Source organism: Rhopalosiphum maidis, chromosome 2 (genome assembly GCF_003676215.2).
Source record: "Rhopalosiphum maidis isolate BTI-1 chromosome 2, ASM367621v3, whole genome shotgun sequence".
In the NCBI taxonomy this organism is placed as follows: Eukaryota; Metazoa; Arthropoda; class Insecta; order Hemiptera; family Aphididae; genus Rhopalosiphum; species Rhopalosiphum maidis.
Window position 1 is genome coordinate 53,289,418 of NC_040878.1, and position 144,179 is coordinate 53,433,596.

General features: G+C 26.9%; 7 protein-coding genes across 7 annotated transcripts; 3 read left to right on the top strand and 4 right to left on the bottom strand.

Annotated features, from left to right (window-relative positions):
• Positions 1 to 2,086: 2,086 nt before the first annotated feature.
• LOC113551691 (protocadherin-like wing polarity protein stan) lies at positions 2,087 to 15,249 on the top strand. Its single transcript, XM_026954087.1, has 21 exons — positions 2,087 to 2,098; positions 3,551 to 3,860; positions 3,947 to 4,203; positions 4,326 to 4,757; positions 4,814 to 4,949; positions 5,036 to 5,286; positions 5,354 to 5,609; positions 7,017 to 7,210; positions 7,312 to 8,078; positions 8,465 to 8,876; positions 9,193 to 9,306; positions 10,404 to 10,682; positions 10,759 to 10,942; positions 11,011 to 11,237; positions 11,320 to 11,622; positions 11,699 to 11,819; positions 11,888 to 12,139; positions 12,203 to 12,486; positions 12,567 to 12,881; positions 12,949 to 13,073; positions 13,175 to 15,249. The coding sequence occupies exons 1-21, from the start codon at positions 2,087 to 2,089 to the stop codon at positions 13,191 to 13,193; spliced, it is 5,250 nt and encodes a 1,749-aa protein (XP_026809888.1). The 3' UTR covers positions 13,194 to 15,249.
• A 1,105-nt stretch (positions 15,250 to 16,354) lies between these two features.
• LOC113552319 (tachykinin-like peptides receptor 99D) lies at positions 16,355 to 66,406 on the bottom strand. The gene is made up of 7 exons (XM_026955141.1): positions 66,222 to 66,406; positions 60,641 to 61,443; positions 28,974 to 29,122; positions 21,898 to 22,213; positions 19,286 to 19,386; positions 19,076 to 19,166; positions 16,355 to 17,013 (listed from the first exon to the last, which is right to left on the bottom strand). The coding sequence occupies exons 2-7, from the start codon at positions 60,956 to 60,958 to the stop codon at positions 16,819 to 16,821; spliced, it is 1,170 nt and encodes a 389-aa protein (XP_026810942.1). The 5' UTR covers positions 60,959 to 61,443; positions 66,222 to 66,406; the 3' UTR covers positions 16,355 to 16,818.
• A 1,063-nt stretch (positions 66,407 to 67,469) lies between these two features.
• LOC113554030 lies at positions 67,470 to 74,569 on the top strand. Its single transcript, XM_026957678.1, has 3 exons — positions 67,470 to 67,601; positions 69,522 to 69,852; positions 74,313 to 74,569. Exons 1-3 carry the CDS (start codon positions 67,578 to 67,580, stop codon positions 74,381 to 74,383), a joined length of 426 nt encoding a protein of 141 aa, XP_026813479.1. The 5' UTR covers positions 67,470 to 67,577; the 3' UTR covers positions 74,384 to 74,569.
• Positions 74,570 to 82,444: 7,875 nt separating this feature from the next.
• LOC113554336 lies at positions 82,445 to 84,662 on the bottom strand. Its single transcript, XM_026958136.1, has 2 exons — positions 83,961 to 84,662; positions 82,445 to 83,180 (listed from the first exon to the last, which is right to left on the bottom strand). Exons 1-2 carry the CDS (start codon positions 84,082 to 84,084, stop codon positions 82,744 to 82,746), a joined length of 561 nt encoding a protein of 186 aa, XP_026813937.1. The 5' UTR covers positions 84,085 to 84,662; the 3' UTR covers positions 82,445 to 82,743.
• A 5,536-nt stretch (positions 84,663 to 90,198) lies between these two features.
• Positions 90,199 to 92,512, top strand: LOC113554048 (activating signal cointegrator 1 complex subunit 2 homolog; the record flags this gene model as incomplete). The annotated part of the gene is given in 3 exon segments (XM_026957719.1): positions 90,199 to 90,216; positions 90,984 to 91,658; positions 91,660 to 92,512. Coding segments are annotated over 3 exon segments (1,110 nt in total), but the record flags the coding sequence as incomplete, so codon positions are not given.
• A 121-nt stretch (positions 92,513 to 92,633) lies between these two features.
• LOC113554047 (eukaryotic peptide chain release factor GTP-binding subunit-like) lies at positions 92,634 to 97,041 on the bottom strand. The gene is made up of 3 exons (XM_026957718.1): positions 96,887 to 97,041; positions 96,704 to 96,794; positions 92,634 to 93,578 (listed from the first exon to the last, which is right to left on the bottom strand). The coding sequence occupies exons 1-3, from the start codon at positions 96,902 to 96,904 to the stop codon at positions 92,977 to 92,979; spliced, it is 711 nt and encodes a 236-aa protein (XP_026813519.1). The 5' UTR covers positions 96,905 to 97,041; the 3' UTR covers positions 92,634 to 92,976.
• Positions 97,042 to 126,581: 29,540 nt separating this feature from the next.
• LOC113551477 (proline-rich extensin-like protein EPR1) lies at positions 126,582 to 138,425 on the bottom strand. The gene is made up of 2 exons (XM_026953739.1): positions 138,199 to 138,425; positions 126,582 to 127,805 (listed from the first exon to the last, which is right to left on the bottom strand). Exon 2 carries the CDS (start codon positions 127,793 to 127,795, stop codon positions 126,668 to 126,670), a length of 1,128 nt encoding a protein of 375 aa, XP_026809540.1. The 5' UTR covers positions 127,796 to 127,805; positions 138,199 to 138,425; the 3' UTR covers positions 126,582 to 126,667.
• Between the last annotated feature and the right edge of the window lie 5,754 nt (positions 138,426 to 144,179).

Consider the following 144,179-nt stretch of genomic DNA (forward strand, 5'->3'; position numbering starts at 1 on the left):
AAAGTATTTCAATAGGATTTCAATTTAAAATAACGTAAGAATATGACAACTAGATAATATATTTAAAAGATATTAAACATTTTATTAAATCTTTTTTAAATTGTATTTTTAGTTTTTTATTTTCTCTGTTAAACCAATTGGAGAAAATTGATAAAACCTAACAAAAAAGATTTAAATAAATTTTAATTAAGATTTAAACAAAGTTCACAAGAATGGCGTAAATTCCTTAAAGATAAGTATAATGAACATGCAATTTGAAATTCATAAAATGCATATTATTAAAGTATATAGGATAACTTTTGACAAACAGTTATTCATCTCTTATGGTATCAATTATTTCGGAAAGTCATTCATATTTCACTAGTGATAGAAACATTCAGAAAATATAGCACCTATTTTTTCAATTACCACCTTTAATTGCTTAAAAACTAATAACTATTATAACTGCTTATTGATTTATAATAAATTTGGTTTTTTCGTTAATATGCAATTACTAATTAGCTATTCGCCATAATTGTAATAGTTTGAAGGTTCAAACTTGTAACGATAGTCGATAACTACATTCTACTTACAGATACGACCGATCACCTGATAAAATTTCAGTGTTGAAAATCGATAATCGAGTCGTGTGTACAATATTATGATATGTTTTGATTAAAAGTTATTTACTATAAATCTATGTATTAAATATCAAAGACACTGTACTGCTGCGCTGTGTGCGTAAAATTAAATTGGATCTCTATTCCGTAAACAGAGATTATTATTATTATTAACATTCCACGTATTTGGACTGTAAACAAGTACTATATTTATTCAAATAATAGATCGGATCACTGAATAAATTATTATTTCATTTCTCAAAGCAAAAAACTCTAATAACAGAAATTAATGACTACCGAGAAGAGATTCGCGTTGGACACGGAGTGCAGATCTCGTGCGTTGGCTCTCGCAATCTTGCCATACCATTTTATAGTTCTCTTAAGACGCGATTACACCCTAGGGAAATCTCTTGCCAACAACGATGTATAAAAATTCGAAATCAAATCGATAACGCGGTAGCCTCGAGCCCTAACGATTCCCGTCAGACATGGTCGACCGCGGTTGACTGCCCCCCCCGTTTGATCGTCATTGACACACGCACAACGAGTGCAACGGCAACGATGATAATGGTGACGATAGTATAAAGCCACTATTATATGCCCATATCGCGTGACCTCCTTGAACGCCCACGATCGGCGGAAAATAATATAGACCTACGGAGTTTCTAAACGCCGTCGTCGTTCGGTAAGAAAACTGAAAAAAGTTCTCTTCTCAAACCGGTTTCACGGCCATTATCTCGTGGTGAATATTAGAATATTGCGGCAAACCGTCGGCGGCACACCCACGTCGGACAATACGACAATAACAACGATAATAACAATATGACAATAACGGGCAACAGACGGTCGGCCGGTTCGTCTTCGCGTTCGCGCGTGGTCCAGCGAACGGACGGTGGACACCGTACGAAAACGTAAACGCGCGTATACAGTGTGCGCCAAACATTGGCGTCCGCGAGAGATGAGCAAAAACAAAAACGTTATTGTTAAATAACTGATGTTAGTGATAAAGCGATAATATCGGGTGCGGACAGTCGACGGAGACGGCGGTTAGCGGCAGAGTCGTCGGCGGTGTTAGTGGTGGGGGAGGGGTATCGGTGGGCTCACGCGAGTAACGTGGTACCGATCCGAGCCGCTTAGTGGCGCATGACCGGTTTCGCCCCACTCTGCAGTTGCCCGGTATCGTGACGGCGCACCGGTTGCCCGCAAGATAGTCGGTACATACTATTATTATTTACCTGTCTCTCGTCTTCCACCGGCTGCGTGACCCCTCAGTGGTTCGGTTTGCCTGGATTCCCGAGGTCGTCGGCTGTTCGTTCGCCATGTGAGTTGCGCGCGCGCGCGTTCATGTTTCCAAACACCGTTCGTCGATAGCGAGTGCGTCCGTCCGTCCGTACGTGTGTGTGTGTGTGTGTGTCATGTGCACATTGTCGCTCTGTGTTTGGATAACTGATTTTGCGGCAGAATCGTCGGCGAAAGGTCCTTGAAAAATGCGTCCGCCGGTAAGTATATATGAAACGGCTGGCCGGTACTAGAACAGTAGCTCGGGCATGTACCTACACCCACCGGACGATTATTCGTGATTATTATCATCGAAACGTGGGTACCTACGTCCTACACGCCTTTCGCTTCCAAAATATGGGTCGTCGCGATAACATTAGACGTTTGCAGCCGGCGAATTAAGTTTTCTAAGCTCGTCTTGTGTAGGCACCGTTTGCGAACGCGATGATCACACAGCCCATCCGGCCGTACGTCAACGAGACGACGATAGATGCAATGATATCGCGAAACGCAATACATTGTTCGTCGGTTTGCGTATAAACGGACGGGTAGTGGTCATGTCCGAAGGGTGTGGTTGCATCACGACAGTTGCGACGTTAACGCTATACCGCATGCGAACCGTGGTTGTGTCGTATCATTATGTAAACCGTGTAGCACGTACCCACCGCGTCGCAAGCTAAACGAACCTAGGTTTTGGCCGAGCCTCGCGAAACCGGATTTTAATAACCGTCCTCCGATTACGTATACACGCGAGCTCACGCGCGTGAGAACGGCCGAGTGCAGTTATTTTTTTGCCGTGACCCGTCGGCAGCGACACGTTGGGAGGTTAACGAAACCGAGAGTCTCGAAACACAATAGGAACGACATAAAAACACCTTCGACCACGATGTCTGTAGCCTGATTTGTAGGGGGCGTGGTAGCTGAGGCATTAAACGTCCCGGGAATTCACCTTTTTTTTTTCGAGTATTGCCATGCAAACTGTAGTAACACGTATTTAAAATACATCACTAAACAACAATATCACACATATTGTGGGCACCGAGTTTGAAGAAAACACTGCTCGTTATTTACTCTATTATAAAAAGAGTCAAAGTTAGTTTATATTACAAAGTTGTACTATAAATCGTGGTCAATTTGTTTGTATACGCAATGACTTGACGTGTGCAACTATAAAGTCTTAAGCTAGATGTATGAAATACAAAGATACATGTCAAAATGTGATCAGCGTATTTGAATACATGTGTAAAAATCCAATGTCAGCAGTTTATTTCAAAATGCAGCTCGGAAATCGCAAATATTAGTAGTTCTTCGAATTTGTGACCGTAACAATATATACACGATAACGTTAACAGACGAATTCATAATAAGAGATCAACTAATAAACGATAGCACTTTTGAATTAAATAAATTTGAATACATATACTCATTACAGCTTGTTATTATAGTTGTATGTTGATTTACTCAATGCGATTTTACGTAATACATTTCTTTAAAATTGAAATTGCAATTATTTCAATATTATTATAAATTAGGTATATGACTAGTACAGTTATATACATACGTCTATTTTATTAAATACAAAGGGGGAAAATATAAAGCCAGCTATCACCAGATATTTTTAAAATACGTGGGTAGATTTACACCTGTTTCACGCATTCCAATTTTGTTTTCAGATGGCATATAACCGGCTTGTTATTTCATTTGTGTTTCTGGTTGTTTTCGGCTGGTCAGAATGCGCGTTGAACAACAGGCCGCCGCAATTCCTGCCAGGCGGCGACATGGCACGATTTTCCTTGTCCGAAGACACCCCAGTTGGAAAATCAGTCTACAAACTGTCGGCAATCGACCCCGAGGGCTCGAGGATGTCGTACACTGTGAGCGGCCAACATCTGAACATCGATCGATCAACCGGTGTCGTCACACTAGCCAAGCGTTTGGACCGAGAAACTTTGGATTCACTGGAAGTCGTCATCAGCGTAACTGGTATATGTCACATCACTATTGACGCTAGATAACAAAACCAGTAACAAAAAATTATAAAAAATAGTTTAAAACTTCAATGTTTTCAGACGAGCCGATCAAGGACTCCGACGCAAATACGGTGTCTCTGAGAAGAGAAATAGCAATTATCGATGTGAACGATAATGCACCAGAGTTCCTAGGGAGACCGTATTCGTTTAGTGTTTCCGAAGACACGCGAGTTGGCACCATAATATACAACAACATAACTGTTGTCGATAAAGATATCGGACCGAATAGTGAGATTTCCATGACGTGTAGTCAAAACAACGAACCTTGCGTGACATTCAACTTGCTCACCGAAAAAGTAAGTTATGTGCAAACTTTATATAGATTTAAGTGTATGGTTGTACGCGAAGTGTTTATAAAATGTAAAATTGGATTAGGTTATTCAATTATTATACTATTATCGTATCATTTCGCTTACAGGTGTCCACAGGTACGTACGTAGGTTCTATTAGATTAGCGCGACCACTGGATTTCGACACGGTGTCGTCGTACAAAATTACTGTGAAAGCGACTGATGGAGGGCTTAAAAACTCCCTATCATCCACCGCTAATATTTCGGTAGTCGTTAAAGACGTGCAAGACGAACGTCCGGTTTTCACTAACTCGCCATATTCGATCGTGATCGACGAGAATACACCAGCAGGCGTACAAGTACTTAAGGTCACTGCTGAAGACGGTGACGCGGGTTTCAAGAGACCAGTCGTGTTGAGTTTAGAAGACGATTCTCTCGGATATTTCACCATCGATAATGAGTCTAACGGGACTGCTTACATATTCACTAGTGACAATCCTATTGACCGGGAAAACAAAATAGTTTCCGATGCCGGTGGTATTTATACGTTCAGATTAAAGGTGACTAATATCACTTAATGAAACGTGACAACGTATAACGGTATTTCGTTTTACAGGCTACCGAGCTGATCAACAACGAATTACCCGGTGACGTCAGCTACGAGATCGTCACCGTAGTAGTTCAAGATGTGGACGACGAAAAACCCGAATTCAACGAAAGGAGTTTCTCGACGTCGGTATCCGAGGACATTAGTAAGATGGAACCTATTTTTATTATGACTAAATAATATTTATTTTTTAAAACCGAAAATTATTAAATTATTCAATATTATTTTCAGGTATCGGAACACCTTTACCGGGATTAAATATTATAGTCAACGACAAAGATTTGGGAGATAACGGAAGATACGTGTTGGTAATGAGGACCCAAGACTCCAGAGTGTCTAATTGGTTTAAAATTATCCCCGAGACGGCCTTGGGAAGGTCAACCGTTCTCATTCGTTTAGTTGACAACGATGGGTTTGATTACGATGCAGGAGTCACTGACGTCGAATTCGATATTGTTGCTATGTACCAAGATAATTTAACTGTATGTAATATTTATTTTAATAATTTTTTGAACTCATATGTGTTTTTATACTTTTAATACATTTCAGGGTGGGTTTAAAGAAGCTTCTGCGGCTCACGTGCAAGTTAACGTACTCGATGCTAATGATAATTTGCCAAAATTTGCTCAAACAACATATGCATACTCCATACCGGAAAATCTTGTACCTGGAACGAGCATAGCAAATCTTACTGCTACCGACATTGATAGTGGTATAAATGGTGAAATTACTTACAGTTTACAAGGTTTTGGTATGGATAAGTTTGGTAGTGATCCTGAATTCGGCGGTATATATTTGACTGGCAGTAAGTTATTTTGTGTTAATAAAAATTACGATAATTTTAATTAAAAAAAAAAAAAATCTTTTGTTATCAATTTTACACGTATTTTAATAGTAGGGTTTGGACCTTTTTACATTTGCATGTTTTTCCTAAGAATCGTAAGTAAGGTGGAAATTATTTTCGTGAAGTAAATAATTTAAATACAGCATTTTAATTTGCGTATTTTTGTATATTTTGTCATATTTTAAAGAAAGAGCATACTTGAACATTTTATAGCACATTAGTGCATTTTTCGCATTTTTAACTTTTCGTGATCATAATATTTTGTTGACTAATATTGTGGTTATTTAATGTTCAAAAGAAATGTCTAAAATAACTGATCTTGATGTAAAATTTTACGATTATCTATATTCATCAGTAGTTGAAGGTCTTGTTATCGATATGTATGACTGTTGTTATTTATTTTATTGGACAAAATTACGATTGGGAACTTAATAACATCTTGAAAAAATTAATATGTTTAATGATGTTCGTGTATCCTGACTAACGTTTCCACCACGTTACTGTTTATCGACTTACCTCATAATTCAGTGTATGTTTATGAATACGTTATTTGATTTCACGAGTATAAAAATTCCTAAAATATCAATTAATAGTCATATAAATCAATACTCAATTGAGTGTAGAGAAAATATATTTTATACTGAACGAGTTATTTTATTCTGTAAACTATGCAAAACAGGAGTAAGTGTTGATAGGTAATTGGTTGAAACACAACATTTAAAAATGGAAAAACATAAATTAGCAGAGCAGTGTCAATAAAATCGAATTACAATTTCACAACAATAATTAGTATTCATATCTACGCAGTTAGAAAAATGTATGTATACAACTTTTTCATTTTTTCTAATTTTTGGTGCAACAAGTCTCGAACCCTAGTAAAATGTAAAAACCAATATTATCATACCACTGAAAAAGATTTTAAGAATGATATTACTGATAAAGTTTGAATTTTGATGCATTATAATTTATAAATGTATTTTTTTTTAAACGTATATAAATTTAAATCAAATCAAATGTAAATATATATTATGTCTCCATCAATTAATTACTAATTTTTTGGTCAACGACTTCGGACTGAAGTACTATTAAAAACACATTTTAATAGTAGGTAATATTGGTATAATAAACTTGTACTATTATAAATTATCACGTACAATTACATGGCCATCAGTTATACATATGTGGGCACTTTCTAGTACATTGAAGTATACTAACAATTTTCACTCGTCAGAAGGTTTTATATTTAAATACTTTAAACAAATTTAGATTATTTAGAATTCAAACGTTTTAATTATAGCAAATTAATTAAAACAAATTTACAATAATTGAATAAATTAAATAACTGTTGTTGTTGTTTTTTTTTTTTAGAGGTCGACTACGAACAGCAGAGTTCATATTCACTCACTCTCGAGGCGAAAGACGGAGGTAATCGTTCCACCCACGTAGTTATTTTAGTCGAAATTGTAGACGTTAACGATAATACTCCAGTATTCAATTCGTTGGAATATAAAAGAACTATACGAGAAGGTGGTACTGAATTTCAGCCGAAATTCTTTGTTCAGGTAAAATCAGTTTTTTTCATCTAATAATATAATATTGTTATATTGTTTATATATATTGTTAATATTGTTGATTGGTATTAATATTTCATAATATTTATTAGGCATCCGACGCCGACAGTGGTCTCAATTCCATGATTCGTTATTCGGTCGTCAGCTCAAACTACGACGGCGTCGTTCTGGTGAATCCTATCAGCGGGGAATTGACATTGAATTCTCCGGTGAACTCTAGTCACACGTCTCGGGGACAATACGAGTTAGTTATAAGAGCGACGGACCTGGGTATGCCACCTCTACATGCGGACACAAATGTCTACGTCAGGGTTGGTGTGCCGGGAAACCAGAGGCCCATGTTTAAAAATCTCACGTATTCCGTCACGATACCGGAAAACACTCCGAGAACAATGGACATACTGAGGGTTCGAGCGACCGATCCAGACGGACCAGATCATCTAATAGAGTACAGCATGGTCAATAGTAACGACAATTTTCACATCAATAAGAAAACCGGAGCCATATCTGTGTCGGAACGCGCCATACTCGATCTGGACTCAACGGGATTGTCATATTATCACTTGGTCGTCATGGCTATGGACAGTGGGTTGCCCATCAGAGAGGTTGCACACGCCGACGTGTACGTCAACGTCACAGACGTAAATAATAAGCCTCCCAAGTTCGACCATAATGTAAGTTACATAGTATACGTACCTGAAATCACGGAAATAGGCGAAATCGTGTACAAAGTAAATGCCGTCGACCCGGATAAAAATGCGTCGATTAAGTACGCGATCGTTGAACCAATCAAAGCTAATGACAAAACTGGATTGCCGTTAAAAAACACGAGCTCATACAATTTCAAAGATGTATTCAGGTAATATAATATAGTAATTAAAATACAACATAATTAAATATATAGGTACGATGTACATACTTTGCTCGCATATTAATTTACACGATACAAATACGTTGACAGGACGAGTTAGAAAGTCATACCGTCATTGGTATAATAAAAACATAAAATACGTATTACGAGTATAACGGAAAAACATGGTGGGCTTCCACCATGTATATATTTTAAAATAATATGCAAATGTGCGTTAGTACGTGGCATTACTTTTTATGAATATTTTTTCGTAGAAAATGGTTTTTTTCTTTGTGTTGGTTAAAAAAAAAATACATACATAATATATCATACTGTATAGTGTACTGATGTCTGTTATAACTTTATAGCGCTATAGTTTTGTACAACTTTTTCAGTATTAATAAACTTACCGGTGAGATCAAAGTGAATTCAGCGTTAAGTTATCAGATGGCATCGGTGATCGTGTTGACCATAAGAGCCGTAGACACGAATGCCGTCGAAAACGTCCACGAACAGTACGACGAGGTCGAAATCACATTTTTCGTGAAACCGTACATGAATAAAAACCCGGTGTTTACCAACGCTGGATGGTCGGCCGACGGTGACTCGTCCACGTTAATCGTAAAAGTAGACGAAGAAACGCCAATTGGTACGGAACTGGTGCAGCTCAAAGCAATTGACGTGCTTACGAACGAGTCGCTATACGATTTCAAGGCTGTCACGGCCGTACCGCGACAAATTGCTATGGACTATGCTGGTAAAGTTATACTTACAGAACGACTGGACTACGAAACGCTAGAAGACAAGGTAAGTGACAATGATATCTTTTACAAGTAAATAAACATTACGCTCTTGTGAACCTTTTTACCAAACGAGATCGTGTGGCGCTGCTGCATCGCCATGTACTTTTAATACTAACATTTGAATGTTAATATTTTATAATGGCTATATGTGACAGAAACCACCACAGTTATATTTTTAATTAACCTTCTGGTTGTGAAATTTATTAATGATTTATTTTATATGCCTCTCCAAGACATGCTTTTGATTATGAACTTGTTATTGTTTACACATCATGTGTGTACATATTAATGTATTAATATTATGTTGTTATTCGTTTCAGACATTGACGTTTCAAGTGAAAGTCACCACTGAAGACGGTGAACGGTCAACTAGCAAAACCATTGTGATCGAAGTGCAAGATATCAACGACAATAGTCCAGAATTTGAATATCCCGTGAGTTAAGAACATTTCGTTTAGAAGTTTGCGATTGAATATTTAATCTATTTTTTAGTGAGTTATAAATTTCGGCAATTTAGTAAAAGTTTTTATACATTATTAATGACGAGACTAACATCTTGTTCCACTAAGTGCAACTTCCCACGCATAAAATGTTTTATATTTTACATTTTTACAAATTTCTTTATACGATTCATAATGTACATATTTACATTATTTATGTAAGTTTTATTCGGAGAAGAAAAGTAGATATCATACTAAGTTATTAAGTAAATGTGATCACTCAATTTTCAATGAGTATTAATATTTTCAAAATGTTTTATTTCTATAATTTAGATCTATTATAAAAACAACATTTTTGGAAACAAGTTAGTTCAAAGATTAGATGAGCATAGTAGCACTACTTTTTTTTTACTATTAATAAACTACAATTTGATTCAACTTAAAATATAAAATTAAAATGTATTTATACTGTATAAACCAAGAAAAAATCATTAAAATAATTTGTTCAAATTATGTAAAACAATATTTTCAAAAAGATAAATGATTTTCGAGGTATCGAATAAGTAGATAACTGTTACAATAATCACCCAGTATAGTATTTAGATTTAAATTTAAAACAGGTAATTTGTATTTGGCAAAAATGTATTTGTTAAAGCTAAAATATAAGATAATTATTCAGAGATACGGGTCGTAATTTTTAGAGTTATATTTAAATTTTAGTTTTTACAGTCATAGATATAAATACCTAATTAGAACTAATGTGTATAATATCTCATAATTTTTTTTTTAAATACTAAATAATATTCAATATTTCTCCTCTATTTTGGTTCATTTTTATATTATATTTTATTAATAATTATATTATATTCTACTAACAATTATAATATAATGTTTTTAGTAATTTTGTATGTTTTCAGACCATAACTACAATGAATTTACTTTAATTTAATTCGAACGTACTGTATTTATATGTAGGATAATTTATTTATTTGTATAAAAAATATATACACCTGATTATTTTATTATTTATCATACACGTTTATTTTTAAATTAAATATGTATTATTTATTCTAATTAAGATCTAATTTCAGATTTATCGAACTTCTCTCGTAGAATCCAGTCCGAAAGGTACTGTTGTTCTGTCAGTCAGAGCAAATGACAAAGATTTACCAACGTCTCAAAATGGTATAGTCAGGTATCACCTAGGAGGTGAAAATTCAAATTTGTTTACTGTTGATCCTATTAGCGGAGAGATAAAAGTTTCCGGGAATGGTGTAATTGATCGTGAAAAATCTTCAATTTTAAGACTAATGGTATTTGCATCAGATACGCCACAGGGTGGCCCACACCAAAAAATGACTTCAGTGCCAGTAATTGACTATATAAATAAAATATATTATAACTTTGAGCATAAACTTGAATTTTTTAGTTTTAATTTATTATTAGGTACATATTGATGTCAAGGATATAAACGACAATGCACCTGAATTTGATTCTTCAGTATACATTGCAGTAGTATTAGAGAACGTTGTACCCGAAACAAGTGTGTTAAACGTATCGGCACATGATCCGGATGAAGGATCTGCAGGCTTGGTACATTACAAACTCATAGACGAGCAGCAACTCCAGGGTATTTATTTTACATTTTTAGAATTTAATTTTATTTAAAAAGTTATCCTTTACACTTTTCAAAAAAAGGTCTGTTCTACATAAATCCAACGAACGGACAAATTAAAACTTCTAAAAGATTAACCGGTAAAGGTCGGTCTGATCCGTATGAAATGAAAATCAGAGCCGAAGATAATGGAGAACCAGGAATGTTTTCTGATGTTAAACTTAGTCTATACATTAGCGATATAATTGAAAATGATGGAGTTCCGACTTTTGTACATCCAACTGCTGATGAGATCGCGTATGTGTCTGAGGTAAACTAATGAATAATGACTATTATATATTACTACTAAATCAATTATTTACGGTATAACAACAATATTTTTATTATTTTAGAATGCATCTATTGGGTCGTTAGTATTCAGAGCGTTGGCTACAGATCCAGACGATCCCAATACACTGGAAGGAACGATACATTATAGCTTTTTAGAAGAAACAAAAGATTCTTTAATTTTTTCTATTGATTCAGAAACGGGATTAATAACGACTGCGTCAATTTTGGACCGAGAAACGCAAGATAAATATACTCTTGTATTAGTTGCAAGAGATTTAGGCAGCGTTCCACAACAGTCTACAAAAGTGTTCAACGTTATTATAACCGATGTCGATGATAATAAACCTGTATTTAATAGATCCATAGTAAGTGTCAATCAGATTTTCTCTATAGGTATTAGCAGATTATTTGTATACATGTTAACACTATTTGACATTTTAGGAAGAAAAACCCTTAATGATGGAAGTCGAAGAAGAGTCGCCTCACGGTACTTTAGTTGGTTCCTTGGCAGCCTATGATCCAGATATCGGAGATAATGCACTGATTGATTATATAATAACTGGTATATTAATTTAATTAATGATATAAAATGACAATGATCTTATATAAATTGAACAATATTAATTTTAGATGGAAACGAGGGTAATGTATTTTATTTAAACTCTTCAAATAATGTAGCCGAAATAAGAATCAGTGGAGAAATTGATAGAGAATCTGTATCTGAATATGTTTTGACAATAAAATGTTTTAAACATAAAACGAAAGCATACAGCTTGCATAAATCGTACAACAAACAAGATCCAAGTGAGAGACAGGTGGTAATCAAAATACTTGATATCGATGATAATTTACCAAAATTCGTTGATGAAAACTTAACTTTAGGTGAGTAGTCGGTTAGTGGATGTCTAAATATTGATTTTTTTTAAAAATTATATTGATTTTTAGGCGTTAGGGTAAGCGTTCCTCTTGACACACTTGTGGCTACAATACAAGCCACCGATGTCGATAGTTTGGCAGAACAAATCACGTATCACATCACAAATCTTACTTATGCTCATAGGCTAGAAATCCCAAAAGAGATTAAGAGCTGGCCATTCTTTTTGGATCAGATAAGTGGTCAGATTAGAACCACATCTTCGATGACATCCTATTCAGAAGGTTATTTTAACATAGTTGTAGCCGCGATCAACAGCGATGTGCCTGGACGACATTCCAATACTACAATTAAAGTTAGTCACGTTTTACGTCAAAAGTTGATTTGAACGGCAGCTAAAACTATATTAACATCAACATATGTTTATTTTTTTAGGTGTTTATTGTTAAAGACCGTGGATTGTTGAAGTTTGTGTTCACAAGACCCCCAAATATAGTAGGTCATTACATTAAAAAATTCAAAGAAGATGTCGAAAAATCATTAGGGATACCTCAAGCTAGCTTAAATTTGTACGATACCCAGTTTTATTCAAAAAATGACGGAAGTCTGGATTTTAGTAGCACAGGTTCGTGTTTTCAACTAGTGGGCCCAAATAATTACAATCCAAAAGATACTATATCGTTACTCGAAGACCCCAGCAATCACGAGTTGAAGAATGTGTACAAACAATACGAAGTTAAAAACATTGAAGTAAGGGATACTATTTTTTTCCCGAGAAAATAAAATAAATATTTTACTGGATTTTTATTCTGCTTAGCGATGTTCCCCAAAACAAGTCAAGTCAGCTGTTACGTGGGTACAGATATCGGTGTTGGGTATTGCATTGTTCATTGGAATCGTATCGATTTTCTCCATATGCCTTTTATGTTGTTCTTATAAAAAGTAAATTTTGAAATTTTTATTTATTTATAACAGATATTTGTGATATGAAATAGGTGTTTATTTGTTTTTAATATTTTCTCTTTTATTTTTTTTTTTTATAGATGGAAAAGGCTACGGTAATAATGTGATAAGCAATAAGTATCAATTAGACGTGAACTCAATAATGTGAGTTGCCATGTAAAAGTGCTGTGATTCAATAACTATACAATCAAAATATATATGTATATATTTTTATTTTACTTAAATTACCTAAAAATGTAAATATTATTACTGTGATTATATTATTTACTTGCTCCGAAATTTGTGATTCTTTCAAGTAACCTTTTTGGTTTATAAACCTTTAAGTATGATAGACTTAAAAAAGGAAAACAATAAAAAATTATAATAATAAAACAACTTAATATCTCCTATGCACTATGTTATATGGTGTTTTCAGGTATTGAGTTCATACACAATTCAAAAAGTAATAGGATTTTCTTCTTTTATATTTAAATATTATGTCCGTAATAAGAGGATTAAAACTAAAAGCTTATGATAAAGCACTCTCGTCTCTTGATTTACTTGGATTCGTTTCTAGGAAAGAGGTTTATAACTTAGATATATGGCAAAAGTAAAACTATAATGATAATAAAACAAAAAAATATATATAATAGTTTTTAGTACAAAAATAAGTTTATATATTGAAATTTTCCTTTAAGTTCTTGAACAAATTTATTAATATTTGCTTTACTTACCTATATAAAAAAGTGGTAAAATATTCTTTGATGAGATATGTATAAGTCGAATGTGCCACTAAGCAAACGTGTTACATGTATATCGTAAAATTGAGTTATAATAAATCCTCGCATTCGGAAAACAGTAATAAATTAAAGCATAGATAAATAGGATTTTATTATTTCATTTTATTTAAAAGAACTGGCTATTAATTATTCATTCAAAAATATTTCTAGTTGTTTTATGCTGCGACAATACCATTAACCGTACTGGAAAATAAAATTAAACCATTTCAATGTTTAAAAATTACTTTACAGAGAAAACCAATCACATCGCGTGGAATAGTCGTCTTTTTTATTTGAAAGAAGAAATCTTTATTTAGATCGTATATTTATCTCTCATTTTTAATTAATATTAAATAACTCCAGATAAATACATTTAAAAATACTCAGAAATTGTAATCACAAGATTTGTAAAGTTTTTTTTGATCAAAATAAAACTTTACCATCATAAAGTTGTCTCTTTCTAATAAATAAATAAATATTAAAATCTAACTTTTCACGATACGTTAACGTTTTACAGTAAATCGAGTTATTGTACTAAAAACACGCTTACTATTTATTCATACATTTTAAAAAACGGTTAGAATTTCAAAATAGTTTTTACTCAAAATACTTATTACGTTAAGAATTAAGAATTTACTTAATCAATAAAATATCAAATTTATTGTCAATTTTAAATAATAATTCAAAATTGTTTCAGTGATATAAAATATATGTTAACTATTTTCACTCAAAATTTAAAATAACAACATTATTTTATTAACACTTATACTAGTACCAATGATGCGCAACTCATGGGTCACCCACAAGTAGGCCAATACAAATTTATAAAATACAATATAGAAATTGTACAGTATAATATCACCTCACTGATGGGAAATATTAAAAGCATACTGATCAAATTAAGTAACTATATAACTTAATTTTTTATCAAAGTATATCTAAATTGTATTCTTAAAATCTTATTCTTAATAGTCTATAAAAGATAAAAAAAACCAATCCAATATAATTTTCCCATAAAGGTAATGGTGATTATTAGTATTTTATACTTAATGGCCCGCTCAAAAGAAAATTGGTAAATAAAGTGGCCCGCTTAACAAAAAGATAGTCATCACTTATACTAAATTAAATTAACCTTAAATATGATAAGTATACTTATTTACATAAAATTATTTTTAAACTGTTTCATAAGTTGTATGTGATTTGGTTATTTAATGTAAAACCCCAGCGTCACTGTACAAGAAATCAAAATGGTTATTTTTTAATTTTGTTTATATTAATTTAAATTTAATGTATCGATTTTTTTTATTTTATTCATACAATATTATGATTAATTGTTTAGCGTTTAAAGTTGAGGTATTTTAGTATTTTAACTATTGTTAAGGGGGAATTAGTTAATATACATATTATTAATTTTTGTAAGGCAAAACGTTATTTTTTGTCATACATCTATGATTACTGATTACCTATCATTTTTTTTATCATATTAATATTAAAATTATTATTTTTTTCGTATATTTATATTTAGCGCAACATTGGATTTTATGTTACCCACTGCAATTATTATTGTTAATATAATTTTAAAAATACAATTCATAAATTTATCATAGAAAATAAATTTGTTGTTATTATTTTATAATTTATAATAGGTAATTAAATTAATCGGTAAAGTTGTCTAATATAATGACTATAATTAATACAAAAAATACCATATATACCTGTTACAAAAATAAAACTTAAGTACAAACTGAAAAAGTTGTGTACTTCATAAAATAATTATAAAAGATTTTATTAATCTTTTTTAAAATGTTTAATCGAATAAAAAAATAAAATTATTATTATTATTTTATTTATTATAATATTACTGAAATTTTTAATCTATCAAAGATAATACTTACTTTATCCATGACGTTGGGTATTTTATTGTCCATTGTTTACTTTTTTAATGAATAGAAAAAACTGAAAAACTCTCCACTTAAAGTTTCATTAATGAAATTTTGAATTTCATAAATAAATTCTTTGTTGTTATCAATGTTTTCATATTTTGAATAAGATTTGTATGATGTAAACGCTATTATACAAAAACAATTCTTTATTTAGTTTTTGATAATCAAATTGTGTATAGGTATACTGATTATATTGTTATCTAACAAATAATCATAAAAAAATACATAATACAAATGTATAACACGTGATTACCAATAATAATATTATATTCATATATATTATGTATTTAATTGTTACAGTTTTGATACAAAATTGTACATGCGTAACAAGACCAATGAACTAAGGAACATTTTTTTTCTTCTAAAATCCTAGTTGAGAACTAAGAAACAACGTATTAAAGTAGATGTAGCAAACCGATTTCGTATGGGTTCGCATAATTTTTTATCAATTAGTTATTATAGAAAAACATTTTGGTCGTGGAAAATATGTGACGAAACATTATGTTGTGAAAATTAGAATATTTTATGAAATATTAAACACAAATAATAATGATTGGAATTGATATAGTAGACATACTTATATATTATAATAAATAATAACATATACAAATACATTCAATGAACAATATTCAGTTGAAAAACCAATCGGGATCGATTTAGTATCGATGTCATAAATCATTAATAATATTATGTTATAATTTATGAGTCTTATATTACATATTTTAATATTATATGTGTTTATATAAACATTCATTTAAACAATTTTATAGCATGTAGAAAGAAATATATTGTAGTAGGAGTAAGAAAACAAAGTGATGATGCGATAAATTGGTTTTCTAGAACGATAACGGGTGCTCTTCCAGCCAAGATATATTATGTTTCAATATAATATTATTTTGCGTGTGAAGACAATCAAAAATCATATTTTATATCGACACCGCAGCGATAAAAATTGCACCAAAATAAATATTAAATTGATAACGTCTCACGAGGCCGCAGCCCTTCAATCGGTCAATCGTTCGATCACGCGTCGGGCGTGAGTATCAGTGGCGTGTCGTTGGTGACGATCGAGCTATGCTTCAGGTTTCGTTCGTGCGTGTTCACGTGATTGGTGCGCCACTCGAAACGGCCGCTGGAAAACGCGCTCAGATCTCTGGTCAGCCGCCTCTTACCCGCCATGAAGTCTAACCGCATTTTGAACTCTTGTTTGAACTTTTCCTGCGAATAATAATTATCGTCGGCGTAAAGCTCAGCATTGTGTTCGGTATAGATAAATTGTTCATTTTTTTTTTTTTTTTTTTGTTCACAGTTTACCGTGCCCGACCGACCGCACTGTGTCGTGCGGTAACGTATTATTACTAGCGATCGTTTTACGGGGTAAAATATTTTATATTATGTTATCGTCTACGCGACCGATTGATATGATGTCACCAATAATAATTCCGATTTTCTAAAACCTAGAATACTATAATTTATAATCGAATTCTTCATCGTAATTGCGCGAAAACAGGAGAATCCGAAATTTTTCGATTACTTTTTATTTTTCTTACTACTTGTATAGGCGTTATATAATTTTATTGTTGATGCAAATTTTGATACTTTCATCAGTTTAAACTAATTGATTTTCTGTTTAAACTAAACATTTTTGTTAAAAAATTCAAATTTGTCGAAATATTTCTCGTTCAAAACTACGTTCTGAAACCTGATCGATTGATTCATTGAAATAAAAGTAAACCACGATTTAAACATCACGTGCACTCAAACTAACATTCATTAAATTTTTAATACATAGTTTTTTCTACTGAAAGTATTACTATTTGTATAAGTGGAAACCTAAACAGGTAAATGTATAAGTGAATATTAATTTTACCATCATAATGATAATTAAGAAACATTCACTAAAAATATTTTAAAAAAGTTTTAAAATTTCAAATAAAAATTAGTTTTAAAATACAATAATGTATGACAAAATATTTGCTAGGAAAAAATAATTTTTTCATCCACTTCTATAAAAAAACATAGTAATAAGAGTTGTTATATGATATATTATCCATGATAATGTATTTTAGTAACCAGTAAAGATCTCTTCTATTATGGTGTGAAAATGTGATTTTCTTATGGTTAAATTAACGGTTTTACTTATTGTGAAATTATTTATTGTAATTTTTTATATAATTTATGGGACAGGTACATCTGTGTGTATTATCTGATTATTGATGTTTTAGAGAAAGATAAACTCGAAAAATGTATAATCGTTATTTCGTTAAATAGTTCGTATTTGGCAAACATTTAATTGCAGAGTAGAATACCAGTGATTTTATTATTTGTATAAATTCTGATACATTATAAAAAGACATTTATATTAAATTTTAAATTTTGAATATATTTTAAATAATGGTAATTTTAATCTGTAATACTGATGTATTACTATAATAACTAAAAGTTAGGTAAATAAAAAAAATAAGGAAAAATGACTGACAAAAAATGTACAGAATTCTTAACAAATTTAAAGTTTTATTACCTTTTAATGATTTTTACAAGCTCTTGATGTAAGGGTTATATTTATATAAAAAAATAATGGCGTTGGTAAAACAGCTATAATGCATAAGAAATTATTTCATATAAACTATAAAGTATAAACTTGCCTGTTAAGCGAAGAATTAATTATAAAATAATTGTCTTTTAATAGCTATTATATTATTATTATAACGTTTATTTTTTATTAAAATAAACACAAAATACTTTGGTTAAGAATATCAACTTTAAGATAAACACAAATTGCTGGTTTTTACAACAATATGTTTTGGAAAAATTTCCATTGTTAAAAAAATAACGAACAGTGGTCTTGTCTTTGGGCATATCCGTAGATTTCATTAAAATATAAAAAATAAAAGTAGTTTATAAAATATAAACTTATATTTTAATTTTCTTAAATTTGTTTTTAAGTTCTCTTTAAAAAAGTCATTATTATAAAACGTTATTTACTGACTGTTAAGTGGCTACGTATAAACTACATTATAGATAATACGTATTCTATGTATTATATCTATATATAATCCGATAATTTGTATTAATAATTCGCGCGAGAATCCACACAGAAAAGGGTCTGATATGTGTCAATATTATATCGTCAAAGTATTATATGACAGAAAATTTTTAATTTATAATCACAGTTTAGATTTACACTTTTGGTTACGATTTACAAATAAAATATGATTATAATTATACTACTAGATGGAAAAAAGTTTTTATCTATTAAACTTAAGTGTTCTGTACTCACGTTGTATATTGAATAAATAAATGGATTGTAACAGCTATTGCTCATGGCGAACCAATCGAAACAGAACCAAATTATGTTGATATAAGGATACCTAAAATAAAATTGACAATAAAATATTCTATTATTATTTATCAAATGCACAGTCTTGATAAAAAAAAAAATTAAATTACTAAAAAAACTTTAACATTATAATAATAATACAATACTCACTCGTTTATTTGAGGAAATATGTGTTGTAATATATTGTACGTTTGCAGGGGTAACCAGCATAACGTGAATAGTGCGACGACGATGATAAGCATTTTTATGACCTTGAAAAAATAATCGTGTCAAATTTAATATCATTGAATTTTAACTTGATGTGGTTATAAAATATAATAATTATATTATGTATTACCTATATATTATTATATAATAAAGTTATTATAATTTATAATTGATTGTGTGCGTGTAAGTGTGCATAATCTATTATGTGGTTTTCGTGTTGGAAGACATAGGAAAGGGATGTTTACGAGAATTAAGTTAGTCATGTGGATGGTATTTCTAGTCACCGTTTAAAAGTCGATGTAAGCGTGGAGATAAAAGCGGAAACTTAATTTTATCTACGATTTAGAATGAATTATGAACGTATACCATAAGTTTAAGGAGAAAAAAATCAGGACAAGAAGTATAATATATTATAATAGTTATTTAAAAAATGTGAACCCATGAGTTATGACTATAAAAAAATAAAATCCATTTAAAACCAGATTATAAATTGTAAATTGGTATATTTACAAATTTACAACGCATACGTGAACAATAATAGAAAGTGTAGATATAGGATAATCCTTAGAAAACAAAATTGCAAACGTTTTAACATGTTAGGAATATATGTAAAAGATTCGAACCAGGCATCTATAGGACGTCGATGAAAAAAAATCATTTTTACCCTATGAGTTGGATAGTTTAAATTGATAACGTCTCCCGTTTCGATATACAAAACCACCTAGGGTAGGTATGGGTCACAAGGTAAAAATCATTTTTTTTCAGCGCCAATTGAAATTGTAAGATTACACATTCGAAAAATCGACCCAATAAAAATAAATAACAGCGTGAAACGGAAAATATTCAAATATTGTAACAAAATAGAGTTTTATAGGAAATTCAAAAATAACGCAAACCGCAATATTCAATAATATTATATTAAACGGATAATTGGATTAGTCACCCATACAATAAGTCAATTTTTCTGAACTTAACATTTTTGATAATTTGTATTTAATTATGAAGAACGTAACGTACATTTATGAATTTATGTTATAGTATACTATATATAATAAACGGTGCTTATATTATTTAAAGTGCCAACCCAGCTGTTATTACGCATAAATGCTCTCAGCTTTCACAGCTTATACTACGCTGTTTAAAAATAAAATATGTCCTACGCTTTTAAAAGTTTATAATAATATCAAATACGTAAAAATTTGATATAATATAGTTCTGCTCAGTTTTTAATCTCGTCATTCGAATGAAATTTTACTTATAACAATAGTGACAATAGTGAAATAATAATTTATTCAAATAATTTTTAACAATGACTATTTGAATAATTTTCAATTATGATAATTCGAATAAAAAATTATTGGACTTATTTTTATCATAGTTCAAAAACTTTAATACTTTTAGAAATAATGAATGGTTTTAATAAAATAATCACCAGATATACTAATATTAAAATGAATATAAATCATTTCATAATACATTTGTATTTTGTACTAGCGTTATATTTGAAACTATTCTGATTATTTTTTTTTTCGAATAATAATATTTTCAAATTGTTTGAATCATTTTTTATGTAAATATTAATCTATTTGAATAATAAAACATTTTAATAATATTTTTGTAAGACTTTGGTTAAACTTAAAACGTTAATTCAAATAGTATCCATGTAATTGTAAAAATCAAATAACATTATAAAAATTATATTAGGACATTTTACAGACTTATTTTTGTACTTTAAATAATTTCAAAAATACCCATCGAGTATTTACAGAATTAAAAAAAATTATTAAAAATCTTCAGATTTGTTTTTTTTGTGGATTTATGTTATTATTATAATAAAAAAAAGTTAAATGTCTATCTCAAATATATTTAACAGTGAAATTAAAATAATTTTAAACATTTTTGTTATATCAATAATGTATTTTAAATTAACAAAAATACAACAATTATTATAACTATCTGTACGGTTCTATGTTACACAATAGAGTTTTGCTTAAAAAATATAAAATAATAATATTATGTTTTACTAATAAAATAAAACTATATAAAGAGTATTGGAAAATTTATTTTATTTTTAATTGTAGTCATACAGTATTTGGTTTTAGAAAATGTAGTTAGTTTAAAGAATAGTGAAAAGGGAAAACGTTAAGCGATCCTTATTAATTCGGGCTTAAATGTTTGAAAGCCGAATTCACCAATATCTACAGTAATTACTAATCAGTCGTAGGTAAACGTTTTACAATTTAGAAATAAATCAATTAATATTGTAAATGACAATTTGATGATAAAATTATATCATACTTTGATCACGGTGACAGCTATATATGAATTGATAAAAAAAAATTCATTTTTGGAAACTCATCATTCGGTTCTATGGAATTATGAAGTTTTATTTGAAGTATATAATATAATATTTCTATGCACAAATATAATATATATACATATCATGTTCATCATTATTTATACGTAATAACTGGTTTACACCGCAGTGACTGTTATTATATATCAACTATAATAAAAACCACAATAATATTGCTAATAATACAATGGTGACTTACCCGCTTTTTATTTCTCATCAGATTCAAGTCTCTTTGTGACTGTGCGTTTCCGGGAGCCGACGAACCCCACAGCGCGAATCCTATCCCCGAATAGGCCCAAGTCATGATCGAAAGCGGTATGACGTATTGTACGACCACTAGTAGTGCCCTATACACGAGCATCACGTTGTTTGACAGATTGACGTTCAGGCAAAACGGCCAGTCTTCGGACACAAAAACTACCCGCTGAGCATACGCCATCGGTGAACTTAGCGCCAAGCCAGCGATCCAGATTAATGCAATCACGCACAGGCATTGGGTCTTCGATGTCCTTGCTCTGCGAACACAAACGCATCGCAACTGTTGTCATTGATATTATCGCATTGGAACAATCATATATTTAGGAGACTATATAATATTATAAATACAAATAAAAAAGAGCTTTTCCCGTGAGTGTAAAATAAATTATATATTTATATATATATAGAACCTAAAAAGCAAAATGTAGTTATTGTATAATAAAGTTTTTTTTCTATGTGTCATAGATAGCCATAATGCTGCTACAACCGTTATTTGACAGTTTTAAAGAAATTATGCATTCATTATTACAGTTTTTTATTTTTGTTCTCGGGGCTAGTGGTTGTCTCGGATATAATATTATGAGTCGCATCCTATTCACCGTATCATCAATTAAACCGAAGAGAAGCAAACTTAATAATGTGGTCGTTAGAAAGCTGCAGTCCAGGTTTTTTCACCTCAAATTATGTACAGCTTCGGATATTGCTATAAAAAACGTATTGATTTACTTTAACACGATCACGGACCTTCCGTGTGCTCAATCGATCATAAGAAATGCACAGACAGTTAAACGATACAAATTGCGCATGGTATGTGAAGGACTCAAATCCATGACAATGCGCGTCAAAAGCTTTCACATAATGTTCGCTGATCCACTGTAGTCTTATCTTTTCGACGTGCATTCCTATCTAGGTGAGTGCGCACGTCGTACGGTTGAGAAGATAAAAGCTAAAGCGTTTGTGTAAATGACTATTGCTATTCGTATAAAAAGCGCGTAAAAAGAATTGTTATAAATAGAAAAAGGAAATCTATTTGATCCAATATTTTGTAATGTACTTACTTTCATAAATATTATCATATATAGCACAATACGATAGTATTATAAAAAAATAATATTTTACTACTTAACATCCACCAACTAAATCCAGACTAGATAGATTTGTATCGAAGTAGTTAAGAAATGTTTAATACATCGAATAGAAGTTGTGGAAGTACAGAAGTATAAGTTTACTGTAATTAGATAATACTGATTTAAAAGCGCTTTGCTTAAAAACAACTTCAGTTTGAAAACCAAAGTTTAAACTATGATTTATATAAGGTGAAAAAAAAAGTAAAATATGCATTTAATTTTATTTAAATATGTTTAAAATTAAAAAAAAAATAAATAACTATAATGATTTTCTAACTACCATTAAGTGAAGGTAAGCATTTTATAATTAAATATATTTAAGTAAAAAACCAAAGGTACGTTATGTTAGTAATTTGATTTTTTTTTTGTTTTTTAAAAACTATTGTTTTTTAAAATTTAAATTATAATTGTATTACAACGTGAGGGTAAGTTAAGAAACGATTTTCAAAATTTCAAAAGTTAACAAGTAATCTATTAATTGTGATAAAAGATTGAACAAGACATTAATTTTTCATGTTTATTCTTGAACTATGCAGTAATATAATGTATTAGACTTAGAAGATTCAAAATTTGTAAATAAAAAATATCAATTTTATCATAAAAGGCAAAGCAAGACAAAAAAATATTCCAATCAACAATAATCCTATTCCTCAGCCCTAATTAATATATTTTAGTGAATAATAAGATGAAAAAGAAAAAATAATACCTATTATATCATGATGATGAATTTGTTGATTGATTAAAATGTATAAAAAAAATACAGTAACTAAAATCTGGAGTTAATGTTATGGATATAATATTGAAAAATGATGGTTAAATTAATTTTATAAAATTATTATATTTCTCTCTCTATACATATATCATATAACTTGTAAACAAAAAAGCTTTTTACATGATTAAAAAAATATCATATTGTCATAAATAGTTTTTAGATAAAGTCTGAAAATAATTCACCGTGTTACTTTTATTAGACTGTGTCTTCAGTTTTAAAATCTCAAGATAATATTTTTATTGTTTGATAATTAATTTCATAATGTAAATTACAATTATTTTTTAACGGCCCGATAAATATCATGACATTTTTTTTTTTTTAATTGAATGTAGTACATTCATGATAACAACTATTGCCATAAGTGATTTTAGGAAAGTACAGAAGTGTGCTAAAAATTAAAATAGTACTCGTAAATACATTATTGTTTTATATTTTTTAATTAATGTTGGAAATATCGATGAATTTGATTGTTATAATCACCGTTACGATGGGATACAGTGCTCGGATTATTTTTAGTACTTCATTCAGAAGGTCGCTGTATTTATGCGTTAAATTTGAATTTAATGATTCAATATCATTTCACACGAAAACTAATCGCAATGGAAACAGAGTGTACCAGTCTGTAATTCTAAGAATATCTTATAATTTATTTTTATAACTATAAATATTTTACTTTCTATTAATAATATAATTTTACCTTCGATTGAACAACTTACACGATACCTTGTATTACATTTTAAGTATAATAATTTCGACTTCGATTCGCAGGAGTATCAGATAATTACAATTTTTTTGACCAGACTATCCTCAAAATTGAAAAATCAAGTATTTTTATTACTATAGGTTATAAAAACTATTATAAAAACGACAAAAAAAAACACATAATAATTGTAAAACCGCTCGGCTCGGCTCAGAAATTTAAAGTGCTTGCATTTTTTTTTATATTAACTGGTCCTGCAAACGGAATTCTTTAGCTTTTCCACCAGGGATAACCCCTTTATTTTTGATAATATAACTATTATTTGGTGTATGTTTCCTGTACAAAATTCTAAGTTTTGTATAAATATTAAATACAACAAATGTATTAGTTTCACAATTTCAGGTTTTTTTTTATTAATTTTTAAATAATTTTAGTACTTTAAATTTTAGGTGAAGCAATATATTGTTTTTATAATAATGTATTTTAATTTTTAATTTTTAGTGTTAGTTTCATGTTGTGGAATTATAAAAATAATTTAGTCTTTAAGGATTGTTGCTGGTAGAGTGGTAGAAAATATAATCTAATTTGTACTTTAAAGAGTCAAATGTTGAACTGCTCTTTGTATTTTTCAATACAATAGTGAAAAAAAAGATAAAAAAAAAACCGGTGAAATCGCTTAGCTATTATGAATATGACTTATCCATGAAAAGATTCATTATTATAGATATGTCAAATTTGAATTGATTGATATATTCTAATACAAAGCATCTGCACTTTTCCACACAGAATCGTTGTTTGTGCCATTAAATCATTGCATTCAAATTTAGTACATTCAGCACAGTGAATTAGGTATTCAACAATAACCTAAAGTATACATTAGAAACCTATTGTACAGTAGATCGAATTCGCTGGTTTCTTACTATAGTTTATTATAGTTGTATAATACTTATTACTAAATTATTATTATGATTATTTTGTTCACCTGAATGAATCTTTAAAAAATCCATACCCATACTGTTTAAAATATTTACATAAAATATAAATTATCAAATATTATCGTGATTAGAATTTTAAACCACGTAAATAATATTTACTATTTAATCACCATTATTATTATTATTATTGAAATATTGAACTGTTATTATAATAGTCAGTTGTAAGTTTTCACCCTACTATTATGTAGAATACCTAGGTTATGCCTCTTTTGTATAATATTTGTGTCAGTCCGTCACGATTTTCGGTATAACGATTGTTGGTTTATTTATACATTTTAATTTTCCATGACATCGTTCATCTTTTATATTTTATTACATAGTCACCATTATTGAATATTCTATTATTTAATTTTTATTAGAACTATTAGTCTTGGTAATTTTAGTTTTTAATAGATCACAATATTAATGAATAATGTTGATTAGGCAATAGAATATTTTAATGATCATTTTCACTAAATACATAATTTTATATTTTATACTCTAAGATTTATAATTACAATAGAACTATAGATACTTATACATCGTGTAGAATGCGCTATACTCTTTTCTCAACACTTATAACAATAAAACATTATTGACAGGACATTTTAGTCTTACAACACTTGAGTGATTCGGTTTGATGAAATAACTTTTTCTGCGGTAAGGAAAATAAAACAATTATCTCGTAAGAATAATTTTCTCGCAAGCGACATTCTATGGTATGGTATGGTATTTATACCTATCTATATAATAATAATATTATGATATCATATTATTATCACAATGACGACGTAACTATATAATAATATATCCGCTCTTGTTCCACGTAGTTATGTGGTTTACTCGAAGAATCAGTAGAACGTGCAATCGATGTGTACCGCCACTCACAGTGTAAACGAGTAGGTATCGGCTAACCCGAAATTTAAATGGAAATAAATATTTACTAACTCTTTCATTTTAGGTATCTTTGCAGGGTGGACGCGCGTGAACGTATATTAATAATATAACGTCGTGCTGTGTGTGTATTCGCGTAAATATAATTTCAATAGCGTCACGCGCCGTAGACAATTTTACTTTTGGAACGTGAAAACTCTTAATACCTATAATATTATTGCATCCATACTGTCCACAATATACGCCCGGACCCATAAGATAACGTATAGTATTAATTAGATGTTATATTATACTGCAGACATGTCATAATGCATATTATTATAGTTACGATTCTGACCCTGCTGATCATATCAAATTGGTTGTATTATATTTTGTTTATCATCATTCATTAGACTCTGCAATGAAATACCATCGCCCATTATTCACATGCACATTATGCATTATTATTATTTATGTAAAATAATAATGAACGTACGTGCTTAGGATTTCTTATTCGAAATGTATACCCAAGGGATTTCGTTGGATTAGTATTTGCGATTTTGTGGACTATGGTGTATACACACAGCAAGCATATTATTTATAATGTATATACGTTATTACACTGAAATATATTATTATTATATTGTAAATAAGGATGTGGATACCGGATGGACAATTCACTCTATTAATATTGTAACTAGTTGTAAGTTATATAGTAAGATTGTGTTTCTAGTTAAAAGATACGAGTTACTTAAGAAATTGATCCAGTTGAAAGCTATAGTCAACAGGCTTGATTAAATTTAAAGTAATATTAGTTATCTAATACTTAATTACTTATATTTATTTCATCAAAAATTATGATACTATTAAAATGTGTCTGTAATTTTATGATAAAACAAATACATAATAATAATAATAATAATAATATATTATGAAGAATTAACAAGAAAATGGTATTATTTAAATTATCATTAGAGTTGTATTTAAAAAGATCAATATTGATATTTATTAAATTATTGGTGACAGAATAATATTAAAAAATTAAAAAAAAAATTAGAGCATAATAAACTAATATTACATAAATATACTATTATCTAAACATCAAATGGCGAAAAATAATAGGCGCATTATTTTGACATTTAATATGAATAACATACCTACAATTATAGGAACAGCTGCTGGTAGACTCACAACTATTTCTAATTTTTACAATTAAAGACGAAGGCCTGAAGACCGAAGAAAAGTAAATACTTAGTACAGTTACGAAATTGGAAGTATGATTAATGATTTTATTCAAATTTTAAATCAATAGACAATAGTTAAAAGGCAATAATAAAATTGATATTAAAAAAAAAAAAAAAAATTTTCGTATCGATGTTCATTATTCATTGTATAAAATGTTTCCGTACATAAAAATCACGTATAAATGTATATTATTCAATTGTTATTTAACCGACGTCTTAAGTCAGAATTTTAAGCAGTTATAACTAAACAAATAATGTTATATTGTTATTGTAAAGTGTCGATAAAGTCACATTCCACATGACATTCATCATTCAAAAACACCGAAATTTGATACTAAACAATATTAAAATATAGATATTTCACAATGGATGCGTATAGATGAGGAATGTATTGGTTTTACAGTTTTAAAGTGTTGTTTTTTTTTTACTATGTTATTTCCTTTGAACACTTTTTCGAGAATTGTTTATAAAGTTTTGTATGGCATTATCAGATATTTGCAGATCAAAGGTTGCCTCTATACGGAACTTTAAACATGAGTTTTTTGGTTTTTCAATACTCTTTTATCTAAATGTAAAAAAAAAAAAACGACGGATAGTCTTTGAATAAATGTCAAAAATAAATACGGTTTTAACTGATATCTATTCAGAATCTTTTCCGACCATACGATAATGATATATTATATATTTCTTTTAAATTAACATCAAACGCATTACTGCACGTCTCTATATCCTATGCTTAAACTTTATAAGCGAATCGAGACGAGTTTGGATTATAAATTTATAAATCCCTTGAAAATTCGAATATTAAATTCAATTTATTGTTATTTATTCAATTAATGTATACGTAATCAAGCATAGGATTTATTTGTACAATGGAATTCGTGTTTTTTATGCGCTTGTACTTGTTTAGCTAATAATAAAAATAATAGTGAATTGTTTATTGTAAATTTGGATGAAACGTGATTAATTTGCATCGTAATTCGATGGTAATTTTTTTTTACGGTTGATTAATTATTATTTACTATGAAAAAAAAAAAAATAGAAAATCACTTCAACAACTGGAATGTTACAAAAATACGTAACCATACGCTGAAATAAATCCACATTTACTATTCAAATATTATATCTGCAGCAATTGATTATATTACCTAAGTGAGGATTAATTGCACGCATGCCTTTTTTTTTCATAAATACGAGACTCGGGAATCGATGACATCACAGACGTAAATTAGAACCATCTGCAATTTGCTCCACCCTTAAATCTCGTAAAGACAAGTATGCGACCCAATTCTCAAAAGTTCGCAAGCTGCAATTAATATATACTCACGCGAACGGATTGAGTATGGCTTGGCGCCGGTCCACAGCTATGGCGGTCAGTGTGAACACGCTAACCGTGATAGAAAGGACGTGTATGAATGGACAAAAGGCGCACATGAACGATGGTAGGTTCCATCGTTGCAGCAGAGCAGCTTGAAACTAAAAAAAAAATAAAACAAACATTATAAGTATCATAAATGGGGTGTTCTCAATTTTAAATAAAATTGATTTATGTATTGATTAATGATTATTATCAAAAATAGCGAGTATCGATTGAAACTATTAATTTTAGCCAAAACGTACTAGGTCCAAACTTGAGCTTAAATTATTACTTTTTTTTAAAAAAAGTGTTATTTCCAGTAGAATTTTTTTTCTCAAAACGTTTTATATCTACTTTCTTTCAAAACATACTATTTTCTGTAGTAAATTATAGATCACACTTCTTACATTTTTCCAAAACTATTACATTTATCTATGATTTTATTTGTAATTTATTATTAACCATGTAATTTTATTGTTTTAGTAACTAAATTAAATTTTATTCAAAAGATGTTAATGACAATGTTGTTATAAATCATTTAAAATTAAAGTTATTTGGTTATTCATATTCAAATATGGACCCAAATATAATAAAAAAAAAATATATATAACCCTGCGTAGGTCGCGGGGATTACTATTGTAATCCATTCTAAAATACAATTTTTTTTCGTATTTTGAAAATCTATATAATTATTTCATCTTTTCAGTACCTTCGAATGACATATTGCTTAATATTATTAGTTCGTTTTCGAATAAGGGTCGCAGAAGTTGTCGTTGTTATCGGAGTTCAAAGTTTGTTGAATTACCAATGTATGCCACGCGATCTTTCACGCGCGTTTATTTTTTAATCATAATTATTTAAAAACAAAAGTACCAGGAAATTATGAGAATGTTGTTTTATATAGGTGTGTCCAGATCATTTGAAATACATTTGCATTGAGTGTTGTGATCAAGAACAGAGTGAAAAATCGACTTACAATAATTCAACTCAATAAAAATGTATTTTTTTTTATGATTAAAAGATTTAAAATGTAAAAAATTATATTGTACTCTTGTTTTTTTGTAATTTTTTTTATAGTGAGCTAAGGTATATACTTAAATATTAATATGTTTATACAGAAATATTAAAAGAATTGAATTACATTGAATAGCATTTCAATTTAAGAAAACGAATTCTAATAAATTATTATTTATTCTCATTGAGTTAAAATTCATATTCTAAAGTAAAAAATAAAAATAAAAATTTTTTCTTCATCTCACTATATTTGTCAGTCTGTACTTAGTATATAACTATAATTTAAATTATCAATAAAAACTTAGAACCTATCAAAAAAAACGGATTACAATTGTAATCCACGCGACTACCGACGTCCTATTAAGATACGCGACCTACGCAGGGATAAAAGTTAACATAAAAATAATTATATATAAGCGTATTCATATTCAATCGATTGTAGTTTCCCACTTAAGTTCATGATTAATATGAGTACTAAAAGTTTTGTTACAATCTTAACATTTATAAACCCATATTCTCATGACAAAATATATTTTAAAATTTAAATATTTTTTATCATGAATAATACTAATTTCTAAGTTATTTTTAGTTATTAAATAGTTTTATTATTTATAATAAATTAGAAGAGACGTGATCTAATAAAAGCCAAGTTTATGACTAATAAAAAACATATAATTTAATGCGCACTATTAATATACCTATCTACATTTTATTTATTTTTATTTTTTTATTATTTACTTAATTTTAATTTTGTGTCACTCAATAATCTAACAAAAAAAATAGCAGGAATATCATCTTCATATTATGAAGTTATCCCAACCCAAGTACCAGTTATAAAGCGAATTGTAAATTTATAAAATTAAAGTTACGTCTAGAAAAACTTTCACTGCTGAATTATGTAAAAGAGCCAAAACAGAATGATATATATAATTAAATAATATATATAAAATTATAGTTCTTAAAGATGTCAAAGAATTTTGCTGTGATATATTTTTAACCAAGTACTGAAGAACTAAATAATGATTTAAAAGATGAAAACGGAGTTTTTATTTCAAATGAAGATACTCTTTAATATGTTTATGTTGTCATTGTTTTTATGTTAACGATTATTACTTGATTGGTATATACATATTATATTTGTATAATATATTTTATATTATTATATTTACATTATATATTATTTTACATTGTTATATATTTAATAATATTTCATAGAAGTGAATGTTCCTATACTCAATTATAATATTTAACAAGGCTGTTTTATTTTTTAATGGGTAAGATATAAATAAATATTTTCCACGTACCTATTATACTATATTTTTAAAATTTTATTTTATATTACTTGATGCAAAGTATAAAAAAAAAAATAGAAATACCAAAACAAAATCGTATTGTAATATTTTTAGAAACAATATTATAATACTGAGGAAATAATCTTTAGAAAAAAAATTCACAAAACGAACTATTAACCGCATATATTTTTTCATAACGTATTATTTCCGGAAATGTCACGTCTTGTAGCAAATCAAAAAAAAACTCTTCAAAACGTGATCAAATGATTTTATTTTCTCAAACATTTTGCTTTTTCAATAATAAATATTTCTTTTTTAAAAGTTACTCATATTTCTTAATCTTTCACGATCGTTTGTAACAGAAAATCACTATTCCTGAAAAAAAAAAATGGTTTTTGGAAATAACACGTTTTTCACTAAAACACCTCAAATTCGATATTTTGTCCTAAAATATAATCTATTTTTTCCTGATAGAAGTTAACACAATGGTTTTTTTTATTTTTTTTTGGTTTTCTCTAACCTAACGTAAAATATATTGACAAACTATTTGGTGTGGCCAGCAATTTAATACAATTGTTATTCAATCATAATATACAGTACATTTTCAAAAATTGGTGAAAAATACTATTGAATATTAATACTTATTTTTGTTATTATCTACGCTGTATATAATATATTATTACATTAAAACATCAGTGTCAATTGTAAATTAATATAAATATAAATATTTTTTATCGTGGTAATTAAAAATCGGAACCGTTGTAGAAGAAAGCGATAGAACTTGCAGATGTCAAATCATTATCCTAATATTTATTCAAATAACTAATAAGTTCATAAGAAGACTAATTCGTCACACATAAGCTGGGAACTTAATAATAATTGATCGGCAATCATAGTATAACAAACATCCCTATATAATCTGACAAACGCATTTATAGTATACATTTCATGTATAATATCCCGTGTATTATTCGACGTGTATAGGTATAACATAATGTCGGTAAAACGTTACCTGTATAAGTCAAGTATATTATTCGACTCTGCACAACGCGGTATATGGCGAAATCCCGATGTAAAACCGTTGATGCCGTATTAGTAAATAAATAAAAGATACCGGAATTAAAATATTATGTTTTAAATTTTAATTCCACTAGCACAATACGTGATATTTACTACATCGTTTTCATCGGGTCAGCTCGTGTAAGTAATAATAATAGCGTGAATATCTGTTCCATCCTCCGGGTACAACGTATATCGTTGTTGTGATGGCCATAGGTCACGTGTGTCGGATGTCCGAGACAGTCCCGTTGCCGTGCTGGACATATAATAATTTAGCGACGATAAACATCGGCTCCGGTCTGTTTATCGAAGTTTAACGTGTCCCCGGTACAATCTTATATATAATATATATGTACATAAAGGTAATAACGACATCGCATAGTCTGGCAAAGTCGGTACTCGATATACGGGTATGGGTAAATACAATTATAGCATGTGGGTGACGGGCGTGAGAATAAATTATTGTTCTGTCGATGGAGACGACGATAAATCGTGCGAAAACGACTCCATATACCTGAAATATAATGCCATACATTTTTTCATCTGCGCAAGACGTTGAGTTCGTCATTGACAATGATACGTAGCTATTATATATTAATATTATTATTAAAATGGGTAATTTTTTTATTGAACAACACTCATCACTCGTTATTTTAAAATCTATTAACGTTTTTAAAAATATCTTTTTCTACATATTTTCCAGTCGAAATAAAACAATATTTTTTTATAGGTATTTTATTCACTAGTGTTTTTTTTTTTTTTTGAATGAATGAATGAATGAATGAATGAATGACAACGTACCTACATTTTAAAATTCATAATATTCTGGAACAGAATATTTTATACCGTATTTTGGTACCTATAAAATATATTATGATACATATAATATAAATTTGGAAGAGTAGTTCATGAGTTATAACTTATAAGTAGGGTCCGGAACTTAATGACCTAAAAATGTTTAAAAAAATTAAACAAAAAAAAATATTAAAATGATTTGACCACAAAAATACCAAAAATGACTTTTTTAATGCCTTACATTTTTAAAAATTTACATTCTATACAATTAATTTATCATAAATCGTAATTGTTATTAAAATAGTATCTGCATACAGTGTATTAAAAAATTATTATAATTGAATACAAATATTTTTTTTTTAGTTAAGTGAAACAATTTAGCTTAGAATTCAAGTATATTTGAGCTTATTTTTGTATTCAGTATTTTTAAATAATTAACTTTAAAATAATAAAATAAATATATATTTCATATAATTCTTAAACGTATTTAAAATGCATCTGAATCACAAAAAAAGTATTTGCATTTTTGATAATAGCCGAGAATGGGCAGAATAGCTTTTTATACTAAACCCATTACGGTACAAATCGATACAATACAATATAATAATATAGCCTCAAGTCTATTCGTAAACGACAAAATCGCGCTGGCATATGTGTGAATAGGTGCTATACACTCATCCGAAAAAATATAATATTTATTCGTGTTCGGATATCAATAATTTTTCTAGGCTTAGTGGTTAGTATACAATATTAAAATGATTTATGTTCCATGTAATGGCGTTACAAGTAATTGTAGTTAGAAACTTAAATGTTTCATAACGACTTTATCCACAGTTACCTACCAATTAGTACACATAGTATTTGATTGCATTGTTTGCAATATTATAATAATTATAATTATTCGTTGAAAATTAAACATTACATCAATTTATATCGCAATACAAATAACACAGACATAATACCTATTATTATTATAGTTAACGATCGATTTATTTTTGTTTTTAATTGCTCGTAATATTCAAACACTAAATCATTATGTGCGGTTCAAAACAAATAGATCTTTTTACGTTGGTATTTTTATTATTGATAGTTTGGTCTAGCCATTTAGTTAGTAAGAAACCACATAATTATAATATCAAATAACTCCTAAGTTCATTGCATTTTTAATCCACTTGAAAATCGCAATATTTTTTTTCAAACTTAATTATTGAGTTGACTGCAACATAAACAGCTTTTTAACTCAAATAAATAAATCACTCTTTCTAAACTATCTAAATGTCCAAGAAAATGTTATTTAAAAAAAAACCACTATGGTTACCTAGGACCCATCTTAATTAAAAGTCTTGTACAATAATCGTTTAAATTCTGTTGTCGTTTTGAAACAATGGGTAGTATAGGTGCCATGGGTATAATATGCGTAGTTGGTCGCATAATATATCCCTTAAAAACTATATAAAACATTACCGTTGGTCTGGTACACGTCGGTTATGTCTAATAAAATGTATAACGTGTGGGTTGAACTTTCTCTTTATTTTTTTTGGGTGTATATTTAAGAATAATCCATTTATTAGTTTAGGGTTTTGTCCGAGTCATTGCCGTTAATTACAATTAATAGAACAAACACATATTTCAGTGTGCATGCACGCGCACATAAACGTATTACATCATATTATTATATATGCGCGTATGAGAATTTAAGTTTATAAGCCGGCAGTAGTTAGATTTTGGCACGAGGCCAAGAAATGTCATCTAAAACGGCTACCTACCGCGGTAATCGCACAATAGGGGGCCGAATGCGGACCGTACGGGACCGGATATTGTTTTCCGTGTACAACAATAACATAGAAGAAATGATTAACCATTATTGAAAGATGATTTTGGTGTTTAGGACGACCCGTGCAATGGTCGGGTGAAATATTGTAATGCTTTAACTATATTACTTCACTGTGAAATAACTCAAAACACCACCCTAGCTTGACAGCTGAGGCTTTACAGTATGTATACAGTTACGTGAAATGCGTAATGGCCGAAAAAATGTTCAAGAAAAAGAATCGAATGTTCAATAAATTGTATCGTTTTATTTTTTTATGTTTTTCAATTTTATTTGTTTGGCCTATGTACAATATAAATAACCAACAATACGCAAATATCAATTAATAGGTATGTTAATTTGTTTAGTAATTTGAAAACTTTAATATGATATTATGAAGAAAAATAACCAAAGGTCATATCTATTATTTTATTCTTTAACCATACCAATATTCTTTGTTTTTAAGCTCTTGAAAATATAAGTTTAGTTATCTATTAAATTACTAATAGAGAAATAAATACAATTTATAAAATTATATTATAAAATATCCTTAGAAATAGAGGCTGACACTCCGCTCAACATTTACTAAAGCAAGAGCGAGTTCATTGATTTTTTTCATATAATTCAGGTCGTCATTGAATTATCAGCATTTTATATACTACACTGTTATTAAAAAAACATATATTAAAATACCTATTAATTAACAAGCGACGATTTAACATAAAATTACAATTTTTTTTTTTGCAATGTTTTTAATAATATGATATAATAGGAATTAATATTTATATTATGAGTATTGAATTATTATTATTATATAAACTATACAGCAACGATTTTAAAAGCGTTAAAATGAAGAATATTTCGGTAGAAAATCGAACACAGCCACTGGTCGTTACAATAAACTACATAGCTCTTACTTGAAATTCCTAGACAACAGCAACAGCAACAACAATGACGGAGTCCATTATTGTGTTTACACAGAAGATGTCAGAAGTAAACGGTGAGAATCATGCCAGTTGCACCAAAAGTTGAAATTAGATTTAAACAAACACATTTTAGTTGTATAATGGTGTACGTATAGTATGAGTACGTCAAAGTGTTCAAAAAATTGTAAATTTGACATGGACGAGATTATTTTTGTCAACCGAGTAATTATTGTTTTTAAAAATAATGTTTTTGTTTTGAAATCATGCGAGATGAAATAACTTTATATTTGCAAAACATATTATTCACAAGTATAATATTATATAAAGTTGGAATATTCCCGGGAATTCCCTGGTCACAAGACAAGATCGTACACTGGAATACAAATTAAAAAATATATTTTAATACAAATTTTTCTTCTTAACAATAAGTACTTTGTAATTGTATGTTAAATGATATTATTACATTAGAGTAACGCCGATTAATATTAAATAAATATTGGTCAATAAACCAAGTGAAATATTATGTCAATTGTTCTAAAAGTTTATAATTGAACTACTATTGTTAAACTGTGTTGGTCTCTATATGTCTCGTACGTAACTAATTTTAATTATAAGCTGTATGACCCCATAATTTAATATAATAATATATTAATATCTATAACGATATATATCACACAGAAGTTATAATTTAATATTTACCAATTATAAATCAAAAATTTTAAATTTTCGTTTTAATTTTGTATTTTATACCAATAAGATTAATAATCTTATTACATACAGCACTATGATAAACCCATTTTTTTGTTTATTTCAGAGTATAATTTAAGTATTTACTATTTTGATTATAATTTAAAACGATTCAAATCAAGATGTGATTTTATTTTATACCTATTATTAATATTTTATATGTATGTAATATGTATGTATATATAACATATATACAAAATAATTTAATTAAAATCGGTTTAGATGTTTATAATTTTAAGTAAGGCCAATGAGTGCTTCCATTTATTAAAAAATTGTCAATATATTGTATTTATTATATAGTTTATATTATACAGATGGTAAATTCTATTTTTTATCCTTTTAATAATAATATAATAATAATAAATGAATTTTTTTTTATCTATTTAAAGAATTAACTATTAACCGTATAATTTACAACTTATGTTGTTTTTCACTTATTGATAAATAATATAACTGCGCCTTAAATTTTGATCAAAAATTTGAATATATATATATATATATGGAATACGTTGTATAAATAACAGCACAATTGATTAATAATAATTGGTTATCGTGCAATTTTTGATATTCTCATTCATTCTTTAGTATTTCTGAGATTTTGGGAATTTGCTAACCTTTATTATAACTTAAAATTATTACTGATAAGTATAAAATTTAAGTTATTTAATCTAAATTAATTCACTTTTTCACTAATGCGATGGCCCATCATACATTTCTAATGCCATATTATATAAAAACTTTAATATTTCTCTAATAACGGTTATAGCAAAACAACTAAAATATATTTCATAACTGCTTTTGCGAATATTATATTTTCCTTATATTGAATCTAAGCTCATTCTCTCATACCGGAAACCCCCTCTTCTCTCCGGAATATTAAAACGACAATGGCCTAGGGATTTCCTTCACTAAACTAAGTAACGTAGTATCAATTATTCAAATAAGAATAAATTACATTACGACACTTATATAACTTTCTGATAAGTTTCAAATTACTATGATTATTACTGTTTTTTATTTTTTAAACTTCTTTATAGTTTATTTCAAAACAAAATAAACTATGCTATAATTATATCACCCTCGTACCAATACCCAAATTCACTCGTCGCAAACTTCTTATTATATTATTATAATGCTATAATTGTTCTGTGTTCACTGTGAAAGGTGACGATGAGGGCTGTCTTTCAATCACTTTATAACTAGGAAGATTTTGAAAAATATCTTAGTTTAAAATAATTAAATTTTCTGTTTTTTTTCCAACTATTTCTGATTACATTAATAAATGCGTACTAAATTATACAATATTAACGATTAAATATTATTAATTTTATTAGTATGTATAAATAGTTAATACATATTAATTAATAATTATACTAATAATAAATTAAATGGTTACATTTATTGTTTGAAAATGTAGTTAGAATTGTCTATTCATTATCTCAGGAGAATGCCATTGTTTCCCCAAAATATGTTGTCTAATTCCTTTTAACATAGACAAATTTACATTTAAAATAATTAATTTAATTTAATTTAATTTTTAATATTAGAGTAATTGGATCTGCAATTATCAAATTTAAAAATAATCAAAGCATGTTTTAAAATTAAAATATCAAAAAAAAAGATTAATGGATGCTCTAAATAATATTCTTACTATAATAATTCTTTTCTTTGTTTTGCATCTTTCTAATTTTGTTAAAATATAAAAAACTCAATACAAATTTCACCAGAATGAGGCAAAGACATGGCATTAGTTAATTCAGGCGAATATTGTTTTATAACGCTAACAAAAATACAGGACATTTAAATTATTGTGAATAAATATAATTTGTTATGTTAATTAATCAACTTAGTGATTATTTAAATGTTTAATGTACTTACAGATTAGAGCTAAAATAATCGCTATAACCACATATTAGATATAACGAAATAAAATGAAACACCAAATTTTACATGGAAATCGTTTATGTAAAGCAAATTACTCAATTTAAATTAGACCATAAGAAATAATTAGAACTAATAATCTAATTTCAACAGATTTCGAAGTACGACATTTAGTTATTCAATCAATATGAATATACACGTAATTTTTTTAGAATGTATTAAATATTATATAGTACTATATTTCAGATAAGACAAATGGAAGAAGATGATTGTCATAAATTTAAAAATAAAAAGTTCGTTCATAATATGATAGACAATTTGCAATTTATTTATATGAAAACGACTGTAAAAATATATTTTTGGATGAAAAATATTTGAGTATATACTTAAACAATTCTTACAACATAATACTATTTTGTACTAAATGCTCCTATTTAATAAGGTAACTATGTATTTTTATTTTATTTTATTTTTTGTTTGATAAATGCAAAAAAATTTAATAGCTCAAATAACTTATTTTATTAAAATGTTATCAAAATATTTGTTTAAAATATTAAATAAAAAATTCATGTTGCAACACTAATTTGGTTACATTGCTTAAGGAACAATTGAAATCATTAATTTTCCAGCTAAAAAAACGTCTTTGATCATTCGACAATCGTTCGAAATATTATTACAAAAAAGTAAAATGTTTTAAATCGTGTTTCACTTTTCTTTCGTAATAGTTATTACTAAAATATATTAAATACAAAAATTAGATTTTAATTAATGTAATACAATTATTATATAATTTTAATTTGATAATATTTTGAATATTATGAAAAATTGATTTATTTAGAGATTCAAATTTATTTATTTTCGTTAATTCAGCAAATAATTATTTAGTATACAATAGGGTAAATGTCCAGTTCCCTTATTATCTAGGCGTATATTTTATACTGTAATTAAAATACTTTTTAATTAAAAGTCCTTTTTTTAAATTACCAAAGAGAAATAAACCGAGTAAAAACCTTGGGAACGGTTTAGCTGTTAACAGCTTAGAATAAGGTCGAGTTTAATTTTCTTTTTATCTGATTCATAAAATAAATAAACATTTAAATGATAACTCTATATTTCAATATTTCTCTTTCACTTTAATTATTGTAATTATATTATAATATAATATATTTTTATTTATTTTTAAATGGATTAATTTTTATACATACATTTTCGATAAACTAGTATACTAATTAAGGTAAGCCCATTTTGGAGCAAATTACATACGTGTCCGTGAAAATGTTAAAATTGATTTTAAAATTAGGTAAAATGCCTAAGGTAAAAAATATTCATTATTCCTCTGGTAACACTTTCAAATGTTACGTGATAAGTTCTTATTATTCTTTATAAAATATTTAAGTGTTGTAGACCATCGTATACAATTATTATTTTATAATAAAGCCATTACGTCTTGATACTAAATTTATTTATTCAATAAATTTGATTTTTTTATTTCATAATATCATTCATGGCCAGGTACATTTATCATAGGTCTAAATTATACAAAAATAACTAGGAATTGCAACCAGTCCCAATTTATACATTTAAAATATCGTTTATATGTCGTCGGTTGCAGGGTTGTATTTAGAGAGTGGCTCGAGTAGGATATAAGAGGGCGCTTACTTTTTAGAGGCGCAGAAAAAATAGTGAAAAATATAAAATAATAACGCATAATTATTATTTATTTTTTGTCTGATAATTTCCAAATTATTTTTCATAGCTACGTGTTGTATTACATCATGACATAATTATTATTCTATATTTACAGTTATGAGTAAAATATAATAAAAGTTGTTCATAGGGATATCCGTTCATCCTAGGAATATATTGACAGCGACTATGTTTTTATAACTTATAAATAATATATCACCTATTTTTTTTGTGAAATAAAATAATATTTAATATTCAAACATGAAAATATGTAAAATAATCTCGTACAATTGAATAATAAAATGCTTATTAGTTATTTAAAAACCTTTTGGTAATTTTTTTTAAATGAGCAAATCTCTTCTTACTATGACTCCCGAGTAAGTTTTTCTAGGAAAAAGAACTTACTTCTATTTTACCTTGCATAATTAAATATTATGATATGCGTGTTTCTTTGTACATGGGCTTTAAATTGTTCTACAGAAAAGTAATTTTCAACTTTTAAAAGGTATAATAATAGAAACAATAGTCAAGCTGTACTAAATATTGATCACAAGTTGACTATGTAGACTTTATTTATGTATTTGTCACTCAATATGTTAATCCAGACATTATAACACTTTTTAGTTAGAAAAAAAAATATAAGTTTTTTACTAGTAAAAATTATTTTTTGAAATAATTCTTATCATAAATAGTGATGAATAATAATAATGTTTAAGTATGTTTCTAGCGTAGTGAGAAAAAAAATATTTTTAAATGTAGAAAACGGATAAAAATTTACATTATAGGTCTGAAATAGTTGTAACCCTAGAGTACCAATTCACTACATACGGCCCAGGCTAATATTATTCGTGCGAACGAACGTTCATTTTAATTTTTAAAAAGACTTTCTTATGTACAGTATAGGAGGAGATGTCATTACGTTGATTGTCATTGATATTTTGAAATCTTAATTAGGAAATTTGATTATGAAAGTTTTATTTGTTTAATAGTTAATATTACTTTATGTGTTCAGTCGTACTAATGAACTGTACACATTAAAACAATTATATAATTTTTAATTAAATATTAATATTACTCATTTAAGTAAAATAAAATAAATCATTAATTTTCAAAGCTCTTTAGAAAATTTTGATATTTAATTTTTACGTAATTTTATGATTAAATGGTTATAAAAAGTATTTGAAAGGTTTCAACTCTATATATATTTATATTAGAAATTACTATAGTATTATAAAATATAATTTAATTTAAATTGAGTTAGGTACATATTCAATTTTCCAATCTATTATAAACGTATTATTCAATAATTAAAATAATTATATTATAAATTGAATTAACTATTAGTATTTACGTACATTAAAATTGATCATTATGTACCTATCTATATTGTATACTTTATATATTTTGTACATATAATTTGTTTATTTTTTAACGGTGTAATAGATTAATAAGTTATTAATTATCAAATGTGTTTAAGATATATTAATACTTTGTTTGACTGTTTATTTAATATTGAATGAATGTATAAGTTCATAACTTTTTAGTTTTCTAGAAATGTATTATTTGTTTTGGCATGTTTCATCTATTAGATAAGGAGTATCTTACGAAAGTTATGGTTATCAATATTTCAGTGTTATGAGAATTCATTCAATTCGTTAAGTTTGTATTTTCAGGGATTATATTTGGTAAAGATTATAATATATTACATAATAGGTCAAGAGATTATACAGAGGGATCAAGAAGTTTTATATTTTTAAAATCTTAAAGCAATTTATCAAAATATTCTAAAAACAATCTGGAACAGATTTTTGCATGTTCTAGACTGACTGTAAATTTAGTTGTACACTGCATTTCATTTAAAATCCTATCAAAAAATAATACGCATTTATGGGTGATACATTGATATTTATAAGTCATAGGTAATATAAAGTATTTAAAAAATATTTTTTTCAATCCTGCAAACTAATTGAAATCATTTAATTCCTTAAAACTATATTTTACCAAAAAGTCGAAGTGTTGGAAAATTAATAAAATTTCTTCGACAATATATAATTTAATTAAAGAAAGTAAAAATCTAGTGTAGGTATTATTGATATTATTTGCCAACATACTCCATAGTAGTACAGTAATGTTGTTAAGTTTTTATAACCTAATTAAAAATTGAGTAATTGAATCGATTCCTATAAAATAATAAGAATTAATTTATAAAACATATTTCAAAGATCAGTTAAATACGTTTAAAAGGTTTTTATTCTTAATTCATTGATAAATATTATAATACTATATTAACTATAGATTATTTATAATACAATTCTATTAATATAATTGTATCTACAAACTAAATACAACTTAATACGATATTAGATTATTATAATATATGATAAACGAATCGTAAATTAAAATTTTAATTAAAATTGTAATATACATACAGTTGTATATTTATTTTAGGTAAATAACGGCCAATGCACAGTATTTATACATGCATTTTATTAAATTCATAAGTGAAAATTAAGGGATTTGGGATGAACCCACAAAATTGCTCAAGCCTCATTAAAACGAATGAAAAAATAATTATAATATTTTCTTATAAGGAGAAAACTACTTGCAATTATTGTAGAATATTCTTATTCTTATAGTTATGTGGTAAACGTTTAACTGAAAATAAAAATTCTTTATTTTTATTAACTACTTTTGTTAATAGAAATCTTCATCTATCAGTATTTTAAAAACAAATTTTAAAGATTCAAATTCCGAATTTTAAAGTATAGTAGGTTTAAAGTGTACCTCAATAGTTATCCACTGTAAAAACCACATATGAGAAACTTTTTATTAAATTATGAATCTAATCAAAATCCAAAATGCGTGAGAAATCTACGGTTGATCATCATGACACAGGTTATTACAATACAGAAACTCAATTATTTTTGAGATAAAAGGACCTATTTTGAAATTGTACCAATGATTTCGTAATATAGCAAAATTTTTTTGTATTTAGACTTTTAAAATGTTACTTGTTAGCCTTAAAAATAATACTGGGTACTTGATTTCTGTCAATGCTTAAATTAATAACTAATATCATTCTTTTAAAATGCTAATAGTGTACTCTCATACGAGTAGATGAGACTTTTTAGACATCAGATTATATTTATAATAATATAGATACTGTATTATCCAATTAATGTGACTAAGTTACTATGACAGAACTAAAATATTATACAAACAGGTTATCCTGTATAAGTTAAAAATGATTTATGTATAGTTTACCTTGTCCACTCCACTCTTCATTCATGATTTACTATGATATTAACTTAATATAATTTATTATGCCACTTAAAAAACTTTAAATCAAACACATTTAAAAATAAATTATTATTATTGATTATAATATTATAGGTACTTAATTTGTTTATTTTCTAAATTAGTTAACAGCTTCATGTACATGAAAAAAAATACTATATATGTGGATTTCTCCTGATTGGATGTGTAATTGTACTCTTACCTACGTACAATTTTTCAACACTGAAATTTAGTAGAACAGCTTTTATGTTTAAGTGCTACTACAATTGCTTTTCTTGTCTACTCGGTTAAATGTGAGTGGGATAACAGGTTACTTACTAACGCCTCCGTTCCTTTTTAACAGCATCCATTTATCTAATGAACGACAGTGTTTGATTAGCAAGTTCTTGATCTCACATTAGACAAGCTAACACCGATAATACAAGTGTTTCATGATCGAAAACAAACATAAAGGGGATCATAATAATCTTATATTATAAAACAAGTTTATTTTGTGTCTGAATGAGACATCGTTACACTATTTGATACAACAGAACGATGTATAAAAATATACTGAAAATACAAAATATATTATATCATATGCACTTGCAAGGATCACTGTTTTGAGTGTTTGGTATGGGTAAAGAATATAGATGTTACGTGTAATCAAATATTGAGTTAATTATATATATATGATGCATACTTTAAAAATACATTATATAGTACAGAAGTTGAGGATTTACACGTGTAATTTACTAATAGGTATTAGTTATTCAAAAATATTCGTGATTAAGTTTTGCACTTAATTAAGAAAACAATTAACAACATACATTTTTTTTCAACGAATAAAATTCACTTTTTATATATTTGTTTATTTTTAAAAGATTCTCAGAGTTAATTACTAAGAGTATCAAGGTTTAAGAAAATACTATTTGAATGCCATAAAATTCAATGAACCATGAGCAACTGTTAATATAAAAACATCAACCAATACCTAGCTCATAAATAATGTTTTTCTCGGCTCTAAATAGGCTATAACCTATTTTTCACTAATTAATTTAAAAAATTTTTAAAGTTAACTGTTATTTTAATCAAAATTTCCAGTATTTTCTAATATTTCAATTTCATCAGTATTTATTTTTAATACATTTTAATTTATAGAAGATTGTATTAATTTATACTCAATACATATTATTTTTGCCCCAATAACCATTTAATATTTATCTAAATTTCTGATTTAAACGTACAAATATGTATCTACTAATATAATACAGTATTAATTATTTAAAAGCAGTATCATTGCTTAAAAACAATATATTGTTAGCCTAAATTAATACATAAATACTAATTTTTAAACTCAGGCCCACCTAACTGAGTAAATAGTTGAATAAATCTTACAATATAATTAAAATATTACAATTAATGAAAGAATGATAGTATTTTCAAAGATATTCAAGATGGATCAACAAAGGAAAATTAAATTATTGAATAAAAATAAAAATTTTTCATTAATTTACATTTTGATACGAATACCTACAATACAAAAATATATCTGAAGTATAATATGACACAATATTTTCAAAGTTTTAAAATGTATACCCATAATATTATGTTATTTAATATCTAATTATAAAGAAGTATAATTTAATTTTTACTATCAAATCTGAAAGGAATCAATAAAATAATTTACTAGAAATTTAATAATAAAATGTTTTATCTGAATATTTATAATAAGTATTAAACTATGTCGTATATAATTAATTTATAATCTGAAAAATTTGGCTTTTGAGAAAAAATATGAAAACATTTAAGCCCTCAAAATCGACATATCATTCAGTAAATTAAATATATTATAGACATTTCAACCGCTTTTTATGAGGTCAGTATCTTACATAAGAATCCCACGTGAGCCGTGAAGACGTTAGAATAAAATGTAATGATTTAAGTTTCAAACATATTACATATTATTTGTAAATATTAGGTATTTGAAAAATATTTAAAAACCAACAATAAGTGAAATTTATTTTTATACATTTTTATTTCAAACGCGTATTTAGTCAAAATAGAAACTGATACATTCATACTTGTGTCTTACGTGATTGCATATGAAATTGTTTCATAATTATTTATATAATATCCATAAAGCGCTTAAACATAAAAAATATTGAGTACTTATTATTTAATGTGATTTTTATTATTCGATTAATAATCTTTAATATGAATTTCAACAATATAAATTTTTAAATTGAGTTATAATTAGTCAGTATACTATAAATTGTTTTAATTTTAAAAAAAATAAAACATTTAAAATCCTTTTAGGTTCCGAGTGGAGTGATGAAAGTAATGAAAGTATTGGTTTTAAAATGTCAGTTTTTTTTTCTATCATCGCCTTTTGGATCAGTGAAAATGATTCGATTTTCAACTTTGAAGGTAGTTTCTGATCGAAAATAAGATTTAGTTAGCACATTGGGGATCTCAACAGATTTAAAAAAACCAATTTTGTTTTATTTAAATGAATAACCCAAGAGACTTGAACATTTCACCAAATATTTATAATAGCATTTTCAAAACAAAATATTATTTTAAAAATACTTTATATTTTTTTTCGGTTTATGTATGATTACATTTTTATTTATGAATAAAAAAGTTTAAAAATTAATTTAAAGACCCTGGTAAGTAATTTATCTAGAAATTAAAAATTAATTAAAGATAAATCTTGTACATTTTATAATTTTGTATTAATGATTAAAGTAAATAGAATAATTAGATTAATAGTTATTAAATAAAAACAAAAAATTGATGTTCTAATGTGTATGTACTATGTATAGTACAATGTATCCTTTATTCTCTAATCATTTTCGTTATTTTATTATTAATAAAAAAATATTAGTCGTATAAACTTGCAATATTACACGTTAACTTAAGTTATCATTTTTTGTATATACACAATACAACTTTTAAAATTTTTAGGATAATAAACTTATAATATTTATAACTGTTTGAAATATTTTTAATAATATGCTATTTTGTTAAAAAATAATTGATCAGTGTTTAGAGTAGCCCAAAAAAGCTTGAAAATTAAAAACAAGGTTTCTGATAAATTAATACTAAAATTAATAAAATATAGGTTTAAATTTATTTTATAAGCGTTTAAAGTTCAAATTCTCATAAATTTTACCAAAACACGAAAAGATTGAACTTATTTTGTAGTTAAAAATTAATATTATTGTTAGTAATAATAACTATCAAGACTTGTTAATTGTATACGAAGTTCATCATAAGTTGTTTATAAATAAACTAAAAAATGTAAAAAAAAAAACATTTTACTAATGTTTCTTATAGATATTTCTATTTCATTTTGATAAAATTCTTCAGTAACGGCTTACAAGTTATAATAACACCTATTTACGTAGCTCGTATATACATAGGAAATAATACAATAATTAATTTTTAACATATGCATTTTGTTTTTGGAAAAAATTAGGTCAACCTATTGCAGATGGTCTATACGCTTAGATTAATTTTTCATCGTATAGAATGATTTATCACTTATCATTGAATTCAAATTTAACATATCCATAAGTGACTTACTCAATTACGAGGTAGTCAATACCTATTATAATGTATAGTTACTTTCCCATTTTTTTTTTTTAACATTAATTTTCTCCATATATAATCTGTGTACGTTTTATTTGCGTGGACAACGCACGGAACGTTTATAGTTTACCCATTTACTACGGAGATAAAATAATAATAATGTTATACAGCTAAATTGACTAATGAAAATCATCATTCGCGCAACGAAAAAAACATCAAAAACCAAAAACGATAACGTCATGAAAAATATATTTTATCCATAGTATTTCAGCTAGTGGATGATGTGTGTGACATGTGATAATATTGTATTACCTATACTGATTAAATATGTTTAATGCCATGTTAATGCAAATCATTGCCGAAAGAGACCGGTCAGGCTATACGGACGCTGTGAAAATTCTGAGTTGGTAGCGAACAAAGTTTGCGTTACGGTGGACGCGGTCGAAAAGAGATCCTTTTATTTGATCGGACTAGTGAAACTATCAAGTTTCGTAATTAAGTCATGAAGCATACCGGAAACCCACACTTTGTGTTGTGGCATGGCGGTTAGAGTCCCGAGTCTCTTCAGAACCCTATATGTGTCTACTACTTTGATATTCACTATTACAGCTGCGCAGTGTCGTAGTTGGTGATATTGTAATATTTTTATTTCCCACGACCATATTTTACCAAAATACTCAAATTGTATGTCTCGTTGGATCATAAAATAATAAAATGGTATTTAGAAAAACCAATACAATTTTATCATCATTGGATCATTTAAGCTCGTATCAAGTTTTTAAAATTTACTTTGAACTACTTACCTATGCAATTTAAAAATTGAAAATTGAATTTAAAAATCAAATCATAAAACGATGGGTATATGTGTATGACTATTGGATATATTTAATACAGAATTTATTAACATTTTATGAAATGTGTCTAATTGAATTATGTCATACACTGTATGACACTTATATAAAACCTATATAATAATATTGTATTACTATTTATTTGAAAAAAATAGAAAAATACATATATATTATTCAGATATATATCTTTAAGATTATGATACTAGGTATGTATTAATTGCTATTTTCCTGTTAGAAAAAATTTAGGTATTGTATTGACGACGCCATAGAATAAATAATAATACTATTAATCTTTATTTTTTAATAATTATGCGATCCCATATAATACAGCTTGCATATAAATTATTTTTTAAAGTGTTAAAATTTCAATGCAACTCAATGATTGAGTATAATAGTGGTTATAGGTATCATTACTTCCAGTTATTTATAACTAGTATACCTCTTAAATATCATTGAATTACGTAGATTGTTTTTTTTTTCAGTTTTAAGGTACATTTTTTGATATTTATATATCAGACCGATAAATTAACTGTTTGAGAAATAAATGGTTCATCCTATCTTCTTCGGAACTTATAAATCTAGACATAAGCTGATATTCAATTTATTTTACTTTATTCTGATTTAAATAATACGAAAAATTACAAAAATATTTCTTAAATCATTCCAAAGAATTAAATAAACAAATGAAATTAATAAAAAGCGAGGTTCTTATAATATTCTCTGATAATAAAACAAAAAATTCAAATCTATTTTCATAATCATGTTTGCACCAACAAGCCAATTGGTGGTATTCATCCGGAATATTTAGCTTAACACTTGGTCTGACGAAACGGTTCATTTGCTAATCAGGTAAACAGTGTCCAAGACGACAAATATTAAATTATCTTAGTCAACTAAACGTCGAGAACTATACAGATTGCATGTCTCTAATAAGTTTAAATCAACAAATCATAAGAAAAGTTAAAATACAAGTTCAAAGTACAATTAGATTTCGGAATAGTTGGTAAAAACCAGCTGGACAAATGTACAAATCACGTTTACTATCGGCCGATTGAGTGGCGCATCAATTACACAAGCATTTACAGAAGTGGAAACTACGTTAAAACTACGTCAAATAAGATATACTACGAATTTACTTGAAACGAAAATCGATAATACTTCTCGAAAAGTATGTTCATCGGTGATTTAATGAGATACGCCTATCGGCATCATAAGCGGTAAGTACACATACTATGTATGTGTACTTACTATGTATGTACTCATATATAATAATAAGCAAAAATTTGTTAAACATCAAAACACAATGTGTAACACAGTTAATACATAAGTATTTTATTGTATTTTATTATTTATATTTTTTGATTACTATTAAATTAATTACTCTGTCATCTTAACATTTTAATTCAGTATTAAGTGAGTATATTACTAAGCATCGATTCAAATCGATTTAAATTGTTTTCATATTGTTTTAATTTTTACTATATTTACCTGTAATTCACGATTCATTGAAATAATAATACACCATTTACAATATATATTATTATTTATTGGTATTAGTATTTAGTATTAATATAATTTTTCATTTATAATACTTTAATATTTAATAATTCTATATAAAAGCCAAGTATTTTTAATTTTGTATTAATAAACTGAGAAAAATTCTCGATTTTATGAAATAAACCACCAAAAATGTAATGTACAACGTTACATGATTTGGGATTTTTAAGGGATTTTATGGGTTTAAGAGTTTGGGTTATACGTCTGAAAGAGCCTATAGTGTATTAGTAAGAGTAGAGGAGACGTTAAAATGCCATAAAAATTCTACTTAATAACTTTGTGCATGGAAAACTGTCCATTTTATAATTTTCACTTCTCTCACGTAAACTTCCTTACCGACCATAACACGTTGTAATCAATAAACTAAATGAGAACCAAAGGTCTTCCACAAACTTGAGCATATAAATGATTTACATAATATTCATCTATGTAAGAACTGCATGAATGAAATATGATGACGTTATTAATTCGTTTAGTTTCACTCATATTGGTGCAATTGGAGAGAGGGGCTTTTACAATATATTATTATACATTTTATGTTTGAAAAAATAAATTATGGTAGTCAGAAAATTAGTTTGGAGCATTTGAACAGAGCTTTTTACAGTTGATATAATTAATTATTATGTTATTATATTAAGGTTTATTTAATAATCCAGCCTGAATAATGGTAGACTTGATGCAAAATAGGTATTATAGGTAATTCCGAAAACAGATATAATTAGATTATTATAATATTTCTGTGAATTAAAAATATTAAAATATTCAGATGGAAGAAATTTTTAAGTAAATTTAGCAATTATAAAATTCAGAATATACTCTAAGATATTAGTTTATGAATTAGGTACATTATAAAACTCAGAAAATTTTAATACGTTTTGTATTAAATATATCCAATAGTCATGCATGATTAGAAATATCAATTACATATATTTGGTTTTACCATCAGAAATAAGGAATCTTTTTTTACACAGGCATATTATATTTTTCTTATAATTGGTTTTAATATTCACAGAAATGGCCTAACGTTGTTTCCATCCATTTACATACTACAGTAAATTTATGTTATAACGCGATTATGTTTTTTGTATTTTGATGTCTTTGTTTTGTAATCACGATGTAATACGAATGCAAATAGTGTTAGTTTTTAATATAACTAAGTACTAACTGTGTAATATTAAATTATATCAGAAATACATTATTATAGAATGTCAATTAATATCCTAATAGTGTTGATAAACGAATAGTACAGATACCAATTAACGTTATAATATTACAGTAATTAAATTATTGATAGTAATAACTAATAATTAAACTCTAACTTAAATTTGTTTATAATTTTCTTACCATATATACTGTTTGTTAATTGTCTAACATCGATGTTTCAAAACACTTTTTAACCACGTGCTATTTATTATTATAAAACTCATAAGTCTATTAAGCTAAGTAAACATTGAATAACTTATCATGCGATAGGTAAATTGATAGGTACAATAATGCACGAATGTTAATGTCATATGTGGTTTGGTGACAGATAAGATAATAAAATTGAACATTTTTAAGTGAATGACAATATCAAAAGTTGTTCTTCATTTTAAACTTTTTTCAATCATGCATGGAATTTTTATAAATTTAATAATTTGTAACTCTGAAAGATTTTTTTTTTTAAATTTGCGATCTTAAGTTATACGTTTAAAAAATAATATTATACGTACTATTTTGTTGACCATAAATATAACAATAATAAAAACAATAAAACTATCTACACAGTAAAAAAATGTATTAATTTTTCTCATACTTAATTGATTAATTATTTTTTTAATTACAAAGTCGAATTTTAATGTATAATAATCTTCATGTATATGATATATTGATATATATATATATCACGCGATTTTAGTTTATATACAGATTTTATCGTACATTGGAGCTAAGTTATTGAACAAAAAGTTAAATAAAATTATCAATTAATACAAACTAAATATTAAAAAATGTGCGATTTTGATTGATATATATATATATATTTTAGATTTTGAGAACTATATAATTTTCATAAGTATTTGTCATGTTTTACAATAATATTTTTATCAGTTTTCTAACAGAAGTACTTTAGGTTTCAACTTCAAGTAGTGCCATCAAACCTAGATTGTACAGTATGGTACTTTGATACTTTGAAAAAAATATTATTTTTTTATTATTTCATTCGTTAAAGAGGAAAGAAAAATAACTTATCACCATCAAATAATTTGTATGGACGATTAGCAACCTTGGTGTTAACTGATCTTTGAATTGTTTTTCAAATGTGATGTGGATCATCGTAGTTGTAAAAATGTATTACATCAACTTTCCTCGAAGTTTTAATGATGGTGAGCTTAGCGAGAATTATATCTAAGAGGCCCATTTCTAATATTTATTAACTTTTTGGTTGTAGTTATTATATTTAAGTATAAAACAATTATATATGATATATAGCTGTTGCATGATTATGTTATTTTCGAATAACTAAAATTTGAACTACAAATTTAATAATTCCATCAAAGTTGTTCGTAAAATATTGTACGCTTTTCCATTTGTTTTCTTGATCAATTTATTTTTCTAATCTACAATTTTAACAATTAATCTTTGTTATAAAATATTTAATCTATAAAACAAGAAAGCCCACAAATATAATTTTCATTTTTTTCCAAAATAAATACTGATCGTAATAACGTATTTATTATTATAGTAGTTAAGGTTTAAACAAATATGTATTATTACATACCTAACCTATAATATTTTATTAATCATATTTTTATTTTTATTATTTAATATTTTAAAAAAAGGAAGGTAAATATGTTATTTAATGTAATAATAATATATTTATTATTATTTAATAGAAATTATCATTTCGATAATAGGTACGCGATTGGTCATCAAAAGTATTTACTGAAGGCGTTGAAGGGAGAAGATTCTATCTGGTTTGCTTTAAAGGGATATTTTTATACCCAACCCATAATATTACATTTACAATTACGCCACTGTACTCGTGAATTCCCTTGACATGATTGGTAAATTAACTGGTTAACATAATTATGGTGACATGATAATTGGTTTGGTAATATTATCACTTACTGACTGGGTCTTTTTCATCACGTTTTATTTAATTAATTGCAAAGAAATGTTCAATATAGGCATATGTTGGAACATCGAATGCCAGGTGTCATTACATACCTATACTATTTTAGTTTACTCAATAGTTATTAATTAACATATTAATTTAGTGGTGTCAAGATTGGAGATGAGTCTACTGAAATGCTAAAAAAAAAAAAGTAAATGCTAATATGTACTTAAACCTATATTAATATTTGTTAATTCTAATAATACGTTATCTGTTCGTTATTTAAATATTTTTAGTAGCATTGGGCGGTGATATAGGTAAAAATGTCTAAGATTCCTTTTAACTAAGATAAGGTACTGATTGGTATCATGTTTTCCGATACAGTCAAACTTTAGCAAAGCAAGACACGTATAATAATAATAATAATAATAAAAATAAGTATAAGCGTCTCAACTAAATCAGTGGAAGTTTAGAACAACCTATACCTACACTGTAAAACACTACTCGTATAATTTAACACTTGGATCGCTTTTATAAACTTTCTACAAAGGCGAGTAGTGGGTATACTATCGCTAAATGGCGAGAGTCGAGTGACTGCCTTATACTTTTGAATATTATTTGTGTTCTACTGAACTTAAGTTAAAATATTCAAGTGAAAATGTTGTTTATACCTAAATAAACTAAATATAACAACAATTATCATCAAACAGAGCAAAAGTTTGGTCAGCTATATCAATATTATGTTTGTAACATAATGATATTATTACAAAACAATATTTTATGTAATTTTCGTTACGATTAGCCATACAAGTAAATATTATAATGATAAATTTTAAGTACCTCACATATTAGTATACCTATGTTGCCCATAATACATTGATAAACAATAGATAATCGGTTACGGACACTAATACTGTTAGTTAAATAATTATAATAAAAATAAAGAAGATACAATATTATTAAAGTGGTCTGTAACAGTTAAAATTAAAGATAATAAAATTAAATTGAAACATGTTTTATTTTATTATTATTATCGAAGTATAAGGTATACATAAAATACTATACGAATACATTATATTATAAACATACTAATAGTGTTCTGGTACACATAACACACCAGGATACCATATGAATTGTTTACATTATAATATATTTGCTATTGCATAGAGAGAGTATATTTATAAAACCTACTTAAACGACTCGCCCATTATAGATACTGATATTTTAGTACGAGTTACAACTTACGGTAGTAACTACAGTTCTAGCGAGTAATCTACGCTGTACAAATTATACGCAAAACTTGAATAACAATAATTATTATTTTTTTATTATATATGAAGTAAGGTATAAAGACTTAAGTACATATAATAAGGTTCATTATAGGTAATGAATAAATAACATAAATACATTAAATACAACTGGTGTTTAGTGTTTTAACACTAAACTAGTGGGCACTGAACCAGGTATTAATAAAGTTAATTTAAATATGCCTAAACTGCCATTAAAAAAAAAAAAATAAGCATAATGACCATGGACTCATATGATGTCCAAATTATATAGTACGATTGTAGATGTTATGTTTAATTAAATTTACGTTTCTCATCACTGATAAACGTTTTTTTAAAATAAAATGTAATATGTTTGAAATTATACGTTTCTATAATTCATGCAGTACCTATAATTGAACAACTGAATGTAATATTTTATTGCTTAAAGCAGCGTTTCTCAACATTTTTTCATGTACGTACCCCTTGACCTCTCACCACTGCTTCACGTACCCCCAAATGCCAATTTATCGTATATCCACATACAACACAAATAAGATATTATGAAATAAGTTTTTTTCACGTACCCGGTACCCTGTAAATCGGTTAAGACAAAAACAGATTGAAGTATTTTAAGCTAAGACGAGTAAATGTTAAGTAATATATCGTGTTGTATAATTTTAATTGAGATAAATATCATCGAATTAGAAAAAAACTTAGTGGAAAACTATACTTTCTGTATTTTAAATATTCATGTATAATATATATGTACACTTAATGAACAATGGTTCTATTTATTAGGAGCAGATGGTTTTCAGTTGAATTTGGGTTGATAAAAAATGAACATCGATAAAGTCAGTTAGTGTTCAAGGTACCAATACCACTCAATAAATTCCTATTGTGATACAACTGTTTTAAATGTGAATGATGCCATACGCACGCAATCTGTTTAAATCTTTTGTTAAAAACAAAATCAATTTGTCATAGAATTATTACGTTCGTTTGAAAATTAAATAACTACTATGGAAATAAAACAAAAATTAAACAAATATTACTAAATTTCTAGAATTTAAAAATAAATCTGTTTTTAAATAGGTGTTAACCTTTTGATGATGATATGTTGACTATTTCCTACTACACGTTTTTAAATCTAACTTTTTTCCAAATTACCTCCATATTATTTATTATTTATTGTTCAATGTTTTTTTTTTTTTTTTTGTTGATAACCTACGATTTCTCTCAAAATAATTAACGTGTATCACGTTAAAATACACCAAAGAACGGTATTTCAAATAAATAGTTACATGCATATATTGCAGTGTGCATACAATTATCAGTCACTGTTGAATGCATACCTAGAGAAATATAGATAGTATTCCAGTAGTGATTTTATAAACTGTATCTGTTAATAATTATAATAATAACTAAATATGATGATATACTTGATTTCATGTTATGCATATTAAAACACAACCATATTATCGAAAATAAATAATTTTGGATAATAAAATAACATAACAAATTAAAACAATAAAACATAAGTTAAAAATTCTTTGGGATTATTATAAATAATATTTTAAAATTATTAAATGAGTTATGATAAATTAATCTTATTTTAATTACAAAAATACTTTCACATAGCCTTTATCAAAATCGAATCATTTGAATATCGAATTAAAATTCCATTTTATTATTATTTATTTATTTTTTTTAATATTAAATATATGTATTACGCAATAAATATTAGCATTTGTTACAATAAAATAATACGCACAGTCGAATCTCAGTAATAGAAATAAATAATCTGTATATATTAAGACTTTTACTATTTTAATCTTTATACAAATACAAATTTATCATACACATAACCTAATTTTCGACTAAAAAAAACTGATCATAAATATAATTATAAATTTTAATTTTAAACTACGTTATTATGTATTTATTTTTTTGTAAATAAAATTAAGTTACTTTCAAGGAATAATTCGTATCAATCGTATTTACCTAAAAAGTTTTTAATAAGTTATAATTCTTATATTAAAAATGTAAGACTATTGTAAATGTATTTTATCATAATATTATAATTTATATTGCTATTTTTCATTTATGTTCCTACATGAATCCCTTTTATTTTGCATTGAGTTTACGAGCGATTTAAAGCTTTGTTACAAAATACTATGCAATATATTACATATTATACACGCATAATAGAATAGTACTTTGTAGTATAGATGTATGTATGCATTATTATTTTTTTTTTAATAAAATAGTCTCCATGTTGGCTTTTTTGAAAAACTACAAAACATCAGCTATATAGACCTATGTAGTAAAAGGACTGTAAAAGTAGTTCCGTATTGGAATCTTCGTGTATATTATATAATATTATGTGTGTAATATGTGTCTGAGCTAGAGCGTATATCAATTTATTACACCAATCTGCAGGATAATTTATCAGAATTTGTTAAAAAGTTATAAAAATATTTTACTACTTTTATGGTTTAATATTTTTGATGCCACTCCGTAAATGAAACGTAATTCTTTTTGTTAATATAACTTTATTCTGTTATCCACGTATTATAATTTCTAAGTTAACAGCGTCTGTAATATCGTTTCTGTTAAACGTATAAATAGAGAGTATATTATTACAAACGGTTATCGAACTTATACTTGTTGTATGCTTCCGATTAACTAACAATTGATATAATTGAGACTTTGCCAATGTTTTTTCTTTTTTTATTCTGATCTTAATTTGGGACTGTAATTTTTAGATTTTAAGCAGAGTAATAAATCAATTGCTTTCAATGAAAAAACTATTTAGATTGTTGAATCGTATTAAAATAATGTGTTTATGCAAATTATCATGATAAGATATTACATGATCCTTCCATGTTTACATAAAAAAGTTCTCTTGTATTTTTTTTTATTGCAGGTATTTCCCATATACAAGAGAAACACCAACTTGATATACTAAATAATATACTCGTACATTATGGTACATCTTTGTGTACTATGTAGGTATATCTACATGATATTATGGTCTCCACGGTGTTGCAATGGCTATTTAACATAGGACTTGATAGTACGTTTTGAACATTATTCGTTATATTTTATTTACATATACACTACTACTTTCTATTAATATTTTGCACTACAAATAACTTTTTAAATATTTCCCAGTTTAAGTAAAATTATTTTCATAATTTTATAACATTAAAAAAATATTTGAAAATACAAGAAAAATAATAGTTATAGTAAGCATAGACTCAGTAACTCAGTATTATGTACCTATTATGTATTAATGTTAACTACAAGCTATCTATGTCAATATTGTATGTTCATTATAAAATATTAAATGAAAACTCAGATAGATTATAACTGTTTAAAAAAATAAAAACGATTTTCTTTAAGTAACTTACTTTTTTAAATGGTAATGCCATTCCATTTTATTAAATGCATGTTGTTTTTTGTTTATATAGGTAATGAAAATACCTATACAATAGCTTATTTTTAAACAAAATAACTTCAAAAGTATGAAAAAATTGTAAGATATAAGATACAATAATAGCAATATTTTACATTTTTTTAAATAATTGTTTTGTACGAGATGGTTCATTATATCTTAAAAGTTAAATTGATTTATTTTTTGCTTTATGAATATATTTAAAATTAATAAATAAAATACATTTAAAATAAAATAAAAGTTACAATAATTTTTTATACTAGGTATGATGAGCATTTATTTATTTATCTTTATAATAATTACTTTAATTGTAGTATTTGTATAGCTTATGCGCTATATTTAAATATATATGTATAAATAATTATAATTTTAGAGAAAATTAGTAAATTCATCATATAAACAATATATAATATATATTTGTACTGAAAAGGGAAAATTATCATCAATATACAACATTAATATACCGAGTACCATCACGTTTTGTGAATAGTAATACGAATTTCTGATCACCATCATTCATAAATTAAAATTATAGCATATTATAATCGTTAACGTTTTGTTTAATACAGTCAGTTGTAATCATATAGCTGATATGTTCAACACCGCAGTTCATATAAGTATTGTCTGAATTTAATATCTTAAGACGAGTTTTACTCGTCAGTCCTTTATACTTTTTCTTAAATCTAATTTAAATTCTATGAGAAAAAGTATAGTGTTTTGTATTCTCTATAATATACGGTATTTCCTGAAAAAAAGTTTACTTAACACGGATTTCCGTTTTAATATTAAGTTTGCTTCGACAAAATTATACGGTAATCTTACTTTTTTTTTATAATGTATTTAAGTTAAAAGAATTAAAAGTTTTGAGGCTAACCTCTGCGATTAAAACACAGAGAAACGATCCTCATATACATGCAAAAATTATTGCATTCGTTCGTGAAAATATGTATGAAAATATGTCTACTAACATTTAATGTTGGTTGTTTTGCTTTGTTTTTTATACAATGAAATAGATAGATATAACTACGATAATTAATTTAAAACTATAACATGAAATTTTAAACAGTGCAGAGGATCTGTTGTTGAGAAAAAATATCTAAAAAATATATTGGTTATAATTAGGGATGAACAATGAACGATAACTTATATTTTATAACACCCACAAAAAAATGTATAAAATAATTTTTATCAAAATATTAACAAATGGGTCAAAAACCCAAAACCTATATTGTGAAAATATCTAATATCGTCTGAATACAAATTTCAACTATTGTTTAAATGATATACCTATATACCAACTATTTGTAACAGTCTAGTTTTACCGGTCTCGAATAAGTCTAAACTTTGTGAGTTAGAAGATATCCTTAATAATTTATACCAATTTTTCACTAATTACAGTACATCAAAAGTAAAATGTTATTTACAATTATTAATGGAGCACTACGTTATTTATTGATAACCTTTTAATTATTGTTGATTTTTGAGGAAAATTTACTTGGTAAATTAATTAATTTTTTTATATATTTAAGAAATAAAATAATATTATAAATAAATAATACATAATTGTTTGCGTTTTAGACATTATCTTTGTTCTTAGACATTTCCTCTCTCATTTTCCGTTTGAATGGAATTGATCAAAATCCAATATTACGAAGTTCGAAATCGTAATAAAATGTTATTATTGTAATCTAAATCAATTATTTTTAATATATTTTAATTTTATTGTATTGAAAATTGGAAGTGATTATTACATTATATTGAATTTATGTGTGTTGTACTACGCAAGTTTATTTTATAATAATAATAATAATTATAATAATACTACTTCGTGAAATCGGATACGATTTTTAGAATATAAACGGTTATTGAATTTTTCGATTCCTTTAAGTTTTTATGAATAAAATCATGTTAAGAGGCATGGCGAAAACTTTTTTATGATGCAAATAAGTATTATAAAATATTTTGAATTATTTATTTATAAGTATATTTTAATACAATTGAAATTGAATTAAAAATTTTATTTGAAAATGTAATATGAATACAATTACAATTTTTTTTTTTATTGAAATAAATGTATTTATTTTGGCTTTGTAGTATACACCTTACTGTTCGTATTAAATAATAATAAGTAATCATTTGTGGTTTTAAATTGTTTTTTCTATATTTAAGGTTTAATGTTCTCATACATGACATTATTCCAATTTGTGCACTTCATATTTAATAACAACATATTTTTATGTTTAAATGTTTAAATAAATGTTGAGTTTAGTTAAAAAAAGTAAAGATGAAGAAGGGATCACATCTCGCTTATATTATTGTTTCATAATATACACAAACTTTTTGTTAACTACTCATAAAAATACTCCTCTTCCCAAAATTTAGGTTATTAGTGTAATATAAGAAAGTATTAGTTTAACATTAAATAAAAGTAAGAATAACAAAATATGTAGAAAATATTTCAAAGTATGTCCAGATATTTGTAAACTAAATAATCTATTAAAAAATTTTAATTTTTAAAAATACAATTAAAAAAAAAGATAAAATACAAAAATAACAACTATTTATTTAAATCTAATGAAACATTTACCAAAAAAACAATCATAAGGTATTTGATGGGTAAATTTTATAACATATTATATGAATTAATAAAATTACAAAATCGTGAGAATTGATAATTCTATTTCACATTTTTTTTTTTTTCAAAAGAATTTTTATAAAATATTTTAAATTCTCAAAATTAAAGTTAAAATATTTTGTAGTTTATTTGTATTTACATAGAAAAGTAATGTTATCGTTGAAGTGGATGTATCGTGTATGATTCTTACACAACAACTTTCAGAACTGATAATCGTTTGTATAACCGATAATTTTATAAAATAATGGAAATGACCTTCTTTGGGATTAAACATAATACAATATAAACCAATAACTACAAAAACATATTATAACCTGTAGTAAATACATTGAATTTAATCTAACTTAAAATGATTTTGAATCAAATCCAATACATGTATAGTTTTGATTTTTAAGAGAATATTTTAAGTATTTTTTTTATTTAATATATGATTTGAATTGTTATTGGCTAATGGCTCGTCTACGTCCAAAAATTACGTAGATAGAATAATCAATAAACATTGCTTATGAATTATGATATAAATTGTATAGTGCGTGATACTACGAGCACACAGATTGAATTGCGCAAATTCATTTTTATCTCTTATGGTTAAGAACCGACGATTATTCATAGAATGTACCAACGAATAGGAGTTTAATAATATCATAATGCTTATAGAATTAAGTTTAGTGTTTAGAAAATACTGCACTTACCTCAAATGGTACGGCGAAGAGTGCGATGAGTATGTCAGCGAACGCCAAGTTTGCCAAGTAGTGATTGGTGACCGACCGCATCCGCTTGCTGGTGACGATGGCCCATATCACTAACCCGTTTCCGGCCACAGCTATCACTGATATTGAACCGTAAAGCACGGACAAGACGACAACCAATAGGGCTGGCACCTTATACAGATCGGAACTTGGTTGGTCGTGTAGCAACGTGTCGTTGCCAGTGACATTTGCTGTGATGTTGACCGTGAGATTTTCCGTGAAATTTACCGCGATCGTGGTTACGATTTCGGCGGCGGCCATTGCACTTGGCGACGGCGGCTTCGGCTGAAATTTGGCAACATCGGAATGTCAACAGTCCTGATGCCCGCTATTGGTCGCGGGCTCTGCGGCGTTGCCGTCCTGTCATGGCGCCTCGCGGACTCGACTACGTATCGTGGAAATTTAATACGAATATCGCGGTAGAAGTAGATCAAAACTCACCGATGACAACAACCGGAAGGAAACGCACAACGATTTAAAAAAAAAAAAAAAAAATTGTTTATGATTTGACGCGCTCGTGAATAACGGACGTTAAGTTGTCAGAGAACGAGTAAATGGCAAGCATATGCTGCTAAAACGACAGTATCGATTAGATATATTGTTATTATTCGTACACAAATTATAATATCATATACACACACCACAGCTGTTGTAATCTTTAAGACACTCGACACTGCGACGACGGTGGCGACAGCAGACTGGCAATAAATATATTAGGCGTTCGACGGCTGTATCGCATATCTAACCTATTGACAGATAATGATAAAATATGTTAGAATATTGTCTACGACAAATATATTATTATTATTATTATTATTCAGTGATCTGCAAATACAGTTTCGCAAATGCTTTGTTGCTCTCCGTCATCATAATTTAAAAATATATTCATCGTTGTACCAATACACAGTTATAAAAAACATGTTATTTTGTTTGTTTGAAATTAATATTCAAGTATAATTGTTTACTACTAGATATTGTGCATCATTAAGTTATATGATAGAAATAAAAAGTTTTTTATTCCTACTTGTTTAAAAAGTAAATGAGAGTATCAAATGTTATTTTATATGTACCTAAAATGTGTTGTCTGTCTGGGATACTAAAAGAAAGTTTTCCATTTTCCTTAATATGACGTGTACTCAATTCTAAAATTATATTCATTGCTGTATAAATTGTAAAAAAAAAACCCTTTTAGGTATAATCTAGTTCTTATTTTATTGTAAAAACATACACAATTAAATAAATAATTTGATTATTATTCAATGTTTAACTAAGATATTTAAATTCTTTCATATTTCTAAAATAAACTTATTTACAGATTGTATAAATAAATATTGTAACAATCAAAGATATTTCTACAATTTACGTTATTCTTTCATACCATACTTCATGAAAATTATTTTATTTTACATGACACAAAATATACATTTAACTTAGGCACGGCAAACACACAGTCAAAAAAAATAATCTAAAATGGGTAAGGGAAATCAAAAACATAATACATGAATTGCGAGATTCTGAATTAAAAAACAAATAATATCAAATGGATATAAAAATTGGACACACCAAAATAACACACAGTTTTTTTGAACCACGCAGTGGTTCTCAAACTGTATTCGGCGAAGCCTTAAGACCTTACAAGAGTCGTTTAAGGGTTCCGTGATTCTATCTGTATACATCCTTATTAATAAAATTTAAATTTTATTATATTTATTAGTCACATTGTTATATTTATTTTCAATATTATTTGGACATTACTAATGTATTATTTGAAAACTTTAAAACGTTTAAACTATTTATAAACCCGCATATTTTGTGCCGTAGTTGGAGATGAAATTAGAATAGATACAAGCAGGGGTTAAATTGAGGGGACGCAGGGAAACTCAGTCCCCCTATCTCTAATGCTAGTTAAAAAGCGTCCCCTTTAACGAATTATTCGTAAAGCGTAAAGTATGCCAGAATACTCGCATGTGTTGTCTCTGTCTTACTAACGAACATCATAGCAAATTTGCGTTCAGCAGAATGCATTTTGTGATATTAGATTTAATATTAGAGTAAATTTACCTATTATCAAAGTTAAAGCTAAGAATATTATCTGGGCAATGTCACATGCTTTTATTGATATTATCATTTTAATGTGAGTTATTATAAACATTTTAAAGTTGTAATATTTTACATAGCTATAACTCACTTTAGAATGACAATATCAATAAAACCATGTGACATTGCCCAGATAATATTCTTAGCTTTAAATTTTACAATAAGTAAATTACATCAACTTCACAAAATGTAATCTGCTGAACGCAACTTTGTTACAATGTACGTTAGTAAGACGTCTGTCTTAGTCCAGACAACACATGCGAATGTAGCGTCCTCTTAATCAATATAACTCAGAATTCCGTTGAGATTAAATCTTATTAGTTTTATTTTTTACGAATGCATGTTATTTAATATTAAAGTAAGCATTTTTTTTTTAAATAGTTCTTTATTAAATAATATAAAGTGTGAATATATAGTATTTTAAACATGCTCATCTGGCTATGCATAGAATTTGAATTCTTATTGTACAATTTAAATCACTAAAAACACTACATTTTTTGATATAAATATTTTTTGTCTGGTTGATTTCTTTAGTTTTCTTAAAAGGCAATCAATACATATGACTTAATATCATGAGAAAAAATATTAAATTTATATAAAACATTCGTTATTCTTAAAAATGTGGTATTATTTGTGATTACATTTTTCATACAATATTTAACAAATATGAATATTATTTAGGGATAAACGTGGGATGAGTATATTACACAATCACTATTTATACACTACATATTATTATACTATATGCATTAGAAATAATACATATAATTATATACGGAACGCTTAAAATTTTACCGAGACATTAGTCACCCTGGAATTTTTTCCCTCTTTAAGCCCTGAATACAAGTCAAGGTTTTCATTCATTCATTTTATGTGTACGATAATTTAGTTTACTTTTGCATTAGAATTAATTGTAAAAGGAGTTCCAGTAATATTCAAAAACCATAGAATAACTTTAACTATCAAACATGTAATAACTTAATGTCAAAACTCATAAGTACGTAGAAGAGAGAACTAGGCACTAGCTTTTTGAATACTGCTCTGAGACTGAATCCAAAAACCACTAGAATATTTTAATATTATAAAAGAAATTCTACAATTATAATAAATAAAAAAAATAATATATTATGAAAATTTAATTGTATTTTTGATCTATAATATATATTTATGTACAAATAGTGATATGAAATGAGTTGAGATAAGATTTAAACATTATTTGGTATCTAATAATATTTATATATACGTATAAAGTCATGTCAAATCATATTAAAATATACATAAAAAATTGTTATAAGGTAGTATGTTAAAATACAAATGTATATAGCATACGAAATTCGTGTGATAAATAATATATTATAATTAATGTAATATAATATAGTCAATACTGTCGAAGTAATATAAATACAAATTTTGTTAGTCAACAAATTCAAATACATTTGATTTCATATAGTTTCACAAATTTATTTTGGATGTCCATCACGGTAAAATTACGTCTTATTGTGGTGTCATATATCAAAGTAGTGTGGATAGGGATTTTATTTTGTCTAGGTACACAAAAAGAGACACTCAAATTTTCATTCACATTTTTTTTAAATTTGGAAATAATACAATAAATTGAAAATGGTATTCAACAAGCGGTATCATAACTTTTTTTGACAGGTAGACAAGGATTATTAAGTCGTGACCCATAAAGAAAATGTATTAAAAAACAATGTGAATGTCGATCGAAAAATGTCATGCAATTCTCAATATCTGTATAGACAGAGAATATGCATGTACTTATAAAATAATACATTTTATTGTTGTAATAATAATGCATTATTATCTGTTTCATATAATTTTTAGTTTTTATTCATAATTAAAAACATTGAAATTGGTAATTTATTATTAAATATAGAAAAAATAAATAATTTTTTTGAACTCTCCCCATAGAGGAATGGTTTTCTCTAAGAATCTAAGATATACCATGCGTTATTTTTAAAAAACATTGAGCTACAATGATTATTCGATATTTGACGGGATTATATTGTTTGATATCCTAGTATATTTATTAAATACAATCAGTGAAAGCGAGAAATTTGAATATTTAAAGGTATTAGTAAGTTTTATAGATGTTTTGTGTATAATAATTGTACTATTTCTGTAAAGTTTATATTTAAATATAAATTATTTAAATCATAAGTATATATTTTTTCGGGTAGACACTTGTCAGTACTTTTCTAACCCATGTCACCTAATAATGTCATCTAAATTGCTTACAATAGTATTATATTGTATACATTTTAATTATTTATTTTGAATGAAAAAATAAAAGATATTATCTTCGTATTATAATTTATAATTTTATGTTTATGAATTTGGAATATTTATATCATGATACAATACAAACCACATAAATATATATACTATTTGGAAATTAAATAAATATACACTGTAAGTTGTATATTTTAAATTGTGTAATTAAAAATGATTCCATATAGAATAATGACTCCAAAAAATATCAATGAATAAAGTCTATAGAAATATCTTCAAATTTTAAAAATTGGCTAAAAATTTACATTTTTATAAATGAAACAATTATTTAGAATAACAATTTTAATATATTCGTTGGGTACATTTTTAAATAATTAATTACCTGTATGGCTATATATTATTATATTGTTGTTATCAAATTTAAACGTGATAGGTATTCTATAATTAAATAATTTTAAATATAGTCAAATTTAAAACGTGTAGACAACTACCACTTTTAACACAATATAATCTAATATTTTGTTTAATATTAATGACTTATACGTATTTAAAAATGAAACTAATTGAATAAATATAATCACATTATTTAAATGTTCATCTTTCAAAACCATCAAATTAATAACAAGTATTAAAACAGCCTTGAGCATATTTTATTTCCTTTTCTTTTGTCTGTATTAATAACAGATCATTATGAAATAATTTTAAAAAATAAAGTGAAAGTACTTTTTACTGTGTTAAACCAAATTACATTTTTTATGAGCTATTTAAAAGTTTATAACGAATAAACGATTATGATAAAATGTTGACTTTTATGCACTGGGAAGTGTCCAAGACTAATTATTGTTATTTGTTCATTTTCTAATAAGAAATTTAACAGTTGAATAAAGATAATAATATTATGGTAATGAAACACGACTTGGTAGTTAATTTTTACTCAATATTGGCGTTACGACTTTGTTTCGGAATTTAAAAAATCAAGAACGAAAACATACAACTTAAAAATAGTTACGATTTTATTGACTTAACAAATCTGTTATGATAATAACATTATATATATCTACGAATAAATATAGCAGATACGAAAAAAAAAAAAACTATCAATTACCGAATAACTTACACGCTGCTTGAAGAGGGAAAAAAAACAGAACATTAATTCATATTTAGATATACTTACAAAATATATATGTTTTTTTTTTTTAAATAATATATTTTTTATTATAGAAGCAATTTTGATGACATAAAAATCCTAAAATATTTTGCGAACAAATTTCATCGGATGGGAAATAGTACGAAAAAATTAATATACCGTGTCTCGGAAAACGGTCTGACCGAGATTGACACCGTAATTTTTCGGAAGGGACCGCACAGCACGCTTTTCCGGGTATACTGAACGCGTGAGCGCCTGCCGTTTCGGCGCGTTCGACGTTTGGTGGCGTAAGCACGAGACGCCGCACTGGCAGACTTGCCAGCGACACGGTATTATCGTGCGGCAATTTTGGTTGAAAGTTTTCGTCTAGAGTATGGACATTTTGATTTCAGTTGATATATTCTCAAAGATGCCGATAAAAGAAGGATGTTACTGTTGAATCTTAGTGTGATTTATTTTTTTCAAAAAACTCTTTTTGAGCTGTAAAAAAATGATCGGAAATGTTTCACGCAGCACCTGATCAAATATCTAAACAAAGTTCTCATTTTACCGATGAAATCTAGATAGTTTTACAGTAGTCTCAGAGAAAACCATGAAATGGAATTCGGAATATATATGTGAGCGTGCAGTGTATACATTAATTTATGTAATAATAGCTAGAGCGCAAGAGCAATAACCACAAATTATCTCTGAGTACTGATTTCGAGAGCACCGAACTCCGCACAGGTCTCTGCTAGATAATGTACAGAATTCAACGATTTATCATCGATTTTGAATTTAACTACACCGCCTCCGGCCTTACCACACATAACTCGTCATTATTTATTTATCTTTTAAGTTAATTTCGAGGGTACCTATACCATACCGGCTATTATACCGCGGAACACTTCCTAAACCTGGCAAAAATCATCTAGAGGTGGTGGGTTTTTCTTGTCTACGTTTAATGTCAGTAAACGCGTTATTATTTAACGTCATGAAAGGCATCTGATTCGCAAATGGTGGTCTGACGAGTCACGACGACGGATATCGAATGTGGCGGACCAAGGTGACGGCGCCGTGTACGTTTTTGACAAATATAATTGTGTGGTAAATCGCGTCTAATAATAACAATCATAACAATAATAACAATAATTAAATACTGACAACAATATTAGACGTATTTTTTATTGTCCGTTCATCCGACGTATGAGGAGATGCAAGGTAGGTACAATAATGTACGACTTGACGTGCACGACTTGGTTGATGGCCAAGGTCGACGGTTTTCGGTAGTATCGTCTCTATCCGTGTATATAAACGCTCATAGTCTTGAACGAGACTTAAGTTCGTAATTGTTCGATACATAAAGTAGTCGATTCGCTGAGTCCATCCGCCGAAGAAGACAAAATGATCACCGCCGTGAACCGTTCGGTAAGTCCAAACGTCTGTCTCTTGTTTTATTAATTTATAGGCATGTATAAAAATTTACCTATTATTTCGTTGTGGGTCTTATCATTTTCTAAGTTTTCTCTTTTCGATTTACCAGCTAATTTATTAATATTAATTTTTATAAAGGTTATATTTCCATTACATAATTTTTTTATTTTTAGTAAAAAATAAGATATTTTATAGGATTGTCAGTATAAAAATAATATATGCATTTCATTATCATTGATTTTTGGATTAACAATGAAGCCGAAAAGCCCGAGTCGTACATTTTGTATTTCTTTAGTATACCATCGATTGTGTATTTTTATAAATAATTATTGTAATTGAAATTGCAAAAACAAACGTAAAGAATATTGATTATTTTAATGGTGCTTTCTTATTATACTCATATATACCATTTAATTTATTATTTCTAACGATCAAAAATAAAAAATCACGTAATCATAGAAATATGAACGGTATAGTTAGAACAAAATGTTATTCTACTTCCAAATATTTCGTTGGTAAAAGTTCATGTTTACCGGTTTTTACTTTGTTTCTTGTATATTTCTATGCCAAACATTGAACTATTGCTATTAGTTTTTATTTTTAAATAATTAACTGAGAAATTGTTTTTTTAAATAATATTATTATTTTTCCTATATAAGTATAGACCCTCGAATTAATTCCACAATAATTTTGAATGAAAATCAACACATTGGTTTACAACTTATTCTTATACTTTATCAAAGTTAAAAGTTCTATGTATGAATATTTTCGTGAGGGGAAAATTATCTAAGTAAAAATATTTAAGAATAAGTACTATATAAACAATACATTAAATTAACATCCAAAACTTTAATTTCAAATCAATCACGTCAATTACTTTATATTATGTTATAATTACATGGGAATTAATCAAATATTATTTATTATCATCATTTTTAAGATACAATAATCTAAAACTAAAACAAAAGTCTTTAATTACCAAAAAAAATGTTTTATTATAAGTTATTTTTAAAATTATATATTATATAAAACCATTTTACGTCTTTACTAAAATATCAGTATTATATTTAAGACATAAATATATGTCTTTACTTTAGCTGATTTAGCTAAGTTGGTAAAACAATAAATTCCAATTCACTCATCAAGGGGTTAAAAGTATTAAGTTAATAAAAAAAAAATTATGTTCAAATCCAAAAATAATTTTATAAATAATAAATAATTATATTTTATACATCGTATTCAATTTTTATTGATTAATCGTTTATTTTAATTATATTCGACACTGTAAAACTGTACGTTAAACCTATGTATTTAACTCTTGAAAACTATTATTATTAATGCAGTTACAATTAAAAAGAAAAGTTGAGTTCTAATAACAGCTTTCATTGGATCATAAAGGTCGTATATTGACGAAATTATCATTAAAAAGGTGGTTTGATAAAATTATAAAAGTATAATTAAACGATGTAATCAAATCTGTATAGCCGTAGTAACGTGATATTATAGAAAACATAATTAATCATATTACTGCGTTTGTTACTTAACATAAATGCGCAGATAATATACCTCAGAAATTGATTTATGCAAACCAGAGTGAGTATACTAAATATTCCCTATACGCGCGAATCTGTGTAAAGAATCATAAACAACAAACAGCTTGTCAGCTTCACATATTAACTAATCACATTCTGTAGCTACAAAATGCTACAATAAAATTTAGAACTTCCTTTTGTTATAAAATTAAAACGTTATAATTGGAAAATCCGCGTACTTTATACCACTTCTGTAGATTCATATATATACTTGGTTTGTCACTATAGTTGTGCGTCTATACTGCACTTATACTGCATTATTGCGTGTTTTTTTTTCTAGTCCTTACCAATCTCTCCGTAATAATATGAATTTATTTCGTAGTTGGCGTTGCTGTGCATGATGATCGCATGCGGTCACGTATTGGCGTATCCTTACAACGGCGACAACATGCAGTGGTCGAACCCAGGGGCTGGCGCAATGGGTAACTACCGCCAGCAGCCAGGGTTTGGCGGTAATGTAGGCCAACAACGCGGATATAACGGTGGTGCAGGATTCGGCGGCGTTGGACAACAACGGTGGCAGTCGGCTGGTTACGGTGGTCAGCAGCAAGGAGCCGAGGCCTACCAGTCGAACATCTTCAACGAACCGGACCGGTATGGTTATGATTACACGATTCCCGGAGCCACAGTACACTTTTTGATGTATAAAAAAAGTGAGTATGGCCTGCGCCTTTTTTCCGTCGAGTAAAGAGCTGAAGGAGACTTTGTAGGCCAAAGAAAGATCTATTAAAACTTATAAAATATACACAACGGTACAGTAATAGTTTTTTATTTTATTAATTTGATATATAATTGACGTGGAAATATTTATTTACATATGGGCAGCATAATATATGAGATTAATGTTAATGTTATGAGATATTACAACAAACAAGAAGAAAATCAACTATTAAATGATGACACTTTATATTTTGATTATTTAGATTTTAGTAATTCTGTTGTGTATTTTTCATTTTTTTATGAGCATGGAGATTTAAATAGTATAGGTTCGCTTTACTATCTCGTAAGTCCACGGAGAGGATTAGCTGGAGCAATGTTTAAATAAAAAGTGACTATTTTAATAGGATTTGGGTGGTTTCTTACTTTCTTAGATAGCAGCGAATTCGTTTGTACAGTTTATGGCCATTGCTTCTACACATTTTATTTTTAAATATGAGTGAAGAAGCTTGTAATTAATTAAATCCGAGTACCTATTTAAGTTATCACAATTACATGATATGATTTTATGTGGAAAGAAAAATAAATAAATATTATTTTAAATTATCGTTAAATGCGACTGTACGATAATCGGATTTGATTGATAGCAACAACTGTGAAGCGTGTGTGATTATAGTTCGAGTATAATTATTACGTTTTATTTGATGTCAAATTTCGAATAAAAATTACACAAACTAAATATAGTTATTTACCTTTTATTTTTTAATTATTTAGTTTTAGTTAATAATTGCATATAACATATTTAACTTAATGTCGACATAAGTTATTTGCAAAATATTATAAATAATTAACTAAAAAACCATAAACTAAGGATAACTGCAAGCATTAGTATAAAAAAAAAACAGGTAGGTAATAAATTAGAAATCAAATCAAATTATTAAAACTGGCCATAGAGGCTAATTTATCGTAAATATAACACGAAAACTGTGCATTATATTTTCTATGATTTTAATTTGTCACACAACTATGCTTCTAACTTCACCGGTGATGTACTAGAGAATATAATAATTTTTCGAGCAATAAACACAATATTCTAATACAACAACATAATAGTTTATACTAAATATATTAAAATAGGTAAAAAAAAATATTTAAAAACAATGAAGCTTATATGAATATTATAAAATGTACAATCTAAAAAATTAATTTTCCAATTAATCTCATATTTTTTAAATTTAATAAAATAAAAATTAATTTCAACATGTATATTATATAAAGCATATATTTTTAGAATTATTAAAGCAAAAAGAATTTTAACATTGCAATAAATATAATAATATAATAAATATAAATTAAATAATTATTATTTATCTTAATTACACTATTGAAAAATGATGGTTTCCTAAATTTGTGGTAACATAATATGGAACTCGGCCATACAAAAACTAAAACCTAACCTAACCTAACCTAACTCGCAATAGATATAATTAAAAAAAAAATTACGAAAACTTAATGTGGTACAAATGTGATTGAAATAATTAAAAATAATATTGCAATTTTAATGCGAAAGGGTTGTGGCAAGGTCTAGAAACGCCGTCAGTTTCAGGTGACACGTGTTATGCTTACGTAATAAATACCTTTTCGTGTACTCGACAACACATAAAGTTTTGTGAGACACTGTCTGGAAGGTCGGGTGGAGGGTAGGCTAAGCTCACCTCGTACAAAAGACAACGCCCAAGGAACTCATTGTGTATCACATGGCGGTGTCGGTGAAGTAAATAACTTAATAATAGAACTGAGTGGAATTAAGGTGTTCGGAAAAGAACTCTTTTGTGAAAACGTTCATTTGTATATATACGGACGCAGTCATGAATGCAATCAAGATTGTCTTCATTTGTATAAAGTGTGTTAGTTTCAGCGTTCGGACGTTACGCGAACATTAGGAAAAATATTTCAAACTTAAAGTAAACGTGTTTACTCGTTGTACAAATACTAAATATTAGGTATGAAACTTTTTTTTCTCTATATTTAACAATGCTTACTTGACATATATTTCGGTACAGGTTGTACTATTAACTATTATATTGCATTATAACCAATAAATTGGTCATCAGTAAATAATCATGTGAAAAACATCGCTTATTATTTTAACCTTAAATACCAGTGATAAAAATATTAGGTTGATAAAGTAATTGTCTGATAATTGTATGCTTAATCTGAGCCTAATTCTAAAATTTAAGTTAATGAAACAGCTTAAACAGTTAATGTATAATATTGTATGAATGATTGGTAATACATCAGTAGCGAGTACAGAGGTCATCCGAGGAGGGTGGGACTATATTTTAAATGACCTTTTTTTTATATAACCTGTAATTTATTGGAGGCTAAAATTATAGTATAGTATAATCACGTATAAAACTAATAAAAATACCTATATAAAAATAAAATATTATAATTGGTATAATCGGCACAACCCATTTAAAATTGTGATAAGACGACGAAAACAACAACGGTGGCGATAAGTTGATAACAACACCAGCAGCGCGCGTTCGAGAAGTAGCGTTTCTATATTATTATGAACATTAAACAGGTCAGGAAGAATCATAACGGAGAATGGGAGAAAAAAATGGGAAATAGTTTTTCGCAGGCCTATCATAAGTCATAACTAATGCTTTATGTGTAATTATTAGTAGTATCAAAACAATATCAGTTACCCCTTGTATCTGCCACTGTAATACACTACACATGGTATCTAAGTAGCGATCTGACTAATATTTTAGGAACACAGCTTAATCTAGTAACCTAGCTAGATGTCAACACATTTTAAACTATGTTCTTTAAAGGACTAATACTTAATATACAACTTATAAACTATCTATTTGAAAAAAAGTAGTGCCTTATAAAATAGCATTTTTACATAATAAAATAACGTTTTAATTATCTGCTCGCCGAAAATAATGAACAAAATTATCTTATACAATCAAATATGAATTAATTTAAAAAAATATTGATTTGGTTATTATTTAAAATGATTTAGTTTTCAATAATATTATTAAAATATTATTACTACCTATGCGTCTTGTTATAGTATTTTGTTTTTCAAACATAAAGCACCTATTTATTTTAAAATCGTTTTTGACAAATGTAAAATACTTTTCATGCATATTATTTTTGATATAATATAAAAAAAAATAAGTAGGTACGATAAAATATATTTTTATGGACAAGTACGTTTTTAATATTATGAAATTTTCTTGAAACTAGAATCTTTCAAAGATTTGATCCATCATTATTCTCCATAACTGTGAGTTGCCTTTAGACTATAGTTTTTATTACACATCAATGAAGAATGATTTTGTTTTAACTTTAATTTCTTTATAATTTCAGAAATATAATTGAATCAAAATTAAAATTTTAAGTTTAGAAATAGTAGAACTGCACATGGCATATAGGCATTATGTCTTATGTTAACCACTTTAATAAAGCCAAAAAAAAAAAAAAAAATGTCTACATTAAAATATAACATTAATACGCACCCACATAACTAATTTATTGTAATATGTAACCGTTATAAATACAGTTAACCTTTGTACGTGACATATTATTTTTATATTTATATTTTTTCATTTTTTTTTTTTTTTTTTTTTATTAAATCCCTTTTATATTTAGACCCATATAGTATATAATGTATTAATATATCATTAATTAACACTTGCAAGCTTATTATACAAATTTAAAATTTCAAAACCCTATCCTTATATACATCCCTTTTTACGAGATTAGATATTTAACACAAATAATTAAATAAAGGTCTCAGTTCTAAAATATATTCAAATAAAATAATAGTGCTATAAATAATAATCAATGAGTATTTTATTGTGTTTATTATGTTTATATGCATGTTATATATCTACTAGTATGTACATTTTTTTTATCTACAGAATAATAATAACTACTAATGAACATCGGTATCTTATTCCACGACTAAGGGTATAGTATCTAAACATTACTAACTGAAATTTACTAAATGTTGTTATTCTATTTTAAAAATGTCTTAGTGTCTAATAATTAATGCAAATCAAAATAAATGGTTTGATACAGCAAATTTTCCAATCAGCACAAAATTACACAGAGACACAGAAACTTCTAACAACTTTTTGATACTTTGCTTAAATTTATAGCCTAAGTCCTTAAATATCAATTTTAACTTGTCTGCATGTATTATAATATTTCTAAACACATTATGAGATTATATATCATGTATCTATACTTTTAATAATCGTTATAATATTTAAATGGCCAATTTAAAATTTTAATTTATTAATTTTTGTATTCAAGTATAACATTACTTTCTGAATGTGTCTACAACAATGACTATTATAATTTATAATCGGTAATTTACGTTTTCGTGAAATAATAATAACTAATATTGACAATATATATATATATATTTCAGGAGGAAACAGAGTATCCGGATTTAATAATAATCATGGCGTAGATTCGAGTGGCTGGGACAAACATTATTAACACGTTTAATAACTTACCAAAATCCTACAATAACATTGAATTATTATTACATATAGTATTATAATAATTAAAACATATTTTGATAAATCTAAGAATATTTAATGTGAAGTATAGTTTACACGTGTGAATTACCATAATAATTGATAAAATAAATATGCTGTAAACAATTATTTTAATATTAATATTGTGATTTTTTTTTTTTATCGAAATAATATTGTGAAATAATTAAATTGTCAAAATAAATCACTCAAAACTTCAAAAAAAAAAAAAAAATAATAATGTATTAATAAGCTAATAATATTAATTATTATTAAAGTAAACACTTCAATAAAAATGTTATGCTTAGGCTTATGCAGATTATTGTTGAAGCGTATAAATCAAATAGTATCAAACCTATTTTATTATTTAGGATACAAATAACATTAGAAGTAATAGTTAAGTGAGCAATATAACAGATTTTTTAATATTTAACTTTGTTTTTTATTTGATAATACGAATTTCTATTTTTAGTATTTCAATACCTATCAGATTCTTGTAAATTTATTTATTTAGGTTTTTATCTCTATATAGGTTCAACAATTTAAAAAAGTTCAGTCAAGTAATTTAAAGTAAATTATGTTATAGAATTGATTACACTATTTGTTATATTTTAAAGTGTTGTAATAAAAATATTATTATAAATGCTGTAACTTATATCGATTAACCTATATATATATATATTTACTTAAATTAAATTTTTTCAATAATTTATAAATAAATTGAATTTAACAAAACTACAAGAAACTAAAATTAAATTTTATATGATAAAATATAATACAACATATAATGTATAGAAAATTATATCTAGACAGGTATCAACTCCCAGCTTATCACAGATTAATGTTCAAAAATTCACCTTAAAACTAAAATACAAAATATATTTTATAATCTACTAATCAAACTCATATGAATTTATACTGTATAGCAAATAAATGCGGAGCTCAGATAAAAAATAAAATACACAAACAACTAAGGTTGCTAACCGTCCAGGCTTCAATTATATCTCTCAACTGGAACGCAAAATAAATTCCAATTATATCAATGCATATCACAAAATAAAAAGATTTTTAATAGGTGTGTCCAATTTTTAAATTATAAAAGTTGGCAACCCTACAAACAACTTACATATTTTATTTAAACGAAAATCCTCAAATTAATAGTCCATTTCCAGTACATTTCAAATGATTAGACTTATCACATTATCAAAATCAGGAAAAACCAAAACACTTTATTTCAGATTTAAAAACTACCTTCCAAATCGCATCATCCCCTTATTCATAAACTCTTGATAAACTTTATTCCCAAAATCCTTCGCTGAAAGCTCTGACGACAATTACTTCGAAACCTAATTTAATTTAAACACCATAACTACATAAATTTACGCTGAAGTGCCGTCACTTGGGTGGTTCTTCCGACATATCTTCAAGTTTTCTTAGTCTTTTTTTTATTAAATAAATGTCATTACTAGCTCCAGGAATGTAAGATACTTAAAAAAAAAATACTTTTATATTCTAAAAATTCAAAATAACGCACCTATAAGGTGTTATTATTTTAAACAAATGTTGGACCAAAAAAATGTTTTTATTAAATGTGAAAAATGTATTGCAGAATTGCACCATTTAAAGTTTTTTACATGAACCTTAAAATCATATAAATGTTCTTATTTATTCGATTTTTATGTTTACAGATTCATACGATAAATACAATTAAAAAATAATATTCGATTGGTAAAAACGTGACAAAGTTATTTTTATAAGTATTAACATTTTTAAAACAAAACATTTAAAAAGAGTTAACTAATATTTAAATTGAAAAAAAATGCAAATTAAAAACTTTGTATTCTAATTCAAAATTACATAAAAAGCATATTATGTTATAAAATGGGCATATCACAGCTATAAAAACCAATGAAGAGTGCATAAAATCCCTGCCCAATTCATCACGTACGTACCACACAATGGCAGATGTTAAATGATCAAAATAAAATTTATTATTATACAGAATGAGCTATTTAACGTAAGAGTCGTAAGACTTCTAAAATGTTAATATTTAAATTTTTTTTTTAATAATCAAAATATTTAACTTTTCAATAATATATTTGTGTACCCTTTTTTATTATATTAACTCTTACTTTTGTTGGTGAAACTATAATTAACTTTTGATTTTTAAATAGCAACCTATGATGTACACAATTTTTAAAATATCTATTTTGTTTATGAATTTTCATACAAGAATTTTTATTTTATTTATAAGCTCTTCAAAGTTAATATTAATATAAAATTTATAAAATATAATATAATATTTGTTCTGTATACAATAAAACAATATAAATATATTGCATTAACACATTTATTACAATAAATTATAATTGCAAAAAACCATAACAAATTTTTGCACTGTGCATATTTTACACATTCATTACTATATCAAGACTAAGGTGACACCCGCTCTTATATTTAAAAAGTTATCTTTGACATAAGATGCACCGATAAAAATATTATATTTTTCATGTATATTTTACTAATATTTTTTAATAAAAATTAAATCAAATGTTTTATTCATATTGTAGGAAACCTAAAATCCTAGACATTGACGTCATTAAGTCAATATGCAGTTTTAGATCTTACAACTTATTTACATTTTATTTAAAATGTTATTTATGTAATTTATGTAGTTCAAACTATAATTATATTTTTTCTTCATGATTTCTACATTTAAAACTATTAGATTTATTATTGTACGTATATAAAACAAATGCTTCAAGATTTATAGCATTTAATTTTGTACACTTAAGAGTATATAATAAGTAGAAACCACAACTAAAATATATTACAATATTCAGTTTTATTACAGTACTTTACTTCTAGTATATTAATTTAATGTACTAAACTCCTGGTGCAAATCAGATCATAAAAAATATTTTTTCCATATTGGAATAAAGTCATTAGGGTTAAAATGTAGTAAATATGCATAAATCGAATTAAAAATTGAAATTATAAAAAAATAATGTGCTAAATTATTAATTTGTTAAAATATCAGCTCTTAACCTATAAAAACCTAATTGTGTATTTGAATTTATGAAGTATATTTTATTTATTTTAATAAAAACTCTTCATAAATGTGTAACTAGATCTATAATTAAATAATTTTTTTAACAGTATAATATTATGTACTGGCATAATATGCTTATTATTTATAATATTATTTTGTAGTGCCTACTGTTTTACATAGACTATGTTAAAAAATAAGAACAATAAAGAAAGAATAAAACACTATTTTTGCACTATTTTTCATACATATCATGGTGAGTGGTATTAGATATTCTCACGATCTCATTAATGAAATTATATCCATATTTATTTTATCTGATGTCTATTAATTTTCGTATTTCTTTGTTAATGTTTTTTTTTTTCATAGTATAACCAGTCTACATGTTTTGTGTAATATAATAAGTTTATAATAGGTGTCGGATTATTGCAATTAATCAATTTAAATGATTAACCATAAGACACGAAGGGCAAGTATTAACACATACAAAAGGCTCTTCTAAAATTATCTTTCGACTTAATTATATCTCGAAAACTATTAAATGAAAATCAAAAATTGAAAAATTAAAGTAAAGTAAAAATACTTTTATAATTTAATGGTATTAAATATTGATATGTCCAATTAAAAATTCAAAGTTAATACATGTTAATCATAAAAAAATTAATATACATTTTTTAAGAATATCAAATACTTGTAGATTTCATTAAACTTCAACACTTCCCGAAAATAAAAAATACAAAGTTAAAACTTTTTGGAATAATAAGTGTTTTACGTTAAATAGATCAACATGTATACAATTTAATAAGTAATTATATCAAATCAATAATATAAAATAAATATAAATATAAATGGACATTGTAGGTGCTTGAATTAATATTAATATTTATTTAGGAATCCAATCCATATTATAATGATACAACAAAGTTGAAGTGTAATAAATTCAATATCTGTATATTTATCTATATTAATTATTAAATTGTATTAGGTATATATATATATATTAATTACGTAAACATTTAAGTTGTAAATTAGGTTTTTTTATATTACAATGATTTGATATCACAATATAAATCAGCATTTGCATCCACCTTACGTTATAGTATTACATTTTATTTTGTATAAAATATTGCATAAAAATAATAATCAATCTTTAATAGCCATCTCGTGTGTTCCATTTGTCAACTGGTTGCGTACACCTCGGATATTGTATATAAAATATAATAATATATAGACCTTTGCACATATAGTTTAAAAAAAAAGTTATACCACCGTTTGCGTGGGTTTTAGGATAATTTGGATAATGAACTATTTGACTATAGTTATGAGAAATTGCAATCCATTTCCACTCCATAAACAAGTAAATTATCACATTTAAAGAATTGTTAATTTATAGTATTAAATTATTAGTTAGTACCTTAATCATAATTTTATTGGTGATAATCCTCGTTGTTTAATGTATACATTGTATTATATTTGTTACGCAATGTTTAATCGACATGAAACCCCAAACGCTGAATTATTACAATTTGTTGTACTTTGTACAAAAACAAAGACAAAAACGTCCTTTATATTCGGTGCGCTTTATCTTTTAAACTAGTGGCCGAATCCGCACCCCCGTCTAATTGTCCAAGATATTATAGCCACGCTGCGGATCTTGTATAATGGGTACGTGATTTATTATATTTATATGTATATATATATATGTAATGTAATATGAATAATACGAAGCGGCGATGGTAATGTACAATAATATTTGTATGTCACGTGACTGTTTTACAGAAGTCTTGCCCAGATTTTAAAAACCTATATAATATGCAATAAATAGGTACATTAGGTACACATAATAATATAATACCATTTATTATAAATAAACGCTATTATATATAATCAATGATATTACGTAAGTACAATATATTCCAAGTGCGCGGTGTCGAGGCGTATTAAATTTACGGCATTTGTACGTATTAAGAAACCTGCGAATAATATAGATGACTGCAGGTGTGCATCCCACCTTTACGATCCGCCCAGAACTTAATCCTCTAGAAAACCGGCGGTGCGTTAGGTCGATCTGGAGTTGGTGTTACGGTGGTTTGTTCAAAACTTGTTTAGTACCTAATTAAAACCCCTTTATTCCTTGATTATAATGGAAATATCGATAGCTGAAATTTCAATTAAACTCATGTTAAAATCCTATTTGGTTTTCTCATATTTCTCAAATTATGATTATATTTTATTTTATAAGTATTTTTTTTTTCTAAGTAGATTCAATAGTTATTTTTAACAATTAATTTCCATGAACATCAATAGATTTTACTCTGGTTCGTTTTTTTTTTTACGATTTTCCTAAAGTAGATACACAATTTTGCTCTACAATTTGTAAATGCAGTTTTATCTTTGAAGATGTCTGACTATTTTCATTTTTATATTTTTCCTTAAATATTAATCAAGTATTTTTGTTTATTTGAATTGAAAAGTGTTAAAGTTCAAATATTTTCTTTGCATTTTCTGAAAAAAAATGATTATTTTTTACTATTCCAACTCATATTTTATTTTTTATGGCTATTTTCAAAATGTACAATTGTATAATTATTATACATGGAATAAAGGTACATTAAAAAAATTGTGGGTTTATATTATGAATACAAGAGCTCTGAATCATAATATATAATATAAATAAATAAATTATTAAAATTAATGCTTTAAAATAATTATAATAATATTTGATTTTCGCCCAATAAGCAATCTACAGCTTTTTAAAATACAACATAATATTAGTGATAAAATGAATAATGAATTATAACATATTTTAACAAAAAAATTATTTAACTAACAATAAGATATTTTAATATTATACATTCAAGTACCTATACCTCATATCACTTATGGATAGGAAAATGTACAGTTTTGACCATGAAATTTATTGTATTATTACTAGTAAGCCATATTGTAATATCGTTTCATTTATAACGTGTGCACTATGCATATACGATCAGTTGATATTACACGTTAAGCCATTTATGATTATTTTAAAGACAGCCTAAAGTATAGTTACTAATAGTTATAGTTCTTTTTAGACATGATTTTTTTTGTCAAATAACGTTCAAGGAATTAGGAGTAACATTAAATACTGTGCGTTGTACAGATTACAATACTAATATAATTTATTTTAATTGAATAATAATATAATACTTATAAAATGTATGGTTCACTTCAATAAATCATATTATTGTGCATATTCTCAGTTATCATTATTCCTACATCGGCTGCTCGATAATTGATAAATTTATATTTTATCGTGATTAGTAAGTATTTGAAAGCATATAAAAAAAATTTGTGAGTCAACTATTTTTAAATAATCATTTACACTTTTTAGAATTTTAATTTAAGAATTGTAATTTTACGTTTAAATATCCAATTTTGTCAACATTTGAACTTAGTTACTTTTTTTAAATTTTAGTAACAATAACGTACGATGTTTAAGTTTCGAGTACCTCTATTCCTTTGTTGTTAGAACTAACGGCGTTTAGTTAGTTTATTCAAATAATGAAACATATCTAGCTATTACAATTTGATCAATTCAGAATTACGTATCATGTATAGTACTAATTTAAACATAACAAACAATATTATATAATGGTTGATATTATGAATTTATTTAGTATTTTCTCATAGATTTTACAACTAGATACCTACTATATAATAAGTAACATTAGATTTCGTTTTATTTACCTATATTATTAGTATGAATATATCCTCTATACGAAATTGGCAATATTTCTTAATATATTTAAAAAAATATAAAACAAAGAACTTAAAACTGATGATAAAATGCACACGTTTGAATTTCATTAAATAACCTACGAAATAATTGCAATATTAACGATATTTTTACCAATACATTTCTACTTCCTATACACGACAAAAGTATCCATAAAGTGTATGATAGTTCTTATCTATAAAGTACCTATTATTTTCCACGTGCCGTCGTCAAACTAAGCCATCAGATGTCTAGTCTCTCGATTATATTTACAGTTTATACGATTATGAATGATACAATATTTAAAAAACTCATATTTTTAAAAGAGAAAAATATTTATTTTCAAGATACATTATTAATATTACGATTTGTTGTGCATATAATGTTCTAAGTTTTATAAAGTGTATAATATAATTTTTTAATGATAATGACCAAATAAAAATAATTCTGTATTTCTGAACAATGTATTTTTCTAATTAATTCAATGTATTTTGTATTTTGAATTTTAGTACCCAAATTAGGTGTATTTTTAATTTCGTATTTGAATAACGCAAATTGATGTATTTTGTATACTTTTGCTTATAAGTATATGAAGTAAAAAAAAAAAAAAAAAATGAAAATAACCGGATATTTGTTCGAATTAAAAACATAAAAATAAATAAAAACAAGAGTTTATTTTAAGATTAATGATCTTTGATTTATTATAATGCAATACATTGAAGTCAAATTTATTAAAAAAAAAAAAAAATGTATATTTGTATAGAAAATAATAAGTACAACGTGTATTATTATAAAGCTCACAGATCCATCAATAATATGAATAATGATGATAGCCTAGTGTTCTTAGTTAAACAGTTACACATGTCATGTATTTTATGTAATACAAAATGTAATAATTGTATAATATATTATTGCAAATAATAATAATATACATAATACAATTATGTAGTATAATCATTCGTATTTTTAAAATTTAACACATATATTTTATGGTCATTGTACTATTTTCCATATTTATACATTAATATATTAATACAGTACACAGACGAAAATTCCAATATGCGAAATGATTTATCTTCTGTGACCGCATTTCTATTGTTAATGTTATTATTCATATTGTCCTTGTATTATATTATTTTGTACTGGAATTAATTACAAAAATATTTTCAAACATAATAATAATATATTATATTTATTGCACGGTGTACAAATATAAGTCTTATAATAATACATAAAATACCTATTAGTTCCATAATAAATATGATGAATACCGATTTATACGGTAAAGTATTACAGAACAATACAAGTTTATTTGAAGTTTTGTATGTAAATAACGTCATTTCAAATCATCATCATGTCTATTGTGCAATAGATTAAGTACTGATAACATTTAAGGAAACTGTATATGTTAGCAAAAGGGTCAGATCATATACCTAAAGGCATGTTAACATGACAAATAAATTATTAAATACATATTTTAAATAAATAAATAGTATAATTTACTATTTGACTATAATTATTTGAAATAATGAAGTGATCCATAATGTAATGGTGCTATATGATCGTATCCGTAACTTCCTCCATAATTCCAAAAATCTCCATCGATACTTATACTGTTGTACAATTTGGAAAATCCATATCTTGGTTTTCTGTACCAGTGCCCATATTTTCCAATATAACCGAGTCCGTATTCAATTCCCGGGAAATCTAAATCTATATCTAAATCCAAGTCTGTATCAATATAGAAATCTAAATCAGTATCTAGATCATCATCCAAATCAAAATCTAGATCAAAGTCGAGTGATGGAATGATTAGAGGGGTGTATAAATGATATCCAGCAGCGTATTCAGGTAAGAACAATGGAGATCCACTACCGGAGTGACTGTAACTGTAACTATAACCTGGACCCTGGGCCGATTGACTGACGTAACTGTATGAATTTCCACCATGATCTACAGTTAAAACATAAATTATTAGGACTTATTTTATTTAATATTCAATCAAGACAACTAATGAACTAAGAGCGTTATATAATTATAACTGATATGGTAATAACATAAACAAATGTTATTATTTCACAAAACTATATTGAGTACAATTTAAAATAATTTCGTCCATACGTTATAAATGTTAATATTATGTAGATACACGTCAAATAACTATCACATTACACTATATGCATTAAGCACTTTTTTAAAGTTCTACAAACTTTATACTCACGATTTTTAGAAGACCCAGTTGTTGGCGTTTGTATCAATAAAAATAATGTATTAATAAGAAAGTTATAATAATATGCGAATTATAATTGAATAAAAAAATTTAGTCGAGCATGGAAATATTTTCGATACAAAATGTTTAAAATAAATCTAAAATATTGGTCATTATAATAATATTGTGTTTTTAGGGTTATCTTATTTAGTAGGTATTTTTTTTCGTTTTATGCTTTGAAGAGGTTTTACCGAGCATTATAAGGGCGTTTATGTAAATTTAATGAATATTCGTCGGGCCATATTTAAGTGGATTATAATTAGTCACACAAGAATAATGTTAATTCGTTAGTAAGGGGGTGGAGCTTTAACTTAAATCAAACCGCTCTACAACAGATAATGGTAGAAACGAGTTTGTCAACGATTTTTCGCTCAAAGAAAAAATCGGATAAACGTGCATACGTGTGAATAATAACATTAATACATTAAAAAAAAAAAAAATTTTTAGAAATACTTAAAACTCACGTGAAGAAGTGCTGCTGTAACTTGATTCCGATTTATGGCTGGACTGCTGGTTGGAGGAGTGGACGAATGCGGTTGACGCACTTGATCCGACGATCAGGAGAGCTACGATCCGTTGGAACATCATTGCGGTGACTCGAGAGTGACTTGATTGAAATCCTCCGGATCAACGGATATTTATCCGACACCTAGACCGGAAGTGCCCTCGACACGGGCTCGGTGAAAACGCGCCCAAGGTCGTAGCTGCGTGTATTTGTTATTGTTGCCGTACGATCATCCCAATGCCGTTCGATGCGTCCGAAACGGTTCGTTGGCCAATTCGATTGATCGTTCGCGTTCATCCGAATAAGGTTTTCAAGACACACACAAATGTACGATAACAGCATGCTTTCAACGTCGTTGTCGTTATCTTTGTATCGTCGCGATTTCGATGGAAACCGGAACACATTTTCCGGATTGCTTTTGCTTCACGAGACTGTCGTTTAATTTGTCTTTGTTACCTATTTATACGCTGGTAATGGCGCCAACCAGATGAATCTAAAACGATACCATAGCCATCTAGTCTCAAGTCAAGTTTATGATTGTCATTTAAATACAAATATTTCACATGTAAGTACAATGTTATATTATTTCGATGTAGTTGTTAATAATATACTACATAGAAGAATCTTAATGTTGAACAATATCTCCACTGGAAAAAATTGGGATGGAAATAGTTTTTTATTCTTATATTTTTTTAAATCAACTCGATGCCAATCAAAATATTTTAAAACTGATCGCTGAAATTAAAAAAAAAAAATGTTTCATTAATATATTCAAGAACAAATAAAGATTATTTTTAATTCACTTTCCGATTTTCCTAAATTGAGTTATGCTTTATTATACGATTCGTTCTTTATTATACATTCATATTTAACATAATGTCAAACTGTTGTGAAATGTTAACTTATTCGATACATATACAATACAAACTTAATAATTATGATCTATTATTGTGTATTTATATAATTTGTGTTTAATAGTTTATTTGTTGTTTTTACATTTTCGATAAAAGAAAAAAAAGAAAAATATTAAGTATTAACAATTTTCTGATATAAATGAAAATAACATTTTTATATTTTCTTAATATTATGTTCATGAACACTTCACAATAGAATTTTAAAATATATTATGCTAAGCTCGTTGAATTTTATATAAATTTGAGTTAGAAGCAATGTTGTGTCTTTATTTTAAATCTAAAAACAAGAATTTTAAATAAGTAATTTGAATTTCTTCATAAATACTTAATATTAGTAACTATGTATACTGTATATTATATCACATATACGCTTAAAAACTATTAAACTGATTGTAAATTAAAGGGTCGTCACACCGACATTTGCTTTCTCTGTTTATCTCGCACATAATATAGAAAAAGATATTCTGTATTTTTACGATTACAACTGTCTAGTTCAGTTTAGGGAAAAGGCACCGAAATATATTTTATAAAGAAGAATATTTCCTGTACATTGACCGGATAGAATTTTGATATTTTCGTTTTTGAATAAGTTATTGGTAGTTAAAAATAATTAAAGTTAATTTAAATTAAAACATGCTTGAATGTTTAAAAAAAAATTAACAGAGAAAACAAATATTGGTGTGGCGGCCCTTTAAATAGCTATTTTTTTTTAAATTTTTTTTATTTATAAGGTGATAATAATTAAAATTTTATAAATAATGTTACAATATATCTAGTTAAATCTCACAAATATTTAACTACTACTCGTATTTCACATTTATTTTATAAGTATAATTATGTATAGCGGTATAGGTTATATAATAATTTACAGTTTATGTTTACCTCCCATTTAATATATAAATGTATTATAACATTTATAAATAATATAAAGGATGGTTAATTTAATTTAATTAATAATGTGAAATATTTGATTAATTCACAAGGTATACAATTTTAGAAAAATAAAAACGTTTTGTTTATGTAAATAGTTTTTAAACCCATAATGGTTATATAAGTTGATATAATAGTATTATTTTTACTGCACACTGTACAGCTTAATTTAAATATTCAAATCCAGGAACACTTAGCTCAATTTGTGGTGATTAAAATACTATGTTAAAGTAGATTAAAATAGCATAATGAAATAATACAATCTTGTATTAAGACGAAAATGTATTCTTTGAAAGAAATGTTCAGAAAAAAAATATTTCTAAGGAAATTAATCAGTACTTAAAGTATTAAATTCTGAGTATGTTCTAGTATTACAAAGATATATATATATTTTTAAATTGATCTTTATTTTCTTTAACGATGTGGCCATTAGTTAATATGATAAAAAAAATAACAAATGTATTGTAAAGAAAATCAAATTATATATTTGAAGTTTATATGGTTATATAGATATAAATCCAACAGTCTGAGACTATAAAAAATCTGAATCCTTTAAATTACATCTTTTTTAATTAACTAATAATTTTTAATTTTAGATTCTAAATAGATAAATGTATTAATTTTACAATGATAAAGATTATTTTCTATCTGTCACCGCCTAATATTTATTTTTTAAGGCTAAAACAGTAAATTGTATTACCTTGACTTATATATTAAATATCAAATATCAATTTATGTTTGTTCGTTTATTTTTTATTTGGATAAATGTTTTTTAAACAATTTATACAAAATATAATATTTATGGCATTATTTATATTTAGTTTGGAAAAAGTACTTTATTTTTTTAAGTATCTAGTATTAGTAATTATTACCTAATAATATCTATGATTTGATTTCTCGAAATAGGCATATATTATTATTTAAAAATATTGAAAAAATATTATGTTCATAGAATCAACTAAATGTAAAAGATATGCCATACAAATTATTTGATAAAAAAAAATAATGTATAATATTGTAACGTCAACATTTAATTCTACTATGTTACCATGTTCAAAACATACGAATGAAACTTTTTCTATAATAGATTCTGAGTGAAGAGATGAGTGTTTGGGTATTATAATGTTGTGTGTACATTTTATTTATTGTCTGTACACACATTTTACCATAGAACAAGTATTTCAATAACTTTAGCTTAAAGTGTGGTCACTGGCATAAATTTTGAATTTAGAATATTTTTTTATTTTATTAACTGAAAAGATTTATAGTTATTAGTTGTTACACAATATAACTCATTAGTTTTTCTTACTAGAATAAAATAAAAAAAGTTATAGACTCATTCAATTTTTATGAGAGTTAAGTAAGTTCAGATTTAGACGATATTATATACTCAAAGGTATATACCATATATTACATTAAAGATTTGTATAACCTACTATGTGACTAAAAACCAATTGCTATTTTTCACATAAATATTTCATAAAATAGCCTTAGAAATACTGACTGACAAACAATCTCTGTACAGAAACGTTTTTGTTGTAGGTATACAATGATATATTACAGGGGTGGCCAAATTGTGGCTCGCGAGCCGCATGCAGCTCTCTTCATTGACGTATGCGGCTCGTGGTTTTATTTACAAAAACCAAAATTTTAATTTTTTTTTGCATACATTTAAAAAAAAAAATGTCTTTATTATTATTACTATTTTATAATTTCATGATTCATAATTTTTTATATTTATCGGATGTTAGCTATCTTTATTATTTTTATGGTATAAAAGTACAGATTAGATAATTTGGCTCTTGATATAATTGCATCAATATATGTGGCTCGCATACATAGTTATGTTGGCCACCTCTGATATATTATATCATTGAATTAAAATTTAACATCATCCATTATAGCGGCCTACTCAATGAAAAGATACAATCGACACTTACTGTATACAGCATAGCGATTTTCCTGGTTTTTCAAAATTACTATTGAAAGTGTCATAATAATATACGCCTTATTATGTATCTTTTAGCTTTAACATTAGTTAATCTATAATTACTGTATTTTAGCGTTGATTATAGCTTGCAACTGGAGACAATTTTTTTATTAAAAACACAAAAATTTAGCCATGATTAAAAAAGTAACTAATATATTAATTGTCAAATTGTATTTACTTGTATAATAAATAATAAAATAAAATACATACTATACATTTAATTTTTTTCCGTTTAAAAAAATGCAATCAATGCTGAAAAACCTAAGATTGTAGTTTAATCTTTAACGAATCAAATTTTAAATTCCTTCACATTACTAATAAACATCAACATTACTATTATTGTTATTTATAAAATAAAAATATGAAATTCAATATATTGTGTTTTTTAAGTTACGTTGAAATATATATACCTAATATAAATATTATTATACTAACTAATTGAATATAGTAACTATGTATTTATAAAGACAAAAACAATTAACTTTTAAAATTAAATATTATTAATTTATCTTATATTATGTCATAAATGTTTTTTTTATATTCTAAACGAAATATTAAAAGTTCATTCACACTGGGCTTAACAATGTAATAGCAAAGTAATAATTTTAATTAGTTTTTTTTTTTAATGTTTACGAAATACCTACATTAATGTTTCGTAGAAAAGTACCTACTATAATATTGATTAATTATCGTTAGAATAATATTGTGAATTGAATTTTTTTCAATTCCTAGCCGGAATCCAAATAAATGACGTGTGTAAAATATTCCAATCACATGGACGTGAAATGTGAATACCACTCTAACCCTATCCTAAGCCAATACATAATTATGTTAAACCGCAAATTTCTTTTGGGTTAGCTAATAATAATAAATCACCACAAATGTTAATGAGATTGGTGTTGTAAATAATTGAAAAAGTTTTTCACCCAGTTCTATTATTCTTATGAAATAAAATCTATTTTAAAAGGATTTTAAATCCATGAATAATTATTATTCTCAATAAAGTGTTAAAAATAGCTTATATTCGAGTATATATATACTTATTAAAGCCTACAAAAATTTTAAAACAAATTGTTTCCACGATTTTATTATCATTATTAATTATTTCGTTTTCTATATACCTACTTGGTTATAGTATTTATTTTGTACCTTAATATTTAAAAATAATGTAAAATAATAGTTATGTATTTGTATAATGAATGTTGTTATACAATTGAAAAAAAACTAAGCTTATCAATATATATATATATATATGATTACAACGGATTTTAAATAATATATTTAAGAATACATTATAAAAATATGTTTCATATAATTATTATATTATTTGTATACCGAAAAAAAGTTTATAGGTTTTTTATTGTGCGGGGGTGATCTTATATTTATGCATTAAAATAAGTTAAATTACAAAAGTTTCTTCGTAATAACTTTCGATCGTATAAAAAATGTTTATTTTTTGTTTTGTTCAAACCGTATGCATTTATGGTAAAAAAAAAACGTTTTAGAAGTTTAAAGTTTTCGAGCTTTTATTCACTTTTGCATGTATATTTTACAATTGTATCGAGTTCTCTATATTCATAAGTATGTTTTAAAAAAGGGTGGTATTATTCATTGTGTAAATGGATTCGATAAGAAAAAAAACCATACGTATTCAAATACATAAAGTGTGTTTGTTCGACATTCATGTCATTTATGACGTCACTATTATAGAATATTGTAGTTAAAACTCAACATTTTTGTTTCCATTAAAACATCCATTTGTACACACCATTAGTTGATATTCTCCAATAACTAACGACTGTACTGTATCGGTTTCAGTTTTCTTTAAAGACTCTCGTTTTCACAGTTAACCGGGCACATAACCCTAGTAAATATTCACTACTGACCGTGACCTGAAAATAGGTAACCACCATCATTCGGTAAATGATTCTCCACCATCCACGTGCCCTTATTTTCACACCATCGTCCAGTGAACGATTTCACAACTTCCTGTAATTAAAACGATCGCCATTTCGTTCCGATTACCAGTGCTACTGGGTTACATCACTTGCTATTGATTTTTTTTTTTCCGGTACAAAAATAAAAGCAACCAAAACAGTCGTAGTCACGATACCGAGCGACCGATAACGTGACATAATATTGGGAAATCCGTGTGTAAAAACAAACCAAAACCAAAAACCAAAACTTTGTACAATTAGTGTGACACGGTTCATTTCATGTGGTGGAGGTGGAATATAGCGTTCATATGTTGAGGATTTATTTGTTGATCAAAATAATGACAGTTTACAAACGGTGTTTGTGTCAAAAGCATCATGTGCATCCTAATCAGAATCGAATTGTCGTCATGAATACTCCGTATAACGATGGATACAAAACGATTGGTAAGTACAAATAAAAATATATTTTGGAAATTGTATGAAACTAAGAATTATATCATATGATGATAATGATTAATTAGTTATTTTCAAAATGCATTTCTTAAATAGGTACTTAATACTGATATCAGTTTTATAACACAATGATCAACTAACGTAAAATACACACAATGTTAATTTTATTTAAAAAATGTGTTATTATTATTATTATTAATCATAAATTCAAATGTACACAGCTTCTCTATGGCTTTGATTCTATACAGGATTTTTCATACGCTTTTACGTTTTCAATAATTACTTACCCAGTTTTAATACTATAAATTTAATTAAAGATAAATATTGTTTTATTTATTTTATAAAATCGATATGAAGATTTTTATTACAGTCTAATCATTCAACCAATTAAATTTTAACAATTATACATAATTATGTAGTATAAAAAGTGATCCATTTAACGTCGTAAACTTGTTTTTTTAGTTAATTTTTATTAGCTTATTTTTTGATATAGTTAAACATTTTTCTTTAACAAAAGTAATCCATACCTAACATTATACATATTAAATACTTAACTAATAATTTCTAAGTTGAGAAACTTATGCAATTATTCTATTTTTAATCCCTCAATATTTATAAAGAATTATAATTTGTTTTACAACAACATGGAATAACACTTATTTTATTATAATCATTGTGTGATTAATCGTATTACTATTTAGTGTTTACTTACCTATTAGATATATCTATCATGAATATCTCGTTGACATATTTTACAGTTGGCTTTATTCTGGTTATCAGCACTAGCGTGCGGCCGAAGATTAAACGACGAGTACAATAAACAAAACAGTACAAACAGAAATTTGCATACAAAATCAATTGACTCTCAAGAGGATCCCAGCTCTCGAAGTTATGGACTTCAAGAGCCAGAAATAGATTCTCCAGATGAATTTATATCTGAGGTACCTGACACATGGATGCCTACAGATTCGTCAAAACCAATGGCTAAACAAATTCATGATCCTGACATTGTTGATTACGGAGAACCAGAAAACCCAGAACAGCTAAATGAACCGGATGAAATGGATTCATTAGAAAGACTTAATGAACCCGAAAAAAATATTGATTCTAAAGATGATACTAAAGATTACGAGCAAGTAAAAAAAGTAAAAGAGGTGTCGTCAATTATCTCGTTGAAACCAAAAGAACGTAATAAATCATTAGATCCAATAAGTGATCAACAAGGTCGTCCTCCTATGAGAATCATACGTCCCATGAGGGATTTAAGTATAATTGTCAGAAATCCGCATCATCCTATATTAATAGCCCGTCAAGTACCTGTTCATTGGATACCTCGGAACCATCGCCACCCACATAAACCACTATATCCACATAAGCCACTGCTTCCACATAAGCCACCGCATCCACACAAGCCACCACATCCACACAAGCCACCTGTATCCACATAAACCTCACAAACCTTCGATGCCAAAACACAAACCATGTAAGCCATGTGATCCCAAAGTTCACAAAAAACACAAACCAAAAAAACCAAAAAAAAAACATAAAAAAGAGCACTGTCACCACCCCACTCCGAAGAAACCTCATCATAAACGATTATTATATTATGCCCCTGTGCCTACCGCCATGAGCTATTATTACGGGCCACACATTCCGGTTAAATTGATTAAGCCAAATAGTAATTATGAGGTGTCAGATAGTGTAGAACATGATGATGAGATCGGAACCAAAAAACCGTTTCACCAAGAAATTGAAGAAGATGTAGAAGAACATAGGTTAGCAGAAATGAGTGAACCTTTTGATGAAGAGGTCCTCGATGAAAGTAAAATAAAATCATTTGAGAAACTTTAAAGAGTAAAATGTTATAACTTTTTATATACGAAAAAAATTAATCAAATTTGCAATCAAAGTTTAAGCCAGAGTTATTGAAGTACGTATATATATTATCTATGATATTTTGGTAGACAAAAATCTTATTTAATAATCGGCAATAAATGAACTTCAAACATACTTTATTTACATACATATTATAGGCAGGATAAATATATTCAGTGTAATTTCAAAACGGATCTTAAAAGGATTTGAACATTTTCCTATTATAGTTTGTAAATTATTTTTTTTATGAATCATATCTGCGGTTTGTGCAGACTCAAATACTTTTTATCCCGTCAAAAATATAAAGCTTGTTTGCTGCCGACACTTGATATTTATAAACTCGATATTTATCTATTCGCCTATATTGTCAATAATAATATACTGCTACTATGCAAAAGCTTATCACCTCGGCATAACGGTTAGTTATACAATTTATTTTACAGGTCTAGTTAAAACTCGTTATGATTGGGTTATGCATTACTTAGTATTCAAAGGCGCTACATTTTGAGAACAATCGTTAAAACACTATTGTATATTGCTATAATGTCAGAGGTTTTATTTTTGTAAAAAAAAAAATAATAATAATAATAATAATAACATCGCATTTGAAACGAACAGCGGCTGCATTCGGTTTTGCTCCGTTAGCGATGTATTCATTTTTTTAAGTGCATAATATTAATAATAACAATAATATTATCGTGGCATGGTTTTACATAATATATAATAATATGTAATTGTATATTAAGTTTTTTTGTTCATTTCCATTTCCTAATACTAAATCACAATAATATTATAATATACACCATTACGTGTACGAGTGTTCACGTGACATTATTATAATAATATTCGTGGCGTTTTCGACGTGTTCGTTTGTGTTTACGGTTTTTTCGGCGGTTCGACCGGAGCGGCGGGGGCGGCGGCGGTCGGCTTGTTGAGTTCGGTCGGATAGTACGTCCCTTGCGTGTGATAGAACGGATGCGGCACCGGCGGGCTGACGGGCTGAGCGCCGGCGCTCGGGTAAGCGGGCGCCTGGCGGACCACCTGATTGAAGTTGTACGCGTTGTAATTGTTGTTGTTGTAGCCGAACGGAATCGGTTGGCGGCCGTACGCGTTCTGGTAACCGAAGTACGGGTACTGTTGCTGGTAAGCGCCGTACTGCAGCTGGTTAACGTTGTACGGGTACTGCTGGTTAACGTTGTACGGGTACTGCTGGTTAACGCTGTACGGGTACTGCTGGTTAACGTTGTACGGGTACTGCTGGAAGCCGCCGCTGTAAGGGTGGTTGTTGTACTGGTTGTAGCCGGTGTCGCCGTTGTACGGATACCCTCCGACACGCTGGTGCGGTTGTTGTTGGTAGTACTGCGGCTGGTTGTACGCCGAATACGCCGCCGGTTGATAGCTGTTGTACGGCACTTGTTGATAGTTATTGTTGTTGTAAACGTGGGCCGGATGGGCCGTAGCTAAATACTTGTTCGCGTCTGTGAAGCGAAAAAAACAAAATACACATAATAACATATCGTTGTGTTCCGAGACTTAAAGCGGCCGTTTCACGTTTGCACTACGTCGACAGTCGTTAAACCGCGTACGACCGCTGTGATTTTTAAGGGCATCTGGCACGTCGTCCGCTTAGAATGTATTTACAGTGATATAACATAATAATATAAGCATCCGAAATTCCGAACAGAGCGCGTTGAATCTTTAATGTCTAAAACGTAAAAGCCAAAACTTTTTGACGACACCAATTTAAATATTTTAATATAAATGGGAAATACACGTGTACCATTTATATATATTTTGTATATAAGTTTCAGTGTATTTAAATTCGATTGCTCGATAAACGCGTTCGGTTAAAAAGTAACAAGACGTGTGGATGAGGTACCTATACATAAATTATTATACACATAGAGAGAGAGAGAGAGAGAGATTTTGTTTTCGCGTTTCAGAGTAAATTCAAATTTACAACTCAACGATGTTCTCTCGTTTCATAGCGTGTAAAATTAATCTCGGGTAAAACGGTTAAGTTTTTTATTCTCGTTTTAGCGCAATACAGTTGTGCACGCGCGATATTATTTTTTAACCACACGGTTCGATCAATGATCCCTCAGATGCCGTCATAGTCGATTTCTACTATTTAGCTGGTAATATTAATTATCATTAAACAGTCATGGTCTGATCGAACTATAATTTTTTTTTTTTTTTTTTGAAACTTGAGCGCCTGTAACACATCTCACCACGCGTTACGCTATTACAGGCTCGAACGACGACCGACGTTATTATATTAAACTGCGTACCGTTCTATATCGGCGCAATCGTTAACGTAGACGATAAAACGAATTTCCGCAATGTTATTTTATTGTATTATAAAAATTGAGGGAGAAGTAAATTGGATTCAATATAGTTTTCGCCACACGTGCGATTTTATATTGTCAGAAGAGAGTGACGATTATATTAGGACTTAGACGAAACGAAATAACGAAAAAACTTCCACAGTCGAACCAAAGCCAACGAGTGTTTATAATTTTATTTGCATGAAATTAGCAAATAAGACGTCGCAAAACCTTAGTAGGTATCAATTGGTCTTGTCAAAACAGTATTGGTGGAAGAGGGCTCAGTAAAATTTGGTACTCTAGTACAAAAATTATACAACAAAAAATTATTTTCGTCCTACTGACAAAAACTGTCTAAGCGTATAAGCGTCTTATTCCGTTTTTTGAATATTGACTGTTAGTAATGCCCATAAATTGTTATTTTTAATATTTATTATTTATACATTAAAAGGAATTAACAATGGGTTGGGACAATCGCACCTCTAAAAACCATCGTTTCCAAACCTTACAACATAAATATATACATTTATCTATGCAACGTTTATACAGTATAATATTAACTATCTGTTAAAGTTTATTGAATTTATCATCGGAAATAATATGTTTACTAAATATTTGAAATATTTCTCAACATATGTTTTTGACTATACAATTTTTTAAAAGCCACGACGAAGCCAATTTCGTGGAATTACCAGTTCGTTGTATTGACATATATACACTATGCTACTAGGTAAGTTTTTAGCTTAAATAAAATTAACCTAAAAATCACTTAGATTATAATAAATAGTCAGATAGTCAGTAGGTGTAAATAACAATAATAATACATAGTAAAGCCGGTAAGGAAATTGTATATGATTAAATTAACCTGACTTTCATGTTTTAAACTACACTAATACTAATTTCACTTTATAATTAAATAATTATTAATAATTTTAAATATCTTTAGTAAAATCATGTAGTATTCTCATACCTACATATATAATGATTGTTTATTATTTGTTTTAAAGATTTATGGATACAATGAGTATATTTATAGTTAAATTACAAACGACCAGAAAATGAAACATAAATAAATCTGGTTTCATATAATTATTTATTTATTTATATGAATTGTATTAAATATTATATATATATATATATATATATCACTAGCCAGTATAGGTAGGTAGGTGCTATGTATATATTACGTAATCATGTAAAATTAGTTAATTCGCGTTTTTAAGGTAAGTGTTTAATGGTTAAGTTCATAATTGTTAGGTATACAAGAATTGTTTTATTATTTTTTGTTTTAATTAAAAATACAACGTATTATGTTTTTGGTATTATTAATGAAAATAATCCTTTTAATTATATTAAATATTTACAATGCTTTAATGTCGTCATTATTATAAATGTATTATAATACATTGTATTAATATACAAAAAAAAAATACTATTATTAAATCTTTTATATGGTAGATATAAGATTTAATTTATATTTAATTTCTAATATTATATAGATTTAGACATTTATCAAAAGTTATGTTATTTTTTAATTAAAATAAAAATTTATTTAGTTTTAATTTTTACCCTCATTATGAGTTCTTTGTTTCGTCTCATCATTATTCTCTATACACACTCATACAGGTCATCCGAGTTCAATATACTTCACTACCCGTTTTTTTCAAGTTCAACTGTATTTGAATACGAAATGGCAATTATAAATTCAGCTTTTAAAATATTCACATATCTAAACTAGTTCTATAAATTGCTCGTTTCAAATATTTATGAAACTCAAATTGTTTATTTTTTAGTTAAAATAAGCTAAGCAAATACTATAAATATTATAATAATTGTGACTCCCTGATGCTGTAATAATTCTCCAAAATATGCGAAAAATATAAGTAAAAAAAAAGTCACTGGTAGAAATATAACCATACAATGAAACTATATGTATATAATATACTTAGCATCTTTATAGCCACGATGAGTTTAGAATAAACTATATCGTCCGTAGCCTTAAAATTATAATCAACCTAAAACTATTTTATCAAATATATTTTCAGAAAACCAAGTGTAGATATAACAACTATATAATGATCTTTATTATTTTCCCAGTTTCATAAGTTTGGTTTTTCTATACGGAAAGACACGATCAGATTAATCCTATACTTCTAATAGTATAATCCTACACACTACCATAATAACATTACATTAAGTTTGAAAGATTTGAATATAGTACCTGTGTTGTTTCACATACATTAATTTATTTTACAATATTACAGTGGAATGTTTACCTGTGATTTGCCCATAAGGATTGTAAATAGCTTCCTTTTTACTTCTGGAGTCATCGGCTATCACTGCAGTTACAAATAATGTCAAAGCTACCTAAAAAAAAAAAAAATAAATACAGTATTTTAACAGTATATAGGGACGTTATGAACGATTTTAGGAAACCGTTCGTCGAAAAAGATACTCACGTAAAGTGAAGACTTCATGATGAAGGATTTCTTGTATAGTGAAGTTGATGTACGGACCGATTGTAAACTGTAACTACTAACTTTAGTGTGACTTTCGGTCTTTTATAGATAATGCAGTTGTTATAGTCATATGGGTGATTTTAAACGAAGTAGGGAACCGCTCATGTATTATTATGGATAATTTATATCCAAGTCTAAGTAATATTACCAGTCCCGGATATTTTCAAGGTTTTTTTGGCTCTCGGGGCTATTCGTATGATCTTCTCCGTACATTGCATTCAGCGAAATTGACAGCAGTAACTTAACATTCATAAATACGGGAAGCGCAAAGAGAGCAATAAGTAATAACTAACTTATACTTACGAATAAAATATGAAACGTGCAGTTTTGTTCAAAATGAATTAAAAATTGAATAAATTAGAATTATATATACAAAGACCTATAGTAATGTGCGTGCTTTAAATATGTGTATAATTTTTAATTAAATTCCTGAAGTTTAATCAATAGCTAGATACAATTGTTAAGTATTCATTAAGAATACGTAGTTAATATCATAATCATAAAGTGTTATATTTTACATAAAATCCCAATTAAAATATTGTTTGATATTGCTTTAAACATCCAACAGTGTATTTAATGTATTTAATACAAAAAATGCTATCATAACAATATTATAAAAAAATGATATACTGCAACTAATAATATAATTAATTTTATAATGTACATTTTAAACTGATTGTAATTTCATTTTACAATTATAATATATTATATAATATATAAGATAAATGGTATTTTTATTCGCTAAGTAGAGATGGAAAATGTCATTAATATTACAAACTAAAATATTACTAACCTGTTTACGTGTTATTGCAATATAAATATATAATTCAAATACAAATATATATTTCATGAGCTATAAAAGGTATCTATAGAATTTGTGAATTAACTATACCGATAAACAGTGTATTATTTTTCGAAAATATACCTAGTATTAACTGTCGTCTGAAGAATTGAGTAAGATAAATAGTTACTTTCTACAAACCTATTTAGAAATCAAATACAACAAGAGCCTTCTGTTAATAATTATCAATACTTAAATATAATCACTAATAATCAGTGACGTAATATTAGGTTTTTTGATTATCCAAGGGCGGGCACCTGTCAAACATTTTAAGTACAATAAACGTTTTTGCTAATAACATCATCCAACCTAATAAAATTACTCATTACTCATTGTGTATAAGTTGTAATTGTTCATGCTTTATAAAATAATATACATATTATATATACGTACCTAATATGTATCTGGTATAGTGTCTGCCAAACATAAATAAATAATAATTTTCAATTTAATACTATTAAATTAAAAGTGACATCATTAAATTATTTTAACTCTATTTAAAGTTGTCCAACCGTATATTTACTTCCCTCGTATTTGCACCACTATAAAAATAATAATTATAATGAATAGAATTATAACACGTTTTGTACATATTTTGTTACTTTATGCGAAAAGTATAAAAATTCAACAAATTATGATACAAAATGTAAGTACTTAGTAAAATAATTTTTTCAAAAATAAATAACTCAATCATGAACAAGAAAATTACTTTTGTATTGTATGTAGTTATACATTCAATAAAATTTTTATCATATACACAATAATAAAATTATGATATCAAATGTAGATTGATTTAAATTGAATTCCTAAAAAAAAAATTAAAAAACCCTCATTCTGATTACATCTAATATTATATAACTTATATTTTCCCCCATGAGTCGTGTTTTTTATAATTTAAGAATTAATTATAGATATTCCGATGACTATAAGTCTTGTATGTTTAATTGTTTAAAAATGTATTTATTTATTTAATATAAATTTATTTTAATAGTTTTATAACTTTTTAGAATATATTTTAATGAAATTCAAATAATTTATTTGGATATTTATTGTTTTGTTGATTAATTTTTATTTAAAATCGATTTTTGAAAAACTGTTATTTTTTAAACACAAAATTCAAAACGTTTAAAATGTGTACTTCAAACAAAATTAGAAACAATGTAACCAAACGAGTATCTTATTGTTCTTGTTTTACAATATCTTACAAAATTAAAAAAAAATATTTAATTTTATGATTAATCCAATGTATATATTATACACAATTGTTTCATAATAAATATAGTTTTGAATAATTAATAAATATTTAAATTTATTTAAAAGACTTAGGTGTTTGAATTGAATAAAATTAAACCTTTAATAAATTGACATGTGTTTGTTTTGCCAACTCAGCAATTTAATTGCTTGAACATTTTTCTATATATATCTTTACACCAATACGTATTTGTAAAAATATTTATACATTTTACAGTACATAAAATAGTGCAGTATATAAAATCAATAAATGATTGATTTTGTAAAACAATATTTATTTTTCATCCTTTGGCTGTTTGATCACAATTATATTTTATTTATCTAAAGAGTTTGTCACAGGTAACACATACTATCAAGAGTGCAATATTCTGTCACTAGTAAATATTCAATATATTCACATAAACGTCCATACCTATCATATTTGTGTGGATTTTTGGTATTACTGATTATCTGTCGACTAGATGTTAAATAATATTTAAATTCTTTCAAAAAAATTGTACTAGAAAGTAATGTGTTACTGAATAATTTAACTACATTATTATAACAGAACACTAATTAAAATGTTGTGTGATATTTTTCTTCATTAATATATTACAATTTTATTTTATATGTTTTTAGTACTAACAATAAAAAAAATTTTTATTTTATTTATATTTTTTTGGACGAATTTAAAATGGCCAATTTGTGAATCTGATTATCAGGACAATTTCGACGATAAAAAGATTTATCTAAGTCAACTAGCTTATTTTTTAATGATTTTTGTAAAATATTAATATTTTTTTATTAAATTAATTTTGAGCGTAATAACTTTTTTAAAAATATGATTTTTGAGAATTCGCTGACATGAGTATATTTCTTAAATTATTTACTCATCATATAATATTAACAATTTTTGTCATACGTTTAAGTAGCAAGTAGCATATTTTTTTTTTTTGTCAAATCTATCTATTACACTCTGTATAATTAGAATTTTAAAATCTAAAATATTTATTTTACCTGCATTCAAACTTATTAAGAATTTAATGTAATTTATTCAATTTTAAGTAATCAAATATTGACAGTTCTGGTACTTATTTATTCAGTTTCTAAATAAAACTGGGTATTTTTTACTATGTGAGTCTTCTTGGTAAGTACCTTTAAATAATAACTTTTACTGTAGATCAATTTTGCTTATTTGTAATCAATTTATAACCATTTGTTATTATAATTTCAGAGTTTTTAATTTAACTGGTTTTCTGAGAATTCAAATTGTATAATTTATACAAGTATAAGAACGACACGATTTTTCATACAAGTTTGTTGGTGCTAGTCGAAGACGCCGCTACTGCAACCTCATTTAAAATATAGTATTTTTTTAAAAAAACTGGTAGATTAAAAATAGTAGCAGTGTTACAAATAAATTTAAAAAAAGTGTAATTGGTGTAAACACGAAATTCTATTGACCAGGATAACTTACACGCTATTATAACTGTATTCGCTATAGATACATTATTATTTATTAATATTTAAAAATTAAATTAAATTTATATAATTTATCTATTATTATATATTATATCATATATAAATAAAATATTTATTTTTACTTTATTTTTTTTATAATATAATAAATACTGAGAGAAATAATATTATATTTTGTTTTATATAATAATTTTGTATTTTTTCCAATCTAACAAACCTTAGAAATTGTGTTGAAAATAAAAACAAGAACTTAACAATGGACCACTATTTCTTAAATCTCTGGCATTTTTCTACCTGCATCTCTATCAGTATAAATATTGATTAACGGAGTAGTAGACTGACATTTTGCGGAGTACCCTCGTTTCATTTGTACCGTTTTAATACTCCCAAACTACACTGTTGGCTTATTCAGTTATACATCTTTCATTTTTATATATACATCGCTGGTGTGCTGTTCAATTGTTTACTTAATACTGGTACAGTGTTTCTTATAAGTTGTATATTTGTATACAAGCTCCATTCATTATTTGGATACGGTCGACACTGTACTGTGTACAATAGAATAATATAATATATTATAATACTTAATAATATAATATGTCAGTGGCAGCGGAAGTAGTGGGAATAAACAAAGAGAATAATGAATATAAATATTAAGTTTAAAAGTTTAAAATGACACATCATATTATTATTATACTATAATAATTACAATAATATTATTATCATTTTGGTTATGAGTTATGGTTATGGTTATTTGTTTTTTCGAAATGTGTCGTAGGCAAATTTTAGCATAATATTGTATCCAAAGTACAATCGAATTACTGAACGAAATATGATTTTAATTTTAAAATTATACATTGGATTGGTATATAAGAATAGTGACAATATTCAAATTATCCTTTAAGAATTAATCATATAATCATATCTATTATTTTTCAAAACAATATTATCAGCCAATCCATACGTTGACTGTTGAAATCAAAATAACAAAATATTCGTAAATGTGTACATAATAATACTATATAATAAAATTAATAACAATATTCGTATGTCGGTATCTTAAATTAAAATGACAAATAATCGGTCAAACTTTTTTTGAAAATATTTCCGTTGAAAAGGAAACAACATTCTGCCATTCTCTCTACTGAGAAAGAACTTATAATTATATGAATCTAATAATAAGACTAATTATATTCAACCAATGTGTAAAAGTCTAAGGATTATGCACGTTTCATACAAAAAGCATATTTACCTACTGTATTTGCGTAAATTCACTTGTTAGTTGTACGCGACGACATAACGATTATTAGGTGTAATGATAAGTACCATAATATATTTCTAACTATACCTATTATCGTCGAGCAATCTCCAGTGTCCAACACTTTTACTTTCGTATATCATAATAGTTAAAAAATGTAAAACTATTATTTTTACATTTATTTGAAATGTAAAAAGCGTTTTAGTCCCACAAAGACGCTTCACGTCATATTATACAACTGACAATAATATTGTTTTTAATTAAACCACATTATTGTTATCTATTTGTATACATAGTATTGTATGAAAATTGTTCGGTGAAGTTGTTGAAATGATTTTGATCTTAATTATAATTAGCGGATAATTATACAATAATTTTAAAATTTATTTAAAAAAAATTAATCGAGTTCATAAAAAATGGATTTCAAATATGTATTTGAATACTAAAAAAATAAAAAAAATATTTCAGACATTATATTATTTTAATATTTTGAATAAATAGAATTATAGTAACTATAATAATTATAGAAATACATAAACTTAAAATAATATTTTATTAATGTACATTATTGTATCCATTTTAATAATTTGTCATACATGTTTTTTTCTTTATTAGGATGATATGAGCACATGATTTATTTTCTATCACTGACTCACGAGCAACAAAATTAGTTCCGCTGAACAGAAATTTACCATACCATGTGAAAATAAAAAAAATATACATATAAATAATGTGCTAAATCGTCTTATTATAGATTCAAATATTCACACATTAACAAATGTGTATACCAAAATACCAAAGACATAACCACATAACTATTATTAAAAATTAAAAATAATTTGAAGCTCGTTTTTTTTTTTTTTTTTGTTTACCTATTAATTATATGATAATACAAGATACTGAGTATACAACATTTCTAAAACCTAGTGTCTTTGCTAAGTAGTGAATAATTATTTATTATTTTTACCTATTCGATAAAAAGAAACAGTTTAAATAAAAATATAAGTTCAACGTATCGAAGGTACTTTATATTTTGTTATCGTCCTTATTAACTAACTTTGTAAACTAAAATTATTTAAAGTTTGTAATTTTTCTATGTATAGTAATAAGAAAATATTAGAATAGAGTTAATTAAAATCATAATAGATGTAATAAACCAAATTAAGTTGTTGATTTAAAATGTATATAAGATTCCAATAATTTCTAGAAAAACGTTAAAGGAAAAATGATTTAATAATACATGCAGTGGATTTTCTATAAGATTTACAATACTTTTGAAAATTATTTTAAATTGTATTCGGAATATTAAGCGGTTATTTCTATCATTTTGTTGGTAAAAAAAAAAAAAATAATCGTTTGTCTAATATATATATCACCCGAGCCTTTAAAAAATTAAGAAATTAGCTATTATTTTTTATCAAACACTTTAAATTGTAAACGCACGGATTCAGTTTATTATTATTCTTGTATTGTGTACTACCTATTGTTCGTGTAATACTATCATGTACGTTGCAAATATTGCAATAGGGTTTAAAGTTTTACTCATACGATACTTTTTTACTCGCCGAGACAAATGCTTAACTATGTATTATCCATTCTAACACGTCGAATATTATTTTGATTGTATAATTCCATGTATTTCTTATACTAAACATTATTTTAGACTGCAATAATTGTTTTATTAAGCTGTACACAAACAGTACCTAGTTTCAGCACTTATGATTTATGTGACGTTGTGACACACGTACCATGTATATATATACACCATACAATAAGACTATATGAATAATGACTGTCCGGTGACCACTTATTATAACAATACCTCTGTTGTTCTGTATTTTAATCAAAATAAATAAGATCTTTCTCATCGTATGCATGAAAATACTGTACAATTATTGTAATCCTTATAACCTAAATATGAATGATGAGTATTATAAAATTAACGGTTTAAAAGTTTATATGTTTGTATGTTGTTTAATATATACCAGGTATATCTATTTCATAATATTTTATAGTATATTATACTTAATGAAGTACAATAAATATAGCAATATAGTAACCGAATAGTACGAGTATAATACAAGTGTTTGATTTGTGGCTATATTTTTTAACATTAGTTATAATATTATAAATGGTTTAAAAAAGATTTAAAGAAAAATAATAATAATGTGATGTCACGCGATATTAGGTAGTAGTTTGATGTGCTACAAACAGTACTAACATAAATGATGAGAATTTTCATGCGATACAAATGAACACAAAATATTGTTATGTAAAACGAATGGATCGAATGGAATATAATACCTAACAAGTCGTTTCAGGGTCAGTTACCCAGTTATTTGTATACGATTAAAATGATGTACGCCGATGTACCACCGCAACCGTGTAATTAACGCTAACTGTAGTACCTATATAAGTGCAAAACAGACGAGGGAGGAACGTGAGTTACTCTACTGGAATATTGATTTACACAGTATACCGCCGCAAATGTTCACATTGATTGACATGACATTTTGAAACATATCACGTCATGAGCTGTGCTCAAGGAAGCCCATTACTAGTTGGTGGTTAAATTGATTTTTAGACGTTTCGCACAACTATTTTTTTGCATAAATTATCTTAAAATTCAGAAAATAATACAAAATATGAAATCATAACTGCTATTTATTATTTTACGTTCGATAAATATACGATATATTATTATAATTATGTATATGTCTATTTCAGAATATACAAACCTTTCTATAAATTATCATGTACCTGAGCAATTATACAAACATGATAATAAATTACATTTTGAACGCCATTTATTCAAATGAGTATGTTCTGATCAACGTGTGATTTATTTCATTAATATTAATAATTATTTTTCCACGTTATAATATTCGATTTAAACATATGCAATTAATTTTGTGGGATTAGAAAAACAAAAACATAAATATTTTTTTAACCTATAGATTTTCATCTTTCTTTCGCCGCTAGTGTATACTATATGATCATATCGGTGGAATATGTTGTACAAAAATTTACAGAAAATCACAGATGACTGTCTTATATCGAGAAACGATTGGAATTATTTAAATTTATGACCGATACATCTGTAAAATACTCCAAATTCCTACAGCACAAGCCACGTGCGTTGCGCTCAGCAGTCATTTCTGTGTTTGTTTATCGAAATTAGTTACAATAATTTGAACAAATTTTCAAACGATGGATAAATAACATTTTAAATGGCATACTAAATTATTTTAAAATACCTAAGTAGTATTACAACAATGCAAACGTTTTTATTATATTAATATTACGCATTGTATATTATGTATAATATTTTTAAAAATAAGTTATTTTATTGAAATTAAAATAAGTTATATACAGGCAATAAAACGTGGTTAGATTATTTTTATTAATTTTGTAAAATTTATACATATACTACCTATAGGTTTTAGGTATCTACAAGATAGTAACTCGATGATGGAAGTTCAGTAGATGAAAAAATAATATTTGTGTGATTAACAATTATTTTTTTTCATTAATTTTTATATTATAATAAGCGCTAAATAATCATATTCTTGATTAAAAAATCAAAAATGATTAGTTTTTTATTCAATTATTGCTATACATTTAAAAGCGCACTTAAAATTATTGTATCGTTCGTCTTATTCTTCTTCTCTTTTATACTCCAACAACGTACTTTGTACAGTCCAATTTCAGGGGTGTTACAATTTGTAGCTCATAATATTATAGTTAGGTAAAGACGAAGATTTCGCATCTGTAAACTACAATTATTACCTTTGTTGTTTCTAAGTAATTAAATACATTTATTATAGTATTCTATGAATTACTTTATTAGTATTACTTGTTAAAAAAATAAAATAAATTTGCTTACCTAATAATATGAAATACTAAATTATTAGAATATATACAATTTCACAACGAACGTTCAGGATTTCATTTAAAAGTAACAACAGTCGACGAACGATTATATTGATATGCGATAAAAAAAATTGTTAAAGCGTATAACCTATTATACAAAGCAATATATTATTATAACAGTGACTTGGCTGGAACAACCAACAAATTTATATAATATTTCGTATCGATATTAATATGATACGATAACATACCAGGGATCTTTATATATCTTTATCTTTATCTATTACATAACGATAACAGTTAAGGATATTTTATTCTTTTTAATGAAAAAAAAAAAAAATACACAACCTTAAATTCCACGTTTATTAATACAGTATCCTATTACTTAAAACGATTTTTTTGTTATTATTATTATTTAAAAAAGTTACAGGCTTCAAAGTTAAAGTTATTAGATAACACTTTTTTTTTTAATTACGATGAAGTTTTGATACTATTTACAAATATCAAATTGAGATATAATTTACAATGTATTGTGGTTAAATTAAAGTTTGTTGATAATGTAACATTTAGCAATGAATTTGATGATTGATTTTTATGTTATTTTAAGTTATTCGCCTTCCAGTGCTGCCCTTATTTACTTTAATTATATATATTTACTACGTTAGAATTATTATAAAACAATTGGTAAAAGTAATGCTAATGCTTAGTGATGGTATCACGGAGAATAAAGTATTAAAAAATAATGTAAAATCTGTACAGGATACAAATATGACGTTATAGTGTCTGGAACTCCTAGGAAAATACTTTCTCGAACTACTTTTGCTAAACTTGATTTGCATCAACATGTTACGGGCAACATTAAACTTTTTCACAATCATTTAAAAAAAATATATATTTTTAAACATTATTATATTTGTAATTAGATAATAACATGTTATTAAAATTAACTTAATATTTTGTTTTTAAGTCTTAGTAATAGAAATTTTTTATTTAAAAATAAAGCTAATCAAAAATTTTTCAAAATTGTGTATTTTACCTAAAAGTTAAAATAATTTAAGTATATAGGCTGGCGTTTGATTCAACAAAGTTGAAGTAATAAAATATATTACCTACTACCTAATATAAATATGCATAATGTTATATTATTTTCCCCCAAAAAACATATATTTTTTTTTAATTCACCTTTATTAAAAACTAATACAATTTATACGCAATTTAATCAATCAGCTGAAAACAGCTAATTTTCTTTTTTTGTAGAAATTGGTTATATTTTAGTTAAATTCAAATTCGATACGAGAATAGAATATTCACCTATTACGTTTGTATTTATAAAATAAATTATTTAATGGTAACTACTAACTACTTATAATAAATTACTGATGATTTAATTTTTCTAATTAAACTTATAGCTGATCATCGTGATACTCGTACATCACGGTCCTGCAGGATAAGATATATTTGGTAAATTAATAATTTAAAATACAGAACCAACTGATATGTTGGCATCCTGTAGTAGTACTATATTCTACTGCACTCAACCACCCACACGCCATCACTGTATAACATAATATTATATAATATACCAGTTTTGCAATTTGTCTACTGTTAATAAGCTGTATGCATAATAAAATGGACCTGAGTTGGGTACAACAACTAGTTACGGCCACGTCTACCGTTGAAAAGAGACGCGTATCACGATGACTGCCCGTGTAACGTGTGTCGTCCGTGCACAACATAGTAACATGCCCAATACATAATCAATCCAATTCAAATACACCTCACCGCTACTGTGATTTCGATCACATGTATTTTCTATTTTTCACATTTGTATACATTTTGAATTATAGCTAGACAACAAAATTACCTAAACGAACGTATTATTTTATGACGATATAGAAACTTCTTAATATACATTTTACCGCCCAAACCAAATAATGAGTAATAAGCTTTATGTATTATAATTTAAAAAAAAAAAGCCCCTACATAATCATAATATGATATTATAATATATTATACGTTAAAATAGTATCTGCATATAGGAACCCCTGGCGTTTATTGCATTTGTATAATGTCTTTAATCGCATATGATATTATTAATACAAACACGTTTCTTAATATTTTTCAATTATTAACTGTTTGTGATAAACACTATTATTATTTGTAAGACAATTTCTCAGCTTTGGTATTAAATTTTATCAAAATTAAACTTTTAATGAAATACAAAAATGGTGTTCGTGTATTTTTATATTTTTAGAATGTATTAAGTTTAATTAACAAAGAAACCTGTATTAAATATTAAATTGTCAAGTCTTGTCTATTATAATGTTAAAAATATTATGATTCATCAAATATAAAACGATTAGAAAATTTCTATGATTTTGATGAATTTTATAAGAATGTAATACCTAATTATACTATATATTTTCTATGTTATATAATTTACATGAAATGAATGCATTTATAATATGAAACCTTGAATTACATTTTCAAGACTCTTAACTTCTGAAAATGTTGCCAACATAAATCAAAAATTAAAAGCCGTCAGAAAGTAACCATTCCGCTGTAAGCAGTTGTAGGTGTTGAGTATATCTACTATCTAGTATTACTCATTGAGTATGTTATTATGAGCTGTAGTAATGAATGTGTTACATTTGAATTCGATTAGAAATCATTGTAGCTATATACACTATACGATGAAAAACGATTCTAAGCGAAGATGGTTTAACTTTTTTGTAACTTATTAGAGCGTTGTAGGTCTAATGCTCTAATGGTATAGGCGTAAATAGAGGGGGGCTGGGGGCTCAGCCTCCCAAAACCAATAATATTTTGTGACAATTTAAAAGCATTTTAAAAGTATCCAGTATAGATCTGATCTACTATATATATATTGAACATTTCTATATTATATTATACAATTTTTAAAATAATTTAACACTTTTTAAGCTATTTACGTCTATGAAAAATTTTCGATTTTTTTTTTTAATATCTGTTGATAAAAAAAAATTCGCTTAGTCAATTGATAATTTATTACACGATTTCTCATAAGTTGCTACTAAAAAATAATAATAACAATAATAAGAATAAAAAGTCACCTCTTTTTATGAGCATTTAAAGTTCAAATGTTGACAAAATTGGTCAGTTATACAAATGTACATAATGTTCAATTTTATAGCTAAGAATTCCAAATTATTCAAGCATTTCTTATAAGTATCTCATTAATCATAATGAAACAAAAGATCTAAAAATATAAAAAAATAATTTTTTTCATAAACATTTAAGTTAAAATTCGAACAAACTTTAACATTTAAACAAAAAATAGCAATTTCAGTTATATTGTCATAGCTAAGAAATATTATTTATGGGAACTTCAAATTTTTAACGTTTATTATTTTAATGGAATAAAAATATATCATAAAATATATTTAGTAATAGAAGATAAGTTTTCAGAATCGTTTTCCATCTTCCTACTTTACCCGCCGTTTTTTGTTCTTCCCAATTATTTAAAAAAAAAAATAAAAATTATAAAAATTTTTAATTTTGACTTCCCAAAAGTATTAATTTTCTATAGTTACTTCTATTTGAGTTGATAACTAAAGATTTTTTGTTACTAGAAAAATTCCTATACAAAAAAAAAAAAATTGATATAAACCACACACATCATTGTAGAATTAATACATGTATCTCTCACTTCAGACACTAAAATGTATCTGTGATATTATGGAATATCATAAGTAAAAATGTAATGTTATATTGCTATGGCATAGTGAAATTTAATATGACTATTATAATTTTATTTAACACTATACTACTATTGTCAGTATACGTAGTCTATACTATTATACACCTGATTGTAGAAAATATTATAATGTTCAATCAATTTTCAAAACTGTTCAGACAACTTAACATGCATTCAAGTAAGTACGCATTTGTACAAAATATAATGGTTCTATGATACAAGATTATATTAATTTTATAAATACTTTCTATTAGTATAAACAAATGTGTTACGTAATAAATTACTGTTATAAAGATTAACATTTATTACTTTCAAAACAAGGCAATTAAAATAGGGAGGTAGTGAATACTACTAGTGAATAAATAGTTATATCTTATGAAAATCGTAAGATCCAAAATTGGTGTAATCTAAAAACGTATATTAATGCAATATGCATTATTTTCACCTGATACAATCTAAACTTACCGAATATAACTTGAGTCACGAAATAAAAATAAGCATAATAACACATCTAAAAGTCTCTAAAACTGAAAAATAAATGGAAAAAAAATACCATTAAAAGGACAATAATGATTATTTTGAGAATTACAATTGTATTTTTCTTGAACTAATGTTTTTTTTTTCATCAGATATTTAAATTTATTTTTTTTTTACCTTGGACATTTCTTATTAAAATTGTATTTTATTATTGATTAATATATTATTATATTAAATAATAATATGTAGATAATTTAATGGGTTTTTATTTTAAATAAGAAATATTCACGATGGAGAATTTAATGACCATTCTATATTTATTATAATATTAATTGTATAAAGTTTTATTCGTAGTATTTTTAAATAATACACATGCTTATTGAAGCTAAATTATCTTAAAATTAAAACATATTAATAAGAAATAAATCTATAGCTTATTTGTAGTATTATGTTCTAATTATATTGTGGTAATTTATTAAATATTAATAATATTTTATTTCCCAGTGAAGTATTTAAATATTTAATTTAAATAAATATTAATTAAATCACTTAATATATCTTCATTTTATTTTTTATTTTTTAAATAAAAATAAAAATACAAGCTAAACATTATTTAAATTCAAAATCTTAACAATATGAAATCAATTTATATCAAATTATCAAATTACATTTAGTTTACTGACCACCCAAATTAATACTTATGTAAAATGTTCATCTAAGAACTTTAATTTTAAATGTTTCAAGTATACTTAGGAAATCTAATTGATTTTTGCGTCATGGTAATTTTAAAATGGTAAAGTGTTATAGGTACAATATTTGATAAGATTAAATTTATTAGCTGTTACCTATTATTTTATGTCATTACTATCCTGTACATTGTGACAAAATTTAATAGTTTTCTTAATTTATTATTTACATTAATCATGATTTATAATAGGGTTGTAGTAAAACTGGTTGTAAAAAAATTGCATTACTGTAAAAATATATTTTTGACTAATAATGGCCACATAATTGTGGTGGCATAAGGTATTTGATTTTTGTCTTCGTTACGAGATAAACGTTTAGGTTTGGCATAAATATTAGTATACGTTTGTATAACAATAACAATGTAAATCATTTTATTTGAATGAGCATGGGTTACTGTTAGTATTATTGTAAAAGAAATATTATTTAATAAAAAAAAAATTATGTAAAATAATTAAAAATATTATAAAACGCTAATGACTCCGCATTAAAGTGGATTCATGAAACTTAATAAATACAAACAATATGGTTTAGTTTTAATACTATACTGTAATAACAGGGAAATATGCTCACCCATAATGGGACATCAAATTAAAAAATTGTAAGAAACAGGAACTTCCTTTTCAAAACATTTTTCCAAGTATAATACCAAATAATAAACAAGCAAAGTGTAATAGATACGACGTTATTAAGTTAAATTGTCTGCAACAATGAATATTATTTACGCAGTACGACGTACAAATCCTTCAGTGTGGTATACAGTTTCAACTAGGGATCAAAATGCCGGAAAAATTCGGGAAAAAATCGGAAAAACGGGTTTTTTTTTCCTAGTGCTTAGGAAAATATACAAAATTAAAGAACATTAAAATAATACATTTAAAAAAAAACCGAAGTTTTTGGAAAATTAAAAAATTGCATTTACACGAAGTTAATAAAAAAAAAACAAATAAGTAGCCTGTCATTGTCATTTGTCAATACCGCATTCGTACCGTTGTTTTAACTATTTAAGTAATAACAATTAAACAAATTAACACAGATGTTTCAATATTTGTTATAAAAAGTAAAAATAACGTTACTTATCAAATATTGATGCTGAGAACTGTGAAAAAGTGTATTTCCCAGAAAATAAATCACCCCTATTTTTAATTGTCATAACTGTTATAGGTATCTATATAATTAATACTTGTAAGTTGTAGTTGAATATACGAGTAGATACAAGCAATATATCTCCGATTTAAATATACCTGTGTTGAAAATAATTTTATGTATAATAAAGTAGGTTATACCTATTACATATTAGTGTAATAATGTTTGGATATTAACATTTACTTGAATTCCGTTGACGCACTGCCAATACCAATATATGTCTGACCTTTATTTGCGAAGGCGACTAGTGCGGACTGAAATTTTATCATACGCATGGTCATCGCCGAAGCAATACTTATAACAATTAATTACGTAGATCATACGGGATATCGTACTGAAACATATTTTACTGCAATCACAATACGCTTACGTATTGAATTACAATAGTACCTAATCAAAATTATTAGTCGTACAATGCTTTACATGAATTGTATTCGTACGGTATTTCGTGAGAAATAAAATCTGAAGACCAATGTTACACTAATATTTTATATTGTAATATTTATTGAAATAGATTGACCTTAATTATTAAGAGTAGACAATATTTTAGACCTAGTAAGCAATAGCCCATTCTTCTATTTCTAAAAAAAAAGTTCTTATAATTTCCGTTCAAAATTCTGATTGAAAAAAAAACAATCAACTCAGTTTTATTTTTTTTATTTTAAATTTCAATAGGACTTAAGCTAAACTATAAAAGATAAGATAATCACACCGAACCCAACTTTATACAGTTACGTTTTCTAGAGTTTTTCATTCTTTTTAAAAATCTACGATATTGTGTAATATTTAAAATACATTTTTATCAAATTTATAACATTTACTGTAAATGTAGCTCATTTTTAATAATATTATTTTTATTTTAAATTCCATATTTACATGACTAATCTTCGATGGCATATAAAATAACCCCTTCTGTATTATTATAATATTATAATATTATTAAGTTTTATTTTAACAAATAATAAAATAGATTAAAACGTGGATAACAATAGGCTACCGCTATTTTGAAAACAAATTTTGAAATTTCTACCTGACCCATACTTAATAATACTAATACTATATAAATACTTAATTATCCATTCTAAATAGAAATTACTTATTTGCGCTAAACGACAAAAATAATCCACATTGGCAACAGCCTACCAAGAAAAAAAATAAAAAAGAAAGCCCTTTCGGTTAATATACCTGCGTATTTTTTTTATAATAATAATTGTTTAATAATTTAAAATTTTGTGAAATATTTATTTTAATAATTTCAAAAATAAATAGTTTTTTTTTTTTAAACATTTTTTCACTTCAAAATTATACATTAAATAACACATTTTTTGTTTTTTTTTAAGGGGTTGTACAAAACGGCCATATCATGACATATGGTACTGTATTGCAAGCATTAAAAAAGAAATGTAATACCTTTAATAAAATAAGGAAAATCTAAAAATTATAATATTGTAAACTATATGATCATAGTTTATATAGTACATTTTATAGTAAGATTTAAACCACTTATTGAAATTTATTTTAAAAATATATATATTTGTTATTGACTATTATTAGAAAAAAATGTATATCATAAATAATCTATAAATATAAAAATAAATTCTATAATATTTTAACTTGTAAAATTTAATTTCATGGTATATCAATTAGTTTTGTTTAAATTAATTTAGTAATTCAGTGAGTATTTCGTGGTATGTATTATATATTTATACATAATACTTTTACATAATACTTGTTAATATTATCAAACAATTGTTACTGTAAAGTGTATACAAAGGTAAATTTGTCGAAAATATGCTTTCAAATTTCAATAAATCATAACTTATTATTTTGTTATAAATTGGCTTTGGTTTTACAAATTATTAATATATTTACACTTACTTTTCAAAATTATATTTTTATTTCTTAGTAATGATGAATTGCAAGTTTACCCCGTGAATATACGAAATATACCACATATCATACTTATTCACAACCAAACAGTAATGAAAAAACGACAATGTCTAATCGTTCCCAAGATTCAGAAAAATTAATTCTTATCAAAACACTCAATATAGCAATTAAATAGATAGTGATTTTATTAAGATACATTATCGTTAGTTATCAAATACATTTTTGATTTAATATATTTTGTTGTTTTACTCAATTGGCAAATGCCAGTATCCCGTGTTTGAGAGGCCGTTTATTATTTTTTATGACACATAAATTCTGAATAAGTATATAATTTAATGTGTAAATGGACCGTCAACAGAATTAAAAGGACAAGAATAAATTATATTTTGTACTGTGTTCAATATAATTTATGACAGTTGTAAAACCATTACTATAAAATAAGCGGAACGATGATGTTTTATTTTATGGTGTGTATTGTACCTATATTATATTAATTCACAATTAATAATTTAAAATAATTCAACTATGTATATTTTTCACATATTTTATACAATTCACAATTAATAATTTGAAATAATCCAATTATGTATATTTTTCAAATGTGAAAATTAAATAATACATATTGGAAATATAATAATTTGATATAAACTGTTGCGAAACGACAAACAAATATAAAAAATGTTTGTTTATAATTTTGTGGTGAAGTTTAAAACATAAAAGTACAACGAATAAATAATACCACAGGGTAATAACAGTGTTTGAAATATAGTGGGTTAAAATCCTTTTATTTATCTTATTTTAACTATCTATTCTACCCTTACAGTCTTAACGAAAAATTGCCTTTAATAACAATACTATTATTCAATCACAAATAGATTTTAAATAAGAAAAAAATGTTCAATATTTTACTCCTTTTAGCAAGGCACAACTTCAAAAATAGCAACGATCGAGAATAATAATTTACTATACATTTTTAATTAAATATTTTAGGTACTAGATTGTAGGTATTTATTTATTATTAATATTATTAAGTTGATAATAAATAATATTAAAACTTATTGTATTGAATTATATTTCAGAAAAGTGATTTATTTTATTTATGTTGAAATACTATTGATGAATATAATATTATATTTCACGGTAATTATAACAAACAGGAGATAATAAAAAAATTGATAAAAATATTTTGTAATTTGAATTCACCGAAAATGATTACGTCTAAGCATTTATGATGGACCACTATTATGAATAATTATAACGATCATAAACATCAGTAATGACGTATAAATCACTTTAATTTTGAAGAAAATATTATTATAATTATCTTAACATAATTTATTGTAAAGTGAGTATTTTTCGAAGTTAAAACACACATTAATCTCTAATAGCATTTAATGAAAAATTTTCGGAATCTGTTGATTAAAAATATATTGCAATAATATAAATTAAAAATCACTAGGTAGTTAGGCATTGTTATGTTTTGTATTTACTTTATTTTTAATTGTTTGGTCCATTTTATTACAAACAAACAACATTTACTAAAGTGTTTCATTTTTACATAATGTGTTTCATTTTTATTTATTAGGTATATAATTATACTACGTAAAATTACAAAAAACGTGCAATTACAATTATTAATTTATTAAGTATTAAGAACAGTCAAAATTACATTAAGCGATATAAATGTCATATTTTATACACTTTCCAGGCCACATAATATATATTTGAGCTAAATATTACAAAATAACAAACATTGGTTGAAGCATACAGTGCTTTTAAATATGTTCTAAAGTCTTGGACTAAATTTTGAAAATTACTATGATTGCCTTTATTTTCATTCCAATGCCATTTTATATGGTTTAATATTATTATGATTAAACATGTATTAAATCGTGATAACTACATTTATGAAATATTTTACATTCATCTTTATATTTATTTAAATGAAAATGACATACCAAAACAATTTTTTAACGCGTGTTATAATATGTTGTCATTTATAAAATCTTAAAAATTCAAGTAGCATGTTGGATCAATATTTAAGAAATATTTAAAATATATTTTTACCATACGATTAATACTGCATAAAAAGAGTTATTGATTAACTAGTTTTCATCCTTGGTCAAGGGAAAATGTCTGCTGCTTACCTTGTAATGCGAAATAAATTAAATTATTTTCATCTGTAAATACGTATATGTGTAAATTTATTCACAAATACGTTACTCGCGTTACATTTAAATAAACAATAATTATTTACTATGATTATATTGAGTGACTATTTGTATTTAAATGATTGGACTACAACAAATTGATTTTTGAATTTGAAAAGATGAAAAATATGTTCACACCACCAACATTACATTTAAATACGGTTTATTCATTATAGCGTTAAGTGATAGATATAATATGGTAACTATTAAAACGTTATCTATTTTTGGTATGATGTATCAGTGACAGATCAATTTCGAACTCGAGGAATTTGATGTTAATAATAATAATAATAGACAAGACACTTTGTTATATCGAGTTAAATTTTACGTATATTGAAAAACAATATTAGTATAATATATTTTTATTTGCTGATAATCTGGTAGCAATATATTCAGAGCTAGCTAATAAGATCCATTCGGCACACATATTTAAAAATATTATGTAACATACCGAAGGATCATTATTATATATTTTGTTAAGTAATAAAAAATAGTTGTGACTAACTAGTAGAACTCCGTGGTAATACAGAATGAATGTAACAGATGATATAATAAAAATAAATACTGTAATGCTGACAAAACAATATTATAGTTTGAATTATGAACAACACAATATTATGAGTTTGTTTAATCAAAGAACAATACAAGAAATAATTTAATACGAATATGAATAATTTTTATAAATTTTAAGCAGAGCGACATCGATGTATTAACTATGAACCAATGATGTGTGTGTGTGTTGTGTTAGAGCTCTACGCGGTCCGTTATTTTAAAGATCGGACCGGACTTAAAATTTGAGGAAGGGACCGAATTTGGCCCAGACCACACTTAAAAGTTTAATAGAAGACCAAATTCGGATCGAACCATGGCTACGTCTTATTTATAGACCGGACCGGACCAGTTATTAAATTTGTTCATACAGAGTAGACCGGGATCGGACTGCCGGTTCGATCTTAAAACATTTCGGACCGTTAACGGACCAGACCGTAAGGTTCAATCAATAATAGCTCAGACTGGACAATGATGCATTTTGTATTACAATGGAAAGATATTGCTTTTAAGTGAGCTATCTATAGTATTTGTAATTAATGGTATTGCGTAAAAATAACTTAGATTTTAAAAACCTTGATCGGGACCGAACCGAACCGGACTAAACTATTTTCATTTTGTTTTTTTTTTTTTTTTGAAACCCGGACCAAACCAATGATTTATAGTTTTTGTATGTTAGGACCGGACTAGACCGGACCATGCCGAGCACTAGTCTGTGTGTGTTTCAAATAGTTAACTTGTTTTAGAAAAAATGTATTACTTTTGTTCTATATATTATTAATGTATTAAAAATGTTATGCTTGTTAAAATATTTAACAATTTAAAACAATATTCCTCATACCAAACTTATACCAATTTAAAATATTTTGTCATTAGAATTCATACATTTTTGATTTTAATAACAAAGGCTTAAAAGTGTATGAAATACAATACTATTCATTTCAGTACTTATACGTATTTCCTTTCATTATAAAAACTATCAAAATTATTATCATTCTTAAAGCGGGTAAATTCAAAAACTTATTTATCTATTGCAGACCTATTAACTTATTCCTGACCTAAAGCAAACCATTCGAGAAACTCTTTCTTATACAAATTTTACCAATTATAGGTACAAGATAAAAAAAAATCCACATACTCATTTCTTTCAGCATCAATATAAATAAGTCATCAACTGCATTGGTAAATCGTACATAAATAGATGTTGAACAATCCTTTGATAGGGTTTATCTAATCTATTGTTCTATCTTCTATGGATAACAATAGAGATTGCTTTTCGAATTTAAAAAAGAAACATATGATTACTATTTTATATATATTTCTCAAATGGTATCTAAATAAAAGGTTTATCGTAAGAAAAGTAATCGTTATCATCATATCGTACGATCCAAATAGATGAAATGTTTTCAACAAACATCAACTCAACTTACCGTATTACTAATATTAAAATAAATTACTTTCAGAACATTAAAATTACACCATAAAATATAGGATAATATAGTCCAAAATCGTTTTTCATATGTAATAATTTATCATTGTTTTAAATTTAACACATCCATTACAGTGGCCAGTGGACATTGATACTCGATTATAAGGTTTACTCGACAACTATATTGTACAGCAAAGCGGTTACGTACTTTTCTCCTATTTTATCTCGATTTTAATGGAGAAATGATTATCATTGTAATATAGATATCAGTATTCTATATTTAATATTTTATAAGTCATACAAGATCTAATATATTAATTATTTATTAAATCAAAACTTTAATACATTTAATGTTGATTAGACATAATATACGATATATTTAGAGTTATATAAAACATTTTAAACCGCAATTCGATAATTAAACTTGCTTACAACTTTCAACATTCATAGCCGATACTATTTTTTACACAATATTACTCTGAATTAATAGTATTATTGAAATTTTGTTTGAATGACTAGCCATATTCCGTTTATAAATAGATTTTGATTATAACTTCATCAAAGAAAAGTTTATTTCAATACGGTATCTGAATTTATATTTTATTTTATAACTGGATATTAAAAAATGTTCGTATCAAAGGATGAGTAAATGCCTTCAGTTCTATTAACTAAAGAGAGAATCAAATTAATGTATTGAAATGCAATTGACGATTACATAGAAAAACAGTTTTTCGTTTCAGCCAATAAATATACAAGTTACAAAAATGTAAAATTCGAAATACTGCAAATGAAATTTGTAAGCTTCAGATTAATTATAATAATATACTACGTTGGTTACGGTTATAATTTCCACCAATGAAAAATACAATTACATAATATTATTAATTTTAATAGCTGTTAGTGTTTAAAATAAATACATTGGGTTAGAATACTACGAATAGGACTTTTGACAATATAGTATATAATGCCTAATATTTATTTCCTATTAAATATACTATAACATTTCACCGTTTACAACTCTGTTACAAATAAACACAATTCATAGCCTTTCGTAAGTCATTATTCTGCATATATACTTATACCGGCTGTTACTTAGTATCTATATTCTATATTAAATGCAGGGCTAGGATTTGTATGCAATAACAAAATTGTAAAATATGCATTTTATTTATCAAAATATACAAAAATATGCGTTTAAATTTTTATAAGATAAAAACAAAAATATAGTTATAAAAAATCTATTTATTCATTGAAATACATCAGTGATTGGTTGTTTGTCTTAATATAGTATAATCGAGAAATAAAATAAAATAATTTAAAAATAAAATTTATAACTCACATTCAATAGTGGAAATACGTGTTACATGCTACGACCACATACTTTTTTTAAATTTCGATTATAAATGATAGGCGATTGGATCGTAGTATTGATATTGATTATATCAATTGATTTATATTGATTGAAGATTTTGTCGCAGTAATATTTTATCCAAAATATGCAAAAACATGCAAAATAAAAACACTACAATTTATCTTATCTTGAGGTGATTTGTGGACATTACTGACAAAATCAATAATCAGAAATTGCAAAAAAAACATGCTGTTGCATATAAATCCTAGCTCTGATTATAATATATTTTAAAGAATGCGAAAATCCTATTGGCGTTTTCACGGGGAGGGGGAGGTATGGATCCCTCGTGGCCTTTTTTTAGATAATATAAAGATTCCTGTTTTACTTAGTAATAATAATTAGATCTAAAACATTTTTAATATATTTTCATGTCCCCCCCCTCAATACAAAATTCTGAGAAGGTCTCTGAAAAAACCTGACAATAAATTGTTAGCATTCTTGTTCTAATATCAAAAGTAGATAAATTAGCCGTAATTTATACAATATAGACTACCAACGGTATAGTAATTAATAATTATACTTGAAAACATAGCTATTTATGTAGCTTAGGTTTAGCAAAAATTATTTTCAGAATAATTATTTCCATATTTTAAGAATATATTTTTTTATTTCTATAATTTACTTAAATTAAAATTCATAGCTGAATAATGGTTAGGAGTTTATAATAATTTAGTAACAATTACACAATTCGTTTATTTGAGAGTATTCCAAAAGATACACTGAATAGCTAATAATAATATTGCATTTATACAAACAACTAACAAGACCGTTATGACGTATACTTCGTAGTTAAGCTAAAAAAGTATCAACTAAATACTCAATCAAAACAGTGGACTATGATAATCCTTCATATTTAATTTATTTTTCAACGTCTAAGTGTAATTTTCATCGAAACACTGTATCATATTATGTAAGTTAGTTTTTGTTTATTCGTTATAATTGTTATCTAAACATAATAATGACAATTTTTTTTTATATTTAAACAGTAATGTTATGTGCAATATGTCCACAAATGTCAAACCCATATATTTTGTTTTAGAAATTTCGATTAGCGAGGACCGTATAACATAGTAAGCACGTTTAAAAAAAAAATATGCCACAGACGAAAAAAATAACAACATAAAACACTATTTACAGATCTAGTTAGGTATATTATTTAGTATTTCCGCAAGCACTTAACTGACTAAACAATTACTGAATTACATGCATTTTCAAAATAAATATTAGTCTATTGTTGAATATAAAAAAAGAGAATAAAATTACATAATACACATTACAATTTATTATAGCATTATAATAATTTAATTGTTTTGATTATCATGAGTATATTTTAAAAATGCTTACGTCTTGTATGACAATACACCAATAAAGTTAAAAAAAATTAACCATATTAAATATCAATTTGATGATAAGTTAAAGATTTTTTATATTAAGAACCCAGTGGTGTAGACGGGATTTTAAAATGGGCCTAAAATACTAAAAAAAGATAATCAACAATTAACAATAACAGTTAGTTTTAATATTAAGTCGATACAGCCGACGGGAGCATGACCCACTGCTCCCCACCAACCATAGATACACAACTGAAGAAACTTAAGGAACTCAAAGTTCGTCAGCCTGGTACCCCATTAGATACAATTTTTGTAATAGCTTCAAGTAAGTATGATGGTAAAAATATAACAAACGAAATAAAAAGGGATTTAATTATTTAAACACTATGGATTAAAAGCCAACAATATCTCCAGTATTTAATCAGTAGCAATGTCACCTTAGATATTTTAACCAATGAATTGAAAATTATTTTGAATAAGGTTGACTAAAGACTGATAATGTTGTAAATCATTTTGATTTATTGAGTTAATTTAAAGACTGGACAAAGTCTATTTTAACCAATTGTGAGACTAAAATTATTGGTATCGAAGGACTATATTTGGCAATGCATATAATACTATCATGAAATAATTCATTTAGTGATAAACTCTATGAAACTTTTCCGTTGTTGGTTTAGTATTACGGTCGGAATATTTGGTTATGGGGAAAAACCACATCAAGCATTAGAATTGAAAGTTATTTTAATAATCTAAAACACAGAGTATGCAATAACGGCACAGTGACAATCAGAGTTGATAATTTTGTTGAAAAAACAATTAATTATTATAAAGGTGATCATCTTATTTTACTCGTTTTATTTTTAAAAATATGTTAATATCTATTTATTGTGATGCAACTTCAATATTATAAACTATTTAATGATGTAATTCAAAGCAATGTAGTTTCATGTGTCACCATAGACTCAAATAGTGAAGAGGAATGTGCACAGACTAAAATAAGTTTTCTATGAAATAATAATATAATAAAACTACATGAAAAAGAAATTGCAGTTGAAAACTGGAAAATCAAAGATTGAAATCAGAGTGTCATTCGTTAAAATTATTTCTTTAAAGAGCATCTAGGATTTTAAAATGTTAAATTTAATGATAGGGGACCTATATATGATATAGTGTTATTAAAAAATGGTCATAGCTTCAATAATAATCATTTATTCGTACCAAGTCACGATAAAGTTTTATTAAGTAATATATGTTCTACAGACTTGTTATTATCTATATTAGTTGTCGCTCCGCTTGAAAGTAAGCACTATCATCAATTTTTATCCAACGTAATAAATAAAACTGCTAAATTTGTATTAAAAATAATTAGTAACAAACCCAGCAAAGAGATCTACAGAAATATTATTTATTTGTTAGCTCTCCATTTTATAAATCGAACAACATGCTTGGAAATATTACGTTGTTTATTAAAGACGATACAACAGCTACAATGTGTCCAAAATTTCTTGAATAATTGCCTTAATTTCAACAGTTTGATTGCAGTTAAAATAATTTATGTTTTAATCTGAAGGAACCATAATTTCAATCTGCCCTGATTGGCAAACTGACTTATTACAAGAAATAGACATTTTTGTGTAAGTATATCTATGAATTGCGATCATGAAAGAAAAGTAACAGTAAAAACAAATAATCATATAATTATGAAACTTTACCGCTATTAATCTAAGCTAATTAATATTCATATATATTAAATTTAATATCATACTAATTATTATTGTAATAACCATTGTAATGTTAAGTATTTAGTTAAAATATTTTTCCATTTGTTCTTATATACTAACTAAACATAAATATTATTCCCATATCTTATGACATAAACTGATTTAAACATTATTTCAGAAGTCCATAAATTATAGTAAAATTACGTGAAAAAATTTACATGAACACTTAAAGATATACCAAAAAAAAAATTAAAATACACGGAATAAATTCTGTATTAAAAGGTTTTAATTAAGAGATTCTTTAGAAAAAAATGTACGACAGCCCTATGGTCATTATACTGTTTTTAGTTTAAGATCAAATTATATTTTGAAATACTATGGTGATGTAAAAGATCCAATTTCTAGGGAAAATGGAAACCGAAAAGTAAAAAATGTAGAAATTCTTATTCCGACAATTTGAAGATTTGAATTTATTTTTTTTTTTTTGTAAATGTTATAATTAATTAAAATATAATAGTTAATTATTGAATTAAAATTTAATACACTCATTACTAATGGTCATATTAGTAACTATTAGCACATATCAGCCATTATTCATTACTCAATTACGATAAGGTACATCCCAAAATTCTTCTTTATAATAACGACTTTCCCGTTTATTTTTCTCAATTTAAATGCATCAAAATAATATAATTCATACCGCGTTTGCAAAAAAAAGATGTTTGGTTAGTCTGTTATAAAATATTAGAAAACGATTCGTGAAAATAAATTGGCATAGTAGTAGTCGACTAATATTATTGCGAGACTATAATTTTATTATCAACAATGTAAATATTTCACACTCTATTGGCTACAATAATATAATGTAGATAGGTATTATTTATTGTGTATATAATATAACATTAATAATTTAATAAAATCGTTACATAAATGTGTAAATAAATTATACGGCTAGTGTCACCAGCGCACAACGTCTGCGCGTATTAATATGCTAACGATTCGTGCACCGCGTTATAATAATAATAATAATAATACATTTAAGCGCAAACGAATGATACGACAATGATTATTAATAATACTATTATAATATTATAATACACGCAATATATACACTATATTATAGTGCACGTATGTGATGTCGAGCATGCTTCAACAGTAACGTCTATAGACGATAATATTATAACGTTAGTGATGAACACGGATAATAATTACAATGATAATAATTAATAACGATCGTACCACATCATCTACCTGGCGAACGGGACGAGTTCTCGCGCAACAGTAGCCGTGAGCCACCCCGTTGTTTTACAGAAGCCTCTGGAGATATTTTTGCACTGGGATCTCCGAGTGTTGTGATTGTGGCAGCGTGTTTAACACGATATCACATTACCGCAGTTGGTATCGCATCGTCTACAAATTGTTTTATTAAAATCATGAAAATAAAATGTATTCAATTATAAATATTGGACTTTTTAAAAAACTTTAAATACTAAGGTTGCAATGGAGTTCGGTTCACGTCCCAGTGCCAATCAATATCGAATTTGTTAAGTGATAGTACGTCTTTTTTTTTTTCATACGTTTACAGGCTTACGGCATTCAATGGTTTTAGTATATGTTATCATAGTTACTACTATAATAATGATTAAGAGACTGGAAATCTTTAATTACTTTTGAAATACTTAAATACGTTGCATTGACAAAGTTACAAATACATTTAAATCGAATGGAATACAATAATTTTGACGGATATTAACTGATTTAAATTGAACAATTGTATAGCCTGTATTCCTTAGGTAAAGTTTATTTGAAATACAATTATTCTAACGAAATTTTCTTTGAGGAAGTATAAAAAGGTTCATTATGGTGAGTAACATATTATGACGACCACTTATAAACTAAAATCAAGAATATTATTGATGTAATTTAATATTGTCATTAAACAAGTACCGTTGTATGTAAAATAAATATATATACCCAATGTCTATACATAATTAAATTGTATTATTCTAAATAATATTATAATATATACAATAGAACTATGCCAATGAATAAAGTAAAAGATTTATTATATTATAAAAAAATCAATACGAGTCATTGTCTTAACGGTGAAAACATAAAATTAATATGTATTTACTATACGTATTAGTTATACAGAGAAAACTTTATTAACTACAATCTAATCAAAACGTTTTCGTAGCAAGATTATAAAGTAGAAGCATATTAAATTTTAAAAATGTTTACTATATACCTAGTACATTTTAAAATTATACAATTAACTAATTTGGATATTTCAAGAAAATCTACACCTAAATATTATCTGATATAATTCGTTATATTAGTTATTAAAATAGCATATAAATTTGTATTTTTAGGAAATTATATTGCCATGATTTTTTTTTAATACGAAAAAACGTAAAGCGTTAAACGTATACTAAGATATTATAAAGTAAAAGGTTAAACAATTTAAAATTCCAATTTAATAAAAAAGCTTATTTTGTTAATATAACTCCATAAGAATATATTGTTTGATGATGTAGGTATAGTGAAAATATTATAATAATGATGCCTATGATGTCTAAAGGATAATTTTAAAAACATAGGTACTAATTTATGTCTTTATATAATAGTACCTAAGTTGATTTATAGATTTAATAATACAAACAAACGAAATCTATTATATCATAATTCTAAACAACAAGCATTTTTACGTCACACACTAGACAGTATAGTACACTATTATGTACACAAATCAGTATAACTACACACTTAAAGTTAACATAAGGCGCGTTGCCCCAGGATATCTCTGAAATAGGTAGTTTAAATTCCCCAACTTTTCCATATAAATCTTTCTATAATTTATACTAAAATTTACTACTACTAATGTTAACATTTATACTCAACGCGTACGTTTAAAATGAATGCACATTTTTTCTTTATTCTTTTTAGGTATATAAACGTATTAAATAATTAACATCGTATATTTTTAATTACTTTATATGTACGGTTTTCATAAAAAGAAAAAAAATAATCAAGCTAAACATGGTAAAATAATTTTTTTAAAGCTGACAGAGTACATTTTGAATTATTCGTTACGAAACAAGTTTCACATACACCTATCACCACCATATTTATAATTGAAGAGAATATATTTATAGTTAAAAAAATATTCTAACATGGTATTTTATTCTTTTATGAAGTAAAGTAAAATTGTAATACTATTTACGACTCCATCAACTAGTATACCAAATCCTAAGGTATAGAATTATAGAATTTTCTTGGTTTTATTCACACTTTTTTCTAAATGCCCTCCTCATACTCGATGACTAAATTTTTTTTTAAACACTTATTTTTGTATGTTATTTTTAAGAACGTTGGTTCCCGATAATTGATACTAATAAACTCAACATGACAATATATTGTGGAAGGAAGTATGTAAATTCGCCTGAGCCGTTTTAAATTGTATTGCTTTATCGTGAATTGATTACACTGAGACTGAGATTATCACTGTAAATTAAATTTATATTCAATTCAACTAAAGAATTTTTATTTTATTAGCAGCTCGACTATAATTATAGCTCACATCTACATTAATTGATTTATAATGTGACTAAGACTACTGAATACATTTGACTTTTTCTAATTTGTATGTTCAAAATATGATTATAAAAATTGAATTATAATGTACGCACAAAGTTTTTACAGGCCCGGAAGAGTGTATTAACATTGTCATGGTGACACAAATGCAACATATAACGTATAGTTATGCAGAAAAGATATAAATCAATCTTAAAAAACTTGACTAAAGTATATTTTATAAAACGAAATTAAAATAATGAACAAAAAAAAAAAAAAATGAAACATTCAATTTACGTGATCAATACATTAAAATGGTAATAAATTTATACATAATTTAAAAAAAAAAAAAAAAACATCGAACAATATAATAATATATCAAATAGTACATTGTTCTACATAATTTTTATCATAAATCTAATGGTAACGATATAATATAATAAATTCTCGATTGTCTAAATTGCGGATGGACGCATACTATATTATCCTACATGACAATATATGTATATATATATATATATATTAATGATTCTAATACTAAAAATAATATAATTACGATGCATGAAATATAATATATTCTGATGTGACGACGGCGTCGTCGAATCGCCAATTTTTGGGGTTGACTAACACTAAGGAGGCGTCGTATAGGCAAACACAAACACACACACACACACACACACACACACACACGGGTAGGCGTCGTGCGTGCGCTCAGTGTGTCGTTATATTATTATGTCTTACGATATATTTTTTGTTTTTCATTTTTTTTTTTTTTTTTATCGATCTCTTTTTCTGTGTTCCACACGCGGAAGGTTAGGACGTCCTAGACCTTGAGGATGACCAGGTCACCGTCTTCGGTACCGCCGGCTGACGACTTGGGCGATTCGGACTCGAACAGAGCGGTTGCCTGGGCCGAGAACGCGCCCGGGTACTCGAACGACGGGCTCCCCTTCGGGTAGTTGTAACCGTTGGACGGATACGCCAGGGGCTCGCTGGGTCGGTCGTACGAATAGCCGGCGGACGGGGCCGGGGCCGGGGCGGAGACCACGCCGTAGTCGGTGGACGGCACGCCCACGGACTCGATGACCACGTTGTGTTGCTTGTGGCCGCAGTCGGCCGGGTGTTTGGCTTCCGGGGCGATGGATATCTCGTTCTGGCGAGTCTCCACCAATGTCTCGGTGCTGGGCTCGGGCGTGGTCGTGGTAGTGGTCGTGGTGGTGCTGGTCACGTGCACGTGCTTGTCGCAGTTCTCGGCCGGTGCGGCGGACGGTGCCGGTGCGGTGTACGGCCGGAGGAACTGCGGCGACGGCGTGGGCACAGCGAACCTGTGCACGGTCACGGGTTTCCGTTGCTCGGCGAATATCTCGTTGTCGCTGATGGCCACCGGGACCTGGGGCTGGGGCGGTGCAACGAAACGGGGCACGAAGAACGTGGGCTGCGGCTGGAACGTGGGCTGCGGCTTGAACGTGGGCTGCGGCTGGAACTTGGCTGTCGGGTACGGCGGCAGAAGTCCGGTGTCCACGACGTGTTGGTGTTCCGGGTGGTCGCACGTCGGTTTGGCGGGTTGCAACACCGACACCGTGTTGATGGACTCGGACGGGTAGTAATTGTTTTGCGGCGCTGGTGGTATGTAGATCGGCGCGGACGTGGACGGTCTCAGTGTGGTGGTCGTGGTGGTGGTCGTGGTGGTCGGCACCGGCGGAAGGTACTGAGGGGCTTGGAGCACGGACGGCTTGACGTCCGATGCTTGGCCTTCCGGTGTGGGCGGACCCACCCGCTTGCCAAACATGTACGTGCCTTCCGGTACGTTTGGCCGGATCTGCTCGCCGGGCAAATTGAACAGGTACCGGTAGAACGACAGCGAACATGGCGTGCTGCTCGGCACTTGACCGTAAACGTGGCACACCGCCACTGCCAACAGCACCAACGACATTTGGCCTAATCTGCTCATGATGTTTCACCTGGAAAACGTCGACAAACTCCGTGTTAGTGCGTTACACCTCGTATAAGTAGTTTAACGATTATCGATTGCAACGGCACACCGTACACACTATTGGGTACACAATTAAGTACGAAATCGAATATACTGTATAGAGTATGAATATAAATCCCGTAAATTCCAACACTGTATAATGGTGGTCGTACTGTATAAGACATGCCATGTGTAAAATGACGAATAATCGCGATTTAATAGAATACAAAGTCCAACAAATCTCATGCAAACTCGTTTAAAATATTATGATCGTACCTAATTTAATGTACAATTCTGTTGTCTATTTAAATGTTAGCATAGATATACGTGGATATATCGATTCGACATTAATCACAACCGTTTTTGTCGTGTTGGCAATAAAACGATCTAACCGATCGACTAGAAAGATATTTAAATAATTATGTATTTTATGGCGGCGTTAGTGCTTTTTTTTTTTTTAAGTACAACACGCTCGTCCAACTATAAAGGTATCGTGAAAAAGTGGCCCGAACGTGGTAATGTTATATTAGCGTAAAAAATAAAAGCTCAAAACCTTCGTCGGAACTATAGTGGCAGTGGAACCGTTTTACGCTCTGCGTGCCAACTCCCCCGAGTGAGCAGGCACACACGCGCGCATACACGCATACATATGATAGGTGACTGTGGTACACCTATAATTCGTCACGGACATCCAACCGACACGACGAGTTCCGACGATTGCGAGTGCACCACACCAATATAATGGAGACGACAAGCTGTGTACGCCAATACCGTGTTTTATAACCGAGGTGTTTTTTTTTTTTTTTTTAAAACTATATTTACCCATATACCGCGGTCAGTGAGGCGTCGTGTCGTGACGGCGAGAACAGCCGGACTTTTGGACCGTGTCCAGTTAACGGATATATACCATACATAAATATTACGCCGAATGGTGTTCGCGGTTCTTCTTCTTGTTATATTATAATATTATGTTTATACCGAGTTTCTACGAGTATGCGCACCGATGATAAATCCCGTATGTAAATTCGTAATCAAAACCGATAACTCATCGTGGCACATGTTTGCGCCAACTAGCTACCTACTTTGATTGAACATATATTACATCGAACTCGAGACATACGATGTTATGTAATAAACGAACGTTTTTTATTTTTCAACGGTGTGCAGTTATCGAAACCACTATCGATTGTACGTGATACCGCTTTCGAGAATTTAAACACTTCGGTGATCGTGTCATATTGCGCATGCGTGTGCATATTGTAATATCATATTACTGGGTGTTAGATTTATAGAACAGTGAAGAATATGATTGACCGTAGAGCTATGTAACGATTTTCGGTATAGTCTTAGATAATTTTATTACCTGACAGGTAAAAAGTAAACCCGGTCATCTCGGATGGCGGTGACTTTTTTTTTATCGTTCCGGATTTTGAAACGGGTTATTCGGGTTTTATTTTTGGCATAATATCGGGGAGAATAATATTGCAGACGATCGTTTGATCGAAAACTGTGGAAACCAGTTGCAACAAATCCGAGGGAAGATTATTCATTTTTTTACTAAACTATTGATTTTTTTTTTTTTGTTTTACACATTCCAACCACTCTGCCTATTTTTCGACTTTACGCAACGATGTTGTGTAACTCTCTTGGAATTTGTCACATCCTTCCTTCGATGTGGTGGTTTTGTCTATAGCGTGCAATTATTCAAGAACAGCATTCGTCTGCATTTTAATTTGATAAGTACCAGAAGTATTGATTTCGTCGGACCTTGGCCCAGTGATAATTTCACTGAATTTACGTCACTACGTTTTATAGTTGAAACTAGTTTTGTAGAACACGATGATCTTCCCAATTATTATGATTTTAAGATGAACATCGAAATATATTAATTTGTTTTTCAACACTGTTCTGAACTGACAATCAGCATTTGACCCAAAACCGTCAATATTATTTATTAAACAATACGATATATTTTGTTGAAAAAATCACAAATTATTTTTACATTCGCAATTATGTTGTTTTCATCATACTTTTACGAACGTACAACAAAACAATTATGAGCTCAGTAGATCTGAATTCGTGTTGTTACTCGGTCGTTTTAAATATTAGAGTGTATTGATATATTATTAAACTTAAAGTATTTTCTCAATTTTTGTTGGTTTTACTCGACTTTTCAATTTTAAATCCGAATATGAGTATATGTCAAAAAAATACTTCTTCGCTCGGAACGGTATAACACAATTTCTGATTAATATGTCCTATTATGTTCCATATTGTTCGAAAATTATTGACACTTGATTTCAAACGAATATGTTACCATTAGCTGTCACAAAACTTACATACATTATTTAAAACACTACACTCAATCACGAGCGTAGTTTGCAAAGCGCACACTTGTAACAAAACGTATTTCAATACTTATAACTAATAAGTTTTAGTTTTTTCTCCCGACGGTTATTGCCTCATTGGTTGTATGCGTTAATAGATGGTTTTTTTTTTCTTTTTTAGTTTCGAACTGAGAAATCCAAGTTAAGTACGGCGGAATGTGAACTCGGAGGGGTGTGTTTGATAAGCGAAACTTTTGAATGACTAGGGCCGTCGATTCGAGAATATTTTATTGAAAATGATTGTATCCCGCGGTTAACGTTTTCACAGCGAATAAAAAAGTAACGATGTTAAAATATATAATAATATATCATTATATCGTTAACCATTTCGCGACTCATCCGGTTGGAACTGCCAGCGCGCGTTTTCAAAACGGAAGTCGTGAACGCTTTGATAATATTTAACGTTATACCGGAAAACGAAAAAAAAATGATTTTAAATAAATAGAAACAAAAAATACGCACAGTACACCACCAGCGTAAAAACGGAACGGTTAAACCGCATTATTACAGCCATTTCGTCAATCGTTGTCGCGTGCCTTATTTAATCGCACGTTCTGCAGATTGGTCACTGCAGTGATATTATTATGACGGTATCAGTCACTAACCACAGTATTTCGATGGACTTCCAGAGTCGCGCATATCTCAACTTTTGGACGGGACACGGCAGACGGAGACCTAACTGCAGCGAACCCGGCCAATTAAATTTACGTCCGGACGACGTGACCAGATACCTGGTTCATTCGTCGGGGGCGATCTTTATTGGAGACGGACACGCGCGACGAGCATTATACAACACACACACACACACAAACATAGCTGTAATCGGCGTTTCGACTAATCCGAAGAGGAAAACAAAATATTTTAACACGCGGTCATATTATTGCCGACGGCGGGCCGGGGCGGAGAGGCAATCGATCATTAATCGTTGCTAGACGAGTCTCGCGCATACCTGTGCAATCGACGACCGCGACGGTGACGACGACAACAAGTGCTTGCTTGAACGCGCGAACTCGTGTATAATGAGAAGTGACGCGGAAGTCGTCGAATCGATTAATATTAAAAAATGATAATAATAATTGCGTGCCGAATGTTTTTTTTGTTTTTCGACATCGGTACATTATACGCCCAACACAAAATCACCTTTCGACCAGACGCCGCTCCCGTGACGTAACCCGCCTCTACTCGATGGCCAAAACACCATTACGCGCGCGCAATATTATAATGACGGCCGAGTAGAAGTTAATAACGTTACGCGCTTTACTGTTAATAAGCAATACACTACCCATTAAACGCGCGTGTTACGACACCCGTTCGCATATTATTATTACTATTATTATCGTACGATAAATATTATCATCAAAACAACGCGTCAACGTCACCGGACCAACGCACGCCGCGCCCTCCGATCACCGCCGTTACGTAGTTAGTCATCAGACTCGCGTTAAGTGGTTCCGATCAAGTCATTTCAAAGACACGGCAAAGGACCGTCCTCAGAATCCCGTCCTTCCAGCCAGATCGAATGCTATAGAATATCGCGATAATATGATACGATGGTATTATACCGTATGCGCTTTGCTCGCACGCGGTTCACACCATGCCAAATGATACGATCATAACATGCGATATTCCTACTCGTGGAATTCCCTAACATATTACATTGTGTGCGTGTTACGCGCATCATTATTTGCGCGACTTATTTTCTCGGTTTTTTTTTTTTTTAAAAATCGTTTTGAGGTACAAATTTTAAATCACTCGCATTATTGTCACACAATAGATTTATGATATTATGTCCATAATATAGATTCACTTATAAAAAATAAAAACAATCGACAAAAAAAAACATAAACGCTTTAAATACGAGTAGGTGTAACTACTGTATTCACTGGTAAAAACAGGTAAAGACCACTATGTAAGAGTACTTGGTAGTAGGTACTTATAAATTGTTTTAATTGGTTTTAAATTTAAATCTATCAGTTTTTGAGTCCATAACACGTAATACTATGTACCATATTATTATACATTATACATGTATAATATATTATGATATATTTTCTATTCATAAACAAAAATATCATTCAAAATCACGATATGTTATTTAAATTGTGTGATAATATTTTATGGATTTTTAACTCTATTAGTTGCTAAATTAAATTGTCTTGATATTTATATTCATTAAATTATTATACTATACGTATTATAATACGTCTGCATATTTTTTTTGTTGCGGGTCTTCGGTAATAATAAATCAACTCGTTAACATTTAAAATATTTAGCTTACACACTCATTACAAAAGCCAATTTTTAAGAAACTCTTTAAGTATTTAAAAATAATCCTTTAAAATGCCATGTCTCTAAACATCAAAAAACTGCAAAAGTTTTTATGTCGACATAACCAGCAGTAACTGAAATGTAATGAATTTCGAAACTATAGCGTTATTTCTTTAATGCTTACCAAATTTGTCCACAGTTTATTTATTTCCATAAAAATTAAAATCTACAAACCAGACAGAGAAATTATTATGAAAGTCGAAGTTTTATTTTTGAATGATGTCAAAGTCATAAATACGATAGTTGAGAAACATATATTACCTTATTGTTGCGCTATGATGTTTTATAGGCAAATCTATATTGGCGCTGATCATGTCCATCTGTTCGATCGTTTGCCATCGTACAAGTTTTTATTTACGATCATCAATAAAAAAAAAATCAACTCTTCACGATATAGTGGTCTTACCAATAAAGCAGTAGCGCAATAATAATTATGTATTCTGTATACCGTTCCCAAATTGGTGAAGGCCCAATTATTATCTTAATGCGAAGCAAGTTTGGTATTTAATGCTTATTAATAATTTTAATTTATATAATTTTATTCCAATCACATTGACTTGATACATATTAGCATCATAATTATATTTTTTTTTAAATACAATATAAGTAGTACTCTAATTATTACACCAAAATATTTCTGTATATTTTTTTATTTTCGTCTATAATTCAATTAGGTATATTGTATTTCTAATTCATTGAAAGTTATGGCATTTTTGAGTCTTCTATGTGTCGCTTATCTGTAGCTAATTAAGTATCTAGTAAGCTAATTAATTAAATATGATTGTCTCCCATAATTCATTTTTACAAATTAGTAATAATAATGGCATTAATCTATGTATTCCTGAAAACTCCGGTGAGGTTTCCATTCCCCATTTTGATTTATTGTATAATTTAATATAATAACAGATATTTCATATAACCTATATTGGTGAATACATGTTACCAAAAAAACTAAACCATATAGTGATTTATGCAGTAAATAAAAAAAAAATAATGTGTAATTACGTGTATACTTGATAGGCACTGATTGTTATTTTGAAAACTGATTAACTAATAATTGATTGTTATTATAATACAACTAATCTATTGTTAATAATTTATAATTCATAGCCATTCGTGTTTACTTATCGCGAATGGACGTAAAATTTCGGTAAATTATCTTTGAAAATATTATTCAAATTCAGAGATCTAAATATTTCAATATCCTAAAAAAAGATACATTTTAAAATCTTTATGATAAAATTAAATTAATAGGTACAGAATAAAAAAAAAATCTTATTTAAGCATATTTAAGGGTTTCCGTTAGAGAATATTATCTAACTAAAAAGGATTTAAAAAATGTGTAGTTTAAAAATAACCATTACCGATATAATCAATCAAACGATAAGTGAGTGCCGATCAAAAGAAAATATTTAACACCATAATAATGATGACGCAAAGAAAAGATTTTAATGAGTGTTTTTTTTTTCTACTGCAATATTTTGGACGGAGAAACGTATCACTATACGTGCATTATTCGTCAAATGTAGAAATTAAAAAAAAAATCTTCAAAATTAATTACTATTATTAAGTTGTTAGGGGGGGATAGGTACTCACAAAAATATTATTTAGTCGAATTAAGTAAATAAGTATTATTTTACTTGTTAATTTAATTTATAGAACCTATTTGTGGTCGTTTCAACTTTTATTTACTTACGTGATGTTCGTTGGTATGAAACATTTGTTTTCAAAACACAATTTAATATAAATATCTAATTACTTACTAGTAACTAGTATGTTATGTGATATGTTGTGTAAATGAGTATAAATATAAAAATAAAATATTATTAAAAATGGAGAATGCATTTAACATGAACATCAGATAGGTACGTGTGCTGAGATTTATCTATAAATTATTACTCCGAGTTAATGGTTATGACTTATAATTTAGAGAGAATATTTTTTATTTATTACTCCGGTACTTTAGACTATGTTTCTACTTATATGTTTAGTTTAATAATATTATATTGAAACCTATGTAAATAATTGAAATAACTATTTATCGGTTATTTTTTCCTGTAAATTGTCACATAGTATGTAAGTTTAAAGAATAAAGTATATTTAGTTTGCAATTCGTTTAATTCATTAGTTTAATAAAATGATACAATTTCTTTTTCGTGGTTGTCATTTTGCATATTTTATAAACAGGGTAAGTTATGTTATTTTGTATGACTAACATATTTTATTACTGGCTATCAATGAAATATTAAACGTAAAATAAAAAAACAAATTTGGTAAGTATAATAAATTCATATAAATGTTTAAATAACACTATGAATAGGAGAATGATAAATACAATATATGTTTTTGATGTCTATTTTTCATGCAGTAGTATACTTAAGGATAGTAAGGATAGTGTACAAGTAGGGTAAAAAAAAGCTTTTCTGATAAATGATAATACATTTATATATAAAATATATACATACTATACGTACATATGGTATACTGTATTATTAATAATAAAACTGCTGTGGTTTTTCGTTTTTATTCGTATAAAGGAATGTGTTTCAAAAGTTTTGCATAGCCTCTTAAACGATTAAGTAAGACTTTAACACAGGTTGTACTTTATGATGGTAATTTTCGAAATATACATATTTGTCATAAAAATAATAATAAAAACGAGACCCCCTATCATTAGTTATTATAATATGTAACCCTCTTTTACATAGTCTTGGGCATAAATAATGACTTTTTTCTTCACTAAAAGCCTACTTAAACGATAATGACATAGAAAGGAAAAATACTCGTCAACATTGAAAATGCTGATTTATATTCAATTCATAGACGATAAAACGGTCAAATTTATTAAAACATAACCGATTTTTACAAAAAAAAAAAAAAAATGTATAAAAATATTTTAGTATTACGTAAACCACGATGAAATATTTTTGAATAATTTAACAACAGACCATAAAAAAAAAAAAAAAATTAAATAAAAATTTTCGCAGATCTTTTTTGATACGTGCCTTCAATTTATACTAATTTCTATGATAACTTTCAAATTTAATAAATTATGCTTTACCAGTTAATATTTCAAAGGATAGTCAATTGTAATTTAAAATATTATTTCCGGTGTTACAGATGTATTAAGCATATTTTTACAAATAAAACCAATTGCATGTATGTAATGTGAGCTACTTATATCCATTAATGCACTAGCTGAGTAAATTTAAGCCAAACTAAAAAAAAAAAAACACTGATTTTTATTTTTATCCTTTCCTAATACTACAATCCAAATATGTAGAAACTATACAACACATAGACCTTTGGATGATTATATAGATGATATATGTATAAAAAAAGGTAGGAAATTATGCTGCATTTTAAAATCGAAAAGACTCAAAAGTTTTTTTTATTAATACCAGAAATATAGAGTCGAGAAGAAGATTTGTAGACGGCTCTTTAAAGTTAAATAAATAAAAAATAATGATAATAATTTTATATAATACTACTATGCAGTATACATGCTTAAGAGTCGAGGAGATATAAATAAATCGGTGTAATATTTCCTGTAATTCGTCAAAGTATTTTTACTACGAATCTTTAAAAGTCTTGACAATTCACAACAACTTTTATTTCTATTATTTACTCGCAATAAATAATAATAATAAAAATTGATTTTTCTGATAGTCACTAACAGGTGAAGATAAAATAATCATACAATATAATACGACGTATATTCTATTAAGTTCAATCTTATTCAAAAGATATAATCAATCAAATCAGATAACCACAAAATTTTACACGGCATTAAATATTAAATAAGATTTTCTAGTAATAAAGTAGGATAAAAACATTTTCATTATCTACTCAATAACATATTAAAAAGAAAAAAATATTATTGTTTTCATGATTAACTTAATCTAATTATAATATTATGATCCTATTATTATTAGCCCGTTTAAAAGCCCGCTCTTGTTTTATGTTTTATGTAAAACAAATAGTTAAATAAATAATTCCAATTTTTTGGAATAAATGGATAAAAACTCGTTTTTAGAAGGATATATTTTCTACCTGCCTTAGTACATAAATACATACCAGGAATATTTTTTCCCGAGAAACCGGCAATTTTAAAAACAATTTTTATACAAGAAAATATAGGCTTATGAAAATATTTATTTTAAAATATTTTTATAACGAGCAAAAATTGTACAGTTTTTTAAATACTGTGTGAGATGTATTAAAACAACGTCACGGGCTGTAACGACGATATTAAACGTTAACAGCGGTCTATTATGAATCACTACTTGCAACTATAGTAAATTACATTTTTTTTTTTGGTCAGTCGGGCGCATAGGAATAAAAAAAAAAAAATTAAGAACGTAGAGCATGCCGCAGCCCCTATAATGTCTTCGATGACAAAAATGTCCGAGAATAGCATAAAACTATTTATTGTAGCTGGAGTAATTGAACGTATACATTTATTGACGCATAAATAAATAGTAAATCAGATTTGAGTTTTTTATACAAATTGTAATATATAATTGTCACACAGACATATAACCAATAGAAGTGTTGCTATGGTTTTCTACCACGGTCCCGCGAGATAAGAAGTTTTTTGTAAACTAATGTTCACCACGGCTCAGTGTCGCAACCGATTTTTCCATTTTGTATATATACATATAAATTGTTGTAAATTCAACCAAAAATAAGATATGTCTAACAAATATCGTCAAAACAAAATATGGTAGATAAATAAAAGTACAAATTGTAAAATAAACACGTGTTTTTCAAACTTTAAACTTTAAAAAAAATGTAGATATAAAGATTAAAATATTTTTTGGATATATGCATAAATTCTTAAATAAAATAATATAATATAATATCTAATATGTAACTACAGCGAATTCAAAACATAACCTAATCATAGTGAAATATATTATTCGAAACTATCATTGACTGTATTTAAATAATTGCGAATACCTTACGGTTATTAATGAGATAAAATTATAGTAGGTAATATAAATTTCTTAAGTAATAGCAGTTCACTATTGTATACGATTTACTATTCACATGATTTAAGATAAGACACTTTTAATTTTTTGGTTTAAGAATATATTTCTAATTTATTATCAACACAAATACACTTATAACTATAATTAGGTATTTAAAAATTATGCTTATAAGTTATAATTCGTTCATAGAACACATGATTTAATGTTTGTATGTGTGATATTTGATTATACTGAATGACTTCTTCACTCTATAGTTTAAAATAATTTTAAACTTGTAATAACGCTTAATATAAAAATACATTTTATTAAACTTTTTGAATGTATAACTATTAACTCTACTTTTTAACCTTACCTATTTTTAATAAGAATTAATTAACACGAATACACGATAGAACAATTTATAAAATGAACTTTTAAAAAATAAAACGATTCAAATAGTTCAAATAATTAATCAATTCAATAGACAAAGTAGATTTCATTGATATATATATATTTTTTTTAAACTACTATTATGAAAATACGAGTGTATACGTATAAAAGTATTTTATTTCTTAGCTTAAAATTTATCGAAACGTCTTATTGCATTGTGTGTATAATATTCACCATATACAAATGGTATTTAAGTCATGTATTACAGTATAAGTACGTATAATAACAATATCACGGTACTTACTTGTGGTTATTGTGGTATAGAGCAAATGTATGGATACACTATCTTGTGACGAAAATGGTTTTCGGTACAACCGATAAAAATCAATGTTCTGTCCAAAACAATGCCCGTAAATGACGATGTCGAAGTCGGACACAATGTACGGTTTGTATGGAATGGAGAGCGTATGCAGATGTATTTTCACTCAAGTCTTGTGACAAAAACGCATGTGTTGAATCGGTCGGTGGCCGCAGACCCAGGTATTTATACAGGCATTAAGAGGAGTAAGCTACGTAGGTGTAAAAGTGGTCAATGACATGTATGGAGGGAGCCGCGGATGATCGGTTATAAATTTCCTACCACTGCTCGATCGCAATACGTATAGGTATACGCACTATACAATATGTTACATAAATTCCTATGAGTTTTTTTTTAAACAATTTTTTACCAATAGCTTTTATTATTTATTTATTTATTTTATTTTATTTTATTTTATTATTATTATTATTATTATTATTTTTTTTTGAGAACCAGCGGCCTTGGTTACATTATGATAACATGACCTAGTCATCGGAGTTTGTGCGTGTGTGTGTGTGTCTGTGTGTGTCTGTGTATGTGTTTGCATGCTGTATGTGTGATTCATTCCCGGGAAGACACGAGAATGATTTTACATAGTTTTCGAAAGGTCGGGGACACAAAACTCTCGGCCATCATATCGGCGCCACTGCAGGTCGATCGTTAACACAGCTTGTGTGAATACCTTAATACTATAAATAATTTCTTCACAGATTCTTGTGTGTATTTGTATCGATATCCACATTCCACTATACGACGTGGAGAAAATATAATGATATAACACTTCGATATTCGATAAAACGATACATAATTACATACATACTCGTTTTTATGTCACACAAAAAGTCAAAACACATTTTATCGAATGCATACCATTCGTCGTGAAAGGCTAACTACTGTTTTGTTTGATTATTAGAAATTAATAATTTGAATTATAAAAAATGAAAGTATCATTTTTTTTTGTGTTTTATGTTCTATTCTTATTTATTTTTCTATATCGCCAACATATCAACATATTACACAATCTATCTGGACATAATCTTAACTGGGTAATATCACTGTGTGGCAATAATGTTCATGCGATTTGGAGTAGATATTTATAAAAAATGAATACGGATATTGTATTGAGAAGATACAATTTAGCTTAAATATTGACATTGTTTTCAAATTTCAGCTACTAATATAAATCACTAGCTGATTGTATAATGTCTTAGTATATTGTTTATTATAATTATACTTATTACAGAAACATTACGACAAAGATAAATAATAATATTTAATTTAAGGAAAATATTCATGGTTTTTTATACCTAGCTTTTTGTATTCTTCGTTATTAATGGTATTTTGTATTTGTATGTAATAATTTTTAGACCCTAAAATAGTTAACTCTTATTTACGAAGGTCATATAGTTTGAAAATGTATGATATTCTTATGATCTTTTTGACTTATAAACTTAACCCCGATCTCGTTTGTTAGACAATACAACAAGGTAATCTCTTGAGTGCCACAGGCCACTCATCTCAACAATCCTAGTAAATCACAGGTCTGCACAATAACATCAATTTAATAAAATATATAATTATATAGGTTGGGTTCTGAACTATACATATATCAGATAAGAAAGCTAACAAATCTACATTCTACTAAAATTAAATAAAATTATGTTGGTTAGGTAAGCAACTTGTTCTAAGTTAAATATGTATAGATCACTCTAAAGAAAATTGTTGCAAGTGTCAAGTTAGATGCAACGATATAAGATTTAAAACTTATGATTTATGTTTACTAGTTAACATTTTTCGAAATACACGAATGAACCATTGAAACGATTATTTATTACGTTAACAAAGCAATAAAATGCCATTTACCCATGACATTCATTTTTATACCTTTTGTTATTATTATAAATAAATGCTAACATTATTTATACATTTTAAAAACCAATTAATAAAATAATTTTGTAACTCTTTAACACACACGCGGGTCACTATAAAAAGAGTGTAATTTAAAATAAATCTATGAGTGAATATTTCTTCTAAATCCTTGATCATTGTTTTTTTTGCTCAGGCATATTGAAAGGTTAATTTTTAGTACTTTTTATTGTGCAATAATATTTCAATATATTAGACAACCTAGGTATTGATAATTTCTTTAGTTAATCTTAAAAGAAAAATTAACAATGATTTATAAGTAAACTAGGTATAAACTTGTGCGAGTCCAGTTTAATTTATATTTTAATACTGAGCTAAAAAAGTATATATAATATATACATATTTAATGTATATACATAAATATAAATTGCCCATTATTTTTAATATTTTAATAAGTAGGTACGAGATGGAATTTATTTGCAAAATATTTTATTTAAATATTTATACGACAAAAAGTTTCTGGCGATCTTCGTAATTTAAATATTCTGTTTTTATATTTTATACCTACGTGCATAAATTGTGACAATCGGAAAGTTGATCGCATAATAACATTATGTAATAGTAACATTTTTTAAATATATGATCATTTGTGAATTTAAAAACAAATGATTTGTTATAAACGGGATTTAAAAATAAAAATTACTTTTGAACAAGATGATCCACACATTTATTGCTATTTCATATGTAATTAAATAATAATTTTAAAATTAAATTTAAATTTCTTTTCGAAGTAATGATATATATGTATATACAAATTTCTGGGCACGTAAATGTATATTTTACAATATATTTTTGAAAAATTTAATTTTTTAATTTTCAACTTTCATCGAAGGATTATTTTTTTGAACATGTATCCCTATTATTTTTTTATGATATAAACTGTGTACTATATAAATGCAATTGCGTTCGGATCTCAGTTTTCCATTTTTGCTCGTGTTACATTACAATTGTAATAATAATTAATTTTATTAGCCTAACCTAACCAAGGATTATATTTACTTCAACAATTTTAATTCAAGAATTCTCATAACAATAGATCTATAAAATAGAGTGAGGCAATAATTATTTTTATATAAAATACGGTTATAAGGCATTTTTTTTTCATACATATTACACAGTTATATTTTTTTATACCACTGTTATTTTAAGAATATATTTTTTTAAATATCAAAGGAAAATGTGAGAAAATATTTAGTTAGTCTGCTGTTCTGATCATCTTGGACTAAAAATTATTCAAAATGTAGAGTACTAAATATAGTCAATATTTAAATTGGAATTATAATCATATTTTATTTTCCTCTTAATATTACAAGGGGTTGAATTATTTTCGTATTTATTATGATATTATGAATTATAATAGTATATTAAATTTATATCATATGATATTATTGTTATTAACTTTTAAATCGATATCTCCTTACCGTGGAATAATGTGAATGAATTGAGGTCTACTTATAAAATAGCTTAAAATTAATCTAAATAAATATTTTAAAAAATGTCATTGTGTATGGTAAAATATAATAAAAACATAATGTACATAAGCTTAAGTAAACTTTTAATACGTAAAATATATAAGTTTCAAGCCCTATGAATAATATTTTTGAATGATGACAAAATAATTAAAAATGCTTCCCTTTGTTTAAATGTACTATAAATTTGAATCAGTATACGTCTTATTCTTATAAATAAAAATGTCATCAAATATAAAATTATAATTAAAAAAACTACGGAGAATTTCAAGTTGTTATAGTCAATATTTTTTTGAATAATTACAAAATAATAAAATACTGTTTAAGATAAATTATTTTTATACATTTGAATATCAAGTATTGTCAAAATGAGAACATGAATCGCTCATGAAAAATAATTGTGAGTTTAGCTTAACTTTTTTAAATTTCCAGTACTTCTGAAAAATGACGTATAACATCTTCACATCATAGACGATAATTCGAAATGTTAAAAATTTTAAAATACAAAATGGTTTTCAAATGTTTGTGATTTTTATGGATTTTTTAAAAATTTAATATATAAATACTTAATTGACTATAATATGTATTTTCGACAATTTTTATTTGTTGTAAGAATCACTTACAAGAAACCTTGTATTGAATATTCAAGGTTTTTTTATCAACATAACAAATTTCTTATATTATAAAAATTGAAAAATAAAGTTGTAAATTTCAAATACCTATAAATAGTACAAAAGAGCCAAAATATTTTAAAAATTATATCACGGCTGATGATAATAATATAAATATTTTGCAAAAAGCAAGGTTTGTGTAAAAATACTAAAAATTCCCATTTGTCTATAATTGTTCTCCCCGGCGACATTTTCAGGGATACTAAAAAATTTTTCTTTTAACCTCCCAAAATTCCAACTAGATCCAATTTTCTACCAGAAATTTCCCTAGAAGTCGAAGATCAAAGCATTTTTTTTTTATACCAGGTATATAACTTTTATACAAACACGAAAAAAAAATTAATTATTGTAACGATAATACAATAATTGCTCCTCTCAGAATCTAATATATTTCTAAGTACATTTTTTTCTTAAGCACCTTCGTACAATTTATTACATATAGCATACATTTAAAGTTATTTAGCTGAGGGTGGTCTTAAACCTAATTATCTAAAGTTTAAATTTTAAATTAGTAATTCCCTAAAACTTTCACAACCTATTTTTATTTATGTAATCTTATCAGTTTTTACTTTTTTCACTGGTATAATATAGAAATTGGAAAATAAATTAAATTTACTATAGATAAATATAACATACAGTTCAGCTAGCAGGTTTTCTGTTTTTAATACATTTTAAGACAAATATTGTTAATTTAACAACCATTTAAAAAAAATGTAATTCATGTACGTAGCATATTATACACATAAAGTTAACTATAAATATTAGTTTGAGTAACTTTACATAATAATGACAATAATAAGTTTTCATGGATTGTCACTCATTAATTCCAGATATAATATGTAGGTCATCCAAATGTTATGACCCATCTTCCCAATCATAAACATATTATAATAATACACACAGGTTTAAAAATGTAAATCATGTAGGTCGAACAATCGGGGGTGGGCAGACGGGCAAAAATATTACTGTGTAAAGTAGTGTTCGGCCTTGCAGTCGTTGCGGGGAATACCCATACTTGGGAACCGGTCACGCGTGTAATTTCCTTCGTAATTTGTTTAAAAGAAAAGAGAAGTGCAAAAAAAAATAAACGTGTTTTGGATTATGTCCAGTCATTCTTATGCATTTAGGTGATGTTGTGCTAAAAATATCGAACAAAGTCACAATACCATCATCCTCTCAAGCCCAACGATATTTATGTAATACGCATAACAAGAATGTAAATTTCTATTATGATAATACGACTTCAGGTTAAATATTAAATATGAAAAACAAATCATCAACAGTTTAAAAGAATTTCAGCTGAGTAATTTTACATTTGAATCCATCATGATAATCATTTCGTACGTAGTATTTCGAACGAAAATGAAAAATATAATAATAATTTATGTAAAAAATATACTTCTCTAAAACTCATTAATTGTATCATGAAAAAAAAAATCATAATAAAATCTTATTCATACTATGGCGTGAAAACTATGAAGACAATCAATTTTTTAAGTCAATAAATGTGCGATATACAACTGTTTTGAACTATTAGTTGTATATCATAATTCACGACGAGGAACTTAAAATACCGCCGTTCAACGTCATTGTTACGTTCATCAAAAGTATGTGAATGTGAAGAATTTGTGTTAATCTACCATCACTGACAGTACAAGCTTAAAACGTGTATAATTAAAATATAAACGTTAAAAAATAGAAAAAATATAAGATCCTAATTGATTATGCTTCAACGATTATTCTTCATATAGTCTGATTCATTTAAACGATGCATATTCTACAAAGTCCATTATAAAGAAATATTTGATTCATTAACTTGATTTTCTTGTTTAATTTGTAGTTGGTAATTCAAATTTGCTAC

Coding starts and splice junctions, on each gene's coding strand:
- LOC113551691 (XM_026954087.1), top strand. Junction 7,211..7,311: donor AGCCGAAATTCTTTGTTCAG/GTAAAATCAGTT, acceptor AATATTTATTAG/GCATCCGACGCCGACAGTGG. Junction 8,877..9,192: donor ACGAAACGCTAGAAGACAAG/GTAAGTGACAAT, acceptor TATTCGTTTCAG/ACATTGACGTTTCAAGTGAA.
- LOC113552319 (XM_026955141.1), bottom strand. CDS start 60,958: ATGGCCGCCGCCGAAATCGTAACCACGATCGCGGTAAATTTCACGGAA. Junction 29,123..60,640: donor TCTTCGCCGTACCATTTGAG/GTAAGTGCAGTA, acceptor TTTTTTTTTTAG/TTTCAAGCTGCTCTGCTGCA. Junction 19,387..21,897: donor TGATGAGAAATAAAAAGCGG/GTAAGTCACCAT, acceptor TATTTTTTCAAG/GTCATAAAAATGCTTATCAT.
- LOC113554030 (XM_026957678.1), top strand. CDS start 67,578: ATGATCACCGCCGTGAACCGTTCG. Junction 67,602..69,521: donor TCACCGCCGTGAACCGTTCG/GTAAGTCCAAAC, acceptor TTTATTTCGTAG/TTGGCGTTGCTGTGCATGAT. Junction 69,853..74,312: donor CTTTTTGATGTATAAAAAAA/GTGAGTATGGCC, acceptor TATATATTTCAG/GAGGAAACAGAGTATCCGGA.
- LOC113554336 (XM_026958136.1), bottom strand. CDS start 84,084: ATGATGTTCCAACGGATCGTAGCTCTCCTGATCGTCGGATCAAGTGCG. Junction 83,181..83,960: donor TTACAGCAGCACTTCTTCAC/GTGAGTTTTAAG, acceptor TTTTAACTGTAG/ATCATGGTGGAAATTCATAC.
- LOC113554047 (XM_026957718.1), bottom strand. Junction 93,579..96,703: donor TCCTTATGGGCAAATCACAG/GTAAACATTCCA, acceptor TTCGCTTCACAG/ACGCGAACAAGTATTTAGCT.
- LOC113551477 (XM_026953739.1), bottom strand. CDS start 127,795: ATGAGCAGATTAGGCCAAATGTCGTTGGTGCTGTTGGCAGTGGCGGTG.